Raw genomic sequence first — 126,644 nt, 5'->3', positions numbered from 1 at the left:
GGGGTTTGGACAAAAGAACGACACTTGTGGAAATTAGACTATGGGCTATTAATGGGCTTTATATTTATTTAACTAAATGATAGTTTGTTAATGTTAATATAAAGATTTACAATTGGGCGTCCCTATAAGTTACCACATACACTCGATCGGACACGATGGGCGGGGTATTTATATGTACGAATAATCGTTCATTTAACCGGACACGGGAATGGATTAATAGCCACTAGAATAATTAAAACATGGGTGAAATTATGTACAAGGACACTTGGTATAATTGATAACAAAATATTAAAACCTTGGGTTACACTCAGTCGACATCCTGGTGTAATTATTAAACAAAGTATTAAAATCATGTTACAGTTTAAGTTCCCAATTAGTTGGAATATTTAACTTCGGGTATAAGGATAATTTGACGAGGACACTCGCACTTTATATTTATGACTGATGGACTGTTATGGACAAAAACCAGACGGACATATTAAATAATCCAGGACAAAGGACAATTAACCCATGGGCATAAAACTAAAATCAACACGTCAAACATCATGATTACGGAAGTTTAAATAAGCATAATTCTTTTATTTCATATTTAATTTCCTTTATTTTATATTTAATTGCACTTCTAATTATCGCATTTTTATTTATTGTTATTGTATTTAATTGTACTTTTAATTATCGTACTTTTTAATTATCGCAAGTTTATTTTATCGCACTTTTATTATTCGCAATTTCATTATCATTATTTACTTTACGCTTTAATTTAAGTCTTGTATTTATTTTTAATATTTTACATTTGGTTTTAACTGCGACTAAAGTTTTAAAATCGACAAACCGGTCATTAAACGGTAAAAAACCCCCTTTATAATAATAATATTACTTATATATATATATTTGTATTTTTATAAAAGTAAACTAATATAGCGTTAAGCTTTGTTTAAAAAAGATTCCCTGTGGAACGAACCGGACTTACTAAAAACTACACTACTGTACGATTAGGTACACTGCCTATAAGTGTTGTAGCAAGATTTAAGTATATCCATTCTATAAATAAATAAATATCTTGTATAAAATTGTATCGTATTTAATAGTATTTCCTGTAAAAATATAAGCTATTTTATATACACCTCGCGAAACATCACTCATCCTAAAAATATTAGATTTTAAAAGTGGTACTATAACTCACTTTTACAGATTTTTACTTCGTCGGGAAGTAAGACTTGGCCACTGGTCAATTCACGAACCTATAAAAAATATGTACTTATATATCAAAGTATGTTCAAAATAAATTACAACATTTTTAATACGTTTTAATGTTTTAAGTTTATTAAATCAGCTGTCCTCGTTAGTAACCTACAACTAGTTGTCCAACTATTAGATGTACAGAAATAAATCGATATATATTATCTTGAATCAATCCACGACCCAGTGTATACACGTCTCAGGCTAGATCACAACTCAAAGTATATATATTTTTGGAATCAACCTCAACCCTGTATATCTAACTCAAACATTACTGCATATAGAGTGTCTATGGTTGTTACAAATAATATATATACATGGGTCGATATGATATGTCAAAACATTTGCATACGTGTCTATAGTATCCCAAGATTACATAATATATTAGAATACATGTATAATACAATATAAGTTAGCTAGGATATGATTAATATAGATTTGTTACCAATTTCAAGTAGCTACAACAAGCAAACTTATCCAATCTTATTTTACCCATAACTTCTTCGTTTTAAATCCGTTTTGAGTGATTCAAGTTGCCATGGTTTCATATTGAACTTAAGTTTATGAATCTAAATAGAAAAGTATAAGTTTATAGTCAGAAATACAGGTTACAATTCAATATTATAAGAGGTAGTCATTTCAGTCGAAAGAACGACGTCTTGATGACCATTTTTAAAAACATACTTCCACTTTGAGTTTAACCATGATTTTTGGATATAGTTTCATGTTCATAAGAAAAATAATTTTCCCAGAAGAACAACTTTTAAATCAAAGTTTATCATAGTTTTTAATTAACTAACCCAAAACAGCCTGCGGTGTTACTACGACGGCGTATATCCGGTTTTACGGTGTTTTTCGTATTTTCAGGTTTTAAATCATTAAGTTAGCATATCATATAGATATAGAACATGTGTCTAGTTGATTTTAAAAGTCAATTTAGAAGGATTAACTTTTGTTTGCGAACAAATTTAGAATTAACTAAACTATGTTCTAGTGATTACAAGTTTAAACCTTCGAATAAGATAGTTTTATATATATGATTCGAATGATGTTATGAACATCATTACTACCTCAAGTTTTGTGGATAAACCTACTGGAAATGAGAAAAATAGATCTAGCTTCAAAGGATCCTTAGATGGCTTGAAAGTTCTTGAAGTAGAATCATGACACGAAAACAAATTCAAGTAAGATTTCCACTCGAAATAAGATTGTTATAGTTATAGAAATTGAATCAAATTTTGAAGATGAGTATTACCTTGTATTAGAAAGATATCTTACTGTAACTTTTGTATTTTTCGCTCATATTTAGTTTTAAACTTAGTTTTTGCCATAGTTATTTTTACTTCTAGATTTTTAGGCTTTGCCGTAGAATTCCTTAAGTGCTTTTTCTTTAGACTAAGATTTAGGTACTTTAGAATTTTGCGACGCCTTTTTAAGTTTTAGTTTTTTTTTTTTTATTTGGGATATAGTTTTTCCTATAAGCTTTAATATTTTTAGACGACTTTTACCTCTGTATCAATTATCATTCCAATTAGTAATCTCAATTTGCGATTATAATTTTAAGTTAGTTGTAGTAATAAGGTTAGGTTAGTCAAGTGTTTTAAGTTTTATAAGTTTCTTTTATTTTTCCATCACCTTTTATTTTTCAACCATTTTTCTTTTTCGACCTTTTTCGACGAACTCTTTTTCTTTCTTATTTCTCGCTATTCTAGTTTTAGGACATAGATTTTTGTTCTACTCCTTATCTAAATTTCTTAAAATTACGAAAATTTATTTTAAGTGGTTAAATTGATAGACATCAAAATTTTCTGGTTCGTAGTAATAGTTGGATTTGTACGTGGACCGGGTTATTGGAGCCAAACAGTCCTCAATTATATTGAGACCAAACGAATCCTGCCCCTCTGCTGAATCTTTTGGCTATTCGAAACGTGGGCAAAATCAGAAAAGTCTATTGATTGGATAACTTATTATAATTTTTCTTTCCTTTTAAAAACTAATAGGATATTCAATGAATGCACCGAGCAAGACGTTCACCACCTTTTGTACGTTCACCACCTGTAACTAGATCAAGACATTTAGCAAATATTACCGCCGTTGATTTCTCTTTAGAATCGTCATCCAGTCGACCAAGTACTTCAGTTCAAATTTCCAATAATCCATTTTTTGAACCCGACCTCACAATTGAGAATCCGGAGAATATTCAGGAACGGTTCGTAGATCCTGAACCACTAAACTTTCCCCCGGAACCACCAATCATTCAAACAGAGATTGTTGAGGAACGAACCATTAAATCAGAATCCTCTAGTGATTCCGATTCAACAAATTCAATTATGGAGAATCTGGAACCTTTAAGTATGGAAGACCGAATGAGAGCTAAACGCACTGGCCAAGGTCACGCAATAACTCATCCAGACATTAATGCGCCAGATTATGAAATCAAAGGACAAATTCTACACATGGTGACTAATCAATGCCAATTTAGTGGTGCGCCGAAGGAAGATCCAAATGAACATCTACGTACCTTTAATAGGATCTGCACACTATTTAAAATCCGAGAAGTAGAGGATGAACAGATATATCTCATGTTATTTCCCTGGACTTTAAAGGGAGAAGCCAAAGATTGGTTGGAATCGTTACCTGAAGGGGCGATTGATACATGGGACGTTTTAGTTGAAAAATTTCTTAAACAATTCTTTCCTGCATCTAAAGCCGTAAGACTTCAAGCAGAAATTGTTACGTTTACACAAAAGCCGAATGAAACTCTATATGAGGCGTGGACTAGATATGGAAAGTTGTTAAGAGGATGTCCGCAACATGGTTTAGACACCTGTCAAATAGTACAAATATTCTACCAAGGATGCGACATCACTACAAGGAAAGACATAGATATAGCAGCTGGTGGTTCTATTATGAAGAAAACCGAAACTGATGCTTACAAAATTATTGATAACACTGCTTCCCACTCACATGAGTGGCACCAAGAAAAAGATATCATTAGATCATCTAAACCAGCTAGAGCCGATTCTAGCCATGACTTAGATTCCATTTCTGTAAAGATAGATGCTGTCGAGAGACGAATGGAAAAGATGACTAAGGATATTCACTCAATACGAATTAGTTGTGAGCAGTGTGGAGGACCACATTTGACAAAAGATTGTCTCAGTATTGAATTAACAATGGAACAAAGAGAGAATATTTCATACATAAACCAAAGGCCTGGAAATAATTATCAGAATAATTATCAACCGCCAAGACCGATTTACAATCAAAACCAAAATTATAACCGAAATATTCCATACAACAACCAACAAGGTCCTAGCAATCAACAAGTATCCAATAATACTTATAATCAGAAAAGACCTAATTTTCAAAACAAACCACCACAACAAACCGATGATAAAAAGCCGAATTTAGAAGATATGATGACGAAGCTAGTTGAAACTCAAACGCAGTTTTTCACATCTCAGAAACAAACTAATGAACAAAATGCTCAAGCATTTAGAAATCAACAAGCTTCTATTCAAAATCTGGAACAAGAAGTAAGTAACCTAGCAAGGTTAATAGGTGAAAGAAAACCGGGAAGTCTACCTAGTGATACAAATGCTAACCCCCGAAATGAAACAGCTAAAGTCATTACCACAAGAAGTGGTACAACACTTAAACCACCTGAAATACCTGTAACTTCTGATGAAGCTATTCCTACTCCACAAGAACCACAACCTGATCAAGATAAGGAAAAAGAACCGGTAGTTGAAAAGGTTAATGAAGATAACACAGTTAAGGCTAAACCTTATGTTAAACCATACCAACCACCACTTCCTTACCCGAGTAAAATGAAGAAAGAGAAACTTGAAGCCGAGCAATCCAAATTCTTGGATATTTTTAAACAGATAAATATAAATCTTCCTTTCATTGATGTGATTTCAGGAATGCCTAGATATGCTAAATTCTTGAAAGATCTAATCTCAAATAGAAAGAAAATGGAAGAACTCTCGGCTGTTACTATGAATGCAAATTGTTCAGCAGTGCTGTTGAATAAGATACCAGAAAAACTATCCGATCCAGGAAGTTTCACAATTCCATGTTTTCTGGGTAGTCTTAGTTCAATAGAAGCATTGGCAGACTTAGGTGCTAGTATAAATTTAATGCCGTATTCACTATACGCTAAACTAGACCTTGGAGAATTGAAACCAACTAGAATAAGCATACAACTAGCCGATAGATCAATAAAATATCCTAGAGGGATAATGGAGAACATGCTAGTTAAAGTTGGTACTTTAGTATTTCCAGTAGATTTTGTTGTTCTGGACATGGAAGAAGATTCTCAAGTTCCTCTCATATTAGGAAGACCATTCTTAAACACGGCTAAAGCAATGATAGACGTGTTCGGTAAGAAACTGACCCTAAGTATAGAGGATGAGAGTGTTACCTTTTCAGTTGATAGAGCAATGCAACAACCACAATCTGCAGATGATACATGTTATTATATTCAAACTATAGATGCACATGCAGAATTATTAGAAGAATTTCCAGAATTACAAGGAACAGGAGAATGTTCTTTAGGAGAAGGTAATGAACAAATTGATGAAGCTGAAATGTTAGCTACACTTATAGCTAATGGATATGAACCAACAACAGAAGAAATTCAAATGCTAAAAGAAGAAGACAGATATCGATATAAATCATCGATAGAAGAACCTCCGAAATTAGAGTTAAAGCCACTTCCAAACCATTTGGAATACGCTTATTTACATGGTGAATCTGAATTACCTGTAATAATATCGTCTTCTCTTACTGAAAATGAGAAATCACAACTCATTTCTGTGTTGAAAGCTCATAAACCAGCCATTGCATGGAAGATTCATGATATTAAAGGAATAAGTCCTTCGTATTGCACACATAAAATCCTTATGGAAGAAGGTCATAAAACGTATGTGCAACGCCAACGAAGACTAAATCCTAATATGCAAGATGTAGTTAAGAAAGAGATTATTAAACTGCTAGACGCAGGTCTAATTTATCCAATCTCTGATAGTCCATGGGTAAGCCCAGTTCAATGCGTGCCTAAGAAGGGTGGCATGACTGTCATTACAAATGAGAAAAACGAGCTTATTCCTACTAGGACTGTAACAGGATGGCGTGTGTGTATTGATTATAGAAAATTAAATGACGCCACCAGAAAAGATCACTTTCCCTTACCTTTCATAGATCAAATGTTGGAAAGATTAGCCGGAAATAGTTACTATTGTTTTCTAGATGGATTTTCCGGATATTTTCAAATTCCAATAGCACCCGAAGACCAAGAGAAAACCACATTCACTTGCCCTTATGGTACTTTTGCTTACAAACGCATGCCATTTGGACTTTGTAACGCCCCTGCAACCTTTCAAAGGTGTATGATGGCGATTTTTCATGACATGATAGAAGAATGCATGGAAGTATTCATGGATGACTTTTCAGTCTTCGGTGATACATTTGAATCATGTCTAGTTAATCTGGAACGAATGCTTATTAGATGCGAACAATCAAATCTAGTACTTAATTGGGAGAAATGCCATTTCATGGTTAAAGAAGGCATCGTTCTTGGTCATAAAATTTCAAAAGAAGGAATTGAAGTGGATAGAGCTAAAGTAGATGTAATTGATAAACTTCCACATCCCACCAATGTTAGAGGAGTTAGGAGTTTTCTAGAGCATGCCGGTTTTTACCGACGTTTCATAAAAGATTTTTCTAAAATTGCCACTCCTATGAATAAACTCCTAGAAAAGGATGCTCCATTCATCTTTTTAGATGAGTGTATCAAATCTTTTAATATTCTTAAAGAAAAACTAACTAATGCGCCAATCATGATAACACCAAATTGGAATCTACCATTTGAACTAATGTGCGATGCAAGTGATTTTGCAATGGGAGCCGTTTTAGGACAAAGGATTGAAAAATGATTTCAACCTATATATTATACTAGTAAGACGTTACAAGGAGCACAAACGAACTATACAACTACTGAGAAAGAACTCCTTGCTATTGTCTTTGCTTTTGACAAATTTCGATCATATCTCGTTCTAGCAAAAACGGTGGTCTATACCGACCATTCTGCTCTTAGATACCTATTTTCAAAACAAGATGCTAAACCAAGATTAATCCGTTGGATCTTACTCTTACAAGAGTTTGATATTGAAATCCGAGATAAAAAAGGAGCAGAAAATCTCGCCGCTGATCATCTTTCTCGTCTTGAAAATCCCGAATTAGAAGTTCTGAATGAATCGGCCATACAAGACAACTTTCCTGATGAATATCTATTGAAGATAGATTATAAAGAAATTCCATGGTTTGCAGACTATGCAAACTACTTAGTTTGTGGATTCCTTGAAAAAGGATTGTCGTACCAAAAACGAAAGAAATTCTTCAGTGATATAAAACACTATTTCTGGGAAGATCCACATTTGTTTAAAAGTTGTCCAGATAGAATAATACGCCGATGTGTATTTGGAGATGAAGCTAGTAAAATATTAAACCATTGTCACACAGGACCAACAGGAGGACATTATGGGCCTCAACTAACAGCAAGAAAAGTTTATGATGCTGGATTCTATTGGCCTACAATTTACAAAGACGCACACCTTCTTTGCAAATCCTGTGATGCTTGTCAAAGGGCCGGAAAAATAAGTCAACGTGATGAAATGCCACAAAATGTCATCCAAGTATGTGAAGTATTTGACATTTGGGGTATTAACTTTATGGGTCCATTTCCAAAATCTCATAATAATCTATATATACTCGTAGCCATTGATTATGTATCTAAATGGGCGGAAGCACAAGCTCTCCCAACTAACGATGCACGAGTTGTAGTCAACTTTTTAAAACGTCTTTTTGCAAGGTTTGGAACACCGAAAGCTTTAATAAGTGATCGGGGAACTCATTTCTGTAATAATCAACTTGAGAAAGTACTTAAAAGATATGGAGTAACTCATAAAATCTCCACCGCATATCATCCACAAACAAGTGGACAAGTTAAAAATACCAACCGAGCTTTAAAACGTATTCTAGAGAAAACCGTAGGATCAAATCCGAAGGAATGGTCCATTAAATTGGAGGATGCACTCTGGGCTTTTAGAACAGCCTACAAAACTCCAATTGGAACCACACCTTTTAGACTTGTTTATGGAAAAGCATGTCATCTTCCAGTAGAAATTGAACACAAAGCATTTTGGGCTTTGAAGACATGTAATCTTGATTTACATGAAGCCGGACGTCTACGATTAAGTCAACTAAATGAATTAGAAGAATTAAGGCATGAAGCATACGAAAATTCGTTAATCTATAAAGAAAGAACGAAGAAATGGCATGATAAAAGAATCAGAAGTTCAAAAGAATTTAAAGAAGGAGACAGAGTTCTTCTTTTCAATTCGCGATTCAAGCTATTTCCTGGAAAATTGAAATCAAGATGGTCTGGACCATTCATAGTCAAAAGAATTTTCCCATACGGAACGATAGAATTAATAAATTCAAATGGGATTGAATTTAAAGTTAATGGTCACAGAGTTAAACATTATATAGATAGTCCGATGGAAGTCGACAACGAAGTTAATCACAATTTCGACACCACAGCTAACTAAGTATGGGGAGAATCAAGTCTTTAAAAGATAATATGTATTTCTGTTAGAGTTAGATTGTCTATTTTCGTGTAGTTCTCGAAAATGGTGAAACAACCCAACCCGTACTCCGTACGATAAAATTTTTTTTTTTATATATATATACACATTTATGCGCCAATTAAATATGTAGACCAAATCACAAGTTCCATTAAAACGTACAACCATTTCCAATGTTTACAAAAGGCACAAAGGCCATTAATTAAGTTAATACAAGTTTGACCGAATACAATGATAGTTTATAAACCAAACGACCCAACGAGCATGGTTTGGGACTAAACTACCCAAAAGGTGGTCAACTTCCAAAAGCTCCTACAAGCACATCGTCAAGGACATCTAGTGTCCAACAATACCCTTCCCTTTATCCTCACCTGCAACTAAAAAGATAAACAACGCGAGGGGTAAGCTAACGCTTAGTGAATGCAATAATTATACATGATCATATATAATCTACTTACTTGCATACAATTACACAATACCACATACAAGCTAGCAATTCAACAACATGCAATCGATCATGCATAAACTACTACCCACGTTCCACATTAAGCTAGCAACACTAATAGCATATAGTTCACAATATAATATGCTAAGCACAATTCGCACAACCATGGTTAACCAAGTATACAAGAGAACGGTACATGATAGTCCGTTGGAGTTCATAACATCCACTAGTGTTACTTACACACCGCGTAATCACTAGTCCCCCGGGTGATGTCTTAAACACCGCGACTAACTCACCCTTACAACAATGTGGCGTCTTAAACACCGCGACGGATCCACACTTCATTCAATACAATGAGTGGTGTCTTGAACACCGCGACACTTCCACTCTCATGACCTTGTGGTGTCTTAAACACCGCGACAATACCACAAGTCAATCACACAATGAGTAGTGTCTTAAACACCGCGACAATACTACTCGTTACCTAGAATGTGGTGTCTTGAACACCGCGACACTTCCACATTCACACCACACAAATAAATACATTATATACGTTCACGCATAATTATTCCACTCACCTTGACGCAAGGATGATGAATATTCGCTTCCAACTCAAAGCCAAGTACCTATTACATTAAGTACCAATTCAATACATAAACTAGTGGAATTAACCACATTACATTTACTTGGGCATTTAATGACTCAATTCGCATTGAATGACCCAACTACACCACAACCGCCCCCTTAAAGGCCAAGACTCGACTTTAATTACCAACATTAGTGCATTAAAGTCTACTAGCCTCAAATGACATCCACCTAGGGTAATTTACACCCATTTTACCCAAACTAGGTCAACTAGTACATTCTTGACCCAATTGACATCTCTTTCAATTCTAACAAGTGTTTAATGCTTACAAAACCATTAACACTTTCAAACTCACAATTACAAGACCAAAATCCTAGATTATGGCCATTAGGGTTTCATTACAACAACCTAACCCAAATTCACCCATTTTACTCCCAAATGGGTCATACAAGTTTCTATTAACCAAAACCCTAGCCATAATCAATTAAAACGCGAAACTTAGAGTTAGAACTTACCGAGACTATCACCACGTAGCTAGAGTCACAAGGATCAACTTTAATACTAGCTCCAAAGATCAACCCTCACTTCTTCCTCTCTCAATCTCACTTTGAATTAAATTGGGTGTTAGAGTTTTGGGAGAGAAATTGAAGAAAAAGGAAAAAGGAAAATGAAATAAATGATCTAGTGGACCAGATTTAATGCACCCATCTGATCTATACGTCTATTTACCATTTTGCCCCTCAAAATCCCTTAATTTGAACTAAATCCGAAATCTGGCCAGCAGGCCTGCCGCGGCGCGGCATTAATCGTCGCGGCGCGACGATACACTGAAAAGGTTTATTCAGTTTAGGCTGGTTCCTGTTCTAAAATCCTTTGGTGGGCCGCGGCGCGGACCCCCTTGTCGCGGCGCGACAATTGACTGCAACAGACCCCTTCGACTATTTTACACAATTCCAAGGTTTCCTCGACTAATTACTTCATCCTCGTTTCCCCAATACGCGTCCAAGCCTCAATCTAAGTCTCACGAGACCGAACACTACCCAAACTCATCTACATACATATATATACATTTATATACACATTCACACACAACTAACAAGTTAGCTATTCTAGCCGCATATCGAGCAAGTTATAGACGTACAATTGATTAGGTGTGTACCTTTAAGCGTGTACGGAATAACGGGGTGTTACAACTCTCCCCCACTTAGATCGGAGAGCGTCCTCGCGATCCAAGTCGCGTGACAAGCCGGAAGGTAAACCAAAACAAACTCTTCGGATTCCCATGTAAACTCGGAACCCTTTCGATGCCGCCATTATACCTTGAAGGTTCTAACTTCCTTGTTCCGTAACATCTTAACCTTTTCATCAAGGATTGCGACCGGTTCTTCCGCATACTCTAACTTGTTATTCAAGGTAATCTCATCCAACGGCACCCAAGACGAGTCATCCACAAGACACTTGCGAAGATGGGAAACATGGAACGTATTATGAATTCCCGCAAGTTCTTCGGGTAACTCTAATCGATAAGCAACCTCACCAACACGTGCCACTACCTTGAAAGGACCAATAAACCGAGGAGCTAACTTTCCTCGCGTTCGAAACCGAATCACACCCTTCCATGGAGAAACCTTAAGCATCACCATATCACCTTCTTGAAACTCAATCGTTCTTCTACCTTTATCGGCATAAGACTTTTGTCTATCTTGCGCCGCTTTAAGTCGAGCCCGAATCATTTCAATTTTACTATTCGTCTCCAATACCAAATCGGAACTTCCGATTTCTCGTTGACCCACTTCTCCCCAACAAATGGGAGTTCGACATCTACGCCCATAAAGCATCTCATAAGGTGGCATCCCAATACTAGTGTGATAACTATTATTGTATGAGAATTCCACCAAAGGTAAATGCTCATCCCAACTACCACCAAAATCAATGATGCACGCCCGTAGCATATCTTCCAAAGTTTGATTCGTACGCTCGGTTTGACCGTCCGTTTGAGGATGATACGCCGTGCTCAACTTTAATTGTGTACCCATATCTTCATGAAACTTTTCCCAAAATCGAGATGTAAAACGGGTATCTCGATCCGAAATAATAGATATAGGAACGCCATGTCGCGAGACCACTTCCTTGATAAACAACTTAGCCAAGGCCTCCGACGATATTGCTTCTTTAATAGGAAGAAACAAAGCGCTTTTCGTCAACCGGTCCACGATCACCCAAATCGAATCATATTGAGTTCTCGCCGTCTTAGGTAACTTAGTGATAAAATCCATGGTAATGTGCTCCCATTTCCACTTCGGGATTTCTAACGGTTGCAACTTACCATACGGCTTTTGATGCTCGGCTTTAACTTGCAAACAAGTAACACATCGTTCGACGTATTTTACAACATCGCGTTTCATGCCCGGCCACCAATAATCTTTCTTCAAGTCATGATACATTTTCGTCGCGCCCGGATGAATGGAATATTTCGACTTATGTGCTTCATCGAGTAGCACCCGTCGGTAATCACCCGTCTTAGGCACCCACACCCTTCCTTGAAAGGACAACAAACCCCGCGGACCCATAGTAATAAACTCCGATTGGCCCACAATTCGTTCCGCGTGCTTATCGTGAACATAAGCCTCTATTTGGTCTTCACCCATCTTTTCAAGAAAGTCGTTAGTGATAATCAAACGTAACGATGTTATACGTATCGCCGGATGTTGAGTCTTTCGACTTAACGCATCCGCGACCACATTCGCCTTACCAGGATGGTAAAGTATCTCACAATCATAATCTTTCACCACATCCATCCATCTACGTTGACGATAATTCAAATCCCTTTGAGTAAAAAGGTGTTTCAAATTCTTATGATCCGAATATATCGTACACTTGACACCATATAAGTAGTGGCGCCAAATTTTCAACGCATGCACAACCGCTGCCATTTCAAGATCATGAGTCGGGTACCTCGTTTCGTGTTCCTTTAATTGTCGAGAGGCATAAGCAATGACTTTACCCCTTTGCATAAGTACGCACCCGAGCCCATTTAAGGAAGCATCACAATAAACCACCATGTCTTTCGACACCTTCCGGTAACACTAACACCGGAGCTTGACACAACTTCTCTTTCAATAATTGAAAAGCATTTTCTTGCTCGTTTTCCCAATTGAACTTAGCACTCTTCCTGGTCAACTTCGTTAATGGAGAAGCAATCTTAGAAAAGTCTTGGATAAACCGACGATAATAACCGGCCAATCCGAGAAAACTTCGGATCTCCGTGGGCGTAGTCGGTCGTCCCCAACTCTTCACCGTCTCAATCTTCCCCGGATCCACTTGGATACCGCGTTCGTTCACAATGTGACCAAGGAATTGAACCTCCCTTAGCCAAAATTCACATTTAGAGAACTTTGCATACAACTTCTCTTTTCTTAGCGTCTTCAAAACTTCACGCAAGTGACGTTCATGTTCGTGCATACTTTTCGAGTAGACTAGTATGTCGTCAATGAACACAATAACCGACTTGTCCAACATAGGTTGGCACACCCGGTTCATAAGATCCATGAATGCCGCCGGTGCATTCGTAAGACCGAAAGGCATCACCACAAACTCAAAATGCCCATAACGCGTTCGGAAAGCCGTTTTCTCAATGTCTTCCTCACGGACCCGCATTTGATGATAGCCGGACCGTAGGTCGATCTTAGAGAAATACGTCGCACCTTGAAGTTGATCAAACAAATCGTCGATCCTAGGTAGTGGATAACGATTCTTGATCGTCACTTTATTCAACTCACGGTAATCAATGCACATACGCATACTACCGTCTTTCTTCTTCACAAATAAGACCGGAGCGCCCCAAGGCGAAGCACTCGGTCGGATAAAACCCTTCTCGAGCAATTCTTGAATTTGATTCAATAACTCTTGCATCTCCGTTGGTGCTAAACGATAAGGAGTTTTAGCAATGGGGGTAGCCCCCGGAACCAACTCGATGCGAAATTCGACTTGTCTTTCCGCCGGGACACCCGGTAACTCATCCGGAAAGACATCCTCAAATTCATTAACTACCGGAATTTCACGAATTGGTGGTGGCTCATTACGAGTGTCGACAACATGAGCAAGGAAAGCCATACCACCGGTAACAACGTGACGTCGTGCCCGAGCAAAAGTGCATATCGGCACCGATCTCCTTCGTTTGTCACCATGAATAATCATCTCTCCCCCACTTGGGGTCTTTACACGAATAAACTTGTCGTGGCATGCAATATCGGCTCTATAACGATCGAGCCAATCCATACCAACGACAACATCAAAATCACCCAAAGTCATCGGAATAAGATCAATTTCGAAACTTTCGGCGCCAAATACAACATTGCAATTTTTACACACATCAACCACTAGCGCCGTCTTGCCATCCGCCATTTCAACTTCTACCGGACGACTCAACTTTACTAGCGGTTTATTTAACTTAGGCACAAATCTTGGAGATACGAAAGACAAATTAGCACCACTATCAAAAAGTATCCGAGCCGGATTAGAATTAACCATGAAAGTACCTGAAACGACTTCATTGGATTGTTTAGCTTCTTCATTAGACATCAAGTAGTTACGACCCCTAGCCGTACCCGCTGCCTTCTCTATCCGCTTAGCATTATCATTACGCAACTCGGGACACTCGGGTTTCTTGTGTCCCTCCTTCCCACAATTGTAGCAAGTGAATTTTGTAGTAGAAGATGGTTTGGTACAATCACGAGCCATATGCCCCCTTCGCCCACAATTATGACAAGTATAGGGGAAATCCCCCGAGGCACCTTTCTTCACACTCCCCACACTCTCGGTTGGGCCTTTCTTTGACTTCTTGCTTGAAAAATTTGAGTGACTCGAACCTTCATACTTTCTCTTCCTCAACACAATCGCTTCAAACCCTTTCGCCATATTAAACAACTCATCGAAGCTCTTCACCACGTTTACGCTAATCTTTTCTTGATAACTATCATTCAAGGTTCGATAGAAATCTTCTTTCAACATTTTATCATTCCCGACATACTCCGGGCAAAATTGCGTCTTGGACAAGAACACGGATTTGAGAGTGTTCAAGTCCATCGACCCTTGCCTCAAGGTACGTAGCTCGTCCTTAAGTCTTGTAAGATCGGCCGAAGTTCGGTACTCATCGAAGAACTCCGCTTTAAATTCCTCCCAAGTGAAGTCCATACATTGTTCTTCACCATAGAGTTGGATCTTAGCATCCCACCACAATTTCGCGTCACCCCTTAACATGCTACAACCATACCTAGTCTTCTTGTCGGGTGGACACTCACAAGTACGGAAGGCCCCCTCCATATCGGAGATGAATCGGGCACTCTTGAGTGAGTCCCGATCGCCCTCAAAAGTAGGAGGTTGAGCATCCCTAAAGTTCTTGAAGAAAAAGTCACGCCTTCCCCCATTTTCTTCTTGGAGAGCAATCTTAATTTGCTCCTTAACCAAAGTGACGACTTGTTCGTCAATCGTCTCGAGAAACATCTTCTTAACATCTTCGCGAAACTCCGCCTTTTGGCGTTGAAAGATGGCCTCAACCTTGGCCGTGAACTCGGGGTCCTCGCTCGTGCCCCCAATATCGGTGTCGTGTCCGTTTCTCATCTTCATTCTATAAAACGGAAAAGATTAAACAACGAAACTAAAGACATGACACATATATACATATACACCATACCACTCCATCTCGCTCGACAATCGTCGTACATCGCTCGTTTGACACGATTTGCACCCGTAGTAAGGGTAGCTAATCATTACTACGCGAGCATGTCGCGTTAACTCGCTAGTACAACGTTCATTTCGCTCGATGATTGCTATACAACACAAACAATAACGCATGATTAGTTCATATAAACCTATGCGCTAACCAAGACCCGGTCCGACCCAAAGTCCTACAAGTCCGCACAATGCACACACAAAAGTCTAAGTCTAGGCGCCTATCTCAAGTCACCTAAATCCCTTAGACCATGCTCTGATACCACTTGAAACAACCCAACCCGTACTCCGTACGATAAATTTTTTTTTTTATATATATATACACATTTATGCGCCAATTAAATATGTAGACCAAATCACAAGTTCCATTAAAACGTACAACCATTTCCAATGTTTACAAAAGGCACAAAGGCCATTAATTAAGTTAATACAAGTTTGACCGAATACAATGATAGTTTATAAACCAAACGACCCAACGAGCATGGTTTGGGACTAAACTACCCAAAAGGTGGTCAACTTCCAAAAGCTCCTACAAGCACATCGTCAAGGACATCTAGTGTCCAACAATACCCTTCCCTTTATCCTCACCTGCAACTAAAAAGATAAACAACGCGAGGGGTAAGCTAACGCTTAGTGAATGCAATAATTATACATGATCATATATAATCTACTTACTTGCATACAATTACACAATACCACATACAAGCTAGCAATTCAACAACATGCAATCGATCATGCATAAACTACTACCCACGTTCCACATTAAGCTAGCAACACTAATAGCATATAGTTCACAATATAATATGCTAAGCACAATTCGCACAACCATGGTTAACCAAGTATACAAGAGAACGGTACATGATAGTCCGTTGGAGTTCATAACATCCACTAGTGTTACTTACACACCGCGTAATCACTAGTCCCCCGGGTGATGTCTTAAACACCGCGACTAACTCACCCTTACAACAATGTGGCGTCTTAAACACCGCGACGGATCCACACTTCATTCAATACAATGAGTGGTGTCTTGAACACCGCGACACTTCCACTCTCATGACCTTGTGGTGTCTTAAACACCGCGACAATACCACAAGTCAATCACACAATGAGTAGTGTCTTAAACACCGCGACAATACTACTCGTCACCTAGAATGTGGTGTCTTGAACACCGCGACACTTCCACATTCACACCACACAAATAAATACATTATATACGTTCACGCATAATTATTCCACTCACCTTGACGCAAGGATGATGAATATTCGCTTCCAACTCAAAGCCAAGTACCTATTACATTAAGTACCAATTCAATACATAAACTAGTGGAATTAACCACATTACATTTACTTGGGCATTTAATGACTCAATTCGCATTGAATGACCCAACTACACCACAACCGCCCCCTTAAAGGCCAAGACTCGACTTTAATTACCAACATTAGTGCATTAAAGTCTACTAGCCTCAAATGACATCCACCTAGGGTAATTTACACCCATTTTACCCAAACTAGGTCAACTAGTACATTCTTGACCCAATTGACATCTCTTTCAATTCTAACAAGTGTTTAATGCTTACAAAACCATTAACACTTTCAAACTCACAATTACAAGACCAAAATCCTAGATTATGGCCATTAGGGTTTCATTACAACAACCTAACCCAAATTCACCCATTTTACTCCCAAATGGGTCATACAAGTTTCTATTAACCAAAACCCTAGCCATAATCAATTAAAACGCGAAACTTAGAGTTAGAACTTACCGAGACTATCACCACGTAGCTAGAGTCACAAGGATCAACTTTAATACTAGCTCCAAAGATCAACCCTCACTTCTTCCTCTCTCAATCTCACTTTGAATTAAATTGGGTGTTAGAGTTTTGGGAGAGAAATTGAAGAAAAAGGAAAAAGGAAAATGAAATAAATGATCTAGTGGACCAGATTTAATGCACCCATCTGATCTATACGTCTATTTACCATTTTGCCCCTCAAAATCCCTTAATTTGAACTAAATCCGAAATCTGGCCAGCAGGCCTGCCGCGGCGCGGCATTAATCGTCGCGGCGCGACGATACACTGAAAAGGTTTATTCAGTTTAGGCTGGTTCCTGTTCTAAAATCCTTTGGTGGGCCGCGGCGCGGACCCCCTTGTCGCGGCGCGACAATTGACTGCAACAGACCCCTTCGACTATTTTACACAATTCCAAGGTTTCCTCGACTAATTACTTCATCCTCGTTTCCCCAATACGCGTCCAAGCCTCAATCTAAGTCTCACGAGACCGAACACTACCCAAACTCATCTACATACATATATATACATTTATATACACATTCACACACAACTAACAAGTTAGCTATTCTAGCCGCATATCGAGCAAGTTATAGACGTACAATTGATTAGGTGTGTACCTTTAAGCGTGTACGGAATAACGGGGTGTTACAAATGGAACCTGAATGGTCTTTCCCTAGCAGACCCTAAAGAACTAGTCTTCTTCCCCCATTCTGAATTTTTATTTTTTTTTAGGTTTTTACGAAATGAAAACTGCCTGTGAACTAAACCATGGTCTAATGCTACACGCTTTGATCACTAAACGTAATAATAACATACTACCGAGTGAACTAGTATCAGTAATCAGAGAAAGAATGGACGGAGTTAGAAAAGAATCCAGATGCGAAGATAATAAGTTACAATTTGGTAAAGGAAAATCAAAATCCGCAGCGAAAAGAAGAGCACGACACCTAGAAAGATGTCACAAATGCGGAAAATGGTCACATGGAGGTAAATGTTCAAATAATCAAACCTATTCAAACACCGAATTTGTTACTTTATGCAGAGACGGACTGTTCATATGTTTAGAAGAAAAGACACTGAATGCTCGAGGTTACGCCTATGTAGCCATGGAAAACCAATTAAACCGACTATCTTATGAATGGGATAGATCATATAACTAAGAAATCTATTTCACAGGTAAGTCTGTACAGTTTTTATTTTATTTTTTTTATTTTTAACCTTTTGATAATAAACGCTAATTTATTCGCTAAAAAGTATTAAATTGGTATTGAATAAAATTAGGTTTGGCGACCGAAACTATTGATATCATTCAAAAATTTATTACATCACTGCGAAATTTAACGTTTATTCTTAAGGTATAAATATCTTTAAACAATCAACCCAAAATATTTCAAAAATTCGTCATGAGTTAAATTAGGTCTTGGAACCGAAATTACTTTACCGAAAAGAGGGGCGCATATTTTTGATAATATTTGATTGATTAAAGTGGGATAAAAAGCCAAAAAGATTTTTAATTTTATTTTTACCATGTTTTTAAAATTAATATTTAAATCTTAAAGTAATATTGTAAACTTTGTAAAAACAATATTTTTAAAATTGTAAATATTTGAAAAATTAATATAAGTTTGGCGTGAATTTCTAATATGAATTTTTAAATTAAGTTTGGTGTAAATTTTTAATTTTTAAAATATGAATTTTAATTTTATGCATTTCAAATTTTAAGTTTGATGTGAATTTTTAATTTTTTTTTAAAAAATATGAATTTTTAATTTTATGCATTTCAACTTTTAAGTTTGGTGAGAAATTTTTAATATTAATTTTGAATTTTATATTTAAATTGTGTGAATTTAAAAACAAAAATTTACTTTATCTCATTAAGTTAAAAATATGATTTTTAAAATTCATCGTAAGTTGAAGACTAGGTCGTTGAACCGAAATTGCTTTACCCGAGGGAGGGACGAGAACTTTTATTATCATTATTTTTAATCTTATTGAATTAAAGTATGCCAAAAACATTAAAAAAAAACCCAAAAATCTTAGCTTTTAAAACAATCGCTACAAAAAGACAAATTTTAAAATTTTTGTCGAAGGACGGACTAGGACATCGATCCGAAACGACCTCGTCCTACATAACAAGGGAAACAAAAATTTTAAAAATTATTTACTTAATTGTTTTATAAGTTAATGATAAAAAATAAAAAAAATAAAAAAAAAAACTCCGCGACTCGCGGAGTTTGAAGGGTCCAAACACCGCGAGTCGCGGGAGGACCAAAAATCAGAAAAAAAATATAAACACCCGAACTGATCAGTCCCAACACAGAAAAAAAAAACACTGCGAAAACTGCTCGAAAAAACCCGAAAAATACACCCTAAAATCACAATTTTTAACCGTTAATCATCAAATCTTTTGCTAAAATCATGTTGAGAAGGATGCTATCTAGGAATTACTCAAGAAAAACGGTAAATTTCTACACCTAAACACCATTTAATCCGAAATTAGTGTTCTTGAGCAATTTTTTCCCCAATTTGATTTTGATGCTTTTTAGTGTAATTAGGCTTAAATTGTTTATGTATTATGCTTGTATAACCTAGATTGATGCTGTTTAACATGATTAGAAGCCTTAAACTTCAAATTTTGAGTAATCTAGGGTTTGTGTTCTTGAGCAAATTTGGGGCTTTTTGATATAAACAGGTTATGGCCGATTTTTGTCATGAATTGTTGCTAAATTAAGTAGTGTAACATGTTTAGGTAGTTAAATGATCCAAACTTTGAGCCTAAACATGATTTTGAGAATTAAAGTGGACTTTTTCAAAGTCTAAAATTCATGTACTTGATTTTTGAGAGATAATGCCATTTGAGACTTGTTTAATTGCTAGTAATGATTATTTTGACATGTTATTTGAGTTAAATGCTTATGAACTTGGCGAACATTTTCGTATATGCTTATTTGAAAAAGTGTAGATTTGATAAAAATGTGAAAATAAGCTTAAGTTTGATATAAATTGATCATGTCATTGTAATTATTTTGATTGATGATTTTGCTGACACTAATGCATATTTGGATGCACAAAAATTGTGTTTGATGTGTTTTGCAGACTGAAAGGGGTGAATCTTCATCCCAAGCTCGCAATGCTCCTGCTGAGAATGCGGAACAACAGGAGGTGGATAACTACTACAAGCAGGATATACCTCATCCAATCATGACCTTTTCTGATATGCACTTGGAAGAGTTGCACCCGAACCTGAGATTTGACAGACTTTGGATAGATTATCCAAAATACCAAAGGGGTTTGCATACTCTTCATTCTAAGGTTGTTGAGGTACCGAGGGTCATAGAATGGGGACCCTTAGAAGCTGTAGAATTGGCCGGGCCAATTAGGGAATTACTTGTACAGAGGTATGGTAATTCTACTTTTAATGACTGGGTACGTTTATTCACCATGCGTAGACCTGTATATAAAGTATGGTGTGAAGAATTGTTATGTAGTATAGAATTAAATGATCGGGTAGCTAGTTTAACCGACCGATCATTTATTAGATTTTTGTTAGGAGGTTCGATGCGCCACATGTCTTTACTAGACATGGCTCAGGCTTTACGTATATATACGCCTGAGGAGTTAGCATCTGCCGATTGTAGAGGGTTGATACTAAACGGTAGAAAGATAGATGAAAATTTTGATACACACGGTGTGTGGAGTCAAATGACAAGCCATCACCGTTTCAAAGGGGGAAATTACTCTTATTTGGATATAGATAGAGCCGAATTAAGAGTGATTCATAGGTTTTTAGCTAATTCGATTACACAGAGAGGTAAGAACAAGGAAAAGGTAAATGAACAGGATTTGTTTTACCATATGTGTATTCGAGACCCACAAAGCGCTGTAAGTATACCTTATTGTGTGGGTTATTATTTATCAGCTATGGTTAGGGGGATGCGACCGCATAGCATAATAGGAGGTGGTATTTTTATTACTTTGATTGGTGAATATCTCGGTGTGGATATAAGTCGGGGGGATTATTAGTAGAAGAACCAGAACCCCGCGATACTATAGGTTTAAATGTATACCATGGTGCGAAAGTTTTGAAGAGGCGAAACAACGCCGCAGTACAATACCATGGTAGACATCCACAGGTTGAGAGAAACCAACAGCAAGGTAATGTAGGAGGGGGAAATGAAATGCAAGAAATGCAAAGGTTTATAGCTTCACAGGAGTACGAAAATGCTAGACAGAGAGCATTTGAAGATTGGCAAGTTCATCAGAACCAAATCATAGCTCATTGCCAACATATAGGTAGAAACTATATTCCTACACCAAAACCCATCTTCCCTCCCTGGTCTATAGAGATGCAACCACCGTATCCTACGTATAATCCTGCCGAAGCATTCTATAGCACCTATGGTTATGCCTGGAACCCCTATTGGTACCAGTATCATCCCTAGTCTACTTAGTTTTATTTATTTTGTAATTTGTAATTTGTAATATTGATACATTTAATACTTATGTTAATATTGTAATAGTTTTTATAATTTTCTAACTTTTATTACTAGATTTTAAAAATTTTTGAATGTGGGGTAATATACCAAACTTCAAAAATATGTATATATGTTTGCAGTTTATCTTATGTACACAATAGGATAAAACAACGCATTTTCAAAGACTGGCATTAAGTTCAGCAAAAGCAACTAATTTTGACGACAAGATGCAAAATATATGTGAAATAACAACAAGACGGAATGAACAAATGATGTGCACCATTTATCATTCAGCAAACAAACGCCAATATATTTGGAAACTTTGGTAAAAATTTAATCATTTTCACACAAATCACCCTCAATAATTTAAATTGTTACTGATTTCTTGCAAATGAGGGCATTGCAAGATCTTAAGTGTGGGAAGGGGTTAAATTCTTTCGGATTTTAAAATTTTTACTTTAAACACTGGGTTACCATTAAAAATACTAGTAAAGCAGTAGTTGTATTAGAATCTAGTGCTCTCTGATAATAAAGAACAGCCCTAGTCTTATATACTGACTACCCAATTCTAGTAAAATTTTACAAAATTTTCAATTAAATGAACTCAAAATCATGTTTATACATATTTATGAACGATAAAACTAGGTTATAACACCGAAATTATTGTTACCTCGAAAAGGACATAAATTGAGAAACAAACCAAAATGTTAAAATTAATTTAAAATGGAATAGAGGACGAAAAAAAAAAAAAAAAAAGCCAAGTGTGGGAAAAATTACCAAGTTATCTTAAACATGTGCCACTTATTTTTGTACAAATAACTGAAAATACTTTTGCTTTGGACTAAACTAAAAAGTTTTACCTGATTTACTGTAAGAAAGATAGATCTACACGATGAATCAATTCCATCATTAAAAGGAAGTAAAGTCTTCTGAAAAAGACACGCGCTTCTTGATTTAGGTCAGGAAGTTGTCGTCCAGACCAGCTGTAGGTTGACGAAAAATCTAGAAAAGACATCACTAAAATCAGCAGGAAATCCACGGACCTCAGCATTAAACAGGGTCGCCAAGTGGTCAGATTTATCCTAACCATGAGAAGGATTTATCTCGTAAAATGGGGGGCACCATGCAAATTAGCTGGATAAGACTAATGAATCAGATCCCCAGAAAGGATAATCTCCTTAAAGATTAAAAATCAGCTTTTAAGCCTGATATTACTCAATCCTAGAGATTGACCTTAAAGATTGAGAATTCAAACTCATGGAATTCAATGATATCTAAACTCGAGCTTGAACGAGAAAATATTTTGATCAAAATTACAAACCGATTTGTTTTCTGAAAACCCTATTTTCAATGCGTTCATTACCATTGAACGTAAAATCCTAGGAATTCACCTGGAATTCATTAGGTCACCTGAACCAAATCGGGTGTCAACCGTAAGAACGGTGGTTGCATAGCATGGTCAAAGATAGGACCTTGTGCCAAACCGAAAAATTATAAGGGTGAGCTTTACTATTGCTCCTACCAAGGATAGTAATTGCGTCCGACACGTTATAGACCATAATTAAAAGCATGTCAGGGGACATTGCCTTAACAGTTGCTTGTTCAACGCTTTCCTTTACAACCGGACGGTAGTTTACCGAAAGGTAATATACGGGACAAGTAAACTGGACGTGTTGCTTTCCAAATACAAGGTTAGCAAGTGGGTGACACAAAACCGCAAGTTTTGAGCTAAAATTTTCAAATCTGAAACCCACCAAACCCACAAAAATATTTTGCAAACACCGGTAAAGGGTTATTCCGGAAAACTTATCTAGGGTAAAAACTAGATTTAATTTTCAAAAGATCAAATGTTTTCATAAAGATCCAATTTTTTTAATGGATCTAAATTTTTATAGTCATGTGGGACTGTAAACCATATCGTTACTACCATTGTTTATACCGCCGTATAGAAATCACTGATGTACAAAGTGTGAAGAATAAAGAAGTGATTCTAGTATTTCAAGACGATATTGCTTGAGGACAAGCAACGCTCAAGTGTGGGAATATTTGATAATGCTAAAAACGAACATATATTTCATAGCATTATTCCTCAAGAAAGACAAGCTTTTAGTTGCAATTGTTCTATTTACAAGTAATATTCGTTTAAATAATAAAAGGTGAAGACAAAAGACAGATTCGACGAATTGAAGACGCAAACGACCAAAAAGCTCAAAAGTACAAAAGACAATCAAAGAGGTTTCAATTATTGATAAGAAACGTCTCGAAATTACAAGAGTACAAGATTCAAAACGCAAAGTACAAGATATTAAATTGTACGCAAGGACGTTCGAAAATCCGAAACCAGGACCAGAGTCAACTCTCAACGCTCGACGCAACGGACTAAAAATTACAAGGCAACTATGCACATAAATATAATATAATATTTAAATAATTCTTATAATTATTTATATATTATATAAATAAATAAAAACCGTCGGCAAGAGAGACTCCAAAATGGGTGAGCTGTAATTTCAAACTCCGCGACGCGCGGAGTTTGAAGGCCAAAAATGCCGCGTGTCGCGGAGCCCCAAGTTTTGAAAATCCCTATAAAAGCAACCGAATTCTGAGCATTTTTAATCATCTTTTTTTTTTCCTTCTTCTCTCAATATATACGTAATATATATATATATATATAATTTAATTTTAATTTTAATTTTAATTTTAATCTTAATAATAAGGGTATGTTAGCGAATGTTGTAAGGGTGTAAGTCGAAATTCTGTCCGTGTAACGCTACGCTATTTTTAATCATTGTAAGTTATGTTCAACCTTTTTAATTTAATGTCTCGTAGCTAAGTTATTATTATGCTTATTTAATCCGAAGTAATCATGATGTTGGGCTAATTACTAAAATTGGGTAATTGGGCTTTGTATCATAATTGGGGTTTGGACAAAAGAACGACACTTGTGGAAATTAGACTATGGGCTATTAATGGGCTTTATATTTGTTTAACTAAATGATAGTTTGTTAATGTTAATATAAATATTTACAATTGGGCGTCCCTATAAGTTACCATATACACTCGATCGGACACGATGGGCGGGGTATTTATATGTACGAATAATCGTTCATTTAACCGGACACGGGAATGGATTAATAGCCACTAGAATAATTAAAACATGGGTGAAATTATGTACAAGGACACTTGGTATAATTGATAACAAAATATTAAAACCTTGGGTTACACTCAGTCGACATCCTGGTGTAATTATTAAACAAAGTATTAAAATCTTGTTACAGTTTAAGTCCCCAATTAGTTGGAATATTTAACTTCGGGTATAAGGATAATTTGACGAGGACACTCGCACTTTATATTTATGACTGATGGACTGTTATGGACAAAAACCAGACGGACATATTAAATAATCCAGGACAAAGGACAATTAACCCATGGGCATAAAACTAAAATCAACACGTCAAACATCATGATTACGGAAGTTTAAATAAGCATAATTCTTTTATTTCATATTTAATTTCCTTTATTTTATATTTAATTGCACTTCTAATTATCGCATTTTTATTTATTGTTATTGTATTTAATTGTACTTTTAATTATCGTACTTTTTAATTATCGCAAGTTTATTTTATCGAACTTTTATTATTCGCAATTTCATTATCATTATTTACTTTACGCTTTAATTTAAGTCTTGTATTTATTTTTAATATTTTACATTTGGTTTTAACTGCGACTAAAGTTTTAAAATCGACAAACCGGTCATTAAACGGTAAAAAACCCCCTTTATAATAATAATATTACTTATATATATATTTGTATTTTTATAAAAGTAAACTAATATAGCGTTAAGCTTTGTTTAAAAAAGATTCCCTGTGGAACGAACCGGACTTACTAAAAACTACACTACTGTACGATTAGGTACACTGCCTATAAGTGTTGTAGCAAGGTTTAAGTATATCCATTCTATAAATAAATAAATATCTTGTATAAAATTGTATCGTATTTAATAGTATTTCCTGTAAAAATATAAGCTATTTTATATACACCTCGCGAAACATCACTCATCCTAAAAATATTAGATTTTAAAAGTGGTACTATAACTCACTTTTACAGATTTTTACTTCGTCGGGAAGTAAGACTTGGCCACTGGTCAATTCACGAACCTATAAAAAATATGTACTTATATATCAAAGTATGTTCAAAATAAGTTACAACATTTTTAATACGTTTTAATGTTTTAAGTTTATTAAATCAGCTGTTCTCGTTAGTAACCTACAACTAGTTGTCCAACTATTAGATGTACAGAAATAAATCGATATATATTATCTTGAATCAATCCACGACCCAGTGTATACACGTCTCAGGCTAGATCACAACTCAAAGTATATATATTTTTGGAATCAACCTCAACCCTGTATATCTAACTCAAACATTACTGCATATAGAGTGTCTATGGTTGTTACAAATAATATATATACATGGGTCGATATGATATGTCAAAACATTTGCATACGTGTCTATGGTATCCCAAGATTACATAATATATTAGAATACATGTATAATACAATATAAGTTAGCTAGGATATGATTAATATAGATTTGTTACCAATTTCAAGTAGCTACAACAAGCAAACTTATCCAATCTTATTTTACCCATAACTTCTTCGTTTTAAATCCGTTTTGAGTGATTCAAGTTGCCATGGTTTCATATTGAACTTAAGTTTATGAATCTAAATAGAAAAGTATAAGTTTATAGTCAGAAATACAGGTTACAATTCAATATTATAAGAGGTAGTCATTTCAGTCGAAAGAACGACGTCTTGATGACCATTTTTAAAAACATACTTCCACTTTGAGTTTAACCATGATTTTTGGATATAGTTTCATGTTCATAAGAAAAATAATTTTCCCAGAAGAACAACTTTTAAATCAAAGTTTATCATAGTTTTTAATTAACTAACCCAAAACAGCCTGCGGTGTTACTACGACGGCGTATATCCGGTTTTACGGTGTTTTTCGTATTTTCAGGTTTTAAATCATTAAGTTAGCATATCATATAGATATAGAACATGTGTCTAGTTGATTTTAAAAGTCAATTTAGAAGGATTAACTTTTGTTTGCGAACAAATTTAGAATTAACTAAACTATGTTCTAGTGATTACAAGTTTAAACCTTCGAATAAGATAGTTTTATATATATGATTCGAATGATGTTATGAACATCATTACTACCTCAAGTTTTGTGGATAAACCTACTGGAAATGAGAAAAATAGATCTAGCTTTAAAGGATCCTTAGATGGCTTGAAAGTTCTTGAAGTAGAATCATGACACGAAAACAAATTCAAGTAAGATTTCCACTCGAAATAAGATTATTATAGTTATAGAAATTGAATCAAAGTTTGAAGATGAGTATTACCTTGTATTAGAAATATATCTTACTGTAAATAAGAAAGATTTCTTGAGGTTGGTTGATCACTCAAAGTGGATTTGCGAGATTGAAAGTTAGCTAGTAAACTTGGAAGTGTTGTTGGTGTGTTCTTGAGTAGTTGTTTTATAACTTGGTTTATGTATGGATTTATGAACTAGATTGAGCTAGATTTTGTTAAAGATGATGAAGAACACTTAGAACAATGGAAGAACACTTGAGAGAGATGAGTTTGATGCATGAAAATTGAAAATGAAAGTGTGTTTTTGATTCCTCTTTCACGTGAATGTAATGAGTCAATATAGGCTCCATTAGTTTGTTGTTTTGTTAGATATTTCTTGCTAGATGTTAAATGATGGTTCCCACATGTGTTAGGTGACTCACAAGGGCTGCTAATAGCTGATCTTTGGAGTGTATATACCAATAGTAAATACATTTAGAAGCTGGGTATTGTACGAGTACGAATACGGGTGCATACGAGTAGAATTGTTGATGAAAATGAACGAGGATGTAATTGTAAGCATTTTTGTTAAGTAGAAGTACTTTGATAAGTGTCTTGAAGTCTTTCAAAAGTGTATGAATACATATTAAAACACTACATGTATATACATTTTAACTGAGTCGTTAAGTCATCGTTAGTCGTTACATGTAAGTGTTGTTTTGAAACCTTTAGGTTAACGATCTTGTTAAATGTTGTTAACCCATTGTTTATTATATCTAAAGAGATGTTAAATTATTATATTATCATGATATTATGATATATTAATATATCTTAGTATGATATATATACAGTTAAATGTCGTTACAACGATAATCGTTACATATATGTCTCGTTTCGAAATCATTAAGTTAGTAGTCTTGTTTTTACATATGTAGTTCATTGTTAATACACTTAATGACATGTTTACTAATCATTTATCATGATTAAACATAGTGTATCAATATCTTAATATGATTCATATGTATTTAGTAAGACGTTGTTATAACGATAATCGTTATATATATCGTTTTCGAGTTTCTTAATTCAATAGTCTCATTTTTATGTATATAACTCATTGTTAAAATACCTAATGAGATACTTACTTATCATAATATCATGTTAACTATATATATATATATATATATATATATATATATATATATATATATATATCCATATATATATCCATATATATGTCATCATATAGTTTTTACAAGTTTTAACGTTCGTGAATCACCAGTCAACTTGGGTGGTCAATTGTCTATATGAAACCTATTTCAATTTATCAAGTCTTAACAAGTTTGATTGCTTAACATGTTGGAAACACTTAATCATGTAAATAACAATTTTATTTAATATTTATAAACATGGAAAAGTTCGGGTCACTACACTTCTCTCGTGTGAACATGTCCGAATTATATGGAAAAAGGTTCGAGAGTGGTGGGGTTTGGATTCGGCCAATCTATCCTTTGATAATCTTTTGCGCGGTTTTTGTCCTACGTCGTGTTCCGATTTGGGTAGCATCTTATGGTAAGCGGTGGAATGTGTCTCTTGTTACCTAATTTAGAGGAATAGGAATCAAATGTCCTTCATGAAGAAGTCGTGGACCCCTCCGAATGCACTTAGTGAAATTCAAGTCAATAGCTATGATTGGGTCGCGAAGCGTTTCAAAGCGAGAAAGATCGATTGGCATGTTTGGCTACACAACCCAAACTCTTTGTTATATGTGTAATTGTATATAGATGATGTGATAATGTATTAGGCATAGGGTTCTAGCTCGGTATCCTTTTGCTTTGAGAAACTCTGTATAATGTACATTTGATGTTTCGGGTAATATAAATTTTCTACTTATCAAAACAAAACAAAAAAAATACTAGGTTCAACACTAGAAAACCAACCTCTAAAACAAATGAGCTATTGCTATCTACAATAGAGATGAGCTAGATCTAAGCTAATACAACAAAAGTCCAAGTAAACATAGGGCTAGGTCACACTACAATAATGAAAACTAAATGTAAAAAAACCAATTATGATCAACAACTAAAATGCAAAATAAAAAGAATAACGAATGACCTTAAACAACGAGACTAGGTAACCTTACGCCCTTTGGGCCCAGCTCTAGAACCTTACCATTAACCTTGTTGTATCTACCATCCTTTTCCTACCGATTCTCAATCTTATAAGAAAGAACATTAAACGAATCGTCACCGATCAAAGTTGCCGATGAAGGGGCAATAATCCGTGTTTCACTAAACCATCAAAGAAACCAGGCTCGTTGTTATTCGAATCTCATCAACCAACTCGCCCTCTTCGACGTCATCCCGGATAGCGAATTTTCTGTTGTCCGAACCCTTCTCCTTACTTATGCACCCCTTCCTGGAAGCGACCCCGAAACCAATTACACTAGCCATTAGCCAAGCTGCTTATGGACGCGCGAAACTTGTCACACCCCCAAATAGGGCCTGGGGTATTTGTGACTAATTATATCAAATCATAGTTGTATAAACGAGAACGACTCTATATGAGACGTTTTATTGAGTTTTGCAGCGGAAGATAAATATATTACATTGTATTTAGAGCATTAAATGTCTTTAATTGATATGATATGTAATGAAGACTACAAGCATAGCAAACAATCATCATCAAAGCAGCAGATATACAGCGGAAGCAATATTTAAGTACCTGAGAATAAACATGCTTTAAAAAGTCAACACGAGGTTGAGTGAGTTCATAGGTTTATCATAAATCAATAGTTCAGTATTGCATTAGACCACAAGATTTCAGTTTAAAGTTGATTGATACCAAATATATCAATCGAAAGAGCTGCTGTTTGTAATATCACGACTAAACAAAAGTTACCCCGTGACACCTTGTACTGTCAGTGTCGTTGAATCATTATTATGTATCCAAAGACCAACGGTCAAATGGACAGAGACGTTACTCTCAATAGCGCTATTCATAATAACTAAGTTTGCATTTTATACCTCAGCAATTAACGATATTACGGCAGGGATTTAGCATGACAAAGCACGTATATAGCATAAAAGTTTGAGTACTTATGTCTAACGTGTAAAACAGTTATAAAAGTTGCGCATGTATACTCAGTCCAAAAATATATATAAAAAGGGAGCTATGAAAACTCACGATACGATACGATACGATAGTTTGTAGTAATTATGCGTATGATGGCACTGAACAAGTGCGGAGTTGACCTCGGATTCACAAACCTATATTATTTGTATATATATTAACACATATACTCGTAATCGAATAAGTTTATATTATTAATGATATAGTTGTTATATTTAATAATTTATAGATTTCATTAACAACTTAATATATTTATTTTATATACCTTGTATAAATAATCAATGTTTAAAATATTAATATAGTTTCGTTATATATGTTAAATATCTTTTTATATAACTTGGTAAAATTATACTGATAAATGATAAGTCGTATTATCTTTATAATAATAGTATTTATGATGATAATAATAATAATAATAATAATAATAATAATAATAATAATAATAATAATAATAATAATAATAATAATAATAATAATCTTAATATTTAAGAAATGATACTAATTCTAATATTTATGAAAATAATAGTAAGTTGTTTTGTTTTCATAATAATAAAAATAATAACAATTCTAATCATAATAATGAAAATAATATTTAAAATGATAATAATAATGATAGTTTTAATAATAATATTAATGATCTTAATGATACTAATAATAATACTTATAATGATGTTAGTAGTAATAATATAATAATAATAATAATAATAATTATAATAATAACAATAATAATAATAATAATAATAATAATAATAATAATAATAATAATAATAATAATAATAATAATAATAATAATAATAATAATAATAATAATAATAATAATAATAATAACAAAAGTAAAGTGCTACCTTAAAAGCTTGTTCTAAAAAAAATATGCCACGATCAGGACTCGAACCCGTGACCTCCCGCTACCCTGAATCACCTCTTAACCATCTGAACTAATTTGTCTTTCTGTTTTAAATCCCCTCTTATTTCTATTTAATCTATATCTTTTTCTGTTCTATATCTTCTTCTCCTTCAATACATTAGAATCGATTTACTCAATACAACAAGTTAAAGTTTGATTTCGATTTGCAAAGTTTAAACCAGAAACAATTGTATTTGGTACAATCATTCAACAAACAAAAAGAAAAGAAAAAAAATAATGTTTTCGATTTCAAGCATGATTTGGACAATTATTTCAACATGAACTAGGTTCTAAATTGTTCATATAAACTTTACGAATCATCAATTTCAACAGAAACATTAAAACGAATACAGATTTTGAGATGAACATAAATTTTGACTTTTTTAGATATTACCTTTGACTTCAAAATTCGTACTCGATTTTACGAATTGGCTTTTGAAACTTTCCAGATAGTTTTAGTATGAGATTCCTAACATTATTGCATTATTACATTTTGAAATACAAATCGAAATCGAGTTTTGGCAAAAATCTTCAAGAACAGAGGTATATCGCTGTTTTTTTTAAAAAAAAATAAACAATTAAATGATTCTGTTTTTCTTCAACAATTAATAACAATATATAGAGTGCTTGTGAGTGATTGATACAGATTATGTGGATGTCGAGTAGATCACAACAGGAAGAAAAATAAAAAATTTCAAAATCAATCACGATTGAATAAAAAAAATAAAAGCAGATAAATTAAATAAATAAAAAAATGGAAGCAGATATGGATCACGAAAAAAAATTAAAAATATAAAGTAGAGATTATGATTGAAAAAAAAAATACATATAGTGTCTTGACCTAATTTAGGTATCTGTCCACTTCAATTTTATATTTATTTTTTTATTAATATTAATAATTAATAAATATATTAATAATAATAATAATTATTTTAATAATAATAATAATAATCCTAATTAAAAAAATGATAATAATAATATTATTAATGATAATAATAATATTTGATTGTATTTATTTTATAATAATAATATTGATAATATGCATAATAATAATTAGTACAAATGTTAATAATGATATTAATAATAATAATAGATTGTAGTATTGATAATAATAATACTTATAATAGTAATAATGTTAAATACAAGGTTAATGATAATTATTAATCATAACAATATTATTAATAATAAGTTGTATTAATTTAACAATAATGATATTTATAATAATTTTAATAATTTTAGTCAAAGTGATAATACTAATAATACTAGTAATCATGATAATGATAATTATTAATATTAATAATAATACGGATAATAATAATGATTGTAAATGATATATATACACACACATATATATTTATATATTTTTTTTATAGCCGGTTGTTCGTGAATTGTCGGAATCATATAAAAGTTAGGTTTAAATTTAGTCGGAAATTTTCAGGTTGTTATAGTACCTACCCGTTAAAAGAAATTTCATCTCGAATTTTAGTTATTTCCATCAGTCGGCGTTGTTTGTAAATAGGTGAGGATATTTTTGTTTTATTTGGTTTTCACGTTCCCAGGTATACTCGGGGCCTTGCGTGAATTCCAATGAATAGAATATTGTTTTGTTTATAGCGTTTAAATCTTACGATACGAAGTGTATTTTATTATTAATGCGGATGTTATCTAAAGGATTTAACAAGAGTGTCATTGATTAGGTTTTCTCAGAAAGAGATGATGACGTTATACAAGCATTTCAATACACATGAAATGTGTTATGAATAATAGTGAGCTTATTTAAACCTTGAGCGTTTATGCCACAATATTAGGGTAGACAAAATAGAGAGAAGTTCGTGAAAATCACGGTCATGAAATTTGATAGAGATCGTCATTGTTTACAACAAGAATGATGAATATGAGTTGAAAAATAGAGTTTTATCTACTTTAAATAATATGGATAAAACAATTCGATTATAGGAAGAGTATAAGCGAAGCTATCACAAAAGAGTGAAATGAGAAAATTAAATGTTCGTCTTAACTTTTGACATAGCTAAAGTTGATTTCCGAAATTCAAGGGATTTAAAGAAAATCTTCGTAATCTTTATAAGATTTGATTCTCCGGTAATTAAGGGAATTAAGATTTTCTTTGATTAAATGCAGTGAATTGCCTCGATTGCTGTGTTTAGAATTTCGATATAAATTAGCTTTTTCCGTTTCATTATCTTCACCACTTCTATACTTTCTTCCTCAATTCGTACTTCCAAAAGATTTGTTAATATGCTTAATCCAGTTCTTGTTCTTGACCTTATATTGGTTATCGCCACAATCTTCCTTCTTTTTCAACTCCCACCAGAGGAGTCTGTTTACTTCTATTATGCTCTTGGATTTATTGTGTTTTTAGTTCTCCCGTGTCTTTATATTTCTATACGCATTGATATACACGGTTCGTAATTTCGGTGTTGTTATCGAGCTTTATATATATTTTCCTTTATATGTCGAAGCTTCATGCTTTTGTAAAACAAGTAATGGTCCAGAATTCGTAGGTATGAAGTTTCAAATGAACTTAATGTTCTAAGCAGGAAGGAATGTAATATCATGATTTAATTTGTTAATCTACCAGAATTACTGAGGATAGAACTATCAAGAATATATTTTCTCGATATGTTCAGAGATTAAGTAGAATGTAAGAGTCGTGTAACATGGTAAATGATGATTTAAAGTCTATGAATCATCATCTTCCATTAAAAATTTAGCATGACTTACTGTAATATAATCACGTTGGCCTGACGTCATTATATTATACTAACTCATGCTTCAATTTCCAACACTACTTCAAATCATTCAAAATTTAAACTTGAATTCTACAGAATATAGAAACTAAAACAGTTTCCTTTATGATGTAATAAAGATATCGCAAAGAGATAATTACTTGCGGACAAGAATCGTTATGAATATATCTTCAGAAATATCGAAGATATTTATAACGAAAGATACGATGATATCTTAGAATTTCCAAAATATTTAAATTCGAAGGATAATGAGGAAAATTTTCTGTAAGGATTTAGAATGTGTAAAGAGATCTTCTATGATTTCCATTAGAAATTGAATCATCTAGATTCTTTGGGTATAGGTTTAATCTTTGTGGTTTGTCCACAGCCTCCTTCATGGTTTGCTCAATCCGTTTTTCAATACCATATTTTCTTTTGAGCTTTTCCAACACATAATTCTTTATTATCAAGCTTCTGGTCATTAAGACCATCTACAGCTTTTGCTGCTTCATCAGCATTATTAGGGTTAACAAATCTGAATCATTGGTTATAGTTCTAAGGTGTTTTCAAGGATTTGGAGTTGAAGTGTTTAAGCGTAGAATGTAACTAGAAATGTTGTAAATCTCAAAAAGTAATGAATGATGGTTTCGGTGGTTTGATGTGATAAGAATGCGAATGAATATAATTTACGAATGTAGTGATCTTAGGAAAATAACACCTGCTAAAGCTTTACTTGGATTCTGATATGTCCAAATCAGAATATACAATTGAATTTGTATGAAAATGGTTGTTCTTCGGTGAACATATACATATATCTGTGGATGTAAGTAGAATAGTTAATGAATGTCGAATCAGAATTGAAGAATGTACAATGTAATATATTAATGTGAAATCTAAATATTTTTTGGGTATTACCTACCCGTTAAAATATTTTCACAATTAACAGTTTGTACAAAAGAATTTTTAATTACAATCTTTATAAAAATATACGTACATATATATTTTCCTTCAAATGTAATCATGGATTTAATGAGTTAATATAATATTAAACTCATTTGATTTACGGTTGAAACGAGAATGAATAATCTCCAAAACCTTAGAGATTTCATAATTGTCGCGAAATATTTCGCTAATGAAGTTATGAATCAATACATTCGTCGTTAGATTTGATTTATTATGAAATGGAGTTTATTGTGTTGAAGCAGTGATTAACGATTGCTAAGTCATTAACGAAGGATGTACATCATAGCATATTAGTGATATAAATTAACCAAGTAGTACATACTAGTTAAGATTCACACGTAATAGCTTAGTACGAAAAGATTTATTATTGTTCCAAACCATATATATATATATATATATATATATATATATATATATATATATATATATATATATATATATATATAAAGTATACATATATAATTCTTCGGGAAGAATGAGTCAATACATCTTAACTCATTATTACTAGTATTCCTTGATATCTATGGTGTTGCTGTCTTCAGTAGTTTCGGAGTTTGCGGAGCTTGTGATGCTGCTGGTGCTTTCAGTGCTTGCGGTTTTGGTGATGTTGGCGGTATTGATGGTACTGGTGGTGCTGGTTATGCTGCTGGTGCTGCCGATGCTTGTAGAATTCGCACCATATTCTCCAGAGCCACCACTCGAGCGCGAAGCTCGTTGACTTCTTCTATTATTCCGGGATGATTGGCGGTTGGAACAAGGAGATGAATAAGATCTAGAATCTTCGATATTATATAATCGTGACGGGATACCCTGGAAAGAAGAGAGAAAATGGTGTTTTGGATTGGTTCGCCGGTAAGCGCTTCAGGTTCTTCACCAAGAGGTGAATTCGGTTGGTGGAAGGGATCACCTTCTTCTTGTCTCCATTGATTAAGTCGACTACGAACCCATCCCCAATTCATCCAAAATAGATGATGGCTGATTGGTTCGTTTATTCTGGCTACGCTGCCATTGGAGCTCGAGGAGTTCGAGGAATCCATATTATGTGTTTGGAATAGGGTTTGATATGAAATGGGTGTTGGATACTGAATGATATATTTGTCTCCTTGAATACGTATATATAGCAAAAAGATTTCCGTGAGTTACGGAGGAAATTTAGGAAAAGTGTTAGACAAAGTCTATTGAGATAGATATGATAAGATATGATAAGATATGATGTCTCAATACTCCATTTATGCAATAATGGCAGCATGACGTGTCGAGATAAGAATTGATAAGTATGTAATCAGATAATCTTTCGATTAAAGACTTTCAATTCGTAATGGCCTATTCAGGTCTAGGGGCTTGAGCTATAGGATCCTTTAAATCGGTAATCCAAACCCTTCCATTCTAGAGTTTTGTAGACGCCACTCGTCAAGAAAATTCAATGATAAAAAATAACGAGAAAGCAAAGATTTTGAAAGTAATGAATATGAATAGTAGAGATTTCAAGAATCATGGTTTACATTTCATGTGATACATATGTAATACACAAAACCATGATAGATGACAAAGGAATGTCTGAATTTCAGAAATCTTGATGTCACATTTAAATGTGGTGGCGGAATTGGATAGTACTTAGGAGAGTGAGCAGAGTTCTTAGATTGGCTTGGCATTCTAAGAAAGATTAAAGAATTTAATAAGCATAGTTTCTAAGGTATAGTGTAGCATTTAACAATTAAAGGCAAAAACTAAAGGCACTATGGTCAAGGAAAGTTGTAGTCCTACATTGCTAAGGTACCTAATTGTATAAGGCACACTTAAAATGCAATCCTGGTTCTCTACAACAATACTGCTCTGATAACAATCTGTCACACCCCCAAATAGGGCCTGGGGTATTTGTGACTAATTATATCAAATCATAGTTGTATAAACAAGAACGACTCTATATTAGACGTTTTATTGAGTTTTGCAGCGAAAGATAAATAGATTACATTGTATTTAGAGCATTAAATATTTTTAATTGATATGATATGTAATGAAGACTCCAAGCATAGCAAGCAATCATCATCAAAGCAGCAGATATACAGCGGAAGCAATATTTAAGTACCTGAGAATAAACATGCTTTAAAAAGTCAACACGAGGTTGAGTGAGTTCATAGGTTTATCATAAATCAATAGTTCAGTATAGCATTAGAGCACAAGATTTTAGCTTAAAATTGATTGATACCAAATATATCAATCGAAAGAGTTGCTGTTTCGCGACTAAACAAAAGTTACCCCGTGACACCTTGTACTGTCAGTGTCATTGAATCATTATTATGTATCCAAAGACCAACGGTCAAATGGACAGAGACGTTACTCTCAATAGCGCTATTCATAAAAACTAAGCTTGCATCTTATACCTCAGCAATTAACGATATTACGGCAGGGATTTAGCATGACAAAGCACGTATATAGTATAAAAGTTTTAGTACTTGTGTCTAACGTGTAAAATAGTTATAAAAGTTGCGCATGTATTCTCAGCCCAAAAATATATATAAAAAGAGAGCTATGAAAACTCACGATACGATATGATAGTTTGTAGTAATTATGCGTATGATGGCACTGAACAAGTGCGGAGTTGACCTCGGATTCACAAACCTATATCATTATATATATATATATATATATATATATATATATATATATATATATATATATATATATATATATATATATATATATATATATATATATTAACACATATACTCGTAATCGAATAAGTTTATATTATTAATGATATAGTTGTTATATCTAATAATATATAGATTTCATTAACAACTTAATATATTTATTTTATATACCTTGTATAAATAATCAGTGTTTAAAATATTAATATAGTTTCGTTATATATGTTAAATATCTTTTTATATAACTTGGTAAAATAATATGAAACGCCACGTTCATACCGATTATAAACGATTCATAATAGTTGGTTACGTCGCGAGGTACTTGACCTCTATATGATATATTTTACAAACATTGCATTCGTTTTTAAAAGACAATCTTTCATTTCATCGACAGTTGACAGCATGCATACCATTTCATAATACATACAACTATAATTGACTTAATAATAATCTTGATGAACTCAACGACTCGAATGCAACGTCTTTTGAAATATGTCATGAATGACTCCAAGTAATATCTCTAAAATGAGCAAATGCACAGCGGAAGATATCTTTCATACCTGAGAATAAACATGCTTTAAAGTGTCAACCAAAAGGTTGGTGAGTTCATTAGATTATCATAAATAATCATTTTTCAATAATATAATAGACCACAAGATATTCATAATTAGAAAACAATCTGTGCAGGTCTGCTCACTGCTGTAAAATCATTCATATGAAGAACACCGGAACCTTTCAAACAACTCACCAACGGTAGCTAATGCGTAGTGCAATGACAAAATCATCTCACCGTAGTAGTTAATACAATATAATTCTTACAACGGGGGCTAATGCGTACGCAATGCAAAATCATTCCTCCGAGGGTAGCTGAAACGGGGGCTAATGCGTACGCAATGCAAAATCATCTCTCCGTTACCAACTACCAAGTCGACTATAATACAATACAATACAATACATCGGTAGCTAACGTGTAGTGCAATGACGAAATCATCTCACCGATGGTAGTTAAAATGGTAGCTAATGCGTAGTGCAATGACGAAATCATCTCACTGTTACTAACTACTAAATCGAACCATATCGGTAGCTAACGCGTAGTGCAATGACGAAATCATCTAACCGATGGTCGATAATACAATCTTTATAGAAATCGAACCTCTGAATTCAAATAATTCTATCATAGAATGTAGTTTTGAATATTTGTGTCTATTTCGTCAAACGTTTATAGAAGCAGTTCATGTATTCTCAGTTCAAAAAATATATCTCAAAAGCATTTAGGAAACAGTTATAAAAATAGCGCATGTATTCTCAGTCCCAAAAATGTAAAGAGTAAAAGGGAATCAAATGAACTCACATTACTGTATTTTGTAGTAAAAATACATATGACGATACTGAACAATGCAGGGTTGGCCTTGGATTCACGAACCTATATTCAATCATGTATATTAAAATATATAATCGTAATTGAGTAAGTTTATATCTTATTATTAGTGATATAATCGTTATATTTAATAATTATAGGTTTTAGTAATTAATTAAGTTCATTTATTTTATATATACCTTAAATAAATATTTATTATTTATTATAAAAATATTAATATTAATATAATTAGGTTATATGTATTAAGTATATTTGTATGTAACTGATATTTATTTGGTAAAACGATAATAATGATAATGAATAAAATTTTGATTATAATATTTTTAATAATGATAATAATGTGCAATTTATTTAACGTACTTATCAAATTGACATATATATAATATTATGCTTAAATCATGATCTTTTATATCATATTATTATTATTATTATTATAGCTAAGTTTTTAATTATAATCTCTATACTATCTTATACTTAAGAATTACATTCATAATACTATACTTATTATATTTAACATTTTTAAAACCATAAACAGTTTACATACTTAAATCTTACTTACCTAATTATAATCATTTCCATGTTCATAACATAATTTTATTCTTTATCATAAACAATGTTAGATTATTATCATAATCATAATAATGATAATGATACATATTCTAATAATACTGAAAAAAACAAATCATATTTTTAATGATGTTAATAATATTGATATTAGTTATGATTTTAATTATAATCATAATAATAATAATGAATGATACATAATACCTATTTTTGCATTAGTAATAATAATAATAATTAATTATTGTACTTGTAATAATAATAATAATAATAATAATAATAACCAATAACAATACTAATAATAATAATAATAATAATAATAATAATAATAATAATAATAATAATAATAATAATAATAATAATAATAATAATAATAATTAGTAATAAATAACGTCATAATAATGATAACATAATTAATAATAAAAATAATAACAATAATAATAATGATTTTTTTTATAAGAACATGAGACTACCTTAGAAGCCCATTAACAAAAAATTATGTACCAAGCAGGGATCGAACCCGAGACCTCCTGCTACCCCAACATGTTCCCAAACCATCACGCTGCTTTTACTTTTCTGTTATAACCCATAAACCATTTTTATTTAATCCGTTCCTGTTGTTCTTCATCTTCTTCCTCTCAAACATAAATCGACCAAGAGTTGATACCAAATATAAAAAAAAACGTTTCTTATTTAATTTTAGTATTTATAAATAATACAAAAGTGACTTGATAGTGAATTACATTACAAAAAAAAAAGAAAGTAAGCACCTTGTGCTGTTCGTCGAGCACATAAAAAAATTGTGATTTTCGATTTTGATTGCTTAATAGCTAAAGTGTATAACACGAAATAGTTTCTAAATCACCTCTATAATCTTTTTGAGTACTCAATTGGAGCAGAATCATCAAAACAAGAATGAATTTTATGATGAACATAAAGCTTTGACTTTTTAATTTAAAAGTTTGACTCTCAAATTAATCTTTGATTTCGCTAATTAAGATTTGAAAACTTGCAGATATTTTGGAATGAATAATTCCTAACAACTCTGTGTTAATGGATTTTGAAATGTAATTAAATTTCGAGATTTGAAAGAAAATATTACGCGTACAGGGACCGAAGGTTTTATTTGAGTTTTTCTGTTTTTCCAAAACCAATTTGCAGATGATATATTAGATAAAATGAACTGATAATTGAAGTAGATACACTAGTTAATCACGGTTTGATTTGTTGTCTACAACTGGTCGACAGAATCAAGTCAAAAGCAGAAGCAGAAAAATAAAAAAATATAGAATAAAGAAGATGACAGAATTCGTACAATTAGAAGATAATGAAAGCTAACAACTTTTGTTTAGATTGTGAATGGATTTTTGGACGTATAACAGATCAGAGACAGGAAACAATTTCGTCAACAGGAGATGAAGAAAAAAATTCGGATCAGATTGCGATGGTTAACAGCTTTACATATTATATCTGTATATATATTAATAATTAAATTTTTTATATATGTTTATATATACATTATATAACTGTATTTATATAATTGTACTTATATATATATATTTGCTTATCTATATTTTTTTATTAAATTTTGTAATATAATATCACTCTATTAATAATTTTTATATGAATACTAATAATAATAGAAATATAATATTGATAATATTAATAATAAAAAAAATGATACTAGTAATAATAAAAATAAAAGTAAAACAAATGATAATAATATTATTACTATTTATACGGACAATAATACCAATATAACGATTATATATATATATATATATATATATATATATATATATATATATATATATATATATATATATACATACATATATATATATATATATATATATATATATATACATGTTAATATTTAAAGTAATAATAAGATTACTATATCAACTATAATTTAATTTATAATTAAACTTATTATATTAATACTACATTTTATTATTTATGTAATATATATATACTAACATACATTGAATATTTAATATTTATATCTTCTAATATATTACAATATCCATATAGTCAATAATCATATATAGAATTTATATATATATATATATATATATATATATATATATATATATATATATATATATAATTATGTTTTTAAATATCAAGTTTTAAATTATCTTAAGGTATCTATCATAATACTAAATCACATAATAATTTAATTAAAAATGTATAATTATTTACATATATACTTATTTATATATACATCTTTATTTACAACAATTGTTCGTGAATCGTCGAGAATGGTCAAAGGGTAAATGCATTCATGTAATCTGTTCCAAAGTTTTCGAGACTCAACATTACAGATTTTGCTTATCGTGTCGGAACCATATAAAGATTAAGTTTAAATTTGGTCGAAAATTCCCGGGTCGTCACAGTACCTACCCGTTAAAGAAATTTCGTCCCCGAAATTTGATCGAGATAGTCATGGCTAACAATAAGAATGTTTTTCTGAAGAATATGAGCTGATAAATAGAGTTTTATTACTGTTTAGTAATATGGATAAGATAATTCGATTACTCGAAGAGTAAGAGTGAAGCTATCACAAAAGAGTGAAATAGGGAATTAAAGTTCGTCATAACTTTTGACGTTGTCTTGGTTGAATTCCAGAATTTAAGGGATTTAAAGAAAATCTTCGTAATAAGATTTGATCCTCCGGTAATTAAGGAATTTAGGATTTGCTTTAAATGTGATCATCTGTTTTGATTGTTCTGTCGGATATTTCACTATAAATCCATTCCCTCCTTTTCCTTTATATCTTGGAGTTCCATACTTTTGTTTTCTCTTCCCCAATTTAAGTCAAGCGAATAATGATCCAGAATTCATAGATATGAAATTCGAAATGGACAAAGCTAATGTTCTAAGAAAGAAATTGTAATAGCACGATCTTAATAGGTTAAATTACCAGAATTCCATAGAAAATATAGAACTATCAGGAAGATGTGTTCTTGATATGTTTGGAGATTAAGTAGAATGTAAGAGTCGTGTAACATGTCACATGATGACATCATAATCTATGAATCACCACGTTCCATTTAGAAACTTAGCGTGACTTACTGTTATATAATCACGTTGATCAAGTGTCATTATATTATACTAACTCATGCATCAATTTCCAACACTACTTCAAAACATTCATATTTTAAATTTGAAGATTTACAGAATATAGAAACTAACATAGTTTCTTTTATGATGTAATACAGATAGCGCGAAGAGGTAAATGATTTCAGATAAGAACAATTATGGGAATATCTTCAGAAATATGGAGGATATTTATAATGAAAGATACGATGATATCTTAGAATTTCTAATATCGATGGATGATGAAGAAAAATTTGTTTGCAAGAGTTTAGAGTCAAAAGCAAGGTATTCGTTAATGACTTCAGCATGTACGGAATCATTTGGATTCTTTGAGTTCAGGTTTAGTCTTTGTGATTTGTCCACAGCCTCCTTCATGGTTTGCTTAATTCGTTTTTCAGTTCTAACTTTTCTGAATTTTGCAAACACACTTATTCTTTATCTTTATACCTTCGACTGTTAAGGTCGTGTACAGTTTTTGCTGCTGTATTCAGCTTTTTCAGAATTTGAAGTATTGATTTGTAGACTGGGTGTTTTTCAGAATTTCAGATTGGAAGATCATAATTCTAAGAGATAAGGATTATATGTATACTTATAATTGTTGATGTAGACATGCTGCGAGATTTCAAAATACTGATTTCTAATTCCGGGTAATTGGTATAGTAATTCTCGTTATAAGATGTAAATGAGTAAATGATAGGGTTTCACTGAATGTAATGATTTTTCGGAAAGTCCAAGATCAATGAAGTTGTCGGTAAGTTTACTGCTATTGTGGTGGAATATAAACGGTTCCTCGGTAACGATGATGATAGGCAACTTATATATCAAAGTTATAGTAGAGTTTATTCGAATGAAAAGTCAAAATTGGTTTGTTGAAGCTGTGACAAAATTGGCTAATTTGAAAAAGAATTGCAATGTTATCTACGGTAATAATAATGCCGAAGGAGCTAGCACAGATACTTGTTAAAAGTTTACTCAGGTTCCGAGTGTTTTCAGGTGCATAACTATATGCATTAATCTTTTCTTTCGTAGATGAAGTGCGGTTGGTTCATCCTCTCGATTAAGGTGTTTTCAAGAATCATGAAAGGTTTGAACGCAGATTGTAATCGTCAAGATACAAATGAGGTTTAAGATGAAATCAAGTGGCAAACTTGAAGAAATGTTTAGTTTCATATGTTATAATCAATATTTTAATTCATTTTAATTGTCCAATATTATTAGTCCACAGTCGATAGTCCACAGTTAACAGTCCAATAATTCATATATAGTTTAATATATAATATTCGAATTTATTAATATGTATCGTGACCCGTGTACATGTCTCAGACTCGATCACAACTCAAAGTATATATATTATTGTAGAATCAACCTCAACCCTGTATAGCTAACTCGATCATTACTGCATATAGAGTGTCTATGGTGATTCCAAATAATATATATATATATATATATATATATATATATATATATATATATATATATATATATATATATATATATATATATATATATATATATATATATATATATATATATATATATATATATGTGTGTGTGTGTGTGTGTGTGTGTGTGTGTGTGTGTGTGTGTGTGTGTCCATATGATATGTCAAAACCTTATATACGTTTCCCAATATTTAAAGTGCGTAAAATAAATAACAGAAATTAAATGACGATAAATAAAATTGCGAAAATAAAAATTGCGATAATAAATTGCAATAAATAAATTGCGATAATTAAATCGCGATAATGTAATAGGGAATTAACAGTTAGCTAGGAACAGTTGGATGGATTTTGTTAGCGTGGATTCTTAACAAAATTTTTCATAGTTAATTTGTTTGTTTCTAACAAATTTTATTTTGTTCAATGTTTTCTTTATTATGCCACTTGTTGGATTCTGATAGGTCAAAATCCAAATATGAAATTGAATGAAAATGGTTATTCTGTGATGAACGGATTCGTATATCTGTGGATGTAAGTAGGATAGTGAATAACTGTTGAATCAGATTCGAAGAATGTATAGTGTAACTTATTAATGTGAAATCTAAATATTTCTCGGGTATTACCTACCCGTTAAAATATTTTCACCATTAACAGTTATACGAAGGAAATTTTTTTTTTATTATAATCTTTATGAAAATATATATACATATATATTTTCTTCAGAGGTAATCATGGATTTAATGAGTTAATGTGATATTAAACTCATTTGATTTACCGTTGGAACAAGAATATATAATCTCTAAAACATTAGAGATTACATAATCTCCATGAAGAATGAAGATAATTGATGTAGAACGATACGTAGAACGATGATTATACTCGAGGTATAGAATGAGATGTTGAGGCATGGATTGTTGATGGTACGGGTGCTGTTACTGATGGTACTGTTGGTGCCGGTGATGTTGCCGAAGCTGGTATGTTTTGCACCATATTTTCTAAATTGATTACTCGAGCGCGAAGCTCGTCGACTTCTTCCATTATTCCGGGATGATTGTCGGTTCGGACGAGCGGATGAATAAGATCTAGAATTTGAGATGGTATATAATCGTGACGAGATACTCTGGAAATGAGAGAGAAAATGGTATTACGAACAGGTTCACCGGTAAGTGCTTCAGGTTCTTCGTTAAAAGATGAATTTGTTCGGTGGAAAGGATCGACTTATTCTCGTCTTTATTGATTAAGTCGACTACGAACTCAGCCCCTAATTCATCCGGAAGTGATGATGGCTGATTGGTTGATCCATTCCGGTCACACTGCTTTCGGAGCTCGAGTGAATATCCATGTCGGAATAGCTATCGGAATCTGAGGGACTCGAACTGGTTGAGGGATTCATCTCGTACGATCAGATGGAGGATTTTTGATAAGAAATAGATTATAGGATGTAGATTAGTACCCTGCAATACATAATTTACATATGCATATATAATACTAAAATCATATAAGTTATGGAGGAATCTACGGAAGCTGTCAGGCAAAGGTAACAATAACTGATACGCTAAGATATGAATTTATCTATACACTGTCTATGCAATAGAAGCAGTAAGATGTGTTTAGACTTTAAGGATGATAAGCAAATAATTTTTGAAACTAAATGATAAGCAAAACTTTTGACATGCAGACACGGTCGAAGTCCAGACCCACTAATGCATCTAAACAACTATCGGTTAGACACACTAATGCAAGACCTGGTTCGCTAAGACCACCGCTCTGATACCAACTGAAACGCCCCGTTCATACCGATTATAAATGATTCATAACAGTTGGTTACATCGCGAGGTACTTGACCTCTATATGATACATTTTACAAACATTTCATTCGTTTTTAAAAGACAATCTTTCATTTCATCGATAGTTGACAGCATGCATACCATTTCATAATACATCCAACTATAATTGACTTAATAATAATCTTGATGAACTCAACGACTCTAATGCAACGTCTTTTGAAATATGTCATGAATGACTCCAAGTAATATCTCTAAAATGAGCAAATGCACAGCGAAAGATTTCTTTCATACCTGAGAATAAACATGCTTTAAAGTGTCAACCAAAAGGTTGGTGAGTTCATTAGTTTATCATAAATAATCATTTTTCAATAATATAATAGACCACAAGATACTCATAATTAGAAAACAATCTGTGCATGTCTGCTCATTGCTGTAAAATCATTCATATGGAGAACACCGAAACCTTTCAAACAACTCACTAACAGTAGCTAATGCGTAGTGCAATGACAAAATCATCTCACCGTGGTAGTTAATACAATATAATTCTTACAACGGGGGCTAATGCGTACGCAATGCAAAATCATCCCTCCGAGGGTAGCTGAAACGGGGGCTAATGCATACGCAATGCAAAATCATCCCTCCGTTACCAACTACAAAGTCGACTATAATACAATACAATACATCGGTAGCTAACGCGTAGTGCAATGACGAAATCATCTCACCGATGGTAGTTAAAACGGTAGCTAACGCCTAGTGCAATGACGAAATCATCTCACCGTTACTAACTACTAAATCGAACCATAACGGTAGCTAACGCGTAGTGCAATGACGAAATCATCTCACCGATGGTCGATAATACAATCTTTATAGAAATCGAACCTCTGAATCCAAATAATTCTATCATAGAATGTAGTTTTGAATATTTGTGTCTATTCCGTCAAATGTTTATAGAAGCAGTTCATGTATTCTCAGTTCAAAAAAATATATCTCAAAAGCATTTAGGAAACAGTTATAAAAACAACGAATGTATTCTCAGTTCCAAAAATGTAAAGAGTAAAAGGGAATCAAATGAACTCACATTACTGTATTTTGTAGTAAAAATACATATGACGATACTGAACAATGCAGGGTTGACCTTGGATTCACGAACCTATATTCAATCATGTATATTAAAATATATAATCGTAATCGAGTAAGTTTATATATTATTATTAGTGATATAATCATTATATTTAATAATTATAGGTTTTAGTAATTAATTAAGTTCATTTATTTTATATATACCTTAAATAAATATTTATTATTTATTATAAAAATATTAATATTAATATAATTAGGTTATATGTATTAAGTATATTTGTATGTAACTGATATTTATTTGGTAAAACGATAATAATGATAATGAATAAAATTTTGATTATAATATTTTTAATAATGATAATAATGTGCAATTTATTTAACGTACTTATCAAATTGATATATATATATAATATTATGCTTAAATCATGATCTTTTATATCATATTATTATTATAGCTAAGTTCTTAATTATAATCTGTATACTATCTTATACTTAAGAATTACATTCATAATAATATACTTATTATATTTATCATTTTTAAAACCATAAACAGTTTACATACTTAAATCTTACTTACCTAATTATAATCATTTCCATGTTCATAACATAATTTTATTCTTTATCATAAATAATATTAGATTAATATCATAATCATAATAATGATAATAATACATATTCTAATAATACTAAAAAAAACAAATCATATTTTTAATGATGTTAATAATATTGATATTAGTTATGATTTTAATTATAATCATAATAATAATAATAATGATACATAATACCTATTTTAGCGTTAGTAATAATAATAATAATTAATTATAGTACTTGTAATAATAATAATAATTAATAACAATACTAATAACAATAATAATAATAATAATAATAATAATAATAATAATAATAATAATAATAATAATAATAATTAGTAATAAATAACATCATAATAATGATAACATAATTAATAATAATAATAATAACAATAATAATAATGATTTTTTTTATAAGAACATGAGACTACCTTAGAAGCCCATTAAAAAAAATTATGCACCAAGCAGGGATCGAACCCGAGACCTCTCGCTACCCCAACATGTTCCCAAACCATCACGCTGCTTTTACTTTTTTGTTATAACCCATAAACAATTTTTATTTAATCCGTTCCTGTTGTTCTTCATCTTCTTCCTCTCAAACATAAATCGACCAAGAGTTGATACCAAATATAAAAAAAAAAACGTTTCTTATTTAATTTTAGTATTTATAAACGATACAAAAGTGACTTGATAGTGAATTACATTAAAAAAAAATTAAAAATAAAAGAAAGTAAGCACCCTGTACTGTTCGTCGAGCACATAAAAAAATTGTGATTTTCGATTTTGATTGCTTAATAGCTAAAGTGTATAACACGAAATAGTTTCTAAATCACCTCTATAATCTTTCTGAGTACTCAATTGGAGCAGAATCATCAAAACAAGAATGAATTTTATGATGAACATAAAGCTTTGACTTTTTAATTTAAAAGTTTGACTCTCAAATTAATCTTTGATTTCGCTAACTAAGATTTGAAAACTTGCAGATATTTTGGAATGAATAATTCCTAACAACTCTGTGTTAATGGATTTTGAAATGGAATTAAATTTCGAGATTTGAAAGAAAATATTACGCGTACAGGGACCGAAGGTTTTGTTTGAGTTTTTCTGTTTTTCCAAAACCAATTTGCAGATGATATATTAGATAAAATGAACTGATAATTGAAGTAGATACACTAGTTAATCACGGTTTGATTTGTTGTCTACAACTGGTATACAGAATCAAGTCAAAAGCAGAAGCAGAAAAATAAAAAAATATAGAATAATGAAGATGATAGAATTCGTACAATTAGAAGATAATGAAAGCTAACAACTTTTGTTTAGATTGTGAATGGATTTTTGGACGTATAACAGATCAGAGATAGGAAACAATTTCGCCAACATGAGATGAAGAAAAAATTCGGATCAGATTGCGATGGTTAACAGCTTTACATATTATATCTGTATATATATTAATAATTAAATTTTTTATATATGTTTATATATCCATTATATAACTGTATTTATATAATTGTACTTATATATATATTTGCTTATCTATATTTGTTTTATTAAATTTTGTAATATAATATCACTCTATTAATAATTTTTATAAGAATACTAATAATAATAGAAATATAATATTGATAATATTAATAATAAAAAAAATGATACTAATAATAATAAAAATAAAAGTAAAACAAATGATAATAATATTATTACTATTTATACGGACAATAATACCAATATAATGATATATATATATATATATATATATATATATATATATATATATATATATATATATATATATATATATATATATATTCATTTTCATATTAATAATTACTAATATACATGTTAATATTGAAAGTAATAATAAGATTACTATATCAACTATAATTTAATTTATAATTAAACTTATTATATTAATACTACATTTTATTATTTATGTAATATATATATATATATATATATATATATATATATATATATATATACTAACATATATTGAATATTTAATATTTATATCTTCTAATATATTACAATATCCATATAGTCAATAATCATATATAGAATTTATATATATATATAATTATGTTTTTAAATATCAAGTTTTAAATTATCTTAAGTTATCTGTCATAATACTAAATCACATAATAATTTAATTAATAATGTATAATTATTTACATATATACTTATTTATATATACATCTTTATTTACAACAATTGTTCGTGAATCGTCGGAAATGGTCAAAGGGTAAATGCATTCATGTAATCCGTTCCAAAGTTTTCGAGACTCAACATTACAGATTTTGCTTATCGTGTCGGAATCATATAAAGATTAAGTTTAATTTTGGTCAAAAATTTCCGGGTCGTCACATAATACTGATAAATGATAAGTCGTATTATCTTTGTAATAATAGTATTTATGATAATAATAATAATAATAATCTTAATATTTAAGAAATGATACTAATACTAATATTTATGAAAATAATAGTAAGTTGTTTTGTTTTCATAATAATAATAATAATAATAACAATTCTAATCATAATAATGAAAATAATATTTAAAATGATAATAATAATAATGATAGTTTTAATAATAATATTAATGATCTTAATGATACTAATAATAATAATACTTATAATGATGTTAGTAGTAATAATATAATAATAATAATTATAATGATTATAATAATAACAATAATAATAATAATAATAATAATAATAATAATAATAATAATAATAATAATAATAATAATAATAATAATAATAATAATAATAAAGTGCTACCTTAAAAGCTTGTTCTAAAAAAAATATGCCACGATCAGGACTCGAACCCGTGACCTCTCGCTACCCCGAATCACCTCTTAACCATCTGAACTAGTTTGTCTTTCTGTTTTAAATCCCCTCTTATTTCTATTTAATCTATATCTTTTTCTGTTCTACATCTTCTTCTCCTTCAATACATTAGAATCGATTTACTCAATATAACAAGTTAAAGTTTGATTTCGATTTGCAAAGTTTAAACCAGAAACAACTGTATTTGGTACAATCATTCAACAAACAAAAAGAAAAGAAAAAAAAAATTAAAAAATAAAAAAACTATGTTGCTGTCGCAGCTTTATTTAAAAAAAAATAATGTTTTCGATTTCAAGCATGATTTGGACAATTATTTCAACATGAACCAGGTTCTAAATTGTTCATATAAACTTTACGAATCATCAATTTCAACAGAAACATTAAAACGAATACAGATTTTGCGATGAACATAAATTTTGACTTTTTTTTGAAATTACCTTTGACTTCAAAATTTGTACTCGATTTTACGATTTGGCTTTTGAAACTTTCCAGATAGTTTTAGTATAAGATTCCTAACATTATTGCATTAATCCATTTTGAAATACAAATCGAAATCGAGTTTTGGCGAAAATCTTCAAGAACATAGGTATATCGCTGTTTTTTTTAAAAAAAAAATAAACAATTAAATAATTCTGTTTTTCTTTAACAATTAATAGCAATATATAGAGTGCTTGTGAGTGATTGATATAGATTATGTGGTTGTCGACTAGATCACAACAGGAAGAAAAATAAAAAATTTCAAAATCAATCACGATTGAATAAAAAAATAAAAGCAGATAAATAAAATAAATAAAAAATAGAAGCAGATATGGATCACGAAAAAAAATAAAAAATATAAAGTAGAGATCACGATTGAAAAAAAAATAATACAGATAGTGTCTTGACCTAATTTAGGTATCTGTCCACTTCAATTTTTTTTATTAATATAAATAATTAATAAATATATTAATAATAATAATTATTATTTTAATAATAATAATCCTAATTAGAAAAAATGATAATAATAATATTATTAATGATAATATTATTAATGATAATAATAATATTAGATTGTATTTATTTTATAATAATAATATTGATAATATGCATAATAATAATTAGTACAAATGTTAATAATGATATTAATAATAATAATAGATTGTAGTATTGATAATAATAATACTTATAATAGTAATAATGTTAAATACAAGGTTAATGATAATTATTAATCATAACAATATTATTAATAATAAGTTGTATTAATTCAACAATAATGATATTTATAATAATTTTAGTCAAAGTGATAATACTAATAATACTAGTAATTATGATAATGATAATTATTAATATTAATAATAATACTGATAATAATAATGATTGTAAATGATATATATATACACACATATATATTTATATATTTTTTTATAGCCGGTTGTTCGTGAATTGTCGGAATCATATAAAAGTTAGGTTTAAATTTAGTCGGAAATTTCCGGGTTGTTATAAAACTCATGAAGACCCTAAACAATATCCAAAAGAACCGAAGCAATCTTACCCGAGTTAACTACCCTCTTTTATGGCAAAGGCCCATTCGAAGTAGAGACAGAAGGCAAAACTACTACACCCTTATCAACTCGATTTTTAATCGAAACACAACCAATACCATGACCAATATCATTATCGTTAGTAATCAAAATATAGCATAAAATTAACTACTCCCACATAATAATTTGTTATACCTTCTATATAAGTATTACCGATTTCTAGATAAATCAAATTTTATTATTAATAGGAGGTTCAAATCTCATAAGATAGCATGAAATTAATTACTATACTACCACATAATATACTGTCTATTCATGTATTACCGATTTCTAGATAAACTAGTGAAATGACCCGTGAATTCACGGATTTGTTTAAACGAAACAGTTTAATGATATGTTTTAGGTATTAAGTAAATGTAAATGCTAAAGCCATTTAGTTTAATGACCCGTAGAATTACCGATTCCGACTAAAAAACTTGTTGTTGTCTTTACAAACATATTGCGACATTATTTTCGCATACATGTGTAACGTAATTAATCTCGTAAAAAGAACATATATTTGAATATTAAAGATATATTAATAATAATTATAATTATAATATAATTATAATAATAATAAATAATAATTAATAATAATAATAAAGTTTGCTTAAAATTTGAGCATTTATATTTTTAATAATAATTAATAATTATTCGTAATAATAAATGTCTCTTAAAATAATTTAGTTTAATTATAAAATAAATAGATTCATGACATTATCTTAAGGGCTCAGATTTTTTTCTTTTTCTTTTTAATTTGTTATTAACAAAGGAATTAGTTTAATTATGAAATCATCATTATAGGATTTTAATAGAAACTATAGATATAAGAAAAAGATATTTCAAGTTTCACCTAATTTCATTGTAAGTAATATCAACTTAAATGTAATACCGAGTATAGCTACATAGAATGTATAAACAATAATACTATCAAGCGCGCAGTGTTCTTCTTACCATTTATTAGACACTTGTAAAGATGATTCATCATCCAAAAGACAAATTACAAATTGCAATTGCAATATTATTGGAGGATTGAATAAAAGGATACGTGTCGCATTTGCATATATTGCACTTATTTTTTTACCACAAATCACACTATAGGGTTCTTACACGTACTAAATTCATCAAATATCAAATCAAATACTCCGTATTGAATTATATAAAAGTCCACCAAAATCAGTCTGAACAGGTAAAATATCCAATTCCACCATTTCCTCCCTGTCCAATGTCTTATTCATGTACTTTTTAATTCCAATTTAAAAACCAATCTAACAACTATTGCCAACACGTTTGGTGCTACTTTCACTTGCTCACGATAAAACTATGCTTTTTAAAAGGTATTTGATATTGATATTACAAAAAGTATCTTCAATAAGATTACAAAAACCTTCTACGTCATTCTAAAAATATTAGAAGGTGTTGTATATTTGAAACAACTACATGTAGTGAAATTCGTTTGGTGGTTGAAGGTTAATCACTAACAAATGATAAACAGATCATATCGTAATTGATATAGAACTTTAACACAGTTGAAAGGTGAGTATAAACAAGTTGTCATTAAGACTTACATGTGCTTCCAAAGAGTACGATAGGTCATGAGGAAGTCGCGCCATAACCCGTTAGGGACGTGTGGGGCGAACCTTTTTATATGACATCATTAGCGCTTAACTATACTAAGGAGTATAATGTACAGTTCTTAAGCAGAGCGCAAACCAACGAAAAGCACTGTAGGTGGTTGGCATGATCCCGACAAAGTACAATCGACAGAAAACATTAGAGTCTGCAAGACGACCATGACAGACAGCTGGCAGACTGTGCGGAGATCACTTCCCCTTTTTCAGATTTAACCGATCAAATAGTACGACATGGCAAAAGCATGTTCCCTTTGTCCTATTACGTGGCACTAAATGACGAAGTTGTACAACTATAAATTAGGCATCAAGCCCTCATTGCATTCAACAGACTTAAATTACACACTGATTCACATACTTAAGAAAATCTTAAGTTCATTCACTGGACGGAATAATCAACCCGCGTTACCGGAATCTCGACAGCTTCTCAGCTACTCTTAACGGATTCAGGTAACGTTTATTGAACATAAAAACCTAACACCCTTCTTGAGCCATCAATACTGGCTAGCCCGATGATGGTGGGTCGATTTTTAACCACCCATGTTGACATCATCATCATCTTACATTAGGGTTATTTACGGTGCACCAGACTGGAGAGTTAAACTTGAATGACTCTTAAATTTTATTATTTTGTTGACAAGTGTAGACCGAATCCTATGAATTAATTCTATGCTTGATGAAATGACGCTATCAGCCTATCATGGTCCTTTCAAGCTCATTTAAAGCGGCGTAACAATTAAGTTCTGAAATCTTTCAATAAATTTAGAATGAACAAACTGACTAAAATCTAATACAATCAAATGTGCATGATCGAGTTACAAGACCAGCTTGAAACAGATATACGAGTATACAATGCTGAAAACGAAACTAATGCACACACAACACGAACCATTTAACCCTCGTGTCTTAACACATTCCTATTAACACGAAACATCATATATGGAATGCCAAAAGAGCACTTTTATTCTAATTATTAATCCAGATCCGGCCCAAGAATTCGAGCACCATTTTGTATTTTTTTTATTTTTATATTATATATTTTCGGGAAAAAATGAAAATGAACAAGGGAGTATACCCGCCACGTAGGTCTTCAAATCCGAGCCGTTAAAACAAGCGTCACCAGATATCCGTCTTGGGAGCCACTCACCATATCCTATTTGATCGAAGCGGTCACTTACACGTGTCACATACTTAGCTGTCGGATCGGATAGCAGAAGCAATAACATTTTAGATTACGTTCTAACCTTTCGCCACGTGTCAATATGCTTCACAATTACAACTTTGCCCTTGCTTCTTTACGTTCGGCACACTCTTATCAATTATCATGTGATCAGTTATTTTATCTTGTTATATCTATCTATCTATATCTGTATCTACAAGATCTTAGGTTTTATCTTCAGATCTAACTTCTTGCGATCACAAACCTCTGTTCATCATAATTATTATCCCCACAAGGTACAATTTTTTATTCCTTTTTTTCCATACTCAGTTCTAATTTGAATATTTGATTCAATTTCAATTTGATTTAGAGTGTAAACAAGGTGTTAAATTTTACAGTTTTGCTGTTAGGTTTGAGTTAATATCAATCGATTTGAGTGATTTATGATACTTACGTCTTCAGTAACGTGTTTTGATGATTGATCATGTGCTTGATTCATTCGGTTGGTAACAGTTAGGTACAGATTTAGGTATCTCTATTAACCCTAAGTTTCACCTAATTTGATTGCTTACGACAGCAGTTGTGCTGGTTGACCTTACAATTGTTAACCTAAGTTGATTGATTTTTAAGTAATTCTTTTGTGATTTTATCTTTCAATTGGCTAATACTTTCAGCAATCTCTTACTTTGTATGTAGTTGAATTGAATAATTCTTCTCTTAGAATTTATTTTTATCGTCAAACTGTTTATGGTTTGTACTTTCATCTTAAAAGTGTGGTTATTTGATTTATATTCAGGTGGCAGTACCATGTGGGTTGTTTGAATTGGAGCAAGATAATCACTTTTGTTGCTACTAAATAATTTATTTCATTATTGTTGCAAGAGATGAACAAATGCAGAGGGTGTGGAATATTAGGAAGGATGGTGTTACCAAAAGATGTTTTAGTTAGCACTTATGAATATTCACTTATGTTAGATCCTGCCGTATCTGTTTGGGATTGTATTGTTCGTAAGATTCGATATTCGTTTACATCTGAGTGGGTGTAGGGGTCAGCAAGCAGGCGTTAATTTTAGTATTTTTTATAAAGTTTTTAGTAGTGGATAGCAAAGAAAACAAAGAAACGAACGGTTATAGTGGTAAATAAATACTTGCACGTATTAGAAAGAGTAGGTTTTTTTATATAGGATAAAGACATGGATTGTGGTAAAGCGCCTTCTGGTGTGAGAAAGATGAAGAAGAAGCAAGTGAAAGACGAATTGGATCGTATCAAACAGGCTGAAAAGAAAAAAAGACGATTGGAGAAAGCACTTGCCACCTCAGCAGCCATTATTTCAGAGCTGGAGAAGAAGAAACAGAAGAAGAAAGAAGAGCAACAGAGGCTGGATGATGAGGGTGCAGCCATAGCGGAAGCAGTTGCACTGCAAGTTCTAATTGGTGATGATTCAGATGATACAGATGACATTACTTTCCAGGACCCTTATCGTCAGCAGCCATACAGTAGCAGAAATGATGAATTTTGTTCGATTATGAGTGCTCGTGGAGGATCCAGATGTCAATGGAGTGGATATGGTGAAAACGGGTCTTTTGTGAAGGGAGTTCAGGGATCGTATGTTGATGATGTACATGCAACTGGTCAATTTGCTGCACAGGCTGTTTCTCGTCTCCAGATTGCAGATGATGAAGACGTTAATGCTTATGTTTTTAATAGAATGGTGAGAGGGTGAGGAGTTAGATCTGTGAATGATCTATTTGATGATGGATTATTTATAAAATGTCTTGTGTGTATTATCGGTCTTGTTTGTATCACCATGTTAGTGCTCTTTCGATCTTGAAAAACTTATGGGGTTGCATCATGCATGTGAAGTCTATTTGTATATTTCGAGCCCCTATATTGTAACTGAATTATGTAAATAAAATGTGAATCTAATAACTGATTACTCCGTACTTGTCTATATTTCTTCTTAGTGTCTGGTAGGCCAAAAGGACTGTAATTAGTATGGAGTGAGTAGCATAAAGGAGGCGCAATTGACCCGAACTAGAAAAATAACCATCGGGCCTGGCATAACCACAGATCAATAGGGGTCATTTTGCACAACCCAAACAAGATATGGGTTTGACCTGAACAAGACCCATAAGTCAGTTGACTGTAAACCGGTTGCCCATCTGAATATGTATCAGTTTTAGGCATTCACATGTATGATTTTCATGTCGTTTTGATGTATGCACACGTGAAAGAGACGTCCAAAAGGAAAATTTATGATGTGAAGTCTAGACATCAAAAGAGGAGAACATGGTCGCAGTGAAACTGTATGAGAAGCTTTCATTGTGTTCATCAAGATACCATCTATAAGTCCCAGTTGAACCTTGCTGACCTACTGATGGAATAAAGATCGTGACTGAACAATAAGGGATGAAAATACACACAAAACCTTCTCGGTTTCGAATCTGGAAACAAACCTTCACGGCTTGGATTTTATTACTAAATAAACTTCATAAAAAACTGATCCCATAAAATGATCCAGGGTACGAGCTAAATAGCAACAACTAAATGGATAAACTCAAACTAAAAATAAAATATAAAACGTGGAGTTTGTTCAACTCTCTTATTCCAATCTGCAGCAACATTATCCCCTTATCCAACTTGGTTCCACATTTTGAGCCCAGCCACCTTGTCCGCGAAATAATCATCCAGAGTCACAGGCCCAATACGCGGCCCATTGAGCCCACAAGCATCTGCATCATCCCCTCCCTCTTCGGAAAGACTCGACCTCGAGTCAAATGCACCATCGTCCGGATCAAAATAAGGCGAGAGATCACTAACATTAAATGTGGCTGAGACGTTGTAATGTCCTGGAAGCTCGATCTTGTAGGCATTGTCATTGATTTTCTTTAACACTCTAAACGGTCCATCAGCCCGTGGGTTTAGCTTGCCGAACCGACCACCCGGGAAGCGTTCTTTACGCAAATGTATCCAAACTAGATCCCCTTCTTTGAACACAAGGCGTTTCTTGCGTACATCTACCTTGCGCTTGTAGACATTGTTTTGCTTCTCAATGCGTGAATGTACATGTTGATGTAAATCTTTGAAAAACTCAGCACGCTCAACACCATCAGGTGGTCCTGATCGCTGCATTGGTTGCGGTAGTAAATCAATTGGCGTGAGGGGGTTAGTACCGTAAACCACTTCAAATGGACTCTTTCCCCGTCGTTCGGTTGACTGATCGGTTGAATGCAAATTCGGCTTGAGGAAGAACCAAATCCCACTGTTTTGGGTGATCACCAACTAGACTGCGCAATAAGTTACCCAACCTCCGGTTGACCACTTCCGTTTGACCGTCCGTTTGAGGGTGGTGTCAACTACTAAACCGTAACTTGGATCCTACACGAGCCCACAAAGTGCGCCAAAAGTGGCTGACAAATTTGACATCCCGGTCAGAGAGTAATGCCTTTGGGATACCATGTAGTCGAACAATCTCAGCAAAATACAATCGAGCAACTTGACTTGCGTCGAACGTCTTATTACATGGAATAAAGTGCGCCATTTTGGAGAACCGATCGACAACTACCATGATAGAGTCTTTTTGGCGTTGCGTTTTAGGTAGTTCCCAACACGAAATCCAAGGACACTTCCTCCCAAGGTCCATTGCGAGTTGGCAGGGGGGTATATTAACCCGAGTTTGTGCCCTGTGTTTTTGCTAGATGGCATATGCGACGAAGAGTAACAATACGATTCACATCTTTCACCATTCGAGGCCAATAAAATTTATCATGTAATAAGCTCAGTGTCTTGTTGACACCAAAATGACCCCCCAATCCACCACCATGTAATTCCAGAATAATCGCGTCACGTAAAGAGCCGGTGGGGATATATATATATATATATATATATATATATATATATATATATATATATATATATATATATATATATATATATATATATATATATATATATATGTATGTATGTATGTATGTATATGTATATATGTATATATGTATACCTTTAAAGAGATATCCCTCGTGTATAAAAAAGGATTTAAACACACCTTTAGAACATTGATTCCAAATATCACTGAAATCTCGATCAATAGAATACCGGTCTTTCCACTCCTGGAAACCATGAACTTGCACTTTCAACAAACAAACAAGAGTGTGTCGACGACTAAGAGCATCAGCGACTTGATTATTAGCACCTGCCTTATGTTTGATAACAAAGGAGAAAGCCTGCAATGACTTGACCCAACGAGCATGGCGCGGGTTGAGTTTATGTTGGCCATGAATGTACTTTAGGGACTCATGGTCAGAATATAAAACAAACTCAGACGGGAGCAAGTAATGACGCCAAGTTTCAAGTGTGCGAACAATCGCGTAAAACTCGCGATCATATGTAGAGTACCGTCTTCGTGTGTCATTCAACTTTTCGCTGAAATAGGCGATAGGGCGGTTATTTTGGCTAAGAACTCCCCCTATGCCAATTCCGGACGCATCACACTCCACCTGAAAAACGTCATTAAAATTTGGTAACGCGAGAATAGGTGCTTGGGTTACCTTAACTTTGAGGTCGTTGAATGCGAGTTCGGCCATCTCAGTCCACACAAACTTCCCTTGTTTCATACACTCTGTTACTGGCGCAATAACGGAGCTGAAGTTCCGAATAAATCGTCGATAAAATGATGTCAAACCATGAAAACTACGGATCTCATTGATGGTTTTAGGTGTCGGCCAACTAGTGATGGTATGGATTTTTGTTTCATCCATGCGAATGCTTGTACCTGAGATAACATAGCCTAGAAAGATGACCTCTGGAGAAAAAAAGTGGCACTTCTGTACATTCGCGTAAAGTTTCTGTTCGCGCAAGATTGCAAAAACTTGGCGAAGGTGATCAAGATGCTGCTCTTTGGTCATACTGTACACCAAAATATCGTCAAAGTAAACAACAACAAAATGTCCAATGAAAGGCTTAAAAACCTGATTCATAAGTCGCATAAAGGTGCTTGGTGCGTTGGAGAGTCCGAACGGCATAACCATCCATTCGTAGAGTCCATCACGAGTTTTAAATGCGGTTTTCCATTCATCCCCGGGCCGCATTCGGTTTGATGATAACCACTCCTTAGATCAATCTTGGAGAATACATGGGCACCAAACAGTTGATCAATAAGGTCATCGAAGCGAGGAATCGGGAAACGATATTTGACCGTTATCTTATTAACGGCGCGACTGTCAATACACATACGAAAAGAAGCGTCATGCTTTGGTACGAGTAGTGCTGGAACGGCACATGGACTCATGATCTCACGTATTAGTCGCTTTTCGAGCAGTTCCCCTACTTGGCGTTGTAACTCAGCGAATTCCTTTGGGTTTAACCGATAAGCGGGTTTGTTTGGTATGACCGCTCCTGGTACAAAATCAACACAATGTTGAATATCCCTCATGGGTGGTAAACCTGCGGGGATGTTCTCAGGAAAGACATCACGGAATTCGGTTAGCAATGGGTGCACTTCAGTTGGACTTGAATGAGTAGGGGGGTTACTTTCTTCCACGACAACAGCGAACACCATCTGACTTGTTTTTGTTGCGAGTTCAAATTGTGACCGGTTAAGAAATAAAGCAGTGTCGCCTTCTGTTGGTCGACGTGTATCCAAGGGGGCTAGTGTAATGTTTATGCCATCTTTAAAGAAGCTGTACGTATTCTTAAAACCATCGTGTCGAGTCTTGCGGTCAAATTGCCATGGCCGCCCTAAAAGTAGGTGGCATGCATCCATGGGGATGACTTCACACCACACCTCATCATGATACTTCTGCCCTATCGAAAACTTAACCGAACAGCGTTTACTAACCTTGACGTGATTGCTTCGTTTTAGCCAAGTTAATTGGTATGGTTCGGGATGATCTTCTGCTTTTAAGTTCAGTTTATCAACCATATCTTTTGAGACCACATTATCACAACTGCCCCCATCTATTATCATGGAGCACACTTTCCCTTGTGCGGTGACTTTAGTGCGAAAAATGTTGTTGCGAAGCCAAGGGTAGTCGTCTTGCGGTGGTGCACTTGAACTAGCGAGTGCACGATGGATTACCAAGAGTTCTCCTTGATCAGCGTATACTAACTCTTGTGGTTCAATATTGTGTGTGTCTTTTAGGTAGTCGTTCTCCGAGTCATATTTTGGTTCATTTTCAACGTCCCAAATCGTGATGGAGCGTTTATTTGGACACTCACGTAATGGACCTTCCCTTGACACTTATAACACGTCGGGGGTTTGTTTGTTGGCGGAATAAGCCAAGGGTAGTCGTCTTGCGGTGGTGCACTTGAACTAGCGAGTGCACGATGGATTACCAAGAGTTCTCCTTGATCAGCGTATACTAACTCTTGTGGTTCAATATTGTGTGTGTCTTTTAGGTAGTCGTTCTCCGAGTCATATTTTGGTTCATTTTCAACGTCCTAAATCGTGATGGAGCGTTTATTTGGACACTCACGTAATGGACCTTCCCTTGACACTTATAACACGTCGGGGGTTGGTTTGTTGGCGGAATAAGCCAAGGGTAGTCGTCTTGCGGTGGTGCACTTGAACTAGCGAGTGCACGATGGATTACCAAGAGTTCTCCTTGATCAGCGTATACTAACTCTTGTGGTTCAATATTGTGTGTGTCTTTTAGGTAGTCGTTCTCCGAGTCATATTTTGGTTCATTTTCAACGTCCCAAATCGTGATGGAGCGTTTATTTGGACACTCACGTAATGGACCTTCCCTTGACACTTATAACACGTCGGGGGTTTGTTTGTTGGCGGAATATGTGGTGTGGGAGTACGAATATCACTTGGGTTTTTGTCAGTGGTGGGAACAGGAGGTTTGGGGGTGATGGTGTTACGGCTAAATGGGGTGCGAGGTTTACCCCTTTGAAGTTGTTTTTCGACTTTTAGGGCAAGTCGACAAACATCGGTGCAGGTCCAGTAAGGTTGTAGTGTTACCACATCCGCTATTTCAGGTTTTAGATTGCTCAAAAATCGTGCTATAGTCTGCTCCTCGGGTTCATCCACATCACAACGCATTCGCTGTTTGTCGAATTCGTGAATGAATTCTTCTACGCTCATGGATTGTTGACGAAGATGATGATAAGTGACAAAAGCATCTTGTCTATGGTTTTCAGGTAAAAACTTGTCCCGCATCAATTTCTTCATTTTGTCCCAAGTTTCGACTTTGGATTTTCGAGCAGCAAGTCTTTGTTTCTTTACATGGTCCCACCAAAGTGAAGCATGCTTTCGGAGTTTAAGAGCAACTAGTTTTACTTTTAACTTTTCGGGGATATCCTTGATGTCAAACACACGTTCCACTGTGCTTAACCAGTCAAGAAAGTCGTCTGGGTGTGCGGTACCATTGAACTCTGGAATCTAGACCTTCATCCCAATACTACGTAAGGGATCTTCTGGATACGCTCGACCATAGCCATGACGAGGATACCCGAACGGGTTATAATCATCACGATCAAGAGTCTGTTCAGAATCTGTGTATGCGTGGTCATCGTTGAGTTCGAGTTCTCTGGTGCACCTTTGAAGGCGTTCGATTTCTTCATCACATGGATCAGCATAGCTGGATTCCCCACGATGTATGTGTCTGTGATTGTGTTCAGCCATTCCTGGATACTGATACCAAATGATGGAATAAAGATCGTGACTGAACAATAAGGGATGAAAATACACACAAAACCTTCTCGGTTTCGAATCTGGAAACAAACCTTCACGGCTTGGATTTTATTACTAAATAAACTTCATAAAAAACTGATCCCATAAAATGATCCAGGGTACGAGCTAAATGGCAACAACTAAATGGATAAACTCAAACTAAAAATAAAATATAAAACGTGGAGTTTGTTCAACTCTCTTATTCAAATCTGCAGCAACATTATCCCCTTATCCAACTTGGTTCCACATTTTGAGCCCAGCCACCTTGCCCACGAAATAATCATCCAGAGTCACAGGCCCAATACGCGGCCCATTGAGCCCACACGCATCTGCATCACCTACATCGGCAAATTTTCACTAACATTTTCAAAAGTGAGCCGACCTCCGCTTGGCGTTGTCCCTATAGGTTGAACTGCTAATACCTCCTACTAGAGTTTCACTAACATTTTCAAAAGGGGGTCGAATAAATAATTAACGGCCTTTATAAATGCACATAATGCAAGGTATAACAAGAACCAAAGAACGCGATATTCAGTGGTAGAAAGGATTCACTGCATTTATGTCCATTATTTAAACTTCTACACACGATGTCAACGGATATACGAGGTATATGATTCAATGGTCTTATAATGTTCACACTGTATATACAGTACAAAAGATCGATATAGGCAAAGTTGCATCAAGGGATATGTACAAAAGATTTCAGTAATATAGATGCCTGAATGCGTTTTAACAGAACATATTGCATCCGTATCAGATCCTAAATATCATAAGACGCTTTTGATTATCAAAACTATAATACAAAACCATTCCATAAGCCATTTGAATACAGTAAGAACAAGCAACTGAAAGCTACTTCCCTTCAAACAACAAATGGTGGACTAACAAAATTCATTGCTAAACCAAGCAAATACAATTGATCAAAAAAAAGTACCAAGATTTCTAATTTTCTCCCTACAAAAGTGAATCAAACTATCAATCAATCAATCATTAAACGGTACAATTTAAAGACATACAAACCTTAATCACTTAACTGTACACAACATTTTACTCCAATGACAAACAGCAGCTTCTACATCACAAAACGTTTTCATTTCACCACGAATTGATCCCAATTCAATCTCTACCCTCCGAAAAACGAGAAAAATCCCTTCTTTTTCGGCTCTTCCTCAACCATAACTGCTTTCATACTATCTTGCTCAACCAATCTCCAAGCAGCTTGTTCAAAAGCCAACCCCGCTAAAGTCGGAGGCTTATTCAAAACAAGCGGAAACCCTCGATTCGTACTTCGAATCACCTCAGAATCCTCAGGTATCACACCTAACAATGCCAATCCCAACATTTCTTGAACATCAAGAACCGACATCATATCCTCTCCCCTAATTAAATCAGTTCTAACCCTATTCACAATCATTTTTATATCCCTAATTCCATCACACTCCAATAACCCTGTAACCCTATCTGCATCGCGTAACGCTGTGATATCAGGTGTCGTCACTAACACCGCCTCGTTGGCAGGCGTAATCGCTGTTATAAAACCAGCATCTATTCCTGCAGGACAATCAATTAGTATAAAATCAGGACATCCTTCTGGTCTATCTTTCAATGCATCAACTAACCAAACTAGGGCTTTTCCACCAAACCCTAGGGGCAATTTAGACCTAGGTTTTGAAATACATAATAATTCGAAATTCGACCAACGTTTATCACGAACTAGGGCTTGATCTAACCGACAATCGCCGTTGAGTACTTCAACGACGGTGTAATTGACGCGATTTTCGAGACCTAAAAGGAGATCGAGGTTACGGAGACCGACGTCGGCGTCAATTGCAACAACGGAGAAACCTAATCGAGCTAAGGAAAGGCCGATGTTGGCGGTGGTGGTAGTTTTACCGACGCCTCCTTTGCCGGAGGTGATGACGACGACGCGGGGAGTGTCGCCGGAGAGTTGGGGTTTGCGATTGTATTGAAGGACGGAGTGAATTGGTGGTAGTGATTTGCGGTAGGGTTTTGGGGACGGTGATTTACGGTTTAGTGATTTGTTTGAAAGAGGGGTGTTGAATGAATGTATAAATGAAGGGGGTTGCGTTAGTAACCGGAGAGATGTCATTGCTCCGGCGGTGGAGGATGGATAATTATCAGCTCACCGATGGATGGCGACCGTAGCAGTCTTATTCATAAATTTAGGGTCTCACTCATTTTGCGAATAATAAAAATAAAACTAAAAATAATAAATAAAATATACGTAAATTTTACCTAGTACATACAAAATCTAATTCTAATTTCTAATCTAATATTAATAAAATTAGATTAGATTATTATATAAGTTTAAGGTTTTATTAATGACATTTACTTTTACATGTTTCCTCAAGACAGTATATTATAAAGAAAATTATTAGCATTTTGACAAGAATAATGATATATATCTTACATTTTTCTGCATAGAAGTTAAACATCCATTCTAGTCCAACAAAATATCATAAACACGCTTTGATAATTGCGTAACTCATATTTAAGTGAATAAGATAAGTAACATTGGATTAGCTAGTTTGGATCTCGGATTCTTAGTCTTGTTTTGTTTAATGTCATGTGTGTAATGTTGCTTACTCCGCAACTATATCTTATTTGGACATCAAACTTACGTGTATCATTATCGGGTTTCTTGTAATAGGCTAGCCCGCCTTATTGAGCTCTCGTGTTAATAAAATTTGCTTTTTGAAAAAAAGATAAGTAACATCAAACTTACTAGAAATTATCAATTAAAACATGAATTCATTTAATAATCTCTTTGCATTTTCATTGTACATGGTATTTCAAAATTTGTACACACAATAATTAATTAATATAGCGGGTCCCAATTTATTTGAGAAAAACTGTTGGAAGTATTTAGTCCTGATAAGAAGTGCTGATGTGATGCTGATGTGGCAGCTAGTTCCGGAAAGAAAGTACGTCTTGATTGAGAGTACTCTTAACATTAACATTAACATTAACATGTAAACAAAACTAAAACTTGTACTCCGTACAGAATATGAAAGCAGCATTCACAAGGTGATGTGGATTTTACTTGTAATAAACTAATATTTTGATATCACAAATTATAATTCCATATTTCACGACAAAGAAAGGACAGCATTTGAGTAGGGCATAAGTTCATAAATAAAAATTAAAACTTAAATCTCATATAAACAAAAACAAAATAAGGGAAATCTTCATTGAGTTAAGTATCAGATACAATAAAATTATAAACAAATAAAGATCACAATATTGAACTGTATGTGACTTGTCATATTGCTTATAATGTGAAACTTTGCTCCTAATTTGTACTATAAACACCTTTAATCAATGACTACTAATCTATCAAATATCGTACACAACTCTATATAACAAATGTAAGCAAGAGTTCTGCCTTGAGACTAAACAAGTATGAAGAAGATGATTCAAGTAGCAATAAGGCTAATGGCATTGGGTATTTTCTTGGGTTACCTGCTGATATGGGTGATGATGCCTACAAACACATTTTGGTTACATTGGTTGCCTCGTATTCGTTGTGCCACCGATTCAACATTTTTCAGTCAACAACAGGGTCTGTGCCCATTATTCTCGATCCACTTATACGTTTACCTGCTACTTAATCGTTTCAAACATTGCTAAAATATCTTTGTATCTGCAGGGGCTAATATTATGATGTACACAACGCCCGTCTTCCTTATTGCAATTATGGCATGTATATATCTTCATCTCCAAACCAAGAAGTCGGACCAGGCAAAGAGTATCAGGTAAATAAACAATAACATTAACATCTTACTTTAAATATTCACTGAAAAAATCTGGTACCAGTTGTAATGCGCGTTAGATGTTTGTTGCTGCATGCTTTATACTAAGCCTTTTTTTGGATTTTAGCTCCATGAACTCTCTAATGGCCTTACTGGGACGACCCGCAATTACAAGAGGTCCTCTTGGTATTATTACTTGGACAGAGTTATTGTTCATTTTCATGTTTGCCCGGCTTTTGGTCTGGTCCACCTCAGCTTACATACACGCTATGTTTGCAAATATTACTGCCCAATCAGCTTCCAGGATAAGAGAAAAAGTGTAAGACAATCTTTCTTAGAAAAGTTAAATAGGCAGTTGTAAGACCCTAATCTTCATTGTACAGCAGAGTAAATAGAGTACATAAAGTGTGAGAATGATTGTGCAGTTAAACAGAAGTCAAAGAGTGATCTGAGCTTAGTGCGCGCCGCGCACATCAAAGGGAGCGCGCTGCGCACCCTTTACTGTAGCCGGGTTCAGCCCTTTTTAATCAGATATTTTGATGGGCATTTTGGTAATTGCACTTGTGGACGAATTAAAGGCAGTTTGGTCAGTTTGTGGAGTATAATTCACTCCATTTTCAACAACCTTATCTTCTTCACTTTAATTTAGAGAGAGATTGTGATTTCTTGAGTGAGAGAGCTTAAATCCAAGAGGAAGGAGCTTGTTTCGGGATAAAGTTCAAGCATTAAAGTTGTTCATCTCATCTCTAGCTTCGTTTTGGTTGTAGTGGTATGCTCTAACTTTAATTCCCTTACTTTGATTTTGTGTAAGGGTTAGGGTTTGAGTAAATGATGAACATAAAACCCATATTTAGTGATTTTGAGTGTTCTTGGGTAAAATGGAGTCATGAAGGTTAAATGGTAACTAACCTAGGGTTTCAAAGTATTAAATGATGTTTATGAACCCTAATTGGTTAGTAAATTGCTAACACACTTAGTTAATTGGTAAATGGGTGTTAGTTGGGATAATGGATGACCCAAAATGGATGTATCGACTTTAAATTAGTCAAAGGTTTGATTATTGACCTAGTTGGGAATTATGGGTATGAAATACCCTAATTATGTCTTAGTAAGTGTGGTTGGACCTTAATCACTAGCTTCTAAGTGATTAATGATGGTCTTGACCCTTAAGGGGCGGTTTTGGTGAAAATGGGGCATTTAATACATTTAAGTCATTAAATGCACATGAGTGAATTGTTGGCATTTAATCCAACTAGTTTGTGTGTTAATTAAGTACTTATTGCATTAGGTACTTTGCTTTGAAGCTTACGGAAGTATTTAACCGTCACCAAATCGTTAAGGTGAGTGGAATAAGTATACATGTACGTATATGATGTGTTTACTTGTAGAAATGGATATGTGTTGTCCGAGTTAGTGATATATGCGTTGTACACTAACGATTTTATGAATAGATATATGTTGTCCAAATTAGTGGTATATGTGTTGTACACTAACGATTTATGCTTGGATATGCGTTGTCCAATTTAGTGTTATATGTGTTGTACACTAACGATTTTATAAACGGATATGTGTTGTCCAAGGGTTAGTGATATATGTGTTGTACACTAACGGTTGTTACGAACACCGATGGGAAATTTGAGTACCATTCCTTTTACGATTGGTTAACCATGGTTGTATGAATTGTGTATTAGCATATTTAATTATGAACTATATGCTATTGGTATTGCTAGCTCATTGTGAATTGCGGTTAATGGTATATGCATAATTTTTGCATGGTTGTTGAATTGCTAGCTTGTGTACGGTATTGAGTAAGTGATGTAAGTAAGTAGATTATATATGTATATGTATAATTATTGCATTCACTAAGCGTTAGCTTACCCTCTCGTTGTTTACCTTTTTATAGGTACAGGTGTGGACAAGGGTAAGGGCATTGTTTTGGAGTAGAGATCCCGCTTGTTGTTAGGGGACGCTTTTTGGAAGTATTATCTTTTGGATTTTGATCGAGACTTGGGTAGTTTAACCCCAAACACCATGCTCATTTTCACACCCCCAAATAGGGCCTGGGGTAATTGTGACTAATTATATCAAATCACAGTTGTATAAACGAGAACGACTCTACATGAGACGTTTTGTTGAGTTTTGCAGCGGAAGATAAATATGTCTTTAATTGATATGATATGTAATGAAGAATCCAAGCATAGCAAGCAATCATCATCAAAGCAGTAGATATACAGCGGAAGCAATATTTAAGTACCTGAGAATAAACATGCTTAAAAAATCAACACGAGGTTGAGTGAGTTCATAGGTTTGTCATAAATAATGATTTCAGTAATAGTGTTAGACCACAAGATTTGTTTTCATAAGTAGATCACTCAGATCCAGTCAAGTTGATCTCCCACAGGATCAAAAAGTTATGCCAGTGCGTGATATTTAGACTAAACGTTGTTTGCCCCGTGACAAGTTGTTCTGTCCTTGTCGTTTAATTTCATTATCAAGTAATACAAAGACTTAGTCAAATGTATCGGGGACGTTACTCCCGATAGGCCTATCCCCAATAATTAAGAATGCCGCAGCAATTAAAAATATCACTGTAGGGACTTAGTCGGACATAGCCGGGTATAGCATAGTTTAACAGTTGGTACTGATATTTAGACTAGACTTTCAAGTTTACCCCGTACAAGTTATCGTTTATACTTATCGGTTGGGGACTTGCTGGTCATAGCCCAACATATCACAGTTTAATAGTTGGTACTGATATTTAGACTAGACTTTCAAGTTTGCCCCGTACAAGTTATCGTTTATACTTGTCGGTTGGGGACTTGCTGGTCATAGCCCGACATATCACAATTTAATAGTTGATACGTGTAAAACAGTTATAAAAGTTGCGCATGTATTCTCAGCCCAAAAATATATAAAATGGGAGCAGATGAACTCACATTAAATAGCAGTTGAAGTATTTCACGCAAGAAGGAAAGTAAAGCAAGTAGGTGATCTGGATATCAACCTTGAGGTATAACGTTTGATTAGTTAATGTCTAACTTGACATAAAGTATGTTTATTAATATAGCAACTATATTGACCGTGACGGTTTTCGAGAAAAGTTCCTATTTCTCAAAAGTTTCTATTTTTGAAAACCTACTATTTATGAAAAACTTCCACTTATAGTAAGCTTCTAGTTTAAGAATGTTCGGGTTATAATTCTTAACAAAGATGTTGTACAATCTCGCCCAAACTTCGTCGCTAACATGCAAGTCACTCGAATGATCTATTGTTACCGAGCGGCCCAAGATCTCTTGACCAGAATCTAAGTCTTGGCATTCGAGATCCACAAGCGTCCCATAATGGTAACAAGGATCACCCTAGGCCACAAGTAGCGGTGATGTTTGTAGTCTTTGTACGCTATCTTTAATTATAACCTTCACGTTAGGTGCGTATATACATATATATTCATTAATTCGATTTTAGTTATAACTCCAATATATTAATTCATAAAAATACTTTTATAATTTTTAGTAACATATATTACTAATTATAACATGTTATTTATTATTATTTTAATTGCATATAATTTATAACATTATTTACATGTTTCGGTAAAAATAATAATAAATCGAAGTAAATAGTAAAAAGTAAAAAGTAAAAAGTAAAAAGTAAGAAAAGAATACTTACTAGTAGTAATTCTTCAAAGAGAGAATGAGAGAAATTTTGATGTGAGTTTGAATGAGAAATGAGGGGTATTTATACTTGAAAAAATTAGGTAAAAAGAATAAAATAATTAAAAGAAAAAGAAATATTTTAATTTTTAATGGGATTTTAAAATTCAAAAGTATTAAATGTTAGGTCATGGGATAATGCACAAAATAAAATAATAAAAGTAGTTTTCCATTATAATTTTTAATTAAAAAGTAATTTATTTAATTATTTATTTATTTTATTAAAAAAATCATTTATTTTAAGGATTTTTTTTATATATATTTTTTTAAAATAAACAAATTGATTTACTACTTTTCCAAGAATATTTGTCAATATTTTTTTTATTCATAATAACAATACTGATAATAAAGATATTAATTATTGATATCTTGTTTAAAAAGGATATTAATAATAATAATATTAATATATCAAATTAATGCGTAATTATTTACAAATAATTGTTCGTGAATCGTCGGAATTATTCGAGGTTAAATGAAATCATATAAAGATTTTTGTTTAAATTTTGCCGGAAATTTACGGGTTGTCACAGTATCCCCCTGTTAATAGAAATTTCGTCCCGAAATTTTAGTTGTTGCCATCAGTCAGCGTTGTTTGTAAACAGGTGAGGATATTTTCGTTTTATTTGGTTTTCACGTTCCCAGGTATACTCGGGGCCTTGCGTGAATTCCAACAGATAGATTATTGTTTTGTTTCAAGAGTTTAAATCATACGAATCCATAAATTTTACGAAGTGCATTTTATTATTAATGCGGAGGTTATCTAAAGGATTTAACAACAGTGTCATTGATTAGGTTTCCTCAGAAGGAGATGATGACGTCATTCAAGCATTTCAATACACATGAAATGTGTTATGAATAATAGTAAGCTTATTTAAACCTTGAGCGTTTATGCCATAATATTAGGGTAGACAAAATAGAAAGGAGTTCATGAAAATCAAGGTCACGATATTTGATAGAGATAGTCATTGTTTACAACAGGAACATCTTAATGATGAATATGAGTTGGGAAATAGAGTTTTACCAATATTAGGTAATATGGAATGATATGATTCGATTACAAGAAGAGTATAAAAGAAGCTAACGTAAAAGATTGAAATGAGGAAATTAAATGTTCGCCTTAACTTTTTATATAGTTAAAGTTGATTTCCGAAATTTAAGGGATTTAAAGAAATCTTCATAATCTTTAGAAGATTTGATTCTCCGGTAATTAAGGAAATTAGGATTTTCTTAAATTAAATGCGGTGAATTGCCTCGATTGTTGTGTTTGGAATTTCGCTATAAATTAGCTTCTTTCGTTTCATTATCTTCACCACTTCTATACTTTCTTCCTCAATTCATACTTCCAAAAGATTTGTTAATATGCTCAATCCAGTTCTTGTTCTTGACCTTATATTGGTTATCGCCACAATCTTCCTTCTTTTCCAACTCCTACCAGAGGAGTCTGTTTACTTCTATTATGCTCTAGGATTTATTGTGTTTTTAGTGCTCCCGTGTCTTTATATTGCTATACGCATTGATATACACGGTTTGTAATTTCAGTGTTGTTATCGGGCTTTATATTTTCCCTTATATGTCGGAGCTCTTTGCCTTTTTATTCTCCTCTCGACTCTAAGTAAAGCGAGTAATGGTCCAGAATTTGTAGGTATGAAGTTTCGAATGATCATAATATACAAAGCAGAAGGAAAGGTAATAGCACGATTTGATTTGTCAAATTACCAGAATATCCGGAAAGATAGAACTATCAAGAAAAATATTTTCTTGATATGTTTTAGAGTTTAAATGTAAGAGTCGTGTAACATGGCAAATGATGATTATAAAGTCTATGAATCATCATCTTCCATTAAAAATTTAGCATGACTTACTGTAATATAATCACGTTGGCCTGACGTCATTATATTATACTAACTCATGCTTCAATTCCCAACACTTCTTCAAAACATTTATAATTTAAACTTGAATATAGAAACTAAAACAGTTTCTTTATGATGTGATAAAGTTATCGCAAAGAGATAATTAATTGCGGACAAGAATCATTATAAAGATATCTTCAGAAATATAGAGGATATTTATAATTAAATATACGGTGATATCTTAGAATTTCTAAGATCGAAGGATGATAAAGAAGATTTGTCCGTAAAGGTTTAGAGTCAGGGGCAAGGTATTCGTTGATGACTTCAGCAGATACTGAATCGTTTGGATTCTTTGAAGGCATGTTTAATCTTTGTGATTTGTCCACAGCCTCCTTCATACTTTGCTCAATCCGTTTTCCAGTCCCAAATCTAAGCTTATACCATTCTTTATCATCAAAGTTTTGGCCCTTAAGACCTTCTACAATGTTTCCTCTGCATTTAATGCAGCCATATTTGAATCTTCGGTTATCAATGGTTTCAAGAAATTTTATTTTTAGATGATTACACGCTGATTGTAATCGTCAACGGATCTAATGGTTAACGAATAGGCGTTATTGATTTTAAAAGAATTGAATGATAATTTCAGTGGTTTGATATGATAATTCATCATAGAATATGAATGAATACAATTCATGAGAATCAGAATTGAAAAATGTACAATGTAATATATTAATGTGAGATATAAATATTTCTAGGGTATTACCTACCCGTTAAAATATTTTCACAATTAACAGTTTGTACAAAAGAGTTTTAATTACAGTCTTTATGAAAATATACATACATATATATTTTCCTTCAGATGTAATCATGGATTTAATATAATATTAAACTCATTTGATTTACGGTTGAAACGAGAATGAATAATCTCCAAAACCTTTAGAGATTTCATAATTGTCACGAAATATTTCGCTAATGAAGTTATGAATCAATACATTCATCGTTACATTTGATTTATAATGAAATGGAGTTTTTTGTGTTGAAGCAGTGATTAACAATTGTTAAGTCATTAATGAAGGGTGTACATCATAGCATATTAGTGATATGAATTAACCAAGTAATACATACTAGTTGAGATTCACACATAATTGCTTAGTACGACAAGATTTATTATTGTTCCAAATCACATATATATAAGGTATACATATATAATTCTTCACAAAGAATGAGTCAATACATCTTAGCTCATTATTACTAATATTCCTTGGTATCTATGGGCGTATGATGTTGATGTTTGAGGTACTGAGTGTGATGTTGAGGCGTGGGATGCGGATGTTGTTGTTGATGAAGCTGATGCTGTTGGTTGTGATGCTGATGGTACTGGTTATGCTGCTGGTGCAGCTGATGCTTGTAGATATCGCACTGTATTCTCCAGTGCCACCACTCGAGCGCGAAGCTCATTGACTTCTTCTACCATTCCGGGATGATTGGCGGTTAGAACAAGGGGTGAATAAGATCTAAAATCTTCGATATTATATATTCGTGATGGGATACCCTGGAAAGAAGAGAGAAAATGGTGTTCCGAACTGGTTCGCCGGTAAGGGCTTCAGGTTCTTCGCCAAGAGGTGAATTTGGTTGGTGGAAGGGATCACCTTCCTCTTGCCTCCATTGATTGAGTCGGCTACGAACCCATCCCCAATTCATCCAGAATAGATAATGGCTGATTGGTTCGTTTGTTCCGGTTACGCTACCGTTGGAGCTCGAGGAGTTCGAGAAATTCATATTATGTGTTTGGAATAGGGTTTGATATGAAATGGGTATTGAATACTGAATGATATATTCGTCTCCTTGAATACGTATTTGTAGCAAAAAGATTTCCTTAATTTACGGAGGAAATTTAGGAAAAGTGGTAGACAAGGTCTATTGGGATAGATATGATAAGATATGATTTGTCTATACTCCAATAATGGCAGTATGACGTGTCGAGATTATAAAATTATAAGTATGTAATCTAATAATCTTTGATTAAAGACTTTCAATTCGTATACTGTGATAACCCAATGACATTTTCTGGTTCGCAAACCGATGCATAAAGGTATAAGGCATATAGGTACGTGATATAACAGGGAGTTATATACGTTTGATTATGAATAGTAACAATTATAGGAGTTTCAAAAATCATGGATAATATTTCATGTAATACATATGTAATACACAAAACCATGATAGATGACATAGGAATGTCAAGAATTTCAGAAATCATGATGTCACATTTAAATGCGGTGGCGTAATTGGATAATACTTAGGAAAGTAATCAGAGTTCTTAGGTTGGCTCGGCATTCTAAGATAAGTAAAGTTTCTAAAGTATAGTGTAGCATTTAACAGTTAAAGGCAACAAGTAAAGGCACTGCGGTCAAGGAAAGTTGTAGTCCTACATTGCTAAGGTACCTAATTGTATAAGGCACACATAAAATGCAATCCTGGTTCTCTACAACAACCTGCTCTGATACCAATCTGTAACAACAGATTGGGGATTTATTCCCAAACAGTACCGTGTCTAGTGACCACTGAGCGTACCTCAGACTCTGATTTTACAGCCCGCGTCACCGCTGTTATTTGGCCAACCATAAAAGGATCGCAAGGAGTAAGAGCCAATGCTTCGTCACAGGTAACACTGTGAGAACCCCCTCTACGACTAACTCACCCAAAGTCGTTGTCGTTAACCGAACCCGAATGTTGGGAACGTTAACCGGTCGTTGCTTTGGACGCAGTTAAACCAGCTCTGATACCAATCTTTCACACCCCCAAATTGAAATGTCCCGTTCTTATTGATTAAAAACGTTCCATATTAATTGATTTCGTTGCGAGGTTTTGACCTCTATATGAGACGTTTTTCAAAGACTGCATTCATTTTAAAACAAACCATAACCTTTATTTCATCAATAAAGGTTTAAAAAGCTTTACGTAGATTATCAAATAATGATAATCTAAAATATCCTGTTTACACACGACCATTACATAATGGTTTACAATACAAATATGTTACAACAAAATAAGTTTCTTGAATGCAGTTTTTATACAATATCATACAAGCATGGACTCCAAATCTCGTCCTTATTTAAGTATGCGACAGCGGAAGCTCTTAATAATCACCTGAGAATAAACATGCTTAAAACGTCAACAAAAATGTTGGTGAGTTATAGGTTTAACCTATATATATCAAATTATAATAATAGACCACAAGATTTCATATTTCAATACACATCCCATACATAGAGATAAAAATCATTCATATGGTGAACACCTGGTAATCGACATTAACAAGATGCATATATAAGAATATCCCCATCATTCCGGGACACCCTTCGGATATGATATAAATTTCGAAGTACTAAAGCATCCGGTACTTTGGATGGGGCTTGTTGGGCCCGATAGATCTATCTTTAGGATTCGCGTCAATTAAGGTGTCTGTTCCCTAATTCTTAGATTACCAGACTTAATAAAAAGGGGCATATTCGATTTCGATAATTCAACCATAGAATGTAGTTTCACGTACTTGTGTCTATTTTGTAAATCATTTATAAAACTTGCATGTATTCTCATCCCAAAAATATTAGATTTTAAAAGTGGGACTATAACTCACTTTCACAGATTTTTACTTCGTCGGGAAGTAAGACTTGGCCACTGGTTGATTCACGAACCTATAACAATATATACATATATATCAAAGTATGTTCAAAATATATTTACAACACTTTTAATATATTTTGATGTTTTAAGTTTATTAAGTCAGCTGTCCTCGTTAGTAACCTACAACTAGTTGTCCACAGTTAGATGTACAGAAATAAATCGATAAATATTATCTTGAATCAATCCACGACCCAGTGTATACGTATCTCAGTATTGATCACAACTCAAACTATATATATTTTGGAATCAACCTCAACCCTGTATAGCTAACTCCAACATTCACATATAGAGTGTCTATGGTTGTTCCGAAATATATATAGATGTGTCGACATGATAGGTCGAAACATTGTATACTTGTCTATGGTATCTCAAGATTACATAATATACAATACAAGTTGATTAAGTTATGGTTGGAATAGATTTGTTACCAATTTTCACGTAGCTAAAATGAGAAAAATTATCCAATCTTGTTTTACCCATAACTTCTTCATTTTAAATCCGTTTTGAGTGAATCAAATTGCTATGGTTTCATATTGAACCCTATTTTATGAATCTAAACAGAAAAAGTATAGGTTTATAGTCGGAAAAATAAGTTACAAGTCATTTTTGTAAAGGTAGTCATTTCAGTCGAAAGAACGACGTCTAGATGACCATTTTAGAAAACATACTTCCACTTTGAGTTTAACCATAATTTTTGGATATAGTTTCATGTTCATAATAAAAATCATTTTCTCAGAATAACAACTTTTAAATCAAAGTTTATCATAGTTTTTAATTAACTAACCCAAAACAGCCCGCGGTGTTACTACGACGGCGTAAATCCGGTTTTACGGTGTTTTTCGTGTTTCCAGGTTTTAAATCATTAAGTTAGCATATCATATAGATATAGAACATGTGTTTAGTTGATTTTAAAATTCAAGTTAGAAGGATTAACTTTTGTTTGCGAACAAGTTTAGAATTAAGTAAACTATGTTCTAGTGATTACAAGTTTAAACCTTCGAATAAGATAGCTTTATATGTATGAATCGAATGATGTTATGAACATCATTACTACCTTAAGTTCCTTGGATAAACCTACTGGAAAATAGAAAAATGGATCTAGCTTCAACGGATCCTTGGATGGCTCGAAGTTCTTGAAGCAGAATCATGACACGAAAACAAGTTCAAGTAAGATCATCACTTGAAATAAGATTGTTATAGTTATAGAAATTGAACCAAAGTTTGAATATAATTATTACCTTGTATTAGAATGATAACCTACTGTAAGAAACAAAGATTTCTTGAGGTTGGATGATCACCTTACAAGATTGGAAGTGAGCTAGCAAACTTGAAAGTATTCTTGATTTTATGTAACTAGAACTTGTAGAATTTATGAAGAACACTTAGAACTTGAAGATAGAACTTGAGAGAGATCAATTAGATGAAGAAAATTGAAGAATGAAAGTGTTTGTAGGTATTTTTGGTCGTTGGTGTATGGATTAGATATAAAGGATATGTTATTTTGTTTTCATGTAAATAAGTCATGAATGATTACTCATATTTTTGTAATTTTATGAGATATTTCATGCTAGTTGCCAAATGATGGTTCCCACATGTGTTAGGTGACTCACATGGGCTGCTAAGAGCTGATCATTGTGTGACAACCCGAAAATTTCCAACCAAATTTAAACTTTAATCTTTATATGTTTCCGACACGATAAGCAATATTTGTTAAGTTAAATTTCAAGAATTTTAAACTATGTTCATACATTCATTCAACCTCGACCAAGTTCCAACGATTCACGAACCATTAAACGAATATGATTATATATGTATATGTGTATATATATTATAACTTGAAACGTAAACAAAATATTAGATTAAATACTTTATATGATTGTATCTGTTTCAAAATGTTTATCAATGGAATTAGAAGATAAGATCAAATGATTGAATTATCAGATATATTGAATTATGATTACAAGTCTCTGTTGAAAGGCCCACGCTGATTTGAGAAATCTTTTCATTTTAACAATATTCGGAAAATGGTAAAGTGATTTATAAATATGAACAAATTGTCAATCATTGAGAACTAGACAAAGGATAGTGGAAGATTGAATCTCATAAAGACTCGATTGATCTATTTAGTTTCAAACGTACAAAAACGTTTTCAGTTTAAAAAGAACTTTATTATTAAAAGGTATATAACTTTTATAAATATCTAGAACCACTTTTGACAACTCATTACTTAACTAGTATGATAAAGATAATGATATTTATATTTTATTTTATTAAATATATATAACGATTTAAATTAATATTATATATATTTATACGCGTATTATACGTACATAGTTTTATACTTTTACTATACTTAAACTTTACCTTTACTTTATTTTTACTTTACTTTAACTTTAATAATTCATACTTTAATAATTCACTTTAATAATTCATACTTTAATAATTCACTTTAATAATTCATACTTTAATAATTCACTTTAATAATTCATACTTTAATAATTCACTTTAATAATTCATACTTTAATAATTCACTTTAATAATTCAAAAATCTATTATAAATAGAATTCAATAGGTTTCATTATTTCATAGAAACTTGAAAATAGTTTTCTCTAAACTCTCTCAATCGATTTACATATATATATTTACTCCGTATTATCTCAAGATATTATTAGTATACATAAAATATTACGACAGAGTACTGTCCGAGTGATTTCGAAGTTGTTTTTTCGAGTGGGATAGGATTAAGGAAATTATGGGTTATAGCTACGGAGGTGATTGAGTATGGTTCATGGGTATGCTCGTGAGGTCAATATAGTGTTTATCATCTCCGTTGCATTTACGTACCTTTCCTGCAATATTGAATCTCAATATTGATATGTGAGTACTCATAATTTAATTTTTACATACTAATAGTGTATCCCTAACTAGTGCTCGAGTATATAGGATTATACATGCTTGTACTTTTGATATTGCCATTAGATAGGTTATGTTGATTCCTGAATTAGTTACATATACGATTGAGATAAGGTATAAGATATGCATGTCATTGGAAAGCTAGCGAAAAATAGTTGAATTTTGGTTTAAGAATCACTTGAATCCAAGTAACGGTTAGAAAGTTATGAAATAAACAAATTGCATAATTAATTTCGTAATTAAAATTGCTGATGATAATTAGTGAACTAATTTTCTGGGTTATAAAAAGTGGTTATTTGGATTCTACTCGTCGAGTAGATGAATTTTCATATAAAGCACGTCTCGTTTCGTTGAACGGTTGTCAAGTTATGGACAAAAGAAGTTTTGCAAATTTTGATGAAATGTCGAAACGGGAACTGAAATTCTCGCTGATCTGCGTTGTTTCATATATAAAAAAAATACCACTGAATTCTTTGCTGTAAGGTCTAACAAACGACTCTAGCCGTTTGTCAATTCGAGTCTCGACGATTTTTCTAAAAATCATCAAAGTTGACGGTTTGGTCACATTTTAAAATTCTAAAAAGAGCTGAAACTTTTTTATTTAAAAATGTCAGTTTTGTATCAGTTGTCATGGTCAGCCTGATATGTGTTTACTCTTGCTAAAAATCATGTTATATCTTTGTGGTAATGAGAATTTGCAGGCTTTGACCGTTTGTCAATACGAGTTTTGAGGAATTTTCTAAAAATCTCCAAAGTAGGCTACTCGGTCACTTTTGTAAATTTATTAAAGCTGAAAAATTAACTTTGAAACGCCGAAAACGCGTTGGCAACTACGAGTTGTCTAGGTTTAGTTTACTTCTGTAATATTTATGCTTAATCTTTTTGGTAATGTGTAACTTTTATCTTTGGCCGTTTATCAATCGGAGTTCCGATAATTTTTCTAAAAATAGCTGAAGTGGCCCGTTTAGTCATGTTTGACCGAAAACCATTTTTGTATAAGTTATTATATATTTGTATGCGACCACATTTTTACTTTGACCTTTGACTTTTGACTTTAACCTTTGACTTTTGACTTTGAACTTTGACTTTTCCTGTTAACTTTTCAGTTAACTTTTTGTGTTGATTTTCTCTATAAAAAAAAAAAAAACCTAAAATACTATTTTATGATTATGAAACCATTTGTGTTACGTTGTTTCACACGTCACCTTTTACTAGAATCTTAATTGAGCATGAGTAATATAACATGTTACTATACTGTAGAGTCAGACTCGAGCTATAGGATAGGATTACACTATGACCTGACCTAAATTGCTATACAAATATTGACCAACATATAAATATATATAATTAATATAGGTTCGTGAATCCGAGGCCAACCTTGCACTTGTTCAATGACGTTATATGTATTTTTACTACAAAATACAGTATGGTGAGTTTCATTTGCCTTTTTATCCTTTATATTTTTGGGACTGAGAATGCATGCGCTTTTATAAATGTTTGACGAAATAGACACAAGTAATTGAAACTACATTCTATGGTTGAATTATCGAAATCGAATATGCCCCTTTTTATTAAAGTCTGGTAATCTAAGAATTAGGGAACAGACACCCTAATTGACGCGAATCCTAAAGATAGATCTATTGGGCCTAACAAACCCCATCCAAAGTACCGGATGCTTTAGTACTTCGAAATTTATATCATGTCCGAAGGAGGATCCCGGAATGATAGGGGATATTCTTATATGCATATTGTTAATGTCGGTTACCAGGTGTTCACCATATGAATGATTATTTTTGTCTCTATGCATGGGACGTATATTTATGAGAACTGTAAATGAAATTCTTGTGGTCTATTAAAATGATGGAAATAAATGATTTTGATAAACTAATGAACTCACCAACCTTTTGGTTGACACTTTAAAGCATGTTTATTCTCAGGTGTTAAAGAAATCTTCCGCTGTGCATTTGCTCATTTTAAAGATATTACTTGGAGTCTTTCATAGCATATTTCGAAGAACGTTGCATTCGAGTCATTGAGTTCATCAAAGATTATTAATAAATCAATTTATAGTTAGATAGTGGATATTATGAAATGGTATGCATGCCTGTCAATTTTCGATGTAAAGAAAGATTGTCTTTTAAAAACGAATGCAATGTTTGTAAAATGTATCATATAGAGGTCAAATACCTCGCAATGTAATCAACTATTGTGAATCGTTTATAATGTATATGAACGGGTCCTTTCAGTTGGTATCAGAGCGGTGGTCTTAGCGAACCAGGTCTGCATTAGTGTGTCTAACAGATAAGTCGATAGGATGCATTAGTGAGTCTGGACTTCGACCGTGTCTGCATGTCAATAGTTTTGCTTATCATTTTGTGTCAAAAATTAACTACTTATCATCCTCAGGAAATTACCTGCTTATCATTTTTAGTCTAAGACACGTCTTGCTGCATTGATTGCATGAATAGTGTATAGACAAAAATTCATATCTTAGCGTATCTGCTAAATCATATCTTATCGTATCTGTTACTGTAAACGTTGCCTGATATATCCCGTAAATTCCTCCGTAATTTACGAAATCTTTTGTTCTATATATATGGATATTCTATGTAATTAGAATACCATCCGATAACCGAAAATCATTTCATATAGAAAAAAAATCCTTATTCAATCGTACAAAATGGAATTCATCATTAATTCAAGTTCCTCGGATTTCGAAATGGAATCCCACTCTAGCTCCGAAAGCAGTGTGACCGGAATAGATCAACCAATCAGTCATCACCTATTCTGGATGAATTGGGGATGGTTCGTAGCCTCCTCAATCATTGGAGACAAGAAGAAGGTGATCCCTTCCATCCACCACATTGCCCTCTTGACGAAGAACCTGAAGCACTTACCGGCGAACCTGTCCGAAACACCATTTTCTCGCTCATTTCCAGAGTATCTCGTCACGATTATATATTACATCAAATTTTAGATTTTATTTATCCGCTCGTCCGAACCGACAATCACCCCGATGTAATAGAAGAAGTCAACGAGCTTCGCGCTCGGGTAGTGGCTTTGGAGAATATGGTGCAGAGATTACAAACACCAGCAGCAGCATCAGCAGCATAACCAGTAACACCATCATCAACGCCAATAGTACCATTACCACCCCAACCACAACCACGTCGTAAACCTCAACTTTACCCTCTGTCCCACGAGCACCAATGTCATATGCCCTGTAGATACCAAGGAATACCAACAACAATAACCGACGAAGTATTAATTCATAACTTCATTGGAGAAACATTCCGCGCAGATTATGTAATCTCTAAAGTCTTAGAGATTATCTAATCTAGCCCTAACCATAAATCAGTTAAGCGAACCAAAATGATAGAAGGAAGAGTAGAAACCCTGACAAAAATGGTGTGTGATTAACAAGCTAAACTTGTTTTACCAACAGCATCAACAGTACCGTCAGCGTCACCAGCATCATCAGTACAGTCAACATCAGAATCAACAACACCTATAACATCACAAACTCCGTCAGCTCAAGAATCACTATGGACATCATTACGAATCAATAACCCGTATATTGTATCAACGAGTTATGAAGAATTAACTCATTCCCTTTGAAGAAATTATATGTATATTTTATATATTTTGAAATAAAAATAAATCTTTCCGTGCGAAGCTATTGTATGTGAATCTTAACTACTCGGTTAATTCATATTACAAATATGCAATAATGTACGTCCTTCGGCCGCAACTTAACCAGCGTTAACTACAATCTCTGTCGCAATTCAACAAATTCCAATTCATAATAAATCAAGTATATATTTGATTTTACACTTTCATCATCGATGTACCCGAAACTTTTCAGATAACATCATTCGTACTTTGCGAAATTCACAAGAATTCCACGAACCGAACATCATACATCAACAAATAACGAAGTATTGATTCATAATTTCAATGTCATTAAAGAAATACTGCGTAAAAGTTATGTACTTTTTAAAGCCTTTAGGGATTATTCAATTCTAGTTTCAACCGTAAAGCAAATGAGTTTAATTTAACATTAACTCATTAAATCTATGTTACATCTGAAGAAAATATACATATATATATTTTCATAAAGACTGTAATAAAATTCTTTTGTACAAAATATTAATTGTGAATTTTTTTTTAACGGGTAGGTAATACCCGAGAGATATATAAATTCACAATTAATATATTACATTCTTCGAATCTGATTCAGCAAATCATCCATTATACTCTCTACTTTCACAACAATATACATTCTTTTATAGAAATCAAAACAACCATACTCATTCAAAATTTAATTACATATTCTGATTTTGAAATCTCAAAATTCAACTTGAGATATGACCAAAATCATCACTCTTAGATCCTTACATCTTTCACAAGCTATATTTTGACTTCAAAACTGTGTTAGAACATCAAATGTATGTTAACGATTACAATCTGTGTTCAAACCCTTCAAAAATTTCTGAAGACACTTCGAATCATGAGCAATCGAGATGATGATCCAACCACATGTTACCCACAGTTATGTACCTGAAAAACTCTTGAAACCAAAGTAAAAGTTTAAACAACATATCCGCGTCAGATTCTTTAGCATTTATTAGCAAAAATAACTTTGCGACTCCTATTCAAAGTAGCCAGTTTTGTCACAGCTCAAGCAAGTCAACTTCGACTTTTCAGTCAGACTAACCTTATTATAACCTTGAGATATACACCATCGTTACCAGGGAACCTTTTACATTCCACCACATTATTAACAGATGTATCAACAACTTCATTACCCTTTGACTTTAGCCTCTCCAAAAAGTCATTATAATTATTCATTGAAACCCCATCATTTACTCATTCGCATCTTGTAATGAGAATTTCCATACGAATCATTGGGAATTAGCAATCAGTATTTTGAAATCTTGCAGCATGTCTACGCCAACAGTTATATGTGTATATATAACGTCTATCTTCTGGACTTAATTTGAATGTGAAGATTCTGAAAAACACTTCGAACTACGAATTGGTTCTTCGAAAAAGGAAAAATACTGATGAAGCAGCAAAAAAACTATAAACGACCTTAACAGTAAAAGTTTGATGATAATGAATAGGTGTGCTGGCAAAGCGCAGAAAAAGAGAAGTCTTGGAACTGGAAAATGGATTGAGCAAAGTAGGAAGGAGGCTGTGGACAAATTACAAAGACTGAACCTGACTTCAAAGGATCCAAATAATTCAGTATCTGCTGAAGTCATTAACGAATACCTTGCTCCTGACTCTAAACCCCTGCGGACAATATTCTTCATCATCCTCTGATATTAGAAATTCTAAAATATCATCATATCTTTCATTATAAATATCCTCCATATTTCTGAAGATATTTTCTTAATTTTTCGTATTTGAAATCATTTACCTCTTCGCGCTATCTGTATTACATCATAAAAGAAACTATTTTAGTTTCTAAATTCTGAAACATTCAAGTTTAAAATAGGAATATTTTGAAGTAGTGTTGGGAACTGAAGCATGAATTAGTATAATATAATGACACTTGATCGATGTGATTATATTACAGTAAGTCATGCTGAGTTTCTAAATGGAACATGATGATTCACAGATCATAACATCATCATGTGCCATGTTATACGACACTTGTATTCTATTTAACCTCTAAAATATCAAGAAAATATTTCTTGATGATTCGGCCTTTTCCAAGGTATTTTTGTAATTTGACAAGTCAAGATCGTGCCATCACAATTTCCTTCCTAGAACATTAACAATGTTCATTTCGAAATTCGTATCTGTGAATTCTGGACCATTACAAGCGGTGCTTAATCGCAAGAAGAAGAAACGAAAGGACAAAACTCGGAAATAAAATTTGGGGTATAAATTGCAGCAAATAAAAGAGAGCATTAACTGTGAATGATAATGATTATAGAAGACAGAAGCAGAGACTTTGAAATATAAGGGAACATATAAAGCCCAACGACAAACCAGAAATTATAAACCATATATATCGATGCATATAACAATATAAAGACACGGGAGAACTAGAAACACTATAAACCCAAGAGTATAGTAGAAGTAAATAGATTCTTCCGGCGGTAGATGAAAAAAAAAAGAAGAATGACCGATATGAAAGTTAGAAGTATATCGAGAATCAGAACTGGATGGAGCATATTGATGAATACTTTAAAATATGAGTTGAGGGGGAAAGAATAGAAGGTGATGAAACATGACTAGGAACTTAGAAATCAACAGATTTAACTCACACAATGGCAGAATAAGTGAATCAAACCCTCTAGTGAATAGGTTAAGTTTTTTATTTTATTAATTTAGTCAAACCACAACTAAATCAAGTGTGATTAGATCAACACCTAGAGCTATTATTCACCACCTGGGTGATTTGGACTGAGAGAGAATCGAAGGAGCTCACTAGATCTGAGTGTGTGTAATAAATGAGAGGCTTAACCTAAAATGAAGAACATAAGACTTTATATACCCCTGCTGTTGACACACCCATATGATTCATTCATCACACGTACGAGTTGGCTTCATCAACCGTACGGGTGATCACTCACTCGTGTCTTATCATTTAGGTTATAATTGTAACTTAGCTCAGCATCAACCATGCGTATGAGCCTGTCAGCCGTACTAGTGAGGCTTCACTCGTACGTCTGACTAAGTCTAACATAGTCAAACATCTAAATCTCATTCCTGCAGTTCCTGTAACCACATACAAACACGGATAGGATAATAACGAGCAATCATGATGGCCTGTAAACTGTTGTACCTACAATGGACGTGGGTAGATGTCTAGGGACTTGCATAAAATGCATCAACAGATGGTGTGAGTTGTAAGGAAACGAAGGAGGTGAATTTATAAGAAAATCTCCGACAGAACAATTAAAATGGACGATCGCATTTAAAGCGGATCCTAATTCCCTTGATTACCGGAGAGTCAAATCTTATTAAGAAGATTTTCTTCAAATCCCTTAAAATCTGGGAATCAATCATATCTACGTCAAATGATAAGATGAATCTACACTTACTCATTTCACTCTTCTATGTTAGCTTCATTCGTACTCTTCATATAAATGGATTGTTTATCCAAATTATTCGCTGATGATAAAACTCTAATTTTCAGCCCGTATGCATCATGAAAACATACTTATTATCATTCACGACCTTTCCACTCAAATTTCGGGACGAAATTTCTTTAACGGGTAGGTACTGTGACAACCCGGAAATTTCCAACCAAATTTAAACTTTAATCTTTATATGTTTTCGACACGATAAGCAATATTTGTTAAGTTAAATTTCAAGAATTTTAAACTATGTTCATACATTCATTCAACCTCGACCAAGTTCCAACGATTCACGAACCATTAAACGAATATGATTATATATGTATATGTGTATATATATTATAACTTGAAACGTAAACAAAATATTAGATTAAATACTTTATATGATTGTATCTGTTTCAAAATGTTTATCAATGGAATTAGAAGATAAGATCAAATGATTGAATTATCAGATATATTGAATTATGATTACAAGTCTCTGTTGAAAGGCCCACGCTGATTTGAGAAATCTTTTCATTTTAACAATATTCGGAAAATGGTAAAGTGATTTATAAATATGAACAAATTGTCAATCATTGAGAACTAGACAAAGGATAGTGGAAGATTGAATCTCATAAAGACTCGATTGATCTATTTAGTTTCAAACGTACAAAAACGTTTTCAGTTTAAAAAGAACTTTATTATTAAAAGGTATATAACTTTTATAAATATCTAGAACCACTTTTGACAACTCATTACTTAACTAGTATGATAAAGATAATGATATTTATATTTTATTTTATTAAATATATATAACGATTTAAATTAATATTATATATATTTATACGCGTATTATACGTACATAGTTTTATACTTTTACTATACTTAAACTTTACCTTTACTTTATTTTTACTTTACTTTAACTTTAATAATTCATACTTTAATAATTCACTTTAATAATTCATACTTTAATAATTCACTTTAATAATTCATACTTTAATAATTCACTTTAATAATTCATACTTTAATAATTCACTTTAATAATTCATACTTTAATAATTCACTTTAATAATTCAAAAATCTATTATAAATAGAATTCAATAGGTTTCATTATTTCATAGAAACTTGAAAATAGTTTTCTCTAAACTCTCTCAATCGATTTACATATATATATTTACTCCGTATTATCTCAAGATATTATTAGTATACATAAAATATTACGACAGAGTACTGTCCGAGTGATTTCGAAGTTGTTTTTTCGAGTGGGATAGGATTAAGGAAATTATGGGTTATAGCTACGGAGGTGATTGAGTATGGTTCATGGGTATGCTCGTGAGGTCAATATAGTGTTTATCATCTCCGTTGCATTTACGTACCTTTCCTGCAATATTGAATCTCAATATTGATATGTGAGTACTCATAATTTAATTTTTACATACTAATAGTGTATCCCTAACTAGTGCTCGAGTATATAGGATTATACATGCTTGTACTTTTGATATTGCCATTAGATAGGTTATGTTGATTCCTGAATTAGTTACATATACGATTGAGATAAGGTATAAGATATGCATGTCATTGGAAAGCTAGCGAAAAATAGTTGAATTTTGGTTTAAGAATCACTTGAATCCAAGTAACGGTTAGAAAGTTATGAAATAAACAAATTGCATAATTAATTTCGTAATTAAAATTGCTGATGATAATTAGTGAACTAATTTTCTGGGTTATAAAAAGTGGTTATTTGGATTCTACTCGTCGAGTAGATGAATTTTCATATAAAGCACGTCTCGTTTCGTTGAACGGTTGTCAAGTTATGGACAAAAGAAGTTTTGCAAATTTTGATGAAATGTCGAAACGGGAACTGAAATTCTCGCTGATCTGCGTTGTTTCATATATAAAAAAAATACCACTGAATTCTTTGCTGTAAGGTCTAACAAACGACTCTAGCCGTTTGTCAATTCGAGTCTCGACGATTTTTCTAAAAATCATCAAAGTTGACGGTTTGGTCACATTTTAAAATTCTAAAAAGAGCTGAAACTTTTTTATTTAAAAATGTCAGTTTTGTATCAGTTGTCATGGTCAGCCTGATATGTGTTTACTCTTGCTAAAAATCATGTTATATCTTTGTGGTAATGAGAATTTGCAGGCTTTGACCGTTTGTCAATACGAGTTTTGAGGAATTTTCTAAAAATCTCCAAAGTAGGCTACTCGGTCACTTTTGTAAATTTATTAAAGCTGAAAAATTAACTTTGAAACGCCGAAAACGCGTTGGCAACTACGAGTTGTCTAGGTTTAGTTTACTTCTGTAATATTTATGCTTAATCTTTTTGGTAATGTGTAACTTTTATCTTTGGCCGTTTATCAATCGGAGTTCCGATAATTTTTCTAAAAATAGCTGAAGTGGCCCGTTTAGTCATGTTTGACCGAAAACCATTTTTGTATAAGTTATTATATATTTGTATGCGACCACATTTTTACTTTGACCTTTGACTTTTGACTTTAACCTTTGACTTTTGACTTTGAACTTTGACTTTTCCTGTTAACTTTTCAGTTAACTTTTTGTGTTGATTTTCTCTATAAAAAAAAAACCTAAAATACTATTTTATGATTATGAAACCATTTGTGTTACGTTGTTTCACACGTCACCTTTTACTAGAATCTTAATTGAGCATGAGTAATATAACATGTTACTATACTGTAGAGTCAGACTCGAGCTATAGGATAGGATTACACTATGACCTGACCTAAATTGCTATACAAATATTGACCAACATATAAATATATATAATTAATATAGGTTCGTGAATCCGAGGCCAACCTTGCACTTGTTCAATGACGTTATATGTATTTTTACTACAAAATACAGTATGGTGAGTTTCATTTGCCTTTTTATCCTTTATATTTTTGGGACTGAGAATGCATGCGCTTTTATAAATGTTTGACGAAATAGACACAAGTAATTGAAACTACATTCTATGGTTGAATTATCGAAATCGAATATGCCCCTTTTTATTAAAGTCTGGTAATCTAAGAATTAGGGAACAGACACCCTAATTGACGCGAATCCTAAAGATAGATCTATTGGGCCTAACAAACCCCATCCAAAGTACCGGATGCTTTAGTACTTCGAAATTTATATCATGTCCGAAGGAGGATCCCGGAATGATAGGGGATATTCTTATATGCATATTGTTAATGTCGGTTACCAGGTGTTCACCATATGAATGATTATTTTTGTCTCTATGCATGGGACGTATATTTATGAGAACTGTAAATGAAATTCTTGTGGTCTATTAAAATGATGGAAATAAATGATTTTGATAAACTAATGAACTCACCAACCTTTTGGTTGACACTTTAAAGCATGTTTATTCTCAGGTGTTAAAGAAATCTTCCGCTGTGCATTTGCTCATTTTAAAGATATTACTTGGAGTCTTTCATAGCATATTTCGAAGAACGTTGCATTCGAGTCATTGAGTTCATCAAAGATTATTATTAAATCAATTTATAGTTAGATAGTGGATATTATGAAATGGTATGCATGCCTGTCAATTTTCGATGTAAAGAAAGATTGTCTTTTAAAAACGAATGCAATGTTTGTAAAATGTATCATATAGAGGTCAAATACCTCGCAATGTAATCAACTATTGTGAATCGTTTATAATGTATATGAACGGGTCCTTTCACATTGGAGTGTATATACCAATAGTACATACATCTAAAAGCTGTGTATTGTACGAGTACGAATACGGGTGCATACGAGTAGGATTGTTGATGAAACTGAACGAGGATGTAATTGTAAGCATTTTTGTTAAGTAGAAGTATTTTGATAAGTGTCTTGAAGTCTTTCAAAAGTGTATGAATACATATTAAAACACTACATGTATATACATTTTAACTGAGTCGTTAAGTCATCGTTAGTCGTTACATGTAAATGTTGTTTTGAAACCTTTAGGTTAACGATCTTGTTAAATGTTGTTAACCCAATGTTTATAATATCAAAAGAGATTTTAAATTATTATATTATCATGATATTATGATGTATGAATATCTCTTAATATGATATATATACATTAAATGTCGTTACAACGATAATCGTTACATATATGTCTCGTTTCAAAATCATTAAGTTAGTAGTCTTGTTTTTACATATGTAGTTCATTGTTAATATAATTAATGATATGTTTACTTATCATAATATCATGTTAACTATATATATAACCATATATATGTCATCATATAGTTTTTACAAGTTTTAACGTTCGTGAATCACCGGTCAACTTGGGTGGTCAATTGTCTATATGAAACCTATTTCAATTAATCAAGTCTTAACAAGTTTGATTGCTTAACATGTTGGAAACATTTAATCATGTAAATATCAATCTCAATTAATATATATAAACATGGAAAAGTTCGGGTCACTACACAAATAGGGACTGGGGTAATTGTGACTAATTATATCAAATCACAGTTGTATAAACGAGAACGACTCTACATGAGACGTTTTGTTGAGTTTTGCAGCGAAAGATAACTATGTCTTTAATTGATATGATATGTAATGAAGACTCCAAGCATAGCAAGCAATCATCATCAAAGCAGTAGATATACAGCGGAAGCAATATTTAAGTACCTGAGAATAAACATGCTTAAAAAGTCAACACGAGGTTGAGTGAGTTCATAAGTTTGTCATAAATAATGATTTCATTAATAGTGTTAGACCACAAGATTTGTTTTCATAAGTAGATCACTCAGATCCAGTCAAGTTGATCTCCCGCAGGATCAAAAAGTTATGCCAGTGCATGATATTTAGACTAAACGTTGTTTTCCCCGTGACAAGTTGTTCTGTCCTTGTCGTTTAATTTCATTATCAAGTAATACAAAGACTTAGTCAAATGTATCGGGGACGTTACTCCCGATAGGCCTATCCCTAATAATTAAGAATGCCGCAGCAATTAAAAATATCACTGTAGGGACTTAGTCGGACATAGCCGGGTATAGCATAGTTTAACAGTTGGTACTGATATTTAGACTAGACTTTCAAGTTTACCCCGTACAAGTTATCGTTTATACTTGTCGGTTGGGGACTTGCTGGTCATAGCCCAACATATCACAGTTTAATAGTTGGTACTGATATTTAGACTAGACTTTCAAGTTTGCCCCGTACAAGTTATCGTTTATACTTGTCGGTTGGGGACTTGCTGGTCATAGCCCGACATATCACAGTTTAATAGTTGATACGTGTAAAACAGTTATAAAAGTTGCGCATGTATTCTCAGCCCAAAAATATATAAAAAGGGAGCAGATGAACTCACATTAAATATCAGTTGAAGTATTCCACGCAAGAAGGAAAGTAAAGCAAGTAGGTGATCTGGATATCAACCTTGAGGTATAACGTTTGATTAGTTAATGTCTAACTTGACATAAAGTATGTTTATTAATATAGCAACTATATTGACCGTGACGGTTTTCGAGAAAAGTTCCTATTTCTCAAAAGTTTCTATTTTTGAAAACCTACTATTTATGAAAAACTTCCACTTATAGTAAGCTTCTAGTTTAAGAATGTTCAGGTTATAATTCTTAATAAAGATGTTGTACAATCTCGCCCAAACTTCGTCGCTAACATGCAAGTCACTCGAATGATCTATTGTTACCGAGCGGCCCAGGATCTCTTGACCAGAATCTAAGTCTTGGCATTCGAGATCCACAAGCGTCCCATAATGGTAACAAGGATCACCCCAGGCCACAAGTAGCGGTGATGTTTGTAGTCTTTGTACGCTATCTTTAATTATAACCTTCACGTTAGGTGCGTATATACATATATATTCATTAATTCGATTTTAATTATAACTCCAATATATTAATTCATAAAAATACTTTTATAATTTTTGGTAACATATATTACTAATTATAACATGTTATTTATTTTAATTTTAATTGCATATAATTTATAACATTATTTACATGTTTCGGTAAAAAAAATAATAAACTGAAGTAAATAGTAAAAAGTAAAAAGTAAAAAGTAAAAAGTAAAAAGTAAGAAAAGAATACTTACTAGTAGTAATTCTTCAAAGAGAGAATGAGAGAAATTTTGGTGTGAGTTTGAATGAGAAATGAGGGGTATTTATACTTGAAAAAAATTAGGTAAAAAGAATAAAATAATTAAAAGAAAAAGAAATATTTTAATTTTTAATGGGATTTTAAAATTCAAAAGTATTAAATGTTAGGTCATGGGATAATGCACAAAATAAAATAATAAAAGTAGTTTTCCATTATAATTTTTAATTAAAAAGTAATTTATTTATTTATTTATTTATTTTATTAAAAAAATCATTTATTTTAAGGATTTTTTATATATATATATTTTTAAAATAAACAAATTGATTTACTACTTTTCCAAGAATATTTGTCAATATTTTTTTATTCATAATAACAATACTGATAATAAAGATATTAATTATTGATATCTTGTTTAAAAAGGATATTAATAATAATAATATTAATATATCAAATTAATGCGTAATTATTTACAAATAATTGTTCGTGAATCGTCGGAATTATTCGAGGTTAAATAAAATCATATAAAGATTTTTGTTTAAATTTTGCCGGAAATTTACGGGTTGTCACACTCGTAGAGTCGTTTGGCATTTAAACTTTTTGTGGTCGAAACTCATGATTTGTATGAAACACGTATTTTGGGCATTGTGGGCCTCGCGTTGTAAAACTCATTTTTATGTTTGATTCGTGTTAGTTTTACATATATAAACATGTTGTGAAAATCGTTTGGTCTAATTATGTCGGGAAGTGCGAGATCTTTTTACGTGTAAAAATCAGTCCGGACAGAACCTGGATGGAGTTGTGCGCGCCGCGTACTACAAGGGGAGCGCGCCGCGCACTCCCATGTACAGCAGTTTTTAATTTTTTTTGGGACTGTTTTGGGTCGGTTATTGGTTGGGTTGTTACAAGTGGTATCAGAGCATGGTCTAAGGGATTTAGGCGACTTGAGATAGGTGCCTAGACTTAGACTTTCTTGTGTGTGCGCGTTATGCGGGACTTGTAGGAGTTTGGGTCGGAACGGGAATTGCTAGTGCTAGTGTTTATGTGAATTAACCTTGCACTAGCTGTTTTGTGTTGTGTTTAGCAATCATCAAGCGAGATAGTCGTTGTACTAGCAAGTTAATGCGAGGTGCTCGCGTAACAATGATTAACTACCATTGTTACGGATGCAAATCGTGTCAAACAAGTAATGTACGACGATTGTCGAGCAAGATGGAGTAGTGTGGTGTATATGTATATACATATGTGTTAAGTCCTTTCGTTTCGTTGTTTAAATCTTTTCCGTTTTATAGAATGAAGATGAGAAATGGACACGACACCAATGATGGAAGTACGAGTGAGGACGTTGAGTTCACGGCCAAAGTTGAGGCCATCTTTAAACGTCAAAAGGCGGAGTTCCTCGAGGATGTTAAGAAAATGTTTCTAGATACGATTGACGAGCAATTAGTCAATGTAGTCAAGGAGCAAGTGAAGGCCGTTCTTCAAGAGGATACTGTGGGGAGACGGGACTTCTTCTATAAGAATTTCAAGGACTCTCAACCTCCCACCTTCGATGGTAAACGGGACCCTGTGTGAATGCCCTCTTGATAAAAAGATGAGATATGGTTGTAGCATGTTAAGAGGTGATGCTAAATTGTGGTGGGACGCGAAGATCCGACTTTATGGCGAAGAACAATGCATGGAGTTCACATGGGATGAATTCAAGGTGGAGTTTTTCGATGAATACTGAACTTCGGCCAATCTTACAAGGCTTAAGGATGAACTACGTTCTTTGAGGCAAGGGTCGATGGATTTGAACACTCTCAAATCCGTGTTTTTGTCCAAGACCCAATTTTGCCCGGAGTATATCGGGAATGATAAAATGTTGAAAGAAGATTTCTATCGAATCTTGAATGATAACTATCAAGAGAAAATTAGTGTGAACGTGGTGAAGAGCTTTGATGAATTGTTCAATATGGCGAAGGGTTTTGAAGCGCTTGTGTTGAGAAAGAGTAGTTTTACTTTTAGAAAGAGGAAGTTCGAGAATTCGTGTCAATCAAGCTTTTCCAACAAAAAGAACAAGAAGGGCTCTGAAAGTGTTAATAGTGTGAAGAAAGGTGGCTCCGGTGGTCATGTACCCACTTGCTATACTTGTGGGCAAAAAGGTCACATCTCTCGTGATTGCCCCAACTCACCTTCCACACCCAAATTTACTTGTTTCAATTGTGGTAAAGAAGGGCACAAGAGGCCCGAGTGTCCCAAGTTGCGCAATGATAATGTTAAGCGGTTAGAAAAGGCGGCGGGTACGGCTAGGGGTCGGAATTATTTGATGACCAATGATGAAGCCAAACAATCGAACGAAGTTGTCTCAGGTACTTTCATGGTTAACTCTAATCCGGCACGAATCCTATTTGATAGTGGTGCCAATTTATCGTTTGTTTCTCCAAGATTCGTGCCTAAGTTAAATAAACTGCTAGTTAAGTTGAGTCGTCTGGTAGAAGTTGAAATAGCGGATGGCAAGACGGCGCTAGTGATTGATGTGTGTAAAAATTGTGATGTCGTTTTTGGTGCCGAAAACTTTAAGATTGATCTTATCCCGATGACTTTGGGCGATTTCGATATCATTGTTGGTATGGATTGGCTCGATTATAATAGAGCCGATATTGCATGCCATGAAAAATTTATTCGTGTAAAGGCCCCAAGTGGGGGAGAGATAATTATTCACGGTGATAAGCGTAGAAGACTTGTGCCGATATGCACTTTTGCACGGGCACTTCGTCTCCTCGATAGTGGTGGCATGGCCTTTCTTGCCCATGTTGTTGATACTCGTGATGAGTCACCACCCATTCGTGAAATTCCGGTGGTTAGTGAATTCGAAGACGTTTTTCCGGACGAGTTACCGGGTGTTCCGGCGGAAAGACAAGTTGAATTTCGCATTGAGTTGGTTCCGGGAGCTACTCCCATTGCTAAAACTACTTATCGTTTAGCGCCGACGGAAATGCAAGAATTGTTAAATCAAATCCAAGAGTTGCTTGAAAAGGGTTTTATCCGACCGAGTGCTTCGCCATGGGGCGCTCCGATTTTATTTGTGAAGAAGAAGGATGGTAGTATGCGGATGTGCATCGATTACCGGGAGGTGAATAAAGTGACGATCAAGAATCGTTATCCTTTGCCTCGGATTGACGATTTGTTTGACCAACTCCAAGGTGCGACGTATTTCTCAAAGATTGACCTACGGTCCGGCTATCACCAAATGCGGGTCCGTGAGGAAGATTTCGAGAAAACGGCTTTTCGAACGCGTTATGGGCATTTTGAGTTTGTAGTTATGCCTTTTGGTCTTACGAATGCACCGGCGGCATTCATGGACCTTATGAACCAAGTGTGCCAACCTATGTTGGACAAGTTGGTGATTGTGTTCATTGACGACATACTAGTCTACTCGAAAAGTACGAACGAACAAGAACGACATTTGCGTGAAGTATTGAAGATGTTACGAAAGGAGAAGTTATATGCTAAGTTCTCCAAATGTGAATTTTGGCTAAGGGAGGTTCAATTCCTTGGCTACATTGTGAACAAAGACGGTATTCAAGTAGATCCAGGGAAGATAGAGACGGTGAAGAGTTGGAGACAACCGACTACGCCTACGGAGGTTCGAAGTTTTCTCGGATTGGCCTGTTATTATCGTCGGTTTATCCAAGACTTTTCTAAGATCGCTTCTTCGTTGACGAAATTGACGAGGAAAACGCGAGATTTAATTGGAAGAATGAGCAAGAGATTGCTTTTCAATTGTTAAAGGAGAAGTTGTGTCAAGCTCCGGTGTTCGTATTGCCGGAGGGGGTGGAGGACATGACGGTTTATTGTGATGCTTCGCTAAACGGGCTCGGGTGTGTTCTTATGCAAAAGGGTAAAGTCATTGCTTACGCCTCTCGTCAATTAAAGGAACACGAAACGAGATATCCGACTCATGATCTTGAGTTGGCGGCGGTTGTGCATGCGTTGAAAATTTGGTGCCATTACTTGTATGGTGTCAAGAGTACGATTTATTCGGATCATAAGAGTTTGAAACATCTCTTTAATCAACGAGACTTGAATTATCGTCAACGTAGGTGGATGGATGTGGTGAAAGATTATGATTGTGAAATACTTTATCATCCGGGCAAGGCGAATGTGGTCGCGGATGCGTTAAGTCGAAAGAGTCATCACCCAGCGTTACGATTAGGATTGTTACGTATGATTATTACTAACGATTTTCTTGAAAAACTTGGTGTGATTCAAATAGAGGCTTACGTTCACAACAAGCATGCAGAACGAATTGTGAGGCAATCGGAATTCATTACTATGGGTTCGCGTGGTTTGTTGTCTTTTCAAGGAAGATTGTGGGTGCCGAAGATGGGTGATTATCGACAAGTGCTACTTGACGAAGCACATAGGTCAAAGTATTCCATTCATCCGAGCGCGACGAAAATGTATCTTGACTTAAAGAAAGATTATTGGTGGCCGGGCATGAAACGTGATGTTGTAAAGTACGTTGAGCAATGCGTCACGTGTTTACAAGTTAAGGCCGAGCACCAAAATTCGTATGGTAAGTTACAACCGTTAGAAATCCCGAAGTGGAAATTTGAGCACATTACCATGGATTTCATCTCAAAGTTACCTAAAACGGCGAGAACCCAATTTGATTCAATTTGGGTGATAGGTGATCGATTGACGAAAAGTTCTGTGTTTCTTCCCATTCGGGAAGCGATATCGTCGGAGACCTTGGCTAAGTTGTTTATCAAGGAAGTCATCTCTCCACACGGTGTTCCTATATCTATTATTTCGGATCGAGATACCCGTTTTACATCTCGGTTTTGGGAAAAGTTTCATGAAGATATGGGTACGCAATTGAAATTGAGCACGGCGTATCATCCTCAAACGGACGGCCAAACCAAACGTACGATTCAAACTTTGGAGGATATGTTACGGGCGTGTATTATTGATTTTGGTGGTAGTTGGGATGAGCACTTGCCTTTGGTGGAATTCTCGTACAATAATAGTTATCATACTAGTATCAGGATGCCACCTTATGAGATGCTTTATGGATGAAGGTGTCGAACTCCAATTTGTTGGGGTGAAGTGGGTCAAAAGGAAATAGGGAGTACCGATTTGGTTTTAGAAACGAATAGCAAGATCGATATAATTCGAGATCATTTGAAAAAGGCGCAAGATAGACAAAAGTCGTATGCCGACAAGCGTAGATGAATGATTAAGTTCCAAGAGGGCGACAAAGTGATGCTTAAAGTTTCGCCATGGAAAGGTATTATTCGGTTTCGAAAACGGAGAAAGTTAGCTCCTCGGTTTATTGGGCCATTTAAGGTTTTAGCTCGTGTTGGTGAAGTCGCGTATCGTTTGGAATTACCCGAAGAGCTTGCGGGGATCCATAATACATTTCATGTTTCCCATCTCCGTAAGTGTCTTGCGGATGATTCATCATGGGTGCCTTTGGACGAAATCGAGCTAAACAATAAGTTAGAGTATATTGAGGAGCCGATTGCCATACTCGATGAGAAGGTCAAAAGGTTGAGACATAAAGAGGTTAGGACTTTTAAAGTTCAATGGCGTCGTAGTAAGGTTTCCGAGTTTACTTAGGAGCCCGAAGAATTCGTGTTGGTTTATCTTCCCTCTTGTCATGCCGCTTGGATCACGAGGACGCGCTCCGATTCAAGTGGGGGAGAGTTGTAAGACCCTAATCTTCATTGTACAGCAGAGTAAATAGAGTACATAAAGTGTGGGAATGATTGTGCAGTTAAACAGAAGTCAAAGAGTGATCTGAGCTTAGTGCGCGCCACGCACATCAAAGGGAGCGCGCCGCGCACCCTTTACTGTAGCCGGGTTCAGCCCTTTTTAATCAGATATTTTGATGGGCATTTTGGTAATTGCACTTGTGGAGGAATTAAAGGCAGTTGGTCAGTTTGTGGAGTATCATTCACTCCATTTTCAACAACCTTATCTTCTTCACTTTAATTTAGAGAGAGATTGTGATTTCTTGAGTGAGAGAGCTTAAATCCAAGAGGAAGGAGCTTGTTTTGGGATAAAGTTCAGGCATTAAAGTTGTTCATCTCATCTCTAGCTTCGTTTTGGTTGTAGTGGTATGCTCTAACTTTAATTTCCTTACTTTGATTTTGTGTAAGGGTTAGGGTTTGAGTAAATGATGAACATAAAACCCATATTTAGTGATTTTGGGTGTTCTTGGGTAAAATGGAGTCATGAAGGTTAAATGGTAACTAACCTAAGGTTTCAAAGTATTAAACGATGTTTATGAACCCTAATTGGTTAGTAAATTGCTAACACACTTAGTTAATTGGTAAATGGGTGTTAGTTGGGATAATGGATGACCCGAAATGGATGTATCAACTTTAAATTAGTGAAAGGTTTGATTATTGACCTAGTTAGGAATTATGGGTATGAAATACCCTAATTATATCTTAGTAAGTGTGGTTGGACCTTAATCACTAGCTTCTAAGTGATTGATGATGGTCTTGACCCTTAAGGGGCGGTTTTGGTGAAAATGGGGCATTTAATGCATTTAAGTCATTAAATGCACATGAGTGAATTGTTGGCATTTAATCCAACTAGTTTGTGTGTTAATTAAGTACTTATTGCATTAGGTACTTTGCTTTGAAGCTTACGGAAGTATTTAACCGTCACCAAATCGTTAAGGTGAATGGAATAAGTATACATGTACGTATATGATGTGTTTACTTGTAGAAATGGATATGTGTTGTCCGAGTTAGTGATATATGCGTTGTACACTAACGGTTTTATGAATGGATATATGTTGTCCAAATTAGTGGTATATGTGTTGTACACTAACGATTTATGCTTGGATATGCATTGTCCAATTTAGTGTTATATGTGTTGCACACTAACGATTTTATAAACGGATATGTGTTGTCCAAGGGTTAGTGATATATGTGTTGTACACTAACGGTTGTTACGAACACCGATGGGAAATTTGAGTACCATTCCTTTTATGATTGGTTAACCATGGTTGTATGAATTGTGTATTAGCATATTTAATTATGAACTATATGCTATTGGTATTGCTAGCTCATTGTGAATTGCGGTTAATGGTGTATGCATAATTTTTTCATGGTTGTTGAATTGCTAGCTTGTGTACGGTATTGAGTAAGTGATGCAAGTAAGTAGATTATATATGTATATGTATAATTATTGCATTCACTAAGCGTTAGCTTACCCTCTCGTTGTTTACCTTTTTATAGGCACAGGTGTGGACAAGGGTAAGGGCATTGTTTTGGAGTAGAGATCTCGTTTGTTGTTAGGGGACGCTTTTTGGAAGTATTATCTTTTGGAGTTTGACCGAGACTTGGGTAGTTTAACCTTAAACACCATGCTCGTAGGGTCGTTTGGCATTTAAACTTTTTGTGGTCGAAACTCATGATTTGTATGAAACATGTATTTTGGGCATTGTGGGCCCCGCGTTGTAAAACTCATTTTTATGTTTGATTCGTGTTAGTTTTACATATATAAACATGTTGTGAAAAGCGTTTGGTCTAATTATGTCTGGAAGTGCGAGATCTTTTTACGTGTAAAAATCAGTCCGGACAGAACCTGGATGGAGTTGTGCGCGCCACGCACTACAAGGGGAGCGCGCCGCACAGTCCCCTGTACAGCAGTTTTTAATTTTTTTTTGGGACTGTTTTGGGTCGGTTATTGGTTGGGTTGTTACAGCAGTGTTGCAGAACTTGGAATTACTTGCGGAATTCTCGGTTTTTGCAACTCAGGGAGTAATCGGTCAAATTTCGTCAAACAAGGTCAAAACTCGGAATTACTCGAAAAATCAGTCAGAATTAGGTCAAAACTCGGGATTACTCGGAAAAACGCTCAAAACTCAGTTCAAAATCAATCAAAGTCAAACTTGGTCAACATCTGAGTACTTCTTGGGTTGCCGAGTACTCCCCGAGTAGTGATTTTGCAACCTTGACTATAGAGTATTCAACATTTACGAGTTAATCAACCCGTCACATACCAAAAACTATATATTTTTGACCTATACTAACCTTTCCTTTTAGTCACCTGAGTTTCTTGCAAGAGGTCTCAGTCTTTCGGTTCAAATCTTGTCTAGGACGAAAATTTTGTGGTGGCCTGGGAAGGGTTGGAAAGAGCCAAGGAGTAATCCTGCTGGTCTACGTACATCATAGTATGGGATCAGATTACTGGCCCTCCCGGGTAGTCCGAATTGGAAAAAAACCTTTTACCTTTTAGTGTATGCAAGATCTATATACAGAGTGGTGAACTCTGCTTTTTAGAAGGTAACTTATTTATTTATTTATTCAGGTGGGAAGTGAAATTAGATAGTATGGCGTTAATGCTCGGACTTGTTGGAAACATATGTCTCGCTTTCTTCTTTTTTCCAGTAACCCGAGGATCATCTGTTCTTCGGTTAATTCGTCTTACATCAGAATCTAGCATTAAGTACCACATATGGCTAGCACATTCTACTATGGTTTTATTCACTGCTCACGGTTTATGTTACACAGTTTTCTGGGGTAAAACATGTAGTGACCCGAACTTTTCCATGTTTATATATATTAATTGAGATTGATATTTACATGATTAAATGTTTCCAACATGTTAAGCAATCAAACTTGTTAAGATTTAATTAATTGAAATATGTTTCATATAGACAATTGACCACCCAAGTTGACCGGTGATTCACGAACGTTAAAACTTGTAAAAACTATATGATGACATATATATGGATATATATATAGTTAACATGATACTATGATAAGTAAACATATCATTAAGTATATTAACAATGAACTACATATGTAAAAACAAGACTACTAACTTAATGATTTTTAAACGAGACATATATGTAACGATTATCGTTGTAAAGACATTTAATGTATATATATCATATTAAGAGATATTCATACATGATAATATCATGATAATATAATAATTTAAAATCTCATTTGATATTATAAACATTGGGTTAACAACATTTAACAAGATCGTTAACCTAAAGGTTTCAAAACAACACTTACAAGTAACGACTAACGATGACTTAACGACTCAGTTAAAATGTATATACATGTAGTGTTTTAATATGTATTTATACACTTTTGGAAGACTTCAATACACTTATCAAAATACTTCTACTTAACAAAAATGCTTACAATTACATCCTCGTTCAGTTTCATCAACAATTCTACTCGTATGCACCCGTATTCGTACTCGTACAATACACAGCTTTTAGATGTATGTACTATTGGTATATACACTCCAATGATCAGCTCTTAGCAGCCCATGTGAGTCACCTAACACATGTGGGAACCATCATTTGGCAACTAGCATGAAATATCTCATAAAATTACAAAAATATGAGTAATCATTCATGACTTATTTACATGAAAACAAAATAACATATCCTTTATATCTAATCCATACACCAACGACCAAAAACACCTAAAAACACTTTCATTCTTCAATTTTCTTCATCTAATTGATCTCTCTCAAGTTCTATCTTCAAGTTCTAAGTGTTCTTCATAAATTCCAAAAGTTCTAGTTTCATAAAATCAAGAATACTTTCAAGTTTGCTAGCTCACTTCCAATCTTGTAAGGTGATCATCCAACCTCAAGAAATCTTTGTTTCTTACAGTAGGTTATCATTCTAATACAAGGTAATAATCATATTCTAACTTTGGTTCAATTTCTATAACCATAACAATCTTATTTTAAGTGATGATCTTACTTGAACTTGTTTTCGTGTCATGATTCTGCTTCAAGAACTTCGAGCCATCCAAGGATCCATTGAAGCTAGATCCATTTTTCTATTTTCCAGTAGGTTTATCCAAGGAACTTAAGGTAGTAATGATGTTCATAACATCATTCGATTCATACATATAAAGCTATCTTATTCGAAGGTTTAAACTTGTAATCACTAGAACATAGTTTAGTTAATTCTAAACTTGTTCGCAAACAAAAGTTAATCCTTCTAACTTGACTTTTAAAATAAACTAAACACATGTTCTATATCTATATGATATGCTAACTTAATGATTTAAAACCTGGAAACACGAAAAACACCGTAAAACCGGATTTACGCCGTCGTAGTAACACCGCGGGCTGTTTTGGGTTAGTTAATTAAAAACTATGATAAACTTTGATTTAAAAGTTGTTATTCTGAGAAAATGATTTTTATTATGAACATGAAACTATATCCAAAAATTATGGTTAAACTCAAAGTGGAAGTATGTTTTCTAAAATGGTCATCTAGACGTCGTTCTTTCGACTGAAATGACTACCTTTACAAAAACGACTTGTAACTTATTTTTCCGACTATAAACCTATACTTTTTCTGTTTAGATTCATAAAATAGAGTTCAATATGAAACCATAGCAATTTGATTCACTCAAAACGGATTTAATATGAAGAAGTTATGGGTAAAACAAGATTGGATAATTTTTCTCATTTTAGCTACGTGAAAATTGGTAACAAATATATTCCAACCATAACTTAATCAACTTGTATTGTATATTATGTAATCTTGAGATACCATAGACACGTATACAATGTTTCGACCTATCATGTTGACACATCTATATATATTTCGGAACAACCATAGACACTCTATATGTGAATGTTGGAGTTAGCTATACAGGGTTGAGGTTGATTCCAAAATATGTATAGTTTGAGTTGTGATCAATACTGAGATACGTATACACTGGGTCGTGGATTGATTCAAGATAATATTTATCGATTTATTTCTGTATATCTAACTGTGGACAACTAGTTATAGGTTACTAACGAGGACAGCTGACTTAATAAACTTAAAACATCAAAATATATTAAAAGTGTTGTAAATATATTTTGAACATACTTTGATATATATGTATATATTGTTATAGGTTCGTGAATCAACCAGTGGCCAAGTCTTACTTCCCGACGAAGTAAAAATCTGTGAAAGTGAGTTATAGTCCCACTTTTAAAATCTAATATTTTTGGGATGAGAATACATGCAGGTTTTATAAATGATTTACAAAATAGACACAAGTACGTGAAACTACATTCTATGGTTGAATTATCGAAATCGAATATGCCCCTTTTTATTAAGTCTGGTAATCTAAGAATTAGGGAACAGACACCCTAATTGACGCGAATCCTAAAGATAGATCTATTGGGCCTAACAAACCCCATCCAAAGTACCGGATGCTTTAGTACTTCGAAATTTATATCATATCCGAAGGGTGTCCCGGAATGATGGGGATATTCTTATATATATGCATCTTGTTAATGTCGGTTACCAGGTGTTCACCATATGAATGATTTTTATCTCTATGTATGGGATGTGTATTGAAATATGAAATCTTGTGGTCTATTGTTACGATTTGATATATATAGGTTAAACCTATAACTCACCAACATTTTTGTTGACGTTTAAAGAATGTTTATTCTCAGGTGAATATTAAGAGCTTCCGCTGTTGCATACTAAAATAAGGACAAGATTTGGAGTCCATGTTTGTATGATATTGTGTAAAAACTGCATTCAAGAAACTGATTTCGATGTAACATATTTGTATTGTAAACCATTATGTAATGGTCGTGTGTAAACAGGATATTTTAGATTATCATTATTTGATAATCTACGTAAAGCTTTTTAAACCTTTATTTATGAAATAAAGGTTATGGTTTGTTTTAAAAATGAATGCAGTCTTTGAAAAACGTCTCATATAGAGGTCAAAACCTCGTAACGAAATCAATTAATATGGAACGTTTTTAATCAATAAGAACGGGACATTTCAGTTGGTATCAGAACGTTGGTCTTAGAGAACCAGAATTTTGCATTAGTGTGTCTTATCGAGTTTGTTAGGATGCATTAGTGAGTCTGGACTTCGACCGTGTTTACTTGAAAAATGATTGCTTAACAAATTTTGTTGGAAACTATATATTTTTAACATGTGAATATTATGTGATATATTAATCTCTTAACGCGTTTGATATTATGTGATAGATGTCTACCTCTAGAACAAGTCCCATTGACTCACCTAATAATAATGAAGAGTCAAATGTAAATTGGAATGATTCGTGGACTGATTCACAAGTTCCCGAAGAGGAATCGGAAGAAGAGTCGGAACCGGAAGAAGAATCGGAACCGGAAGAAGAATCGGAACCGGATGAAGAAATAGAACCGGTGGGGGAAATAATTAAACGGTTAAGTAAAAGAAAATCCTCAACCAACCGACCAAGGTTAATTATGGTCAATGGTGTTTCCGCCAAGGAAGCAAAATATTGGGAGGATTACCAATTCTCCGATGAATCGGATTCCGACGAGAATTCCGATGATGTTATAGAAATTACCCCAACTGAATTTAAAAAGGAAAAAGAAAATAATAAGGGAAAGGGCATAAAAATGGAGAAATCTAATTCCAACCCCGATGAACTTTATATGTATCGTCAACCCCCGAAGTCCTTAAGTTGTAACAATGACCCGGGAACCTCTAAACCACCAGGTTTTTCTAAACCAATGTGGATAACGACGGCTCGTATTAGGGGAACATCATATATCCCTAGAAACTTGGCAAAACGAACCAAAACCGAACAAGAAGAAATGAGCGAGTCGGAATAAGATAATTATATTCGTGTGGTGTAATATATGTAATATAGTGTGGTTATGCTTTATGATATATGTAAAAATTGCTTGTATTAATAAGTATTTTTTTTTATGAATCTAACTCTTGTCTATTTTACAGTATAAAAACACAAAATGGATAGACAACCCAATATTTTAAGAGACCTACCCGGAGACATGATTGATGAAATCTTGTCTAGAGTCGGCCAGAATTCTTCGGCACAACTATTTAAGGCGAGATCAGTTTGTAAGACATTCGAAGAACGTTCCAAGAATGTCTTGGTTTATAAGAGACTTTCGTTTGAAAGATGGGGGATATCACATTGGGAAACCCATAAGTTACGATGTGTTTACTTTGACGCATATATTGCGGGGAACCCAAATGCTATTTTACGCAACGGGTTAAGAAATTATTTTGACTCAATATATCCGAATATTGGACTTCGTGATTTAGAAAAAGCGGCTAACATGCAACATAAAGAAGCATGTTATGCTTACGGATTAGTAATGTTCGCTTCTCACCAAAGTGAGAACAAGAACATCGGGCTACAACTATTAAACAAAACATTTCCACAAGTGACGGAGTCGGTAATTGGGGTAAGAAATGAGGTTTTTAGATTATTACGGGACTGTTGGACATTACGTAACCCTCGTCCCTTTGACGACGTTACAACACGCTGTCTTATCAACGGCCATAACGGTTATGTTGCACAAGACCAAGGATGGGAAGTAATCCTAGTAAAACCAGAATGCATGACTTGTTTCTGGACGTATGAATTACGTGTCTTTATTGCCTTTGCTGAACGACTTGTGTACTAGCTAGAATTATCTTCACAACTATCTTGTATCAAAGTTATTGTGTGCTATATTTCATGCTTTATGTAAAATAAGCGGTATTGTAAGTTTGTAAAATATTGTATAAAAGTTTGAACGCGAAATATTATTATAATCAGTTTTTCATATAGAATTGTAGTAGTTGAATTGTATATTAGCTATTAAGTATGAACTTAACGGGTAGGTACTACCCGAATTTAAACTTATAAAACGCTAATATGAAGAAAAAGCTTTTATAAATGAGTTCATATTATGCTACGAAATACTATTAACTACTCTTAATATTCTGTATGATTAACTTGTTCCATTTAACTATTTTGAAGGAAATGGCACCGACTACTCGACACACCGTGAATATGAATGAAGAGGAATTCCGTACTTTTCTAGCTTCAAACATAGCCGCAGTACAGGCTGCGCTACATACCAACAATAACCTTGGATCTAGCAGTACAGGAAATCGTGTAGGATGCACCTACAAAGAATTCACTGCCTGCAAACCTTTGGAATTTGATGGAACCGAAGGACCGATCGGATTGAAACGGTGGACCGAGAAGGTCGAATCGGTGTTTGCCATAAGTAAGTGTACTGAAGAGGACAAAGTAAAGTACGCTACGCATACCTTCACAGGTTCTGCGTTAACATGGTGGAATACCTATCTAGAGCAAGTGGGACAAGACGATGCGTACGCACTACCGTGGTCAGCATTCAAGCACTTGATGAACGAGAAGTACCGTCCCAGAACCGAGGTCAATAAGCTTAAGACAGAACTTAGAGGGTTACGAACCCAAGGATTTGATATTACCACGTACGAAAGACGATTCACAGAATTGTGCCTATTGTGTCCGGGAGCATTCGAAGATGAGGAAGAGAAGATCGACGCGTTTGTGAAAGGATTACCGGAAAGAATCCAAGAAGATATAAGTTCACACGAGCCCGCCTCCATACAACAGGCATGTAGAATGGCTCACAAACTCGTGAACCAAATTGAAGAAAGAATTAAAGAACAGACTGCTGAAGAGGCCAATGTGAAGCAAGTCAAAAGAAAGTGGGAGGAAAACGGTGATAAGAATCACCAATATAACAACAACAGCAATTACAACAATAATCGCAACAATTATCCCAACAATCGCAACATCAATCGCAACTACAACAAACGGCCCAACAACAACAACAACAACAACAACAACAGCAACTACAACAATCATCCCAACAACAATAATAACCGCAACAACAACAACAATCAGAAGCAGCTATGCCAAAGGTGTGAACAGTATCACTCGGGGTTCTGCACCAAATTTTGCAACAAGTGTAAAAGAAATGGTCATAGCGCGGCGAAGTGTGAGGTCTACGGACCAGGGGTTAATAGAACGAAAGGAACAAATGGTGTCGGAACGAGTAATGGCGGAGCAAGTAGTGTCGGAGCAAGCTATGCCAATGTAGTTTGTTATAAATGTGGAAAACCGGGCCACATTATTAGAAATTGCCCGAACCAGGAGAACACGAATGGACAAGGCCGCGGAAGAGTTTTCAATATAAATGCGGTAGAGGCACAGGAAGACCCGGAGCTTGTTACGGGTACGTTTCTTATTGACAATAAATCTGCTTACGTTTTATTTGATTCGGGTGCGGATAGAAGCTATATGAGTAGAGATTTTTGTGCTAAATTAAGTTGCCCATTGACGCCTTTGGATAGTAAATTTTTACTCGAATTAGCAAATGGTAAATTAATTTCAGCAGATAATATATGTCGGAATCGAGAAATTAAACTGGTTAGCGAAACATTTAAGATTGATTTAATACCAGTAGAGTTAGGGAGTTTTGATGTGATAATCGGTATGGACTGGTTGAAAGAAGTGAAAGCAGAGATCGTTTGTTACAAAAATGCAATTTGCATTATACGAGAAAAAGGAAAATCCTTAATGGTGTACGGAGAAAAGGGCAACACGAAGCTACATCTTATTAGTAATTTGAAGGCACAAAAACTAATAAGAAAAGGTTGCTATGCTGTTCTAGCACACGTCGAGAAAGTACAAACTGAAGAAAAGAGCATCAATGATGTTCCCATTGCAAAAGAATTTCCCGATGTATTTCCGAAAGAATTACCGGGATTACCCCCACATCGATCCGTTGAATTTCAAATAGATCTTGTACCAGGAGCTGCACCAATAGCTCGTGCTCCTTACAGACTCGCACCCAGCGAGATGAAAGAACTGCAAAGCCAATTACAAGAACTTTTAGAGCGTGGTTTCATTCGACCAAGCACATCACCGTGGGGAGCTCCTGTTTTGTTTGTTAAGAAGAAAGATGGTACATTCAGGTTGTGTATCGACTACCGAGAGTTGAACAAACTTACCATCAAGAACCGCTACCCACTACCGAGAATCGACGACTTATTTGATCAACTACAAGGCTCGTCTGTTTATTCAAAGATTGACTTACGTTCCGGGTATCATCAAATGCGGGTGAAAGAAGATGATATTCCAAAGACTGCTTTCAGAACACGTTATGGTCATTACGAGTTTATGGTCATGCCGTTTGGTTTAACTAATGCACCAGCTGTGTTCATGGACCTTATGAACCGAGTGTGTGGACCATACCTTGACAAGTTTGTAATTGTTTTCATTGATGACATACTTATTTACTCAAAGAATGACCAAGAACACGGTGAACATTTGAGAAAGGTGTTAGAAGTATTGAGAAAGGAAGAATTGTACGCTAAGTTTTCAAAGTGTGCATTTTGGTTGGAAGAAGTTCAATTCCTCGGTCACATAGTGAACAAAGAAGGTATTAAGGTGGATCCGGCAAAGATAGAAACTGTTGAAAAGTGGGAAACCCCAAAAACTCCGAAACACATACGCCAGTTTTTAGGACTAGCTGGTTACTACAGAAGGTTCATCCAAGACTTTTCCAGAATAGCAAAACCCTTGACTGCATTAACGCATAAAGGGAAGAAATTTGAATGGAATGATGAACAAGAGAAAGCGTTTCAGTTATTGAAGAAAAAGCTAACTACGGCACCTATATTGTCATTGCCTGAAGGGAATGATGATTTTGTGATTTATTGTGATGCATCAAAGCAAGGTCTCGGTTGTGTATTAATGCAACGAACGAAGGTGATTGCTTATGCGTCTAGACAATTGAAGATTCACGAACAAAATTATACGACGCATGATTTGGAATTAGGCGCGGTTGTTTTTGCATTAAAGACTTGGAGGCACTACTTATATGGGGTCAAAAGTATTATATATACCGACCACAAAAGTCTTCAACACATATTTAATCAGAAACAACTGAATATGAGGCAGCGTAGGTGGATTGAATTGTTGAATGATTACGACTTTGAGATTCGTTACCACCCGGGGAAGGCAAATGTGGTAGCCAACACCTTGAGCAGGAAGGACAGAGAACCCATTCGAGTAAAATCTATGAATATAATGATTCACAATAACCTTATTACTCAAATAAAGGAGGCGCAACAGGGAGTTTTAAAAGAGGGAAATTTAAAGGATGAAATACCCAAAGGATCGGAGAAGCATCTTAATATTCGGGACGACGGAACCCGGTATAGGGCTGAAAGGATTTGGGTACCAAAATTTGGAGATATGAGAGAAATGGTACTTAGAGAAGCTCATAAAACCAGATACTCAATACATCCTGGAACGGGGAAGATATACAAGGATCTCAAGAAACATTTTTGGTGGCCGGGTATGAAAGCCGATGTTGCTAAATACGTAGGAGAATGTTTGACGTGTTCTAAGGTCAAAGCTGAGCATCAGAAACCATCAGGTCTACTTCAACAACCCGAAATCCCGGAATGGAAATGGGAAAACATTACCATGGATTTCATCACTAAATTGCCAAGGACTGCAAGTGGTTTTGATACTATTTGGGTAATAGTTGACCGTCTCACCAAATCAGCACACTTCTTGCCAATAAGAGAAGATGACAAGATGGAGAAGTTAGCACGACTGTATTTGAAGGAAGTCGTCTCCAGACATGGAATACCAATCTCTATTATCTCTGATAGGGATGGCAGATTTATTTCAAGATTCTGGCAGACATTACAGCAAGCATTAGGAACTCGTCTAGACATGAGTACTGCCTATCACCCACAAACTGATGGGCAGAGCGAAAGGACGATACAAACGCTTGAAGACATGCTACGAGCATGTGTTATTGATTTCGGAAACAGTTGGGATCGACATCTACCATTAGCAGAATTTTCCTACAACAACAGCTACCATTCAAGCATTGAGATGGATCCGTTTGAAGAACTTTATGGTAGAAAGTGCAGGTCTCCGATTTGTTGGAGTAAAGTGGGGGATAGACATATTACGAGTCCGGAGATTATACAAGAAACTACCGAGAAGATCATCCAAATTCAACAACGGTTGAAAACCGCCCAAAGTCGACAAAAGAGCTACGCTGACATTAAAAGAAAAGATATAGAATTTGAAATTGGAGAGATGGTCATGCTTAAAGTTGCACATTGGAAAGGCGTTGTTCGATTTGGTAAACGAGGGAAATTAAATCCAAGGTATATTGGACCATTCAAGATTATTGATCGTGTCGGACCAGTAGCTTACCGACTTGAGTTACCTCAACAACTCGCGGCTGTACATAACACTTTCCACGTCTCGAATTTGAAGAAATGTTTTGCTAAAGAAGATCTCACTATTCCGTTAGATGAAATCCAAATCAACGAAAAACTTCAATTCATCGAAGAACCCGTCGAAATAATGGATCGTGAGGTTAAAAGACTTAAGCAAAACAAGATACCAATTATTAAGGTTCGATGGAATGCTCGTAGAGGACCCGAGTTCACCTGGGAGCGTGAAGATCAGATGAAGAAGAAATACCCGCATCTATTTCCAGAAGATTCATCAACACCTTCAACAGCTTAAAATTTCGGGACGAAATTTATTTAACGGGTAGGTACTGTAGTGACCCGAACTTTTCCATGTTTATATATATTAATTGAGATTGATATTTACATGATTAAATGTTTCCAACATGTTAAGCAATCAAACTTGTTAAGATTTAATTAATTGAAATATGTTTCATATAGACAATTGACCACCCAAGTTGACCGGTGATTCACGAACGTTAAAACTTGTAAAAACTATATGATGACATATATATGGATATATATATAGTTAACATGATACTATGATAAGTAAACATATCATTAAGTATATTAACAATGAACTACATATGTAAAAACAAGACTACTAACTTAATGATTTTTAAACGAGACATATATGTAACGATTATCGTTGTAAAGACATTTAATGTATATATATCATATTAAGAGATATTCATACATGATAATATCATGATAATATAATAATTTAAAATCTCATTTGATATTATAAACATTGGGTTAACAACATTTAACAAGATCGTTAACCTAAAGGTTTCAAAACAACACTTACAAGTAACGACTAACGATGACTTAACGACTCAGTTAAAATGTATATACATGTAGTGTTTTAATATGTATTTATACACTTTTGGAAGACTTCAATACACTTATCAAAATACTTCTACTTAACAAAAATGCTTACAATTACATCCTCGTTCAGTTTCATCAACAATTCTACTCGTATGCACCCGTATTCGTACTCGTACAATACACAGCTTTTAGATGTATGTACTATTGGTATATACACTCCAATGATCAGCTCTTAGCAGCCCATGTGAGTCACCTAACATATGTGGGAACCATCATTTGGAAACTAGCATGAAATATCTCATAAAATTACAAAAATATGAGTAATCATTCATGACTTATTTACATGAAAACAAAATAACATATCCTTTATATCTAATCCATACACCAACGACCAAAAACACCTACAAACACTTTCATTCTTCAATTTTCTTCATCTAATTGATCTCTCTCAAGTTCTATCTTCAAGTTCTAAGTGTTCTTCATAAATTTCAAAAGTTCTAGTTTCATAAAATCAAGAATACTTTCAAGTTTGCTAGCTCACTTCCAATCTTGTAAGGTGATCATACAACCTCAAGAAATCTTTGTTTCTTACAGTAGGTTATCATTCTAATACAAGGTAATAATCATATTCAAACTTTGGTTCAATTTCTATAACTATAACAATCTTATTTTAAGTGATGATCTTACTTGAACTTGTTTTCATGTCATGATTCTGCTTCAAGAACTTCGAGCCATCCAAGGATCCATTGAAGCTAGATCCATTTTTCTCTTTTCTAGTAGGTTTATCCAAGGAACTTAAGGTAGTAATGATGTTCATAACATCATTCGATTCATACATATAAAGCTATCTTATTCGAAGGTTTAAACTTGTAATCACTAGAACATAGTTTAGTTAATTCTAAACTTGTTCGCAAACAAAAGTTAATCCTTCTAACTTGACTTTTAAAATAAACTAAACACATGTTATATATCTATATGATATGCTAACTTAATGATTTAAAACCTGGAAACACGAAAAACACCGTAAAACCGGATTTACGCCGTCGTAGTAACACCGCGGGCTGTTTTGGGTTAGTTAATTAAAAACTATGATAAACTTTGATTTAAAATTTGTTATTCTGAGAAAATGATTTTTATTATGAACATGAAACTATATCCAAAAATTATGGTTAAACTCAAAGTGGAAGTACGTTTTCTAAAATGGTCATCTAGACGTCGTTCTTTCGACTGAAATGACTACCTTTACAAAAACGACTTGTAACTTATTTTTCCGACTATAAACCTATACTTTTTCTGTTTAGATTCATAAAATAGAGTTCAATATGAAACCATAGCAATTTGATTCACTCAAAACGGATTTAAAATGAAGAAGTTATGGGTAAAACAAGATTGGATAATTTTTCTCATTTTAGCTACGTGAAAATTGGTAACAAATATATTCCAACTATAACTTAATCAACTTGTATTGTATATTATGTAATCTTGAGATACCATATACACGTATACAATGTTTCGACCTATCATGTCGACACATCTATATATATTTCGGAACAACCATAGACACTCTATATGTGAATGTTGGAGTTAGCTATACAGGGTTGAGGTTGATTCCAAAATATGTATAGTTTGAGTTGTGATCAATACTGAGATACGTATACACTGGGTCGTGGATTGATTCAAGATAATATTTATCGATTTATTTCTGTATATCTAACTGTGGACAACTAGTTATAGGTTACTAACGAGGACAGCTGACTTAATAAACTTAAAACATCAAAATATATTAAAAGTGTTGTAAATATATTTTGAACATACTTTGATATATATGTATATATTGTTATAGGTTCGTGAATCAACCAGTGGCCAAGTCTTACTTCCCGACGAAGTAAAAATATGTGAAAGTGAGTTATAGTCCCACTTTTAAAATCTAATATTTTTGGGATGAGAATACATGCAGGTTTTATAAATGATTTACAAAATAGACACAAGTACGTGAAACTACATTCTATGGTTGAATTATCGAAATCGAATATGCCCCTTTTTATTAAGTCTGGTAATCTAAGAATTAGGGAACAGACACCCCAATTGACGCGAATCCTAAAGATAGATCTATTGGGCCTAACAAACCCCATCCAAAGTACCGGATGCTTTAGTACTTCGAAATTTATATCATATCCGAAGGGTGTCCCGGAATGATGGGGATATTCTTATATATATGCATCTTGTTAATGTCGGTTACCAGGTGTTCACCATATGAATGATTTTTATCTCTATGTATGGGATGTGTATTGAAATATGAAATCTTGTGGTCTATTGTTACGATTTGATATATATAGGTTAAACCTATAACTCACCAACATTTTTGTTGACGTTTAAAGCATGTTTATTCTCAGGTGAATATTAAGAGCTTCCGCTGTTGCATACTAAAATAAGGACAAGATTTGGAGTCCATGTTTGTATGATATTGTGTAAAAACTGCATTCAAGAAACTGATTTCGATGTAACATATTTGTATTGTAAACCATTATGTAATGGTCGTGTGTAAACAGGATATTTTAGATTATCATTATTTGATAATCTACGTAAAGCTTTTTAAACCTTTATTTATGAAATAAAGGTTATGGTTTGTTTTAAAAATGAATGCAGTCTTTGAAAAACGTCTCATATAGAGGTCAAAACCTCGCAACGAAATCAATTAATATGGAACGTTTTTAATCAATAAGAACGGGACATTTCAAAACACACCAGCTTACACAGGTAAAACACTGTCCGAATGACTATTGTTAAGATCATTATTAAAATGAATTAAGATAACCGATAATTAATGCAGATGCTACAATGGAAAACAATTGGGATATCAAATATAACAGGAGAACTAAGTCTGCTTACAGGGATTGCTATTTGGGTAACGAGCGTACCGTGTATCAGACGAAAAAAATTTGAACTTTTCTACTACACACATCATCTTTATATTCTATTTGTAGTATTCTTTATACTACATGTAGGATTTTCGTATTATTGGATCACGTTACCCGGATTCTACCTTTTTCTGATAGATCGGTTATTACGTTTTCTGCAATCCCAGCAAAAGGTTCGGTTGGTTTCAGCACGCGTTTTACCATGCCAAGCTGTTGAACTAAATTTCTCCAAAACCTCAGGTAATGTGCAAAACGTGAAAAAGATACATTTTGGATGACTTTCGACCCACTTGACCCGTTTCCATATTACTTTATTATTCTGTACCATATTGATGATTCATTATGCATAAAAGATAACACGAATGAAACCATAACTCTATGTTTTGCTGATAGAATTTGGGTTTGCAGGGGTACAGTATAATCCAACGAGCTCTATATTTATAAACATACCTAGCATATCAAAACTACAATGGCATCCATTTTCAATAACCTCGAACACCAATTTGGATCCCGAAAAACTAAGTGTGGTTATCAAAAGTGAAGGAAAATGGTCACAAAAACTGTACGAAAAGCTTTCCTCACCTTCATTACCAGATCATCTACAAGTCTCGATTGAAGGACCTTACGGACCTGCATCGACCCATTTTCAAAAGTAAGCTAAATAACTAAACTAACAAGTATAAACTATGAATAGTCAAAAACACTTGTTACTAATTAAACTTGCATAACGCAGGTACGACAAGATTGTGATGTTTAGTGGTGGAAGCGGTATTACTCCATTTATCTCCATTATCCGTGAGCTTCTACACATGGCTAACAACCCGGCCAACAAGACACCACAAATTATCCTTATCCCCGCCTTCAAGAATTCAGTGGATCTTGCGATCTTAGACCTTATACTACCAGTTACGGGAGCTAGTCATGATATATCGCGGATACAATTAAATATACGAGCGTACGTAACACAAGAAAGCTGGCCCACAACAGAAGACCAAAAGGTTTACCAAACCATATGGTTCAAACCCAGTCCTCTTGACGCACCAATTTCGTCAATTTTGGGGGTTAACAACTGGCTATGGTTAAGTTTGATAATTGTTGGTTCTTGTGTTGTTTTCCTTACGATTATTGCTATTATTACAAGATTTTATGTATACCCGATTGATCACCATACAGATATGATATATTCATATACTGCAAGGTCAGCCTTTAACATGATATCTATATTCATGTCAATAGTTGTAACTGTAACGATAGCTTTTTTGTGGAACAAGAAAAGGAATTTGACAGAAACAAAGCAAGTCCAAATGACTAATTTACCCTCATCGATGACATCACCAGGGATGAGCTCTTGGTATTATAATGCAGATAGAGATTTAGAAAGTCTTCCAAGTAAATCTATTGTCAGTTGTACAAAGATTTGCTATGGTGAAAGACCAGAATTCAGAAGTAAGAAAACTCACTTTTCATACAATAACTATTTAAAGTTCTAAAAAAGATAATGTACATAAGTACGTGAAATTACAGTATTTATATGTTACTTAATTGCAGAAATACTTATGGAAATTGAAGGATCGAACATTGGAGTTCTGGTGAGTGGTCCAAAGAAGATGAGGGAATATGTAGCAGCAATTTGTTCATCTGAGTTGTCAAAAGATTTGCTATTTGAATCAATCAGCTTCAGCTGGTGATACCATATAGAACTATGTTAAAGCTCATATATATATTTATGTATAAGTTTTAAAATGATTTCGCAACATGCACATAGTATCTAAATAGATGTTACAGTAAAAACAATACCAACCCAATAAAGAACAAGATATATAACTTCATATATTTACAGTAAAAATGAGAAATATAACTTCATGTATTACAGTAAAAATGATACCAACCCAATAAAGAACAAGATATCAGACTACAAAAAAGGTCTTAGATACTCTAGCAACTTAATCTAAAAAGTACTTAAAAGAAGTGACAAATGGAAGTATTAAATTAAAATTAAATGATTAAACAAAATAAAAAACAAGAGGATTAATTATTCAAAAAATCTCATACATATACCAATCAAATTAATTAACCCCTTGTTGAGTGACGTGGGAAATCTTGCACCAGACCTATAATTTGGGCTTTGTCTTGTTGCATCTACATTCTTCTTTTTCAGAAAATTCCACGCAATGGGAGACGCTGATATTGATCTTGACCTGGATTGTCTTACAGATTGTGATTAATTTCTGACGATTGATGATGGCCTTCTGCTTAAGGACCTGAAATTACCCCTCGGTTATAATTAAAAGCTTGACTATTGTCATGGCTACTTGATCCTCAAATAGCATTTTTGGTACTAGGGTACCCATGACGGTTTCTTGAAAAGGGACCACCCCATTGACCACTAGCATCATTCGGGGCACGACCATTATAATATGGTCTGTCCTGTCCCGTATACTTCTTAGAACCAAAATCCCTCTCAGCTCGTGAACATGCAACTCCAACATTGTCAGGTCTGCATGCAAAAAATAAAAATTAGAATACAGGAGACATAATATATATTATTAGATATAAATCAGACTTGCTAAATGGAAACAGCAGAAGTAGAAATGGTTCAATGATTATAACCGTTTCTCCTAGTGAACGGAAGCAGCAGAAGAAGAAACGTTTTCACACTTAGCTAGATTAGCAAAATCAATCACATCTGATTTACTCATACAACTATCAACATCATCTGATGACTTACATGTAGCTGCACCATCTAGTTAGCAGACAAGCAGAATTAAAATTGAAACATCATGTGATGAGCTTCCCTTGTTGTTGTAGATTTTGAGAACTTTAAACATTAGAGGGAAGATTCTAGGAAACTCACACGAAGCTTCCACGAAGTTGTGAGGAAATTCACATGTAGCTTCCATGAAGCTGTCAGGAAACTCATATGTAGCTTCCATGAAGCTGTCAGGAAACTCACATGAAGCTTCAAGGAATTGTTTTTAGCCTACTCCTTAAACCATTCTATAAATAGACCCTCTTGTAACTCATTGTAAACACACCACAAATATTCAGTAAATACATTCTCTGGTTGGTCCGTGGACTAAAGCAATCACAACGATTGCATATAACCACGTTATCTCTTGTGTCGATTTACATTTCTTGCATTTATAATCTTTTGTTTATTAAGTGGGTTAGTAATCTTGTAGAATTACTATCGGTGAGTGATCTTGTTGAATCACTTGCGTTGTTTTGGGTCCTAATATCCTTACAACTGGTATCAGAGCACAAGGTTTCATTAAGGGAACGATGGCGGAAGACGGGAAGTTTAGAATCGACCGATTCGATGGGAGAGACTTTGGCTTTTGGAAGATGCAAATTGAAGATTACTTGTATCAAAAGAAGCTACGCCAACCCTTGTTAGAGACCAAGCCTGAAAGCATGAACGATGCCGATTGGACGCTTTTGGATCGTCAAGCTTTGGGCGCTATTCATCTTTCACTTGCTAAGAACGTTTCATACAACGTTGTGAATGAGAAGACGAAATTTGCTTGCTTGAAAGCACTCTCTAACATGTATTAGAAACCTACCGCTTCTAATAAGGTATTTCTCATGCGTAAATTGTTCAATACAAAGATGAAGGAAGGTACGAGTGCAATGGATCATATCAATGAATTTAATAATATCGTTTCAAGGCTTGAATCGGTAGAGATTAAGTTTGATGATGAACTAAAACCACTAATCTTGCTTTCATCATTACTGGAAAGTTGATCGGGTATGGTTACCGTGGTTAGTAGCTCTACGGGAACTACTAAGCTAGCGTTTGAAGCAATAAAGGATTTGATTCTTGGTGAAGATACTCGTAGGAGAAACTCGGGGGAATCGACATCCGGTTCTTTGTTAAGTACCGAAAACCGTGGTAGGAAATTTGATCGCGGTGAGAAGAAGGGTAGAAAGAAGTCTAAGAAGAGGTATCCATCGAAAGATAGAAGTGAAGCTGCTTATTTGGGTTGCAATCAAAAAGGACACTTTCAAAGGAATTGTAAAAATAGTTCGGCGAAAGGTGTGAACTTGACCGAGGAAGAAAGTGATGATGCACTTTTATGTAGTGTTGAAAATTCTATGGAGTCTTGGATTTTGGATTCGGGAGCTTCGTTTCATGCTACTCATGTCAAAAGCATGATGAAGAATTTTCGATCATATCAAGGTAAGGTGAGATTGGCCGACAAAAAACAACTTAATATAGAGGGCATTGGAGATGTTGTATTGAAGACTACTCTTGGCTCTAATTGGACCTTGAAAAACGTAAGGTACATTCCTAAATTAAAAAGGAAACTTATTTCGATTGGTCAATTAGATGATGAAGGTAACGCGGTTAATTTTGAAAACTGCCAATGGAAGGTGGTTAAGGGTAGTTGTATTGTGGCACGTGGACATAAAAGGAGAACTCTTTATATGGTTGAAATGTTTGATGAAGACACGGCGGTTGCTACGGTTAATGTTGAGTCTGAATCAACTCTATGGCATTTAAGACTCGGGCATATGAGTGAGAAGGGTATAAAGATGCTTGTTTCGAGTGGGAGAATTCCAGATTTGAAAAAGGTAGAACTTGGATTTTGCGAACCATGTGTATATGGGAAGCAAAATAAGGCAATTTTTGAGAAATCGGGGAAATGCTCCTAAGTTGGAGAAATTGGAGCTTGTTCATACGGATGTGTTTGGTCCAACCAATGTAGAATCACATGGAGGTTCTCACTAATATGTCACCTTCATTGATGACTCCACTCGAAAGGTATGGGTTTATTTTCTTAAAGCTAAATCCGATGTATTTAATACTTTTGTGAAGTGGAAAACTATGGTAGAAAATGAGACTAATTTGAAAGTCAAGTGCTTGAAGTCGGATAATGGAGGGGGATATGGTAGTCTTGAGTTTAAAGATCATTGTGCAAAACTCGGTATTAGAATGTTGAAAACGGTACCGGAGACACAGCAACACAATGGGGTTGTCGAACGTATGAATCGTACGTTAAACGAAAGGGCTGAGAGTATGAGACTACATGCCAGTTTGCCTAAGATGTTTTAGGTGGATGCGGTAAATACGGCGGCTTATTTGATAAATAGGGGACCCTCAACACCGTTGGGTTTCCGAATTCCTGAGAAAGAATGGCAAGGTAAGAAGGAGAGTTATGGTCACCTTAGGATCTTTGGGTGTAATGCATATGTAAAGACCAAAGATGCGGATAGAGACAAGCTTAAAGCTAAGTCAAAGAAGTGTATTTTCGTAGGCTACGGGTTAAATGAAATGGGCTATCGTTGTTGGGATAATGAGGCTAGAAAAGTAATTCGTTCTCGCGATGTTACTTTTGATGAAGATTCGGTCTATGGCAAACCAGAAACGGGGAGTCCTAAACCGGGTCATGTTACTTTTGACGATATTTCTATTGATGATCTTGCAGATTCTAGTGGGAGTATGGGAAACAATGAATTGCCAATTAACGGTGAGGCATCAGAAAATGCTAATGATGGAAATGATTCGGAAAGCGGTGATGATTCCGAACATAGTGCGAGTTCTAGCGATGAGGATGACACAAATGAAACCGGTCCAACCATTTCGGTTGCTCCTACACTAAGATGCTCGACTAGAGTGCCCAAACCTAATCCTAGGTATTCTCCATCAGTAAACTACTTGCTCTATACCGAGAATGGGAACCCGAAAGTTACTTTGAGGCAAGGAAAACAAAAGAATCCATACAATGGGAGCTTGCCATGAAAGAAGAGATGGGGTCACTTGAAAAAAATAAAACTTGGTCACTAGTGAAGTTACCTCATGATAAAAGGGCGTTGCAAAACAAATGGGTGTATCGAATCAAGAATGAGATAGATGGAAAGAAAAGATACAAGGTTTGTTTGGTAGTCAAAGGCTTTCAACAAAAGGAAGGGGTAGACTACAAAGAGATATTTTCACCAATAGTTAAAATGACTACTATCCGTTTGGTACTTTCTATGGTTGCATCCGAAGACTTACATCTAGAGCAACTAGATGTGAAGATCGCATTCTTGCATGGTGATCTTGTTGAAGAGATCTACATGAGGCAACCCAAGGGCTTTGAGGTAAAGGGTAAAGAGAATTGGGTTTGTAAGCTAAAGAAAAGTTTGTATGGATTGAAGCAAGCACCTCGGCAATGGTACTTGAAGTTTGATGATTTTATGAAGAAGATTGGTTTCTTAAGATGTGAAGCGGATCACTGTTCCTACTTGAAGAAACTCAAGCCTTCTTATATAATCTTATCGTTGTATGTTGATGACATGTTACTTGCAGGTTCCAAAATGTCCGAAATTAACAAGTTGAAGGGATTACTTTCCCGTGAATTCGAGATGAAAGATCTTGGTGGTGCTAGGAAAATACTTGGCATGAGTATTGTGCGTGATCGTGTGAAAGGTACTCTATACTTGTCTCAATCTAAATATATTGAGAAAGTAGTAGAGAGGTTTAATATGGAGAATTCAAAGGCTCGTTCTATGCCTTTGGGTAGCACGATTAAGTTATCGAAAAGTCAATCACCAAAGACGGTAAAATACAAAACGGATATGGAAAAGGTTCCATATGCATCGGCCGTGGGTAGTATTATGTATGCCATGGTTTGTACAAGACCCGATATTGCTCAAGCAGTGGGAGTTGTAAGTCGTTATATGTCTAATCTGGGGAAAGAGCATTGGGAAGCAGTCAAATGGTTACTTCGTTATTTGAAAGGTACTTCTAATATGGGATTGTGTTTCTACAAAAACAATCTCATACTTAGGGGTTATGCGGATGCTGATTTGGGTGGATGTGATGATTCGGGAAAAAGCACTACGGGTTATGTTTTCACAATAGGGAAGACGACGGTTAGTTGGATGTCTCGATTACAAAAGAGTGTTGCTTTATCAACCACCAAAGCCGAATATATGGCTATTACAGAAGCTTCTAAAGAGCTTGTTTGGTTGAAAAACTTCTTAGGTGAGTTGGGTAAAAGATAAGACTATTGCGTCTTGAATTGTGATAATCAAAGTGCGGTTCATCTTGGGAAGAATCCGGTGTTTCATAGTCGTACGAAACACATCAAGATAAGGTATCATTTTATTTGACAACATATAAATGATGGTACTTTATTATTGGAGAAAATCCTTGGTACAAAGAATCCTGCTGATATGTTTACTAAGGTTGTTACGACAGAGAAATTGAGGTTTTGCATTACCTCAATTGGTCTTCTAATGAATTGATGAGAGAAGACCCCAACTAGAGAATTAGAGAGTTAATGTTTCAATTCTAACAAGTAGTGTTGAAGACCTTGTATCGAAAGTCTGCTCATTCGAAGTATGTGTTGAGTGTGCGTGTCCCAAATGGAGTTTGGCGGTATAATGCTGGTTTAACGTTGATGTGAGTAGAGGTGTATACGAAATAGCTTATATTTTACTACGAAATACTATTAAATACGATACAATTTTACACAAGTTATTTATTTATTTATAGAGTGGATATACCTAAACCTTGCTACAACACTTATAGGCAGTGTACCTAATCGTACAGTAGTGTAGTTTTTAGTAAGTCCGGTTCGTTCCACAGGGAGCTAGCCAAGTTTAACGCTATATTTTTAAAACTATATTTGTAAATATATAAATATATATAAGTAGTATTATTATTATTATAAAAGGGGGTTTTTACCGTTTAATGACCGGTTTGTCGATTTTAAAACTTTAGTCGCAGTTAAAATCTAATGTAAAATATTAAAAATAAATATAACTTAAATTAAAGCGTAAAATAAATGACAATAATTAAAATGCGATAAATTAAAGTGCGATAAATAAAATGACAATAAATAAAATTGCGATGAAATATGAAATAAAGGAATTATTCTTATTTAAACTTCCGTAATCATGATGTTTGACGTGTTGATTTTAGTTTATTACCATGGGTTAATTTTCCTTTGTCCTGAATTATTCAATATGTCCATCTGGTTTTTGTCCATAATAGTCCATCAGTCATAAATATAAAGTGCGAGTGTCCTCGTCAAATTATCCTTATATCCGAAGTTAAATATTCTAACTAATTGGTGACTTAAACTATAATTACAACAATTTTCCTTGTATATAATTCACCCCTGTTTTAATAAGTCCATTAACTATTAATCCATTCCCGTGTCCGGTTAAATGAACGATTATTAGTACTTATAAATATCCCGCCCATCGTGTCTGATCGAGTGTATATGGTTATTTATAGGTACGTCCAATTGTAAATCTTTATATTAAATTAACGAACTATCATTCAATTAAACAAATATAAAGCCCATTAATAGCCCATAGTCTAATTTCCGCAAGTGTCATTCTTTTGTCCAAACCCCAATTATGGTACAAAGCCCAATTACCCCGTCTTTAATATTTAGCCCAACATCACGATTACTTCGGCTTAAATAAGCATAATAATAACTTAGCTATGAGATATTAATTTAAAAAGGTTGAACATAACTTACAATGATTAATAATAGCGTAGCGTTACACAGACAGAATTTCGACTTACACCTTTATAACATTCGCTAACATACCCTTATTATTAAAATTAAAATTAAAATTATAATATATATATATATATATATATATATATATATATATATATATATATATATATATATATATATATATATATGTATATATATTACGTGAGATAGAGAGATAGAGAAAAGATGTGTGTAATTCGGCTGAAAACTGCGAAATTTATAGGATGTCACCAAGTTTTTTGCTCCATGCGATCGCATGGAAATTGGTCTTGCTGGCCATGCGATCGCGTGGCCTGGGATTCCAGCTCACATTCATTTGTTTGCTTCTTGCCGACGGTTTTATTAAATAATATATTATATATATAATTTTAAGAATTAATTATATGTTATATTATATTCATGTGCATAGTTGACTTGTAATTTTTAGTCCGTTGCGTCGAGCGTTGAGAGTTGACTCTGGTCCCGGTTCCGGATTTTTGAACGTCCTTTTGTACTATTTAATATCTTGTACTTTGCATTTTGCGACTCGTACTCTTGTAATTTTGAGATGTTTCTCATCAATAATTTGAACCACTTTGATTGTACTTTGTTCTTTTTAGCTTTTTGGTCATTTGCGTCTTCAAATCGTCGAATCTGTCTTTTGTCTTCACCTTTTATTATTTAAACGAATATCACTTGTAAATAGAACAATTGCAACTAAAAGCTTGTCTTTCTTGAGGGATAATGCTATGAAATATATGTTTGTTTTTGGTATTATCAAATATTTCCACACTTGAGTGTTGCTTGTCCTCAAGCAATATATTCTTGAAATAAAAATACTAGAATCACTTCTTTATTCTTCACACTTTGTACATCAGTGATTTTTATATGGCGGTATGAACAATGGTAGTAACGATGTGGTTTACAGTCCCACATGACTATGAAAATTTAGATCCTTAAGGAAATTGGATCTTTATGAAAACATTTGATCTTTTGAAAATCTAGCTTTTACCCTAGATAAGTTTTCCGGAATAACCCTTCACCGGTGTTTGCAAAATGTTTTTGTGGGTTGTGTGAGTTTCAGATTTGAAAATTTTAGCTCAAAACTTGCGGTTTTGTGTCACCCATTTGCTAACCTTGTATTGGGAAAGCAACACGTCCAGTATACTTGCTCTGTATATTACCTTTCGGTAAACTACCGTCCGGTTGTAAAGGAAAGCATTGAACAAGCAACTGTTAAGGCAATGTCCCGTGATATGCTTTTGAGTATGGTCTATAACATGTGGAATGCAATTACTATCCTTTGTAGGAGCAATAGTAAAGATCACCCTATAGTATTTCAGTCTGGCACAAGGTCCTGTCTTTGACCATGCTATGCAACCACCGTTCTTACGGTTGACACCCGATTTGGTTCAGGTGACCTAATGAATTCCAGGTGAATTCCTAGGATTTTACGTTCAATGGTAATGAACGCATTGAAAATGGGTTTTCAGAAAACAAATCGGTTTGTAATTTGATCAAAATATTTTCTCGTTCAAGCTCGAGTTTAGATATCATCGAATTCCATGAGTTTGAATTCTCAATCTTTAAGGTCAATCTCAAGGATAGAGTAATATCAGTCTTAAAAGCTGATTTTTGATCTTTAAGGAGATTATCCTTTCTGGGGATCTGATTCATTAGTCTTATAAGCTAATTTTCACGGTGCCCCCCCATTGTACGAGACATATCCTCTCATGGTTAGGATAAGTCTGACCACTTAGCGACCCTGTTTGATGCTGAGGTCCGTGCATTTCCAGCTGATTTTCGAGAAAACTTTTCAAGGTTTTTCGTAGACTCTACAACTGGTCTGGACGACAACTTCCTGATCTAAATCAAGAAGCGCGTGTCTTTTTTGGAAGACTTTACTTCCTTTTAATGATGGAATTGATTCATTATGTAGATCCATCTTTTCTTTCAAATATATTATAAGAAATTGGGTAAAACTGATAAAATTGTCCAAAACAAAAGTATCTTCAATTATTTATACAAAAATATGTGATATATGTTCTAAATAATTTGGTAAATTTTTCCCACACTTGGCTTTTATTTTCCTTTCTTTGCCTTTTTATTTTCCTCTATTCCATTATAAATGAATTCTAACATTTTTATTTGTTTCTCAATTTATGTCCTTTCCGAGGTAACAATAATTTCGGTGTTAACACCTAGTTTTATCGTTCATAAATTTGTATAAACATGATTTTGAATTCATTTATTTGAAAATTTTGAAAAATTTTACTAGAATTGGGTAGTCAGTATATAAGATTAGGACTGTTCTTTATTATCAGAGAGCACTAGATTCTAATACAACTACTGCGTTACTAGTATTTTTAATGGTAACCAAGTGTTTAAATTTAAAATTTTAAAAATTCGAAAGAATTTAACCCCTTCCCACACTTAAGATCTTGCAATGCCCCCATTTGCAAGAAATCAGTAATAATTTAAATTATTGAGGGTGATTAGCGTAGAAAAATGATTAAATTTTACCAAAGTTTCCAAACATATTGGCGTTTGTTTGTTTTTTTTTTTTTTTTTATTTTATGTTTTTGGCATACTTTAGACCAATAAGATTAAAAATAATGATAATAAAATTTCTCGTCCCGCCCTCGGGTAAAGCAATTTCGGTTCAATGACCTAGTCTTCAACTCACGACGAATTTTAAAAATCATATTTTTAGCTTAGTGAAATAAAGTAAATTTTTGTTTTTAAATTCACACCAAACTTAAATTTAAAATGCATAAAATTAAAAATTCATATTATTAAAACTAAAAATTCACACCAAATTTATATTATATTTTTGTTTTTATACATACAAACTTATATTAAAAATATTAATTTTTCAAATATTTACAAACTTAAATATATTGATTTTAAAAAGTTTATAATATTAATTTAATATTTATATATTAATTTTAAAAACATGGTAAAAATTAAAATTTAAAAATCTTTTTGGTCTTTTATCCCACTTTAATCAATCAAATATTATCAAAAATATACGCCCCTCTTTTCGGTAAAGTAATTTCGGCTCCATAACCTAGTTTTACTCCTGACGAATTTTTGAAATATTTTGGGTTGATTGATTAAAGATATTTATACTTTAAGAATAAACGGTAAATTTCGCAGTGATGTAATAAATTTTTGTATGATATCAATAATTTCGGTTACGCATACCTAATTTTATTGAATACCAATTTAATACTTTATAGCGAACGATTCAGCGTTTATTATCAAAAGGTTAAAAGCAATAAAAATAAAAATAAAAACTGTACATACTTACCTATGAGAAAGAATTCTCAGAGACCTGCTTTAGCCGACTCATAGGAGAGTCGTGTGATTTGGTTTTCCATAGCTACGTAAGCGTAACCTCGATTCTTCAATATCTTTTCTTCTAAACATATAAACGGTCCTTCTCTGCATAGAGTAACAAATTCGGTATTTGAATATGTTTGATTATTTGAACATTTACCTTCGTGTGACCACTTTCCGCATTTATAACATCTTTCAAGGTGTCGTGCTCTTCTTTTTGTTGCGGATTTTGATTTTCCTTTACCAAAATGTATCTTATGATGATCTTTTCTGAGTTCTTTTCTTACTCCGTCCATTTTGCCTCTTATGAATGATACCAATTCACTCGGAAGGGTGTCATTATTACGTTTAGTAATCATAGCGTGTAGCATTAGACCATGGTTTAGATCAAAGGAATTCTTCATCTCGTAAAACCTAAAAAAAATAAAAATTCAGAATGGAGGGAGAAGACTAGTTCTTTAGGGTCTGCTAGGGAAAGACCATTCGGATTCCATTCTCGGAAACTACCCGAAAACAGAATATCTAACTCTAACTGAAATATATATTACCCTAAAAAGATTCGAACTTTCCCACACTTAGTTAGCTGTGGTGTCGAAATTGTGATTAACTTCATCTTCAACTTCCATTGGATTATCTATGTAATGTTTAACTCTGTGACCATTAACCTTAAATTCAATTCCATTTGAATTTATTAATTCTACTGTTCCGTACGGGAAAACTCTTTTGACTATGAATGGTCCAGACCATCTTGATTTCAATTTTCCAGGAAATAGCTTGAATCGTGAATTGAAAAGAAGAACTCTGTCTCCTTCTTTGAATTCTTTTGAACTTCTGATTCTTTTATCATGCCATTTCTTCGTTCTTTCTTTATAGATTAACGAATTTTCGTATGCTTCATGTCTTAATTCTTCTAATTCGTTTAGTTGACTTAACCGTAGACGTCCAGCTTCATGTAAATCAAGATTACATGTCTTCAAAGCCCAAAATGCTTTGTGTTCAATTTCTACTGGAAGATGACATGCTTTTCCATAAACGAGTTTAAAAGGTGTGGTTCCAATTGGAGTTTTGTAGGCTATTCTAAAAGCCCAGAGTGCATCCTCCAATTTCATGGACCATTCCTTCGGATTTGATCCTACGATTTTCTCTAGAATATGTTTTAATGCTCAGTTGGTATTTTCAACTTGTCCACTTGTTTGTGGATGATAAGCGGTTGAGATTTTATGAGTTACTCCATATCTTTTGAGAACTTTCTCAAGTTGATTATTACAAAAATGAGTACCCCGATCACTTATTAAAGCTTTTGGTGTTCCAAACCTTGTAAAAAGACGTTTTAAAAAGTTGACTATAACTCGTGCATCGTTAGTTGAGAGAGCTTGTGCTTCCGCCCATTTAGATACATAATCAATGGCAACGAGAATGTAGAGATTATTATGAGATTTTGGAAATGGACCCATAAA

The 126,644-nt window shown here is 33.7% G+C and overlaps 4 protein-coding genes across 4 annotated transcripts; 2 read left to right on the top strand and 2 right to left on the bottom strand.

Moving 5' to 3' along the window:
* Positions 1 to 55,597: 55,597 nt before the first annotated feature.
* LOC139869119 (uncharacterized) lies at positions 55,598 to 56,741 on the top strand. Its single transcript, XM_071857443.1, has one exon. The coding sequence runs from the start codon at positions 55,991 to 55,993 to the stop codon at positions 56,519 to 56,521; it is 531 nt and encodes a 176-aa protein (XP_071713544.1). The 5' UTR covers positions 55,598 to 55,990; the 3' UTR covers positions 56,522 to 56,741.
* Positions 56,742 to 57,429: 688 nt separating this feature from the next.
* On the bottom strand, positions 57,430 to 62,425 carry LOC139869117 (uncharacterized). The gene is made up of 6 exons (XM_071857442.1): positions 62,189 to 62,425; positions 61,538 to 62,101; positions 61,024 to 61,236; positions 59,823 to 60,946; positions 58,894 to 59,703; positions 57,430 to 58,060 (listed from the first exon to the last, which is right to left on the bottom strand). The coding sequence occupies exons 1-6, from the start codon at positions 62,423 to 62,425 to the stop codon at positions 57,430 to 57,432; spliced, it is 3,579 nt and encodes a 1,192-aa protein (XP_071713543.1).
* A 925-nt stretch (positions 62,426 to 63,350) lies between these two features.
* Positions 63,351 to 64,655, bottom strand: LOC139866700 (septum site-determining protein minD homolog, chloroplastic). Its single transcript, XM_071854993.1, has one exon. The coding sequence runs from the start codon at positions 64,581 to 64,583 to the stop codon at positions 63,597 to 63,599; it is 987 nt and encodes a 328-aa protein (XP_071711094.1). The 5' UTR covers positions 64,584 to 64,655; the 3' UTR covers positions 63,351 to 63,596.
* Positions 64,656 to 65,929: 1,274 nt separating this feature from the next.
* On the top strand, positions 65,930 to 115,587 carry LOC139869116 (ferric reduction oxidase 2-like). The gene is made up of 10 exons (XM_071857441.1): positions 65,930 to 66,056; positions 66,144 to 66,249; positions 66,374 to 66,565; positions 99,856 to 100,067; positions 113,275 to 113,349; positions 113,450 to 113,602; positions 113,771 to 114,014; positions 114,096 to 114,808; positions 114,911 to 115,007; positions 115,521 to 115,587. The coding sequence occupies exons 1-10, from the start codon at positions 65,930 to 65,932 to the stop codon at positions 115,585 to 115,587; spliced, it is 1,986 nt and encodes a 661-aa protein (XP_071713542.1).
* The last annotated feature ends 11,057 nt before the right edge of the window (positions 115,588 to 126,644 follow it).

This window comes from Rutidosis leptorrhynchoides, chromosome 9 (assembly GCF_046630445.1).
Source record: "Rutidosis leptorrhynchoides isolate AG116_Rl617_1_P2 chromosome 9, CSIRO_AGI_Rlap_v1, whole genome shotgun sequence".
Lineage (NCBI taxonomy): Eukaryota > Viridiplantae > Streptophyta > Magnoliopsida > Asterales > Asteraceae > Rutidosis > Rutidosis leptorrhynchoides.
The sequence above is the reverse complement of the archived record's forward strand: the minus strand, read 5'-3'. Positions and strand labels throughout refer to the sequence as shown.

Excerpts from the sequence above, each read along its gene's own strand:
- LOC139869119 (XM_071857443.1), top strand. The coding sequence starts at position 55,991 with ATGGATTGTGGTAAAGCGCCTTCTGGTGTGAGAAAGATGAAGAAGAAG.
- LOC139869116 (XM_071857441.1), top strand. The coding sequence starts at position 65,930 with ATGGCATTGGGTATTTTCTTGGGTTACCTGCTGATATGGGTGATGATG. Across the intron at positions 113,350-113,449 it reads TTACAGGGATTGCTATTTGG|GATTTTCGTATTATTGGATC; the intron begins GTAACGAGCGTA and ends TACTACATGTAG. Across the intron at positions 113,603-113,770 it reads AAATTTCTCCAAAACCTCAG|GGGTACAGTATAATCCAACG; the intron begins GTAATGTGCAAA and ends TTGGGTTTGCAG.
- LOC139869117 (XM_071857442.1), bottom strand. The coding sequence starts at position 62,425 with ATGGCTGAACACAATCACAGACACATACATCGTGGGGAATCCAGCTAT. Across the intron at positions 61,237-61,537 it reads GTTATAAGTGTCAAGGGAAG|GACGTTGAAAATGAACCAAA; the intron begins GTCCATTACGTG and ends ATCACGATTTAG. Across the intron at positions 60,947-61,023 it reads GTTATAAGTGTCAAGGGAAG|AACGACTACCTAAAAGACAC; the intron begins GTCCATTACGTG and ends TATGACTCGGAG.
- LOC139866700 (XM_071854993.1), bottom strand. The coding sequence starts at position 64,583 with ATGACATCTCTCCGGTTACTAACGCAACCCCCTTCATTTATACATTCA.